General features: G+C 35.9%; 2 protein-coding genes across 22 annotated transcripts; one reads left to right on the top strand and one right to left on the bottom strand.

The window, feature by feature from the left end:
• The first annotated feature begins 45,312 nt into the window (after positions 1 to 45,312).
• On the top strand, positions 45,313 to 139,409 carry LOC149535417 (cell division cycle 20.2, cofactor of APC complex-like). Of its 21 annotated transcripts, none has more exons than XM_089803053.1 (10): positions 45,313 to 45,856; positions 46,690 to 46,983; positions 56,468 to 56,737; positions 56,833 to 57,411; positions 57,504 to 57,779; positions 60,570 to 60,641; positions 60,799 to 60,919; positions 78,639 to 78,736; positions 138,004 to 138,163; positions 138,485 to 139,409. In XM_089803053.1, the coding sequence occupies exons 1-5, from the start codon at positions 45,773 to 45,775 to the stop codon at positions 57,648 to 57,650; spliced, it is 1,374 nt and encodes a 457-aa protein (XP_089659179.1). In that variant the 5' UTR covers positions 45,313 to 45,772; the 3' UTR covers positions 57,651 to 57,779; positions 60,570 to 60,641; positions 60,799 to 60,919; positions 78,639 to 78,736; positions 138,004 to 138,163; positions 138,485 to 139,409. The 21 variants fall into 21 exon arrangements, with proteins under 21 accessions (XP_089659179.1, XP_089659178.1, XP_089659173.1 ...); XM_089803052.1 differs by having other exon boundaries at positions 60,570 to 60,663; positions 60,844 to 60,919; XM_089803047.1 differs by adding exons at positions 135,912 to 135,984; positions 136,112 to 136,230 and having other exon boundaries at positions 57,504 to 60,919.
• Positions 107,560 to 109,135, bottom strand: LOC149535418 (uncharacterized). Its single transcript, XM_089806132.1, has 3 exons — positions 109,115 to 109,135; positions 108,530 to 109,023; positions 107,560 to 108,400 (listed from the first exon to the last, which is right to left on the bottom strand). Exons 1-3 carry the CDS (start codon positions 109,133 to 109,135, stop codon positions 107,560 to 107,562), a joined length of 1,356 nt encoding a protein of 451 aa, XP_089662258.1.
• Positions 139,410 to 144,179: the final 4,770 nt, after the last annotated feature.

Here is a 144,179-nt window from a genome sequence, read left to right as displayed (position 1 = left end):
AAAACATGTAATAAAGTTCTATCTATATTAAGCTCATTGTCAAAAAAGGGCCCAAAATACAAGGCCGAATAAGAGGCCAATAATTACACGTAGAAGGTAGTGTAAAAAGATTATTGCAGCCTCTCCTACCTTAAACATTTTACACATTTCATCATACATTTCATCTTTTTTCATTGAACCAATGTTAGCCCTGGCCACCTCTCGTGTCTTACATATTTTCCACTAGTTTTTTTCATTATGAGTAGTTGTAGAGTCAAACCACTTGAAATGTCCACAACCTCCTCTCCCCTGCAATACAAAATATTAGTTCATACTAAAGATATTACATGTCACTAGTTTGAAACATACAATACATAACATGTCATAATTAATAACCTTTTTACTCTCAGGACAGTACCAAAATTTGCGCCCAGGATTTTTGCTCATGTGCGACACTTTTAATATGCACACCCCAGCACCACATGGGCTATTATAAATGGGCACAACTTTCGAATCCATGAATCTTGTATCAAAAAATAATGCACCATGTCTTAATTGGTGTAGAGGCCAAACAAGCATATAAACATTTAGGAAATCAGTTGCAAGGAGGATTTATGTTGCTATTACGTACTAATGTATAAATGTTATGTAATAAATAGTAAGATAAAATGTTTATCAAGTGGCTAAGATGACCTTAACTTGTTTCAGTTTTACTTGGTTCAACTATGGAAAACTTCATGAAGTCCAATACAGTGAAATTCAAACAGAACACCACCCTTCCACGTGATTTTAAGATGAATTTGATCTATGGTTGTGTTGAACCAACTACTAGTTATATTTTGCCTACAGATTTCAGAATTTGAAGGAACAAATTGAAATTTTAGAAAACAAAGAACATAGATGCACAATAGCTTGAGATCAAATTGGTCTAGCTCCAACTGTGACATATTTCATGGAAGCTCAATACACATAAAATTTAAACACAACACCCTTCTTCCAAATGTTTTCTAGATAAAATGCATTAGATTAAATTGAAACAAGTGAGTACCACTCTTCCACATGACTTGAAGATCAAACTTGTGAAATAAATCTGATGGGCTAAAAACTTAATGCCACATGCACATGTGGGGACACAGATCACAATACAATAAAGGCCCTGAATCACATGTGTCAGTGCTAAGAATGGTGGGTGTTGTAAACAGTCATAAATAGTGATAAACAACTTCAGACTAGTCATCATATAATTCATTATATATTTATCACTAATCTACATCTGAGTAATTGCATTCACATATGAAGATAACAAATCAGAAACTTAATAATGTAATATCAAGTGAATAAGACTATATTTAAATCCAAAGTTTCCAATAAACAAATGATAAAATTTTGAAAATTCTTGGTCATATCCATCAAATGGGATGTGAACCCACAAAGTTTAGTAACATTTAATAGTTATAAAACCAACCTCAATAGTATATGGACAATAATAAAGGTACTAAATCCGTAAAAACTTTATTCTAACATATTCAACTCTCTCCTCTTTGTTCATTATTAAAAACCCTTTGGTTTTATCAAGATCAGCCACAAAGGTGTCAAATGTTGCAATCAAATTACTAATACTAAGTTCATTGGTGGCTTTTAGTGCAGCATAGACATCTTGTAAATCTTTTACCTTACACTCTTCAGCCAATTCAATAAATTGAGGCTTGAGTAGGGTCTTATTTAGCTTATCAATTGAATGAGACATCCCATCCATGGAACTAGCCATACTTGCCTTCTTCCTCTTTGGTCTCTTGCTTGATGATGCTTCACAAACATGTTTCCCACTTGCTACACTACACTAATTGGACACAGGTATATTCATATCTTCATTATCCAAATTAGCAATAGCCTGATCAGGTGTACGAATATCCTCATAATCATCATCAAGACCAATACTCTCATCCATATGCTGCCCTTCTTCTGTGTCTTGTGTTGTTGTCGCTGTGGCACCATCAGCCATGTCATTTCCCACAATCACAGCTAAGTCATTGTAATATTGAAATTACTGCCTCTTAAAAACTTTTGCACTTTTAAATTCTTTCCTCTGCATGTTGTCAAAAAATTGGATTACTCATGACTATCATTGATATCTTAATAAGTTTTTAAATGAAAATGATACATTTAAATGGCCATGTTACCTTAAGCAGCTCTTCCCACACATTATCATCGGCATCCATCGATTGTGTGGACTCATTCCATGCAAATTCACTGGTACTTTCTAGCTCTTTCATAATCCTATATCCTATTTTCTAGGTTTTTAGCTTATTCTTGAAATTGTCCCTAGACAAATTCATGCTCATCTCTGCATTGAATTTCCATTCAATGGCTATCCACGCTTCATTTTTTAATCCTCCCTCACCTTTCCTATCCAAAGTGACTTGTTCATGCAGCAAGTCTAAAAACTTCCTCCCCATGCATGGTTTCCAAAACACCTTTTTTGAAGGTGGTGTATCGACAACTTAATCATTGTCCATGCTCATTAGGAGCACTGTGTATGACATCAAGACTCTGTTTAAACAAAAAATCTATACAAATGAATGAAGCAAGGAGAGATTACCATAGTTCAGCAAGAGAGATTACCTTGTAGTACTAGTGAAGTATGATGGAAAGAGGAAAAAGAGATAATTAATTTCAATAAATTTACATATATATATATATGATATTCAATATTTTCATTACATAAAACATTAATACAAAGATGTTGCTCACTCACTACGCACCCACAAAATTGGTAGCTGGAATGCATTGCTTGGTTCCTACAGAGTCCATGGAAATGTGGATTTAGCAAAGTGTGTAGTAGAAAGCATTTTCATGTTGGAACCAAAACATGCAGGAGCCTATTCACTGTTGGCAAATGTATATGCTTCATCTAGCAGATGGGATGATGTAGCCAAAGTGAGAAAAATGATGAAAGAAAGAGGTGTGAAGAAGGACCCAGGATGTAGTTGGATTGAAATTAAGAATAGGGTACATGTGTTTGGTGTAGAAGATGGATGCCATCCTCAAAAATAGGAGATCTACGCAATGCTAGAAAAAATCGCTTTGCATATTAGGGCGGGAGGTTATGTGCTATAGGCAACTATTTTGCCCACTTACCTTCTCAATATCTCTCTGCATTTCAGAATATTGTGCATTGTCATTTTTCTTGTTGGTATTTAGTATCAAATGGAATTGGACATGCTTAATGCTAAATAGCATGTCACAAGCTATCTAGTAAGTAGGATTAACAAAATTTTCATTGCGCAAGTGTAAGACAATGTTCACGTTGTCTTCATTACCATCGAAGGCATCAGTATCATTGAAGATAATATTGTAAGCAGATGATAGGAGATATTGAGTTTATCACAAAAGATACAAATACATATTGAGATCACAGCAGAAGATGTTATATACATCATAGAGGATATACATATACTCACACACACTTATCACACTAGATTAATATCATGGAAGATAATGCTTATATCAAAAGAATAAACTAAAAACTATCATCATTATTTAGATCGACAGTGATTGGTATATCTATAGATACAAGTATCAGCGATAACAAATAGATTGTTATTTGTATTCGTTCAACAAGGGATCAATATACATATAAAAGCAAATTGACATTGACAGATTGATCATAGATCAAGATTCATATTATTGAAATCATCTCTCTCTGAATTAAGAAATATATTGGAGACTCTTGCTATTAGGTTTTTCTCCGTCAAACTTGGAGGTTTTCCCAAGATACTTGTGTGTATTTTGTGTAAATTAAATTTGAAAATCTGCTTCCCTTATTAATCTGATCAAAGCAGCAATGGTGATGTTTTTATACGCAAGGAAGTGATGAGAATTTTGTGGATGTCCTTACAAGTATTGAGAAATGGTTCTAATAAAATCTGATTCTATATACTTTTGTTGAGCTTTAGGTCAATCTGATCTGAGTTTTAATTTCCTGTTAGCTTCCTATATTTAAGTTTATATACTATATAAGTTAAGGACTATTTTCATAGCTTTACTTTGCATGTTAGAACACACTAGCAAAGCTAAAACAGACTGAAGTCCATTAGGTATTCAAACAATCAACATTCATGTCTTTCTACATCAGCCAGTACAACTTTGTTTGGCTTCTATAGTTGAAAGAACAATAGCCAGCTATGAATGACTACTTAATGATCTAGAACAAATTTAGCTAACAGCTGGACAACAACAAATCATCCAAGTTGTATTTTCACCTAGATGGTACCTATACATGCACAGGTTCAGTCATGTCCCCAAACATAAAAGTCTTTATTAGGTACAGACTTGAAGTATAGGACATACGGATAATAGATACTCATGCTCGACTAGTTGATACTTGCCATGACCTTCGATTGAAATGATGTGTCTTCAGAGGTAGACTTAGAGTGATTATATTTCAGTCACTTGATATCTGAAGTTTTATGATTTGGCCCATCTATTAAGTTCTAGCAAATGTTATTCCTTGCCTTTAATATTTCTCAACCTCGAATAGTGAACTAGCCCACCAAATATATTTAGTGAAACTTTATACCGGCTTGATGAAGTATTAATTTGCAAGTCTATTTCCTTTTCTAAATCAATTAATCTGTAAAAACTTTAGCACTTGAAACAACATTCAAGAATAGGCTATCACATTCCTGCTTACAAGAATCTTCTCTAGCAATAATTTTATCTTCAATCATAGGGATGCCAAATGTGATGTGATCATTAAAATGGGCTCCCTTGCACCTTGCATAAAAAAATAGAAATGTGGTTCTCATTGTGTCTCCTTATAAAGACAATTTTGAATGTAGACGTTCAAGATATAAGCAGGCAAAATAGTGGAAAAGGCTAAAATGAATACAAGGAGTAGCAAACAAATGAATGGAGGACACAACAACAAATAGTGCATTATCTTTCTCATAATCTACACAACTTCATCAATATAACTTCATAGCATCATCAATAAGCAATAAATAACCATATCATAATAAGAGAGATTCAAATTCAATTTTTGTAAGAGCATCTTGTTTCTATCACCTCCAAGATGTATTCAGGCAGGGATATGTACAAAAACATGGAAGTAATGTGTACAATCAAACACAAAAGAAGGTCACTTGCATTAAAGAAACAATTGCATCAAGTCAAGATGGTAAAGGGAGAAACAATCATAACTTTCTCCATGAAGAGTTTAAAGTACTATTGTAGACAAAAATAGCATTGCGTAGCATTCAAAAAAACTAGAGCTTTCCATATGGCATTAAGTACAATATATTTGAGCTTTCCATGTGGCATTAATTATAAACATGCCATATTAAGATTGAGCTCTGTAATCATCGCACATTCTTTTGGCTATATCATCTCTAAACTTCCCCCAATCATCTCTATCACACTGATTCATCCCATATGTCTCAAGTATTGGTACATTTATCCCCTCATGATCATCTTCCTCTTTAATGTCAACTTCAGAAGGAATGCCATCCTCTATGGTAATGAAGTTGTGTAGTATGCAACATGCCAAAACAATCTTAATTTGGGTCATGATTTGATATGATGTCACATGTCTTAGGATAGGAAAGTGCTACTTCAAAATGCCAAATGTACATTCAATTGCGTTCCTAAGTGATGAGTGGCAGTGGTTAAACAACTCTTGAGGGCTATTTATTGGGTTTTCCCTTGAGAACTCTTTTAGGTGGTAACACGTGCAGCGATAAGGTGCAAAAAATCCAAGTACATTCAGATATCTAGCATCAACCAAATAATATTTTCCTATATAAAATAAAAATCGATTAATATAATTTTTTAACATTTGTCATATATAGCGGTATAACCAAGGGGAACTACCAACTGATCAGATCTTGATAGAGTTGAAGCTAGGACATGACTATCTGTAGCTAATCCTTCCCATCTAGCAAGGACATATTGAAACTTATAATCAAATGAACACACACCCATAACATTTTGAGACAAGTTTCCTTTTCTATCACAATATGGAGCTTGAGTGTCAACATCGACAGTGACTAGAATATGAGTTCCATCAATTGCTCCTACACAATCCTATAGTAAGAAAACTTATAATCAAAGGGACAAACCTATAGAATTTATAGTCAAGGAAACAAAAGTGTACCAGTAGGATATGTACCTTGAAGTATGGATCAAAACGGTTCTTCCCACTAATTTTTGAAGGAGTGTTTGGACTAGGTGGTAACAAATAATTGCTATGGAGTGCCAAGACTACTGTCAAAACCCTATGGAAATATTGACTTATTATCTCTCTCGAGTGACCAAAGTTATGAGCAATCTTACGATTCATCAGATTATGGCCAAGAGTATGGAGAAACATCACCAACTGTTCTTCTAGCATTAAGTTTAGTGTATTTTTATGGTTCCTTTTTGCCTAACAATATCAGCTAGATGAAAGAAGGCTCGTTTACTCATTCATATTTGATCATGGCAATCAGTTTTGTTCAAATAGATAATATGCTTATAAAAGGGAATCTTGTCTCTTTTGCACTTACATCTTGCTCTTCTGCCTTCTTGTGCGGTCACTGCTATAGATGCAACAAAGGCTACAAGACCAACAACAAGAGCACAAATGACTCTTCTCTTCTTAGCAATGTGTCCTAGAATGTGTTTATTTTTCATTAGATCCATCAGCAACCTAAAACCAATGTAGAGACACGTTCATTAGATCCATAGAATTTGTAAAATACAAAAAATCCTAGGATCAACAACTTTGTGAGAGTTAACATTAGAATTTAATGACGAATATAATCAGACTAGCTCTTATATCAAAAGAGAAAAACAAACTAGTAAAAGTGAAAAAGACAAAACAGAGAATATTGTAAATTTGTGTTGTGAGATGGAATGGAGGGTAGCTCACTATAGCCTTAGGCAATTGGCTCCAGATGGAGCTATTATAGAAAGAGCAAATATTGATTTGTAGGAAAAAAGATTCATACATGCAATGATACATTTTGATCTAAGCAACTTGGAATGCTGAAAAGGATGTTTTACTGTACAGTTGTGATTAACAGGGAAAACAAAGAAACAATAAGCATAAACCTAATATCTAGAGGTCAATTGTAGAGAAATCATATTTTACTGTATGGTTGTAGTTGATAGGGGTCCTGTCTGATGGGATTATGTTAACTTTGTTTTGAATTAGCTTTTACAATGGATTTTTTATATTAAAGAAGGGGATATATGTTGATACTCTTCTTTCACTAGGTTGTTTATGTTTCTTATTGATATTGTTTAAATATTTCTTATTATAAAGATAGATTCTTTATATTAAGAAAGGGGATATGTGCTGATAGTTTCTATTAGTGCACCATTTATGTTTCTTACTATTGCTGTAATTTTTAATTTTTAATCTGTCACTTGGTTATTCTTCTTTTTATAATTGAGGAACAATCCCTAACTTTGTGATTGCTTTAATATAAACATCATATCAAAACTACTATAATATAATATCATTTCTAACAGCCATCCTGGTGCATGAGTCTTCAATCATCAAACAACAAACTTTGTGGACAACTTTCAAGTCTTCAACAACTGGGGTTTAATGGAGTTTGTGCAAAAATGCAATGAGAATAGTACACATCCTATTGCTCAACTCCATTCTCTTATGAACAAATGAGAATAGTACATCACTTCATTGTAACTTTAAATGACATTATTGAAATTTGTAGACAATGAAAAGGTTATGTCATCACCGTAGTTTTTGTTTAGATGGAAGAGCTCTATCTTCCATTGGTTTGAGGTTGTGGTCACAAGATTAGTCTATCTATTTTAATTTTTAATCTCATTTCTCATGAGATTCTTTTCCCCACCTTAATAATGAATGTTTAAGCTACTACTTCAAACCTTGTCCCATTATAACTAATCAAAACAATACTATGAAATAATGTAATAAAATAAAACATATATCCATATACAACCCAAAATCAAAGAATCGTATAAATTATAGGTCTTGACATATCACACCCAACTTCTTCTGACACATATCTTGATTCTTGTACGTCTAGGGCCTCTTAATGATGGAGTTAGCCTAGACCAGCTCTTATTTCAAAACGATTGGTATAAATCAAGACTAATCATCTCCACAAATTATATGGAGTAGATTACACATGACACTTTATTGACTTGATCTCCATCTCAGTGCCATTGAATAGCTCGAGGGAAGGCATAGGATTTGAGCTTTAACCATGTATGATCAGAAATGGGAAACAATGGAGCATCGCCTAGCTAAAAGCAAGTCTAAGGACTAAAAGAAACAAGAAATTAATCCTAAGAAAAATGAGGTGAAATTCAACACTCACTCTTGACTGTAAAGTTACTTGTTTTATGGTGGATTCTCACTCCCTTAGCTATTTTGTGAATTAAGTTTTAATGGTAGTCATGGATAGCAAAGAACTAGCATAAAGCACAACAGTACAAAAAATCTTTCAATGATCACTCTTTTTATGGTAGTATAAGTCAATATTGCAGTTTGAATAAATATTTGAAAACAATTTTAACCAATACATTCTACAAGGTAAAAATAATGTCCAATAGTGATATTCAAATGTATAAGCCATCTAGTGTTCTATAAAAATTAAGATGCTTCGACTGACTCAAAATAGGAGAGTTCTCTTTTTAAAATTTACAATGAACTAGCATGCCATTCTTTAGTTAGTAACCTATAGAGTGAAAGTCCCAATAACAAGGCCACTCTTAGCTAAAAAATTTAATGATAGGCCAAATATAGAAATATCCTTTACTAGCCCACACTAATTGATTTGCAAGAAACTCCTCAAATCTGATCACAAGTGGAGATTAGAAGTGGATCATTTGGTGCACTTATTTATGTTATTAACTATAGCTGAAAGAAAATGTCAATCAAGTCAGAAGTTAAAAGTAAGTTATTTTATTATTAAGTTGAGAACAACTTTGCAAATGATTTAAAGGTGTTGCTGAAAGGCATTATCCCAAAGAGAACATCTTGTATTGTAATAGAAACTCCTGCCTAATAGTCTCAATGCTTACCTAGAGTTGACATAACTGTCAAACTCCAAGTGAGTAATGCCTAGATGCAACTATCTATTGTATGGTGCAAAATTTCCAGAGTATCAGATATGCATCAGTAATGCCTAGATGCAACTATCTATTTTATGGTGCAACAAGAGTTCCAAACTATTTATCCGTACAAGATAGGATTGAAAACTAAAAAAAAAAAAGGATTAAAATTAGAAACATAAAGAATAAAATATATTCTTGATATCTGTCCTAGAGTCATAATTGACTATTAAAAACAAATATATCAATATTACTTTGATACTCTCTCTTGATAACAATATAACAAGTGTAACAAATATACCCTTTGTTCGACAGTGGCTCTCATGGAGACCTGGCAACAGAGCCCCCAATGGCACTATGTGGAAGCACCCCTCATGGGGTCCAAGGTACCTTGATTTGGGGATGGCAGGGAGATGTTAGGTAGTGGGGATCTAGGAGCAGAGCTCTTAGTAGAATTGAGAGGTAATGCCTCTCATGGGGATCTAGGAGTCAACATCTAGTGTTCAAAACCCAGAGCATCCATGTTTCCAAATTTTTTAGTGAATAGCTAGTGTTCAACACCCAAAGCAAGGGGAAAACTTAAAAGGAAATGTTGGTACTAAAAACATTATTTTATGTTCTAGTCTAACAGGTAAGCCCATTTTGTTACTTGCACTCCATTTTTTTAAAGCATTAACCTTAAATAATCTTTAAGTTTCAATCTTGGCTTGGTGTCTACAGAACCTGCTATTAAAGCTAACATGCATTCTTTTTTAACATGAAAAAAATGGGAACAAATTAAATGTGCCTGCTTGTGAGAAAGCTAGAAACTTGATTAAACATACTTTATACTGAAATGGTAATAAAATGGACAGGTTCCCCTTTCAAGTCTGACATCCTATGTGATGAATCACTGCAAATGTTTCAATACATCAAATGAAAACACAAATAGTTTTATTTAGAAAATTATCATTTGCACATCCCAAGCTTACAGGCTTACTATCTAGAGAAGTAAAACACAAACAGTTTTATGCTAAAAACACAAACAATTTTATTGTCTACAAATCCCAAACTTATTATTTGGAGAACCTATACCAGGCACAAACATGCTATAAAAAATAAACAGACTTTAGATCTTGACTACAGTGAAGTGCTTTATACAAAAATAGCCCTTCAAAATTGATGGGCTTTTGAAGCTACCAAATTAGTGAGAGGAAGTGCATGATATTAGCAAGAGGAAGGCCTAGCCATCAATAAAAGAAAAGCCCATAAAAGAAACAAGATAAAACGTATGCCTGTAAATGTCATGAAATACTGCCTAATAAAAGAAAAGCCCATAAGTTAATGGTGGCTCACCCAAATTTATTGTTGTTTCCAGAAAAGAAGGGTTCAAGTTTGCAAAGAAATGGTATGGAACCCACTAAGAAAGCCCTACTTACAAAAAAACAAAACTCGCTAATGAAGATTGCAACCAAACTAACTCATGCCCTCACCTATACTGTAAACCTTTGCAACCTAAAGAAAATGATGAACGATAAGGAGAAATGGAGAAGTAGAACCCTCGTGACCTAGAAAGCACAAAATGCAAACACATACCTTGTTGAGAAAACATAGTTATGCAATAGATACTTTCGAGCAAGAAAGGAAATAACTTCTAGTGGATGCCAAAAATTATTGGTTTCAACAAATATTGTATGCCCATTTTATAAAAAATTGAAATTAAAATGGGTTTATCACTAATTCCAAGTATTTTGATGGAAGACAAAATCCACGAAATGGAGTATAAATGAGGATATGGAATCCCATTTTTATCAAATTCTAATTCATGTTTTGCACACCCAAACAATGGATTGGAAAGTTTTTAGAATACAAAATTCTAATTCCACCTCAAATCCACAATCCAAATGGGCCCTAAGAAAATGTGAGATCTTCCACCAAAGATGCATAACACCAATCCAAACATCTTGGAAGATTTGACAATTCCTCTCTAGCCAGATATGCCAAAGAATGAATGGTGGGCTAGCAATCCAAGCAGCATGTAGAGGAGAAGACTTGGAGGGAGCACCGCCCAAGCAATCCTAGAACTCAAGCAAAGAGGAAGCATGCCTACAAGAGCAACCCCAAGCACTCCACTGAAGGTGCCATAACTAAGTAGAAAAGGAGTAATGGAAGAATAGATGGGAGAAAGACTCCTCCCCATTACCACACAAAACACAATAAGAGGGGCCTTGAAATCCACATTTACAAAGATTATCCCATGTAAAACAACAGTTGTGAGTTGCTAGCCACATGAAAAAATTGCACTTGGATCAGAAAAATTTACTCCAAACTTGTTTCCACCAAAGGACCTTAGAATCCCCAAATAATTGTCTAGTTATCTCCTAATACCCAGTAGAGACATGATATTTACCAAACAAGGTACCTCCCCAACCAAAACATTTGGTCCTAGTAGAGAGGAACACTCCCTAGAGGCCAAAATCTGAGAAAGCTCCTAAGGATTCACCTCTATACCTCTAGGAGGCCAATCAGAAGAGTGCTTCCATCTGTAACCAACTAAAGGTCCCAATTGATAAGAAGTCATGTAATGAGCCACTTTATCCCACCTAGTAGCATGAAAAGAATCATAGAGAGTTTGAAGATGAGGGTACATGGATAAAATAGATAGGAATTCATCCAAAAGCATCAGACCAAAAAATAGCCTCAAAGCCTAAGCCCTTGCATATCCAAAGGAGACCTCTCTTGACTAACAGAGCACCAGTCTTTAGAGTATGCCAGATCATAGAGCCACGACCTTCAAGAGGAAGTGCAAAAATAGAGCAAGAATTAGCACCACAAAAATATTTATGGATGATAATACAAGCCCAAAGTTGATGTTGTTCAGAATACCATTGCTAATAAAGCTTAGCAGCCAACACTTGACTACTCAAGAGAGTTGATCAAAGACCAAGACCACCCTCCTTTTTAGGCTTGCAAACAATCTCCCAGCTAATCAAACTCCATTTAGTGCTATGCAAATTACCACTCCGAAGGAATTTCTGAGAAAGAGAATCAAACTCCTTGAGAAAGTAAACAAGAGCAACCTAACCATGCTTCTATAAGTAGGAAGAGCTTGAATTATAGATTGAAGAAGAGTAACCCGAGTAGTAGTAGAAAGCCATCTATGAGTCCAATGATTAACCTTTTCCTGAAGCTTGATAATCAAGTTTTGCCAGAAGAGTTCTGGCTTCCTAGAAACAACAATAGGGATGCCAAGATAAGTCAAAGGAAGTGACCCAATTTGAAACTGTAGGATATCAACAATCTTTTGCTAAATAGAACCAAGAGTGTTAAAAAAATAAAATGGAAGATTTGTGCCCATTAACTTTTTGGTCTGAAGTTGTCAAATAAATATCCAGAGTATGTTGAAAGGCTTCAACTTTCTTTATCCTAGCAAAACCTGCAAGAGTAGAATCATAAACAAATTGAAGGTGAGAAAGAGTAGGTAACCATTACCCCACTGCCACCCTTGAATAGAATTCTGGGATGCCTAATACTTAATGAATCTTCCAAAGCCCTCATCCATAATGATGAAAAGATAGGGGGAAAGAGGGTCACCTTGATAGAGACCTCTAGAGGCATCAAATAGCTGGGAAGGTTGACCATTCAAAAGAACTAAAAAAGAGGCAGAAGTAACACAACTCATAGTCCAACTCACCCAATCAAAGCTAAAGCCAAAGGTAAGAATAATATTCCTTAGGCAACTCCATTTAACTCTATCATAGGCCTTAGCCATACCTAGCTTAACAAGCATAGACCACTCCCTTGAACTAACCATAGAGTGAATAGCCTCAGTAGCAATAACCACCCCATCCAAAATATATCTTCCAACAAAAAAAACCACCTTGTTCCTCTAAGATAATAATGGGGAGCCACTTTTTAATTCTCTTAGCAATCAACTTAGTAATGACTTTGTAATCCACATTACATAAGGAAATTGGTCTAAAAAATTCAGTTGATTAGTCCCCTCTCTTTTCGGAATAAGAGTCAAGAAAGTAGAATTCAATGCCCAGAGCAACTGCTTGCTAGAATAGGATTCCTTAACCACCTCCAACAAATCATGATTAATGATGTCCCAAAATTCCTGAAAGAATTCAACTAGATAGCCATTAGGACCAAGAGCCTTTCCCTTAGGCATGCCAAAGACCACCTCCTTCAACTCTTCCAAAGAGATCGGTTGCATGAGATAATCATTCATTTCCTGGGTAATAAGGGAAGGAATACAAGACAAAATAATATTTTCTTCATTATCAGCAGGAGGGGAGTCCTCAGAGAAGAGGCTAGAAAAATGCTGAGTAGCCTCCTAGAACAAAGCTGGCAAGGAAGTCAGTTGGATACCTTAAGAATTAACCAAAGAAGAGAGATTGCTCTAATTTTGGCAAGATTGTACAGTTTTATGGAAAAAAGTAGTGTTCCTATCGCCTTCTTGGAGCCAATCAACTCTACCCTTTTGCTTCCAAAGAAAAAACCTCTTGAAGTTCCCATTCTTCTACAACTCTAGAAGCTAGGGATTCAACCCTTCCAAGATCCTGCAAGAAACCTCAATTCTAATCTACCTAGTTATGACATCAAGATCTCCCCAAGCAAGCCTCTTCATAGAGTGAAGGTTGTTCCCAAAACATTGTCTATTCCATATCTTGAGCTGCCTTTTAACATATTGAAGCCTTTTAGAAAATGAAAACATAGCAGTACCATATGTAGGAGTGTCATCTCTCCACCAACATAAAACAAGATCATGAAGAGAGGAGTCACGAAGCCACATCAACTAGAACTTAAAAGGTGGACACTTTAGAATAAAAGCCCCAGTAGCAAAAAATTTGATTGGCCAATGATCAAAACCCCTCTAGTCCAAAATTTTTGAAGAGAGAGTAAGGGTGCCACTAATCCAGAAACAAGAAACAAGAAATCTGTCCAGACATTCTGAGATAGCATCAGCCCCAGTCCTTCGATTATTCCAAGTATAGAGGCCATTAGAAGGCTTAACATCAGAGAGGTGCAAAAGTGCTATGTGTTGATGAAGAAGAGTAGAAGGAGGCCCCAATCTAGCCAAACCACCTTTCTTCTCCTCCAAACTCAAAACTGAATTGAAGTCTCCTCCTAACACCCAAGGATGAAAAGGGTGACAATTTCTAACATACTAAATATGCCTTCAAAGTTCCTTCTTTCTCACAAAATCAACAAGAACATACACATTAGTAATCATGATTACCTCTGCTGAGTCTAAAGTAGAAGCCACCATAGAGAGAGCTAAGCAAGAAGACACCCAACCAAGAAGAGAAATTTTCCATGGATTCCAAAAGATAGCCAAACCACCACCACTTCCTGTAGCCCCAACATACTGGCATTGCCCATGAGGCCAAATACTAGAGGCATATCAGACATAGACTCCATAGAGAGCTTAGTCTCTTGGATACCTAAAACATTAGGAGAATGATCAACCACCAAATTTTGAATAGCCTTTTGTCTAAGGATGCTATTCAACCCCCTAACACTCCATTAGAGAATAATCATCATTGAGTAGAATGGGGAAAATGAGCATCCAATGGTTTCACTAACCTAGACTCTATCAATATATCTCTTGTGAGTTTAATCTTCTCTTGGTCTACTTTACGTCCATTCCTTTGAGGAGGAGTAAAGGAAACTCGCTTAAAGGGTCTATGTATCAACCCAAGGAGAGAGGAGACCCCTTACCCTTACCAGATGCTAGCACATCCTTAACCAAGTCTGTCAGAATAATGTCATTATCCTCTGACACCATAGGTGTCAACAAAGCATCTGGCTCAGGAGCTATAGGGACCTCATAGTTCTAGTGTACCACAACTTCAGATGCCCCACAAGCGCCACGAGGTGAAAGTCCCTCATCTGGGAAAATTGAGTCCAAAGAGATACTAGGAAGAGTACCCTCCTCTAAAACCATAATATCCAACACCTCAAAGTGATTAAAACCTGAATCAGATTATTGATCTTTCAAAGGCCTCTTCTAACCACGCCCCTTAGCTTGTTGGAAAGTAGGGGTAAATCCATCCTTATCCTGCATTTGAGCCTTTCCCTTTCCTATAATATCTGGTTGATTCTTCCCCTTAGTTATATTATCCATCTGAGCTTTTCCTTTCCCTACAACATCTACTAGACCACCACCTTTGCTAGCCATAGTACCATGTACTCCTTTGGAAGTTAAGTTGCAAGGACATTGACACTGCAAATAACCATACTCATGACATATTCGACATCAGAAAGGGAGGGATTCATAATCTAACTGTTGCACCTAGGAAGAAGCCCCAAGAAAAATTTCAAAAGAATCTGGTAATGTGTTATTAAAAATCAAGTTCAACACAAATTATAGCAAAGGAAATAACCTTTTTATCGAGGGATTGATGCGCAACTACAATTGGCTTTCCTAGCAAAGCAACAATTTGACAGAGGATGTCTTCTCACTAGAATTTCGGTGGAAGGTGAGGCAGGCAAACCCAAACTGGCACTATTGAAGGGATATCCTCAATAGAATTAAATACTAAATGCTAGGGTTTGACAAATAACCCCACATGGTTGTAGAAATAAGGCCCTCCTTCAAAAACACAATCACGATCAGACATGCATTGGAATACAACAAAAAAATAGCTATTCCTAGCCAACATGATCTCCATATCTCCTTCTACCTGCCATGAGCACCAAATTCATGCCTCCAAAGCAGATAAGGAAATCTGAATTTCAAGAAATTTTCATATCAAAGTATTCTTAGTCCAATATTCAATGTCCTCCATCACCATCGTTGGAGGAATAACTAGAATAGGACAATCATGGCTATGCAGAAAGCAACCATTAAATTTTTTCATCTTGGAGCTCTCCCCTGAATAAAATGTTTCAAATCTTGTTGCATGCACAATTGGAGAAGAACCATTCATCTTCACCAACAGAGAAGAAATCACATGCCATGCCATGCAAACAATAAAAAAAACCCCAATCCAACAATATCTATAGGTGCTCTCCAAAATCTAGAACCAACACTAACTTTTCCCAACAACCGTCAATCCAAAAAATAATAGAGAATAAATCCAGCAAGGAAAATGAACAGAAAACATAGGGGCTAGGGATTGAACCCTAACCCACCACACCTCCATCACTCTTCATTTCACAACTTGTCGATTGGATAATAATGGTATGACTATTATAGAGTATTAAGTTTAAATAACTGAAACATAAATAATGAAATATAGCATTTTTGAAATCTTATTGTTTTTAACTTGAAACAAATTGTGACAAAAAACCTTATATTAAATATTAACTCAATGTTTTCTTGCCTTTTGTATTTATAAGTCTCTGTGAGATTTTTATTTTTATTTTGCTCACCTATGAGCGCACAGGATTGTAAAGTTATTCTACACTTCTCCTTGACATGAGATAATTAATGCTATAAGTAATTTCAAACATGCTAAAATTAAAGCTCTTAATGTCAAATGTACCCACTTTCATTTGTGGAAATAATAGCACTAGGAAATTTAAATAGAATCATTAATTACTCCAATTAGATAGATAATACTTACTTCCATGCTCTTTCACAGAAGATGTTGTGGTTCATAAATTGTAAAATGAGAGCTTCCCATAATGTATGTACAACTATTTAATAAAATGTGCAAAGGCATGGGATTGTTGAAGCCACCTGTCTACCACATGTTATCAATCCCAAAACATCAAGCCACCTTTCTACCACATGTCATTCATCCCAAAACATAATATTCTTTCATGGCCAACAACTTGTCCTTGTTTTAAATTTCTTTGATAGAATATGGAGGTAGAGTTTTTGGAGAAATTAATGAGGATGAGTATAAACTTCCCTATCATATTGAGGAAGATGGTTGAGCTTTTATGGTAGAATGTACACGATACCCACAATGGCAATCATTCTTCTTGGGTTACAGAGGATTCAGAGTTAGGGAAAGAACAAACCATGAGGATGATCAAGAGGAAGATGAGAGGAATGAGAAGACCTCAGAAACAAAATTAGAATCATTGAAAGGAATGAAAAATGAGTAGAAGGATTACAAAATATGTGTGGGCGAGTGGGATAACATTTAGAGCTCCTTGAATGTATACCAAAATAGAGTTTTGCAAAATAGAAAAAGCCTTCTATGAGCCTTCCAATATTACTGATGAAATCATGCAGAAATCTGGGATTGGTACAATGATTGCACAGTCTTCAATCAAGAAATAATGTTGAGGATCAGCAGGCCAACTTCTAGAGAAGGTAAATAATTTAGGATGCACTGACAATTTTTGCATTGAAATATATACATTGCTTCAAAAATCATGCATTTCGTGATATATATAACATTTAATTTGAGTTATATCTTTATTATATCTTTGCACTTTATTTTTGAATTTGATGAAGTTTGTGTGCAAGAATTCTCTAATGGCTATTGTTTTCCTCTCTGGATTAGAGGGCACAATAAAGAATTTGGTTTGGCTACTAATCACATCTATTTGATTTTGCAATCTAAGCTATTTTTGGTTTTACATGGTTTTTATATTTTTATGTTTTTAGGAGCTCAATTTAGAGTTTTGATAGAGTGAGTAGGATTTATTTGTGAAATGTTCTACTAGACCTTTTAGCTCACTACTTAGCTATGATTTTCTTTTTCTCTATTTTTTTACTCTATATTTGGAAACATGACATTGTGTTGGATCATTCTTATGAGGGCTTATCTAAGTGAGGATAATAAATGCTTTTAAAGAAAATTTATTGCCAACTTGTACGAAATAACTATTTAGCTACTACGATGCATCAAGACATTCATTCTACCATAACAAAGTTGGATAGTCATTTCTAGTGGTGTTACATAATCCGCTTGAATAATTTTTATTCAATCAATATTGTTAGAATTTATCTATCCAAGTGTGCTTGTAAGTAGGCTAATTATCTAGAAAAAAAAAAGTGTAGTAACTTCTCAAATTTACACTTTTGCTCTAGAGTCTAGACCACATTAAACCATAGTCATTTAGAAATACTCTAGTTTTTTGCACTATACACATTGACCTATGCTTGAATGTTTATTATGTTTATTTGTTAAGCTACAAAGCCACAAGAATTTTCACAACAAAAGTAGATTTTCATAAACAATGATGTTAAAGAAAATAGCTAATATAAAAAACAATAAATAAAAAGAGTTGTAGACATAAATAAATGCTCAAACGTTTTCAGGAAAAATAAATGTTGAAACATTTTCAAGAAATATTGGAAAAGAAATGAAGTATCCATAAGCTCACAAATTCATATTTTGGGGCTTCAACTTGATTTTAAATCTTCCTTGCGGCATAACCTTTCTATGCTAGCCTGCAACATAACGTTTCTATGCATAATTGTGGGCGCACAACTTCTCTTAAAATAGAACCAACTGATCTATGCATCTGGTGAAGCAGAATATTTTGGAGCATGATTTAGTTCTAAAAATATTTATATAACCATATTGCTAGAATACTCTGCCAAACTTTTACTACTTTTTAAGTTTACAACTACACAATTTCAACAATTATAGTAATCTGCTTCTTGGAGGTTAGTAAAAAGTCGTCTTTCCACATACCATTAACAATATTTATATGCAAACATAGACACATTTTTAAGCATCTTTACCCATGTTGCTAATAATACTAAAATGAAATTGTCGCTGGTCTTTTCCAACAAATGAAGTTTAGAGATACCCATTTGGTCGACTAAGCCAATAAATAAACCTGGAAGCCCTACAAGCTCATAGAGAATTAGTCATTAAACATGATTGATGATGAAATTGAATAGACCAGTTCATCTGAGGCATGCGAATGTGATTACATTTAGTTAAAAAAATGTTCTTAGGGACTTCTTATTCTGGCATATGCAATGAACTTGACCAATTATGTGCAAATCAGAAGTTTGATGGTGATTGTTTTGTGCAAAATTTTACATTTGGGATACCATTGATTTCAACATCACATTGTATAGAGAAAAATCTCAAAGTTCCAAACTATTAACAAACTAAGGCCAACAGAGTATACTTGGGGGAAAAGAAAGAGAAGCTTACGCCATGGGGGATTGAAATCTATGCAGTAATTGAGGCCTTGCAGCTATTCCAATGGTGGATGCTTGATCTCCTCAAACTTGGGCACACACATCATGTCTTTATCCCTACTTTTAGACAGACAAGTGATACAATAAACTGAACATCTCTCTCTGCTTTGAAAGCCTAAATACTCTTGGAACCATTTCAAGTATTGAAACCCAATTTGAAAATCCTCTGCAGCTTCAGAAACATAACATATAATCCTCTTTAATATACTAAACCCTCCAAATGAGCTACACTATATGAAGAACTCTTTACCCCAATTTGTACTAGGCTTGAACATAGGAAAATTTGCCGAAACTGCTCTTGGAACCCATTTTGCCTATGAAATTGGAGAGATTCAACATGTAATAAACCAAAGGAAACTAGAAAATGTAGACAGACATATTAGAAGTTTAAAAATACAATTTGTGAATGTCCAAAATGCAGCCCTTGCACGAATCTAAATTAGGTTAAAACTCTTCAAACTTTGCACCAACTTTGTAGAAAGCTTGAAAGAAAAGTGCCCCAGCGGTGACTCCCCATCTGTGGAAATGTCGAATAGAGGCGATAAAAATATAGGAAAACTAGGAACCTTCGCAGTGGATATGCAGGAAAAACACCACAGCACCAGGTGCCATTGCAAAAGAAGTAAAGGAAAAGGCATCTCCCAGCAACGCTGACAATTATACAATATGTTTTTAGCACTCTGAGAAAAATATTGGGACTTCTGGACTTAAAAGCAAAGGCATCTGAGACAAGAAGCTCTGATAAATTTCAAGTAAGCAAAGGCACCTGAGACAAGAAGCTCTGATCAAGTAAGCAAAGGCATCTGAGATAAGGAGCTCTAATAAATTTCAAAGGCATCTGAGATAAGAAGCTCTAATAAATTTCAAGTAAGCTACATTTGAAGATAAAGTTTATTGGTCAAATGCATTAAATTGAATAATTTTTTTTTAAGAAAATTGATTTTTCTCATTGCTCAAACCAATGAGAAATTAGAATTCATATTTTCTATTTATAATAAATAAATTTTAATAAGAAACTTTTATATTTTGCTGCAATGAAATTTAATATTCAATTGTTATTGGTCACTAGTTACCAGTGAACTAAATAATGAATTTTTTTTGGCCTCATCCTTTATGATGTCTTCAGACCTTGCACTCAGCGAGACTTGATCCCTCGTGGGCTCTTTGTGAGCCATTCAACTTGACCAGTAGACCAAAGGCCCATGACATGAGGAGACATGAGAAGATTGCTTCTTTTCTACATAGATTTTTTGAATGAAAATGACAACCTTATTTTAATCACTACCCAAGCTCATTCCATCTTTCATCACCATTTTGATGGTTTTCGGGTCTCTCTAATATGGTCATCGCATATTGTTTTGGAATTCTTCTTTCACGATATTGGTTCCTACTATAGCCAGTAATGTGCTTGATTCCTTTAGGATTATTGGGCTCACTTGTGTTAAACATTTATCAACATATTTTATTAACTCCGAAGATGACTTCCTTATCTTAAATTAGTGACTTTGCTTCTTTAATTACACAAAGCATTATATATCTTTAATATATTTAATCTTATGTATTTCTAACAATAAATTTTCATGATGACTATAGTTCCCATCAAAATCTACTCAAACTACAGAACTCACAACTCTAACAAAATTTGCATTTTGAAAAATTGAAAGCCAATGTGCTATGTTTCTCAACTCTTTGTCTCTGCAATTTGTCCTTCTCTTCCACAAAATAAGTTGCCCTTCTACCTGTCTTTTTTTTTTAAAGTTGACTAGTACGAAAATCAAATCTCCTTGCTTCTCAGTCCTTGCCAAATTCCTTGGTCATACTCGTTAAGCGATTTGGCATTGGTGGTGCTATTGTTATGAATGATGTTATGCCAAGACCTACCAAGAAATGTGATTAGATCACAACAAGCAGCTCCAAGAAATAGACAGGCATGAAAGTACATGTACAGAGGACTTAGCCACAGTGCACATCAAAGTGATGTTTATACTTGTGTTTGGGTTATCCTAAGTAAGGACATGAGTAGACTATGATGGCCTTGTTGGATATTATAGTCCTTAGTTATTGTATATAGAGTCCCCATGATTATTTTATATATGCGGCTCCAGTATAACATTTATCTTCTTATGGTGGTCTTTCAGTGCATTCAACCAACTTGTATAACATTTATCTTCTTATGATGGTCTTTCAGTGCATTCAACCAACTCGAAAAAATATAACAATGACAACATGGGGGTATAGATGAAATGTTGGGACATCTTTAAGAATAAAATAGTTGAGCATCCTAGCTGAACAAAGACTTCACCAATTGAAAAATTCTCATTTTGACCTTGGGTTCTCGGTATTGGTATGTTCTTGTGACTCTAGACTAATTTGCAAATTTCTCAGGTTTCATATATTGAGATGCAAGATCACTAAGACGTTCTTAGTGGTTACTATATCTAGCTTGAAGCTATAATATTTGAGAACATAGCTTTTCAATGTACTCTTCTTCTATCATTTAGCAAAACACCCTAGTCTTCTTCTTTAATAAAATTTGCATTTGTTTGGTTTTCTCCTTATTTTTCTAGGTGTTAGAACATCCTCATTAAACATAACACCCTTGAGAACCTTGGAAGTTTCCAATACTATTTCTTAAATGGAGTCCCTTGATTTGCAAAAAATTAGCCTCCATCAGTAACTCTTGTTGGGGACGTATGCCCCTTGCGGGCATAATTAGTATGCCAGTTATCTCTAGGTGAAGTAGACCAAGCATACATACTTCACATGATGCACGGTGAAACTAGGTGGCAATAGGCCCTTGAAAAAGTGAAACTTAATTCTCTTCTCTATTGAACACTTGATTATGATCATGTAACACTTTAGATCATGTTGTATTAGATGTGTCATCCTTATGGACAATACTCATTTGTTTTTCTCCATCAATGTGGTTTTTGCAAAATGGAAGATTTTTATAGTCATGTACGTGATCAGTAATACCAGCATCAAGGTTAATCCCTTTTGCTTGATTATCCTCTTGTGTATAATTTGTTTTAGCTCCATACTTAGAATGCATATCCTTTCCACAATAAGACTTTGAAGACAACCCGCATTCAAAAGATGTCACTTCACATATATCAAGAGTATAACTGGATGAACAATCATCAAAATTGTCCTTCAATCTATCTTCCCCATCAAGCTTGGTTGATTCTATCTCATCTTCACATGTTTGATTCAACTCCTATTCATAGGATGAACTAAAAGATGTTTCACCTTCTAAATGCATATGAGTTTCATCAATTTAAAAAATATCATTACACATGCTATCCTCATTATGACATTGATAGAATTGATGGCATAGAAGATCATCTTTATGATAACTTTCATTTAAAACTTCCTCTTGTTCATATGTCACATGCTATTATACTTCATCTCCACTACTTGATTCTTGTGAATTACCATCCCTATCATCGATTACCCTTTGAGAATGCACCAATCCATCAACTTGTTCACCATGGTGAATTGAGAAAAAAATATTGACCATTTCTTTCAACATGTTTTTGATATTCTAGATCCAACAAGGCTGAAATCTCCTCCACACAGAGAGAATCCTCCTCTTTGTTTCTACATTTTTTTGTCATTTGTTGTCATACAAATATCATAATAATTGGATTCCTCCTTAGATTGTCTAGAAATTTCTTCTCCATTCAAGTCTAAAACATCATTTGACTCATATGCTACTTTAATTCTACATTCATTCTCCTCTACAACTAGTTCATTATCCATAAGTTTGAGAAAGATAAGAAATTGATGATCATATAAGAGACCTAGTTCTCACATTTTTTTGAGAAGATCATAGGATGGAGGTCTATATTTCGAAGGTATTCCTTGATAGGCACTAAACATCCCCATGAACAACTATACTACATATTCTTCTTTTCATTTTTCTAAGTTCAAGAATACATCCAAAGGAGATATATAACTAGGACTTTCATCATCTTCTTCTAATATTTGAAAGAGAAGCTTCAAATCAAGATCATTTGATGAGATTCCCAACTAACAAAATTTTCTTATCAATTCCTTGCATGGAGGCATGATGTCTGAAGGTACTTCCCAAAAAATATTCACCATCTTTATAAATAAATGTGTTGTGAATTCACCTTCATATCTTTCCAAATTGAAAAATGCATCCAAGGGGTGTATGTGTGCTTTTGCCACGGTGTAACATAGATCTTATTCTAATCATTGTAAATATTCTCCATCTTAGGTAATCAAATCATTTCCTTTAGAGTCTTCTCCCTTGGTAGAGCTACCAACTGAAGTCCTTTTAAATAGAGTCGCCACCTCTTTCAAGGAATATGTTGATCTTTTGGGTTCTCACTTCTAGAAGAGTACGCTTCCAAACAAAATGATGAAACTACTTTATGATTCTATTCTATGAAATCTGGAACTTTTTGGTAGCTTCACAATATTTATTGTGAGCAACTCTCCCCAGTAGAGTCGCCAATCTATTGGTTTCCAAAACCGTAGATTGGAAATCCAAGAGCATGCCATGTCTCTGATAGGATTCCACAATTACTTCTAACCAAAAAATGTGAATCGCCTTGATTCCCTTGCACTTTAGGCTCTAGTACACCTAGGCAGGTAGACCTTCTCCTTGAACCTAATCACTTGGTTCAGAGCTTTTCTATAGCGAGTTCAGGCTTTAGAGTTCTCTAGCTGGCAAGGTCTTTGAACTTGACTAATATGGAGGTATATGATAGTTTGAAATGAGTGTTTTGTATAAAGTTTTAAAAAATAGATTTGAGGTTTGTAAGAAGGAAGTTATAGATTTTTTTACTTCAAATATAAATCCAATACTTCAATGATAAAAAGACCAGTGCTTTAGCTTATTCAGGCAATAGAGTCAACAACAATGAAGATTATAACATATAAATTGATAATGTTCTATGCACATAAACTATAAATAGTTCACTAATCAAGACACAATAGATTAAATATATATATGCAATTTTAAACTAGTCCAGATTGTACTTCAACTCCTAAGATCAGGAGACAGACTGGACAAAGATTCAAAAATAATTAAATATTTCACAATATTTGTGACGAACCAATTTAAAATGCCATAGATGATCTCATCCACTTATCTGACATAAATTGTCTATGGAAATTTTAAAAATATTTATAAAGGACGAATCAACCATAGTTTAATTTTCCATGCCTTCAATATAAACAAAAAACACAAAAAGGCTTTTGTTTATTCATTGAAATATAATAAATTTATTTATTTAACAAAGTCATATTTAAGCCCCTTATTCCTTGCTATAAGTAAACTATTTCTTCTTTAGAAAGTCTTTTAATAACTCATATCCCTTCAAATAAATCACACATTTTCAAAACATAAACTAATGTTTAATTATACATTTTTAAAATTTTAATATTGTCACTCCACACCATGAAATAATTTATGTCCATATGAGGACAACAATTTATTTGATTTGGTGAACTAAGAAGTCTTCAAACATTTATAATTTGAATATTTGCAGAGCTTCGAAACATGCTTCACCTGTCACCCGTCAATCCTTGCTGTAAGTGGATAATCCAATTCATGCTTATATTTACTGATCATAATATGACTATCAGTTGTGTACAAAAATATAGTAATCACGGTATAAGGAGACTGCTTCTTTTCTATAGAGAGTTTTTGAATGAAAATGACATCCTTATTTTAATCATCAATTAGCATCATTCCATCTTTCATCATCATTTTGATGGTTGTCGGGTCTCTGATATGGCCATCACATATTGTTTTGGAATTCTTCTTTCATGGAATTGGTTCATACTATAGCTAGTGATGTGCTCTATTCCTTTAGGATTATCAGGCTAACTTGTTTTAAACACTTATCAACATATTTTATTAACTCCAGAGATGAACTCCTTATATTAAATTAGTGACTTCGCTTATTTAATCGCACAGAGCATTATATATCTTTAATATATTAAATCTTAGGTATGTCCAACAATAAATGTTTGTGATGACTATAGCTCCCATCAAATTCTCATTGCTTGAACTACATATTATGTTTTCTATAGTGTAGTGTGGCATGTTTGAGTGAAACTCACAACTACGACAAAATTTGCACTTTGAATAATTGAAAGCCAAATTCCTTTTTCATATGTTGATGTTGTTATTATTATGAATGATGTTGTGCTTAGACCTACTAGAAAATGTGATTCAATCATAGTGTCCAACTCCAAGAAATAGATGGGCATGAAAATGTATATACAAAGGACTTAGTTAGGGTTTGCATCAAAGTGATGTTTATACTTGCATTTGGGATTCCTTGAGTAAGGACATGAGTAGGCAATGATGGCCCTATTGAATATTTGTTGGGATAAGGTGACTCAGCCTTAACATGATTTATTGCTTTATTTGTGCTTTCTTGGAAAGTTGCTAAATGAAGCTGGATTGTTCCATAAGAAAAGACTTGGAGTAGAAAAATAGAAAGCTTTTTTTTTTTGGTGATTTATTCTCTTATGTTTTGTTTTGTGCAAGGGTTGTGCGTAAGGAAGTTTCTAAAATAATATGTAGATGCATTGAATGTATGCACTTTAGAAACTATTCCCTCTTCTATGAAAACTCTATAAGTACAAAGCATTGTTGTAGAGAATTAAGAGAGAGATGAGAAGTTATTTGCACATGGTTATGCTATTGGATTTTCTCTAGAATTGAGCAAGATGTAAATCTCCATGTAAAGGATAAAAATGTATTGTAACTTGTTGAATAATGCATTAGCTTGATGGTTTGGAGGGTGGGGTTTTTTACCTAGAAAGGCTTTCCCCACGTATATCTATGTTTTCTATTCTATCTTATTCTTCTAGTTTCATGATTGTAGAATAATAATCTGTATGTCATAATGTTGTTAAAATTTATCAAAATTGGTAAATTGCAATCACTTTCCTTTAAGGCTTTAATTGTGGGAAACCAACTATGTTTGTTTCCACTTTATATGCATATTGATCTCAGATGACTTTTTGGGGTGCTCTCATTTCCCTTCAATTGGTATCAGAGCTCAATTTTGTGAATTGCATGTTTCTTGCATGTGAAGATTCCCAATGTTTCTGGTTCTAGGTATTTCTTCTATTAAGATTTCTTAGCTTGCGACTCTTGAAGAAGTTTGTTTTGAAGAAATTGATTGATAATTAATCCTTTGATGAGTGGAAGTCTTGCAATTGATTTATTCTTTTAGGAGACATCATACATTTCTTGAAGGATGGTGAAGACAGAGAAAACAAAGTTGGTCATGTTGAAATGACATTGATTTGGAGCTCTTGGTTGATAGCAAAATAATTTTTGATGTATGGGTATTTGAAGGTGTCTCTTTTGTTACCTAGAATGCATAGAGGTTATTGAGTTGATCATTGGATGATCTGGAAGCTTCAGGATAGCCTATCTCTCAGATTTATGTACTAGTAGTGGTTGTTGAATTGGTCTACAAGTGGGCCTAGAGTTTCTATACTATGTTTTCCTCTTGGATGCTTATACATGCATGGCTTGGATTCTTGTTCGTTGTATTTGAGGAGTTTATAGATTTTCCTAAAAAAAATCTATGGTGATGCTCATCTATGATAATCCATTATTTTGGGTTCAGTTGTTTGATTTTTTTTTCAAACTTTGAGTCTTCTAGATGAAAAGTGGGTGTGGATGTGCATGGGTGTTCTTAAACACAATGTTTTTGCATGCTGAAATAAAAACTTGTGATTTTTTGTGGATCTACTAAAGAGTTGTTTTCTTGACTCTTGTTCCTTTAGAGTGGTACAAGATGAGATAATTGTAGTTCTACATGCATGCATTCTTTGTGCATGGTGAGAGGAGGTGTTTTTCTTTCTCTGTATGGAGATGTTGGTACATGATTAGTCACTCAACATTTTTGTGGTGATGCTTTGTTGGATTCTTGGACTATGGTGCTCCATGTGGACATGATTGGAAAATCAGATTTGTGTTTGATCTAGTGTTTGAGTCATGTTGTCTACATGATTATTCTATTTGATCTCATTTTCACATGTCACTAATGTAATAGTGGGTTTGCATGTTGCAATGATTGGATCTACAAGTTATGCAGTCAAGTGGGTAGGCCACCCATTTAATTGCAGTGGGATAACTTAGATGTGGACGATCTATATCTACCAGATTTGATTCAGTGTTGGTGTAGACTTGTTAGCTGGTCTTGTTTGTGGTCACCTGTGCATTTCTGTGGTTACTTTGGGATGAGAGGATGGGTGATATTTGAGTACTTGGATAGTTAGTTATGGAGTCCTATAGCATGGTGAATTTCCTTAGTGTGGAGATCTTGGTTTCACTTGGTTTCACTTGGTGTGATGTGTGGGCTTGGATGATTTTCAGATTTGGAGGATGGTGTGTCATATGCTTAGATAGCTTGGTATCACTTTTCAATGGGATCTTTGGCAGTGGTTGTATTTTTCCATCATATGGTGATGGATGATCTTCTTTAGTGTTGTAGATGTTGGAGGATGCCTTAGATCCTATTCCTACAGAAGGGTCTTTCGCATTTGTTGGTTCACTAGTTGGAGATGGTATCTCCATGTGATTGGAGATGTTGACCTCTTTAGGATTCAAGGGGTCCTTGGTAGAGATGTTGTTTATGCTTTTATTTGATATGTTATCATGGTGTCTTTTATGTCATGGTTGTCTCCTTATTACTAGTTTAGAGTTGTGACATGATATAGTTATTTGATATGATTAGATGAAACATGTTATCTCTTTGGAGGAGATGCTTTAGATCATGATGTCATGTTTATGTTTGATTCCATGGTTGGAGCTTTGACATTGATCTTGGTTTAGTTTCTTGGTATTGAATGCTTTGATCATTTGCTTGATACTTCATGACAATGCTATGTTGCAATGGAGTTTTGCATGGAGTGATTGATTACAGGTGCTTGTGGATACTTGGAGACTTAGGCTAGGCTAGAGTTCTCTTGAGATGAGAGACATGTTGTTGAGATGTATACTCTTGATGAGATTTCAACACAAATCCGAGGAGCCTACACCATTGTTGGATGTGAGTTCAATATAGACCTATGAGAAGATAGTTCTTAGATAAGTTACAAGGTAACTTGCATATCTTGGAGGAGTATTCTCATTCCTCGCTCTTGGTCTACTTGGTAGTTTATCACTTGAGAGGTATTGCCCAATGTTACTTTCAAGTACTTTATCTTTTCTTTCATATTCATGGATTTTGAGCTACAGTTAGATGGTTCTGGATGATTCATTATGAGAGATGGATAACATGGTTATCTCCTTAAGGTGTACTTTCATTTATGATGACAATAGGAGATGGTAGTGGGCTGATTTCCTGAAATGGGAAATGGAGTTGTTTGATCTTCTTTGAGAGGCTTACATCCATGTAGATTCATGATATAATGTTACATTTGATCTCTTGAGGTTGAACAATTTTGGATGTTGTTGTGGCTTTTCTCTTGGGGTTGTGAAGGAGATCATACTTGGCACAATTGACATTTAGAAGTGTTTGTAGAAGGACATGCTACATGCTTATGATTTGTAGTTTCTTTCTTTGGTCTTGGTTATCTTCTTGGATGTTTTGGTTCACATAACACTTTTTTTGAGATCTGTTAGAGCTATGATGGTCACGCTTTTTGTGGTCATTTGTTATCAATTGTACTTCATTGTTTTTTGTGACAACAAGGTGGTTCCTTTATCTCTTTTCTTTGTTGGATGTGGAGAACGTGGGAGAGTTATAGAGACTAGATGAGAGAGATGTTTCTTGCAGTGTTTTTGCTACATGATTTGCAATCTTTGTGGATGGTCCTTGGTACTACATGGTTGCACTTTCTTTGTCTTGTTATCAGTAGACTCAGTATGCTTTTGATTTTTTCATATTTGACATTGCCCATGCAGTGGGAGTTCTTCTATGTGTTTGGTCTTCATCGACTGGTTTGCACAGAGAGCTTGAGGTTGCAGTTTATGGGTTGGCTATGTTGTTGGCATGAGTTTTCTAGTGTTGGATACCTTTGAGGTATGGATGATTGGATGGGTTAGCATTTACTATGGGTGCCATTTTCAATCTTGTGGGTTTATTAGTTGGATTGGACAAATTGGTTTGGTTGTTGTTCTAGCTGATGTTTTATCTTGTTTTTTGGAGGATGACTTCACATTTTTGTTGGGCTAAGAAGTTGATTTTTTTTATGCTTTTGTGTAGCTCATGAGCACAGTGGAGTGGTGATAGTGTTTTGTAGCCTCTATTATCACTAGGATCTTATGCTTGTGTTATTTGGGTAGGTGTCTAGTTGGAGCATGAGAGCATGTGTTAATCACGACATGAGGAGATTACTTCTTTTCTACAGAGAGTTTTTGAATGAAAATGACATCCTTATTTTAATCACCACCCAAGATCATTCCATCTTTCATCATCATCTTGATGGTTGTCGGGTCTCTGATATGGTCATCACATATTGCTTTGGAATTCTTCTTTCATGGAATTGTTTCATACTATAGCTAGCGATGTGCTCGATTCCTTTAGGATTATCAAGCTTACTTGTTTTAAACACTTATTGACATATTTTATTAACTCCAGAGATGAACTCCTTATATTAAATTAGTGACTTTTCTTATTTAATCACACAGAGCATTATATATATTTAATATATTAAATCTTAGGTATTTCCAAGAATAAATGTTTGCGATGACTATAGCTCCCATCAAATTCTCATTTCTCGAACTACATATTATGTTTTCTATAGCGTAGTGTGGCATGTTTGAGTGAAACTCACAATTGTGACAAAATTTGCACTTTGAATAATTGAAAGCCAAATTTCTTTTTCATATGTGTGATGTTATTATTGTTATGAATGATGCTATGCTTAGACCTACCAACAAATATGATTCAATCACAGTGTCCAACTCAAAGAAATAGATGGGCATGAAAATGTATGTACAGAGGACTTAGCTAGGGTTTGCATCAAAGTGATGTTTATATTTGCATTTGAAATTCCCTAAGTGAGGACATGTGTAGACAATGATGGCCCTATTGAATATTTGTTGGGATAAGGTGAATCAGCCTTACCATGATTTATTGCTTTATTTGTGCTTTCTTGGAAAGTTGCTAAATGAAATTGGATTCTTCCACAAGAAAAGACTTGGAGTAGAAAAGCAAGAAGCTTCTATTTTTTGGTGATTTATTCTCTTATGTTTTGTTTTATGCAAGGGTTGTGTATAAGGAAGTTTCTAAAATAATTTGTAGATGCGTTGAATGTAGGCACTTTAGAAATTATTTCCTCTTCTATGAAAACTCTATAAGTACAAAGCATTGTTGTAGAGAATTAAGAGAGAGATGAGAAGTTATTTGGACAGGATTATGCTACCGTTTTTTCTCTAGAATGGAGCAAGATGTAAAACTCCATGTGAAAGTTGAAAATGTATTGTAACTTGTTGAATAATACATTAGCTTGATGGCTTGGAGGGTGGGTTTTTTTTACCTAGAAAGGTTTTCCCCACGTATATTTGTGTTAGGAAACTTGCAACAAAAAATAATGTTAGGAAACTTGCACAAAAAATATTATCATTTCCACATAATAGATATGAAATAAATATGCACTTAAATCCACATGCAAGAGGATAGATAACATACCCACAAAATGTGACACAATATATACCTTGGGAAACCCTCTTTAAGGAAAAAAACCCAACCTCCAAGTGTTGAAAACAATTGATCAATTGTATATTATCTTTGATGTTACACAAAATGTCATATCTTTACCAGTCAATGTATGTCAAGCTCACTTATGCGATGAAGACAATTTCTTGTGTCTGCAGAGTATTCTAGTGTTTGCTATGTTCAAAAGATAGTGTCTACTGAGTTCACTCTGGTGTTGAAGAGAAGTTTGCAGAAGCTAAGTGTTAACCAAGCTCACTCGGTTAAAAAAGGAAAGTTGGATGGAACCAGTGTTAACCAAGCTCGTTCAGTTACCAAAGGAAGTTTGTGAAGATGCAGTGTTAACTAAGTTCACTTGGTTAACACAAGAAAATCATTCAATGTTAGTGTTTATCAAGCAGGGTCGACTAACAAAGGATTTTCTTGTTTTGGCATATTGAGTTTAATGGATTTGTTTGTTGCTTCTAGCCAATTGAGGAGATGAATATTAATTATTCTAAGTCATATTCAAGCTGACTTGATAATGTATATGATATAAATATAAGGTCAAATTAAGGATTGAATGAATGAGAATGTGTGAAAGATAAGAAGATGTTTAGAGGAAGCGAATTGGAGGGATAAGCAGAATATCCTTGTCGAGTAGTAAAAGATTAATTTGATAAAAAAAGATCAAGTATTCGAGCCAGAATTGAGATCTAAAATCAACAATACAGTTGCATCAGCAATCAAGTCATATCATTGTTACTCTCTAACTATTGTAGCAATGTATCAAATCTCTTAGTAGAGTTGGCTTAATAACTATTTGCCAAATCCTTTAACAAGGTGGAATTTCTAGATTGAAGTGTCTAAAGACCTCTAACAAGGCCACTCCTAACAGGGTGATTAAATCCTCTAACTATGTCACACCTAACAATGTATTTTGTAATGTCTTTTCAGAATTCTTTTTACATTTGCTGAGTCAATTGATAAAATTCAAAGAAATTTCCTATGGTAGTATAGCTTTAAGGAAAAAAGGAGAATGCCTTTAATTGGTTGGGATCAAATTTGTAAACCCCACAGTGAAGGGGGATTGGGAATTCAAAAAATCAAAAGTATGAATAAAGCCCTTTTAGCCAAACAAGGGTGGAGAGTTTACCATGACAACAATGAGTGGAGTACCATATGGAAACATAAGTACCTCTTTAATACTAAATCCATTCCTGATTTCTTCGCCTCTCCTGATGTTATTCATTCTTCCTCCATATGGGGAGCTGTTTAGGGGACCAAGAAAACTTTAGAAAAAGGATGCTCCTGAAAAATTGGTAATGGGCTAAAGGTGAAATTTTGGGAGGATATTTGGCTTAAGGACCATCCCTTGATTGGAGACTTTCATGACAAGGCTTTAGTTGACCAATGCAAGCAAAGATTTGCCTTTCTAGTAAGTCATTATTGGCATAATGATTCATGGGTAAATTTAACTGATGTTGATCAAGGTTTCAGTAATATCCAACTATCCCTAAATGTTGTCTCTCTTTACCCTTATCTTGAGGATGAGATTATCTGGCATGTTGATCCTAGTGGTCAATTTAAAGTCTCTTCTATCTTTGCTTTAAAGGATAAGGGTAATCAACCTTTCTACTCACATGCTTGGATTAAGGGTCTCATACCCAAAATTAACATATTCTTTTGGATTCTTCTCCAAAAAAAAATTCTTACCCTTGACAAGTTGCAAAAAATAGGTATAAATGTGGTTAATAGGTGTACTTTATGCAGAAATGGACTTGAAGATAGAGATCATATGTTTTTGAGTTGCTCTTGTACCCAAGAAGTCTGGACTGAGATTTTGAATTTTTGGGGCATGACATGGGTCCATCAAAACAATGTGGATCTTTTTTTCAAAAGTTGGAGCTACCCCTCAAAGGATCCTGATGCTCAATTTCTTTGGAAATTAACCCTCCCTCACCTTTGGTGGGGCATCTGGAAAGAAAGAAATAATAGAATATTCAGAAATAAAGATCTTCCAGGATGTGTGCTTGGTCAAAATATCATGAGAGCCTTCAAGGAGAATTTTAAATCCCAGAGGAAGTCTGGTCAAACCTTCCAACTTGATAACCCTTTACGATCTTAAGGATCTAAGTTGAAAATTGATAATCCTAGATCGATCATAAAATGGTTTGTTCCTCCTAATGGATAGATCAAAGGGAACTTCGATGGAGTTGCTAAGGGAAACTTGGGAAGAGCAGGATGTGGAGGTGTTCTTAGAGATCATGTGGGAAATGTTATTGATGCTATAGCAATCCATATTGGTCACTCAAATAGCCATATTGCTGAAGCTACTGCAGCCCTCTATACCATTAAATTAGCTATTGATTTGGGGTATTCCAAATTATGGCTGGTAGGTGATTCTATGAATATTATTAATACCCTAAATAATAAAAATTCTACTTCATGGTCTATAGAGGCTATGGTTATGGAAATCAAAACCTTATTTCAAAAATTTGAAAAAGTGGTCATTTCCCATACATATAGAGAAGCCAATGGGACTGTTGACTAGATAGACAATCATGCAGTTCAAATAGGGCATAAGGTGAGGTGGCTTGATCAATTAAACAAGCACGTGGATCTTAAAGCGATTATTAATTATGATGCTATTCATTCCAAAGTGGGAAAGATTTACTTGGATTAGAAATTAAATGATTTGGGGGAGTGGCCTTATGACTGTCAGATTACCTTCCTCGAGGAGGTACATTCATGTGAAGGTTATGTGCTCTCTACACGTATCATCGAAAAGGCAACCTCGATCTCGAGTTACAAAAAATTGGTCTCATTTCAACCTCTCTACTATCAGTATCTGGGTGTCTCTAGTTTTTTGTTCGCTCTGTAAAATGGGGGGTGAACCAAGGAAGCAGGAGCCCAAAAAATGTGATGACTGGAAGGCTAGGCAGGATGTTTGGAAGATTCTCTAGAAAGGGAAGGTGGTCAATTTTCTGGAGTGTTTGCATGGATTCAAACCCCATGTCACCACCACCTTCTTCAAAAATTGGGTCAATGACAAAGTTACTCTCCATAGAGTCACTATGAAGCTTACTAAGGAATTCATAGCCGAGGTTACTAGGCTCCCCATGGAAGGTATTAAATTCTCAAAACAGACTAGCATTTCCAATGTGGCCTACAAAAAAATTTCGAAGACGGATGCTGAGGAGAAGCAATTGGAGAAAAATGGAGACTTCTTTGATGTGCAACAGATTAAAGGTATTTGGCGTGATGTGCTTGGTTGTATCCATGAGTACTTTATCCTTGATGGTAGGAATAAAAGGGTGCACAAATTCCACTTTGTCTTTCTTAACCATTTTAGGTATAAGGATAGAATTTCCTTCCCTTTCTATTTGCATTTCTCTTTGCTTCAAAGCTTGTATGCCCATAGAAAGAAAGAGTCATGACCCATTTTACATGAAGGTCTGATATTGCTCATATAGGGTTTTTGTAAAAATAAATCCATTGCTTCGTCTCCCTCCACTAGAAAACATAAGGATTCTCAGTCCATAAAATGTAAAATTGATGAGAATGTTAAAGAGAAAGATAAGGCAAAATTGAAACCCTCTAGCTCTTGAAGACAAATTGTTGAAGAGGATTATGAGGCGGAGAGTACTGAAGGCTCAGATAAGGATGTCCCAGGGGAAGAGGAAGGGACAGATGTTGGGGAGTTTAGCTCTAACCTGGAAGGTTATCCAAAAACAAAAGGCAAAAATGAGAAAGGGAAAGAGGAAGAAACAACTGAGGATAACTCAAAATAGAGCAAGTCTGATAATGAGGGTACTCAGACTATGTCCGGGGGAGCTGATAAAGATAAAGATAATTTAATTGATGATCTAGCCATTATGAGTGAGGAAGAAAACATGGGGAAGGCTTCCACTCCTGCAAAGGAGACTGAGGGACAAGATAAGGAGGTCCCTAGTCAACATGACCTTGTAGAAACTGGAGAGGAGGAGTCGTTGGATGGGGAGGAACAAATTGATAAATTTGTGTCCTCGCCACATGCCATTGCTGAAGATGCGGGTGAATCCTCAGAGAGGGAAACCAAGCTTTCCTTCCTGCATTTTGCTAAACTTAAAGCTGATTCTTTCCTCCAAGTCGATTCTTGGATTTATAATGAAATAATGGGGTTGAAGAAGAAAGTGGAAATTTTGCAACATAACCAGGAGGCTGACCGGGCTATTATCAAACACTTGGAGGTGCAAATGGGAGACATCCCAAAAAACTTAAGGATTATGAGTAGAATCTTAGAATGCTTATCAAGGAAAGTGGAACAAAAATGGAGCTGGTTACTTCAAGCATCTATGCTGCTGTGGCAAGCCTGAGCAAAAGAGCAAATGAAGGAACCATATCTTCGAAGGGTCCTAGCAAGAGGACAAGACAGAGTTCGAGGAAGAAAGCCTTGATTGTTGCTACTTCTTCGGTCGCTAACTCCATCCAGGATACAACTATGATTGGTAAGGAGGCAGTTAAGATGATCACGAAACTGCAATAGTTTCTTTAGGTCTTCTTTTCTGGTTGGGTTCCCGTTCAAGTCCTTCTTTCTACTTGTTACATTTGGTTCTTGTGTTTGGTCTTGTTTTCTGGTTTTTAGTTTTAAACTATATTGGAGGTTTTAGGTCCTTGTAAAACCTAGGTACTTTAATTGGACTATGTAAGTGGTTTCAGGTCCCTATAAAACCTGATTTTGGTGCTGCTTCTAGTAGGTTTAAGGACTCTTTTCTTGATGGTTGTCTTGCTTTTTTTCTTTTTGAGGATGTGAAAGGGTTTCGAGGTCCCTTCAAAACCTATTTTTACCGTAATCTAAAAAAATGTATTTTTTAACCTTTAACAAGGTTGGCTCCTAACATGGCTCACTTCAAAAGAGTGAAAAATGGTAACTAGTTGCAATTGGTGGTTTTTCCCAAATTGGGTTTTTGCGTTAAATCTTGGTGTCACTTGTGTTCATGCTATTTCTTTTATGTGTATGCAACTAAGTTAATTAAGGTTAATCATAATTAATATCTTAAAGATTTTCATGTTTAGTATTTGCCGAGTAACAATTGATATTATAGTGCTTGCTGAGTTACAACATATTGTTAGTTTTAACCGAGTGGTAGTGTATTAACCAAGTAACAACAATTTCAATGTAGTTTATGTTTTGTATTGACATCTAAGGGATCTGGGATTTATTTTAGTGGTAACTAATTCACCCCTCCCCTCTCAGTTACTCCTCTTATATTTCCAACACCAAGAGCATCCATCACCATGTATTATTCAAGAAAACGCCACTGCAATACAACTATGGAAGTTTTCAAAGCCATAGCCACAACCAAGAAATTTGTTTGAACAAGCATGGATCCACACATCCCATGCCATGCTGCTAACCTTCAAAAAATGTTGCCCTTGGCTAACATGTCAAGCCTTGTTTTATAACTATCTTACTTCTACAACTAACCTTATGGTTGCATTTATAGCAGCAATCTCCAACAAAACCACCAAGTGGTATTACATAAACCATATGCTAACTAACCCCCATTGACCCACATTTAATATTGCAAATTTAATTATTTTTACGTAATATATAATTATGTCAAATATTATCACAATGTGTCATACAACTCATCAAGGATATTCAATGAGAATCTCTACATGTTGCACGCTCATCTAGGTTCTCCTAGGTGCAACATTACATAATAAAACAAAATAATATAATATAAACAATATTATGCAATGTGTGCAACACACATAATCTCAACAAATAATGAGAGGAATGATGCTCTGTGCTAGGATTAATATCATTACAGAGAATGATAGTCTCATCAAGAGTCTTAGGACAGAATAAAGACTTAGGATATAAGGAACCCACAAGTCTTTCTAATCGAGATTCCATAGGTGGGACTCAAAGTAATAAAGCTCATTCACAATACAAATGATCACAATGCATACACACAATGAAAATATCAAGCAATTATATAGCTAATAAAAAATGCAAGATCTACCAAATAAAAAAGGAATAAATGCAAGACCTAACTACCAAATAAATGAAAGATCTAACCACCAAATCAAGAAGGTGTTATGCCAAAGATGTGTAACAAAGAAGGTTCACCAAATGTAAGATAATTATTTTAATAAGCGTGTCTATCTTTTTTTTGTTATGTATGAATTCTTGCGCCACATTAGGAATGTGAAAGAAGGACTTTCAAGCATAGTCCCTTAAAGGGGCTCAAATTTGATTGACACAACCCAAGGGAGGATGTCAATACCAAATCCAAGCCAATAATCAATATCTATACTTAGGGGACACTTTATAACACGGTACTTCCCCTTATTATAATGATGTAAATTGATTTGAAGTAAGTGATTATGAAGTGTAAGTAATTTGACCAATTGAGATATAAATAATCAACAAACTTGTATGAAAACAAAGAGACATACAATGATTAGATTTGAGGCATCAATATAGACTTTTGAAATGATAAATGAAGTACAAAACTCACCTTGAAGGTCAAAGAGGAGGATCCATTGAAATCTTAAAAAATCAACTAAAAATTTGTTAGAAACTAGAACTAGTTTAGATTCAAGACCCGCAAACTAAGATATTTGGATCTTGCAAATCTAGAGGCCAAGGGATAGGGATGAATTTCTTAGTATAGGTTGAGATAGGGTGAGGGATGACCTGGGTAAGGGATGAGGTTGTCCTTTACCTATTATGTACAAAACTTAGAGCTCTAGATTTGAAATTTAATGTAAATTCTATGGCTTTGGAACCTATAAATTTGAGCATGTGAGCAAGAAAAAGAAATCCTGTTGGGGATGAGGGGTTTACCTTGATCAAGCTTTGGTTGAGAAACCTACCTAAATAGCAAACTCATGTAATAAACAAGACAAATTTAATTATTACCTCACTTATAAAAAACCTTAATAGAAGGATTCAAATCCATCGTCCACAAAGATATACAAATTCTTGTAAGAAGATGTTAATAATGCAGATATATCCAATAATAAAAAATCATAGATCCATGAATGAAGTTATGCTCCTTGAAAGCTTGATTGAATAGATGATGTCTTGAATCAATCTTTCTCTCAATGGACAATAATGAATGCTTAATGGATGTGTGCAAAAGCTTACATGAAGTGTGGATGGACACTCTAGGAAATTATGGATGTAGTGTATGGAAAAAATAAAGTGAGCGAGCCCCCTTTTATATCATTTTTAGAATCAAAATAAAAAAGGCCAACAACTCTAGGTTAGAAAACAAATTGAAAAACCCAAAAGTAGGCCCACAATTCAAGGAAAAACCCTAAGGTAAGGGGTGATTGTGTCCCTTACCTTGGGGTACCTCGACCCTTACTTTGAGGGTTTTAGACCTTAGAACAACCTTTGGGGTCTCATGAATACAAAAAAGGTCACTGAAAATGGGACAAAAACTCAAGAATGGGATCAATCAGAGCATAAGTGCATTTACGAATCTAGGAGATCATTAAAGGGGGGGTTGAAAGCTCTTACAAAGGAACTGTTTCCATTTTTAGATGGTAGAATTTTCGTACGACTTGGCATTGAATTTGATGGATTTTGAGCCACTCCAAATTGATTTGTTATCCATAAGTGTTGATCTAAAGGTAGGGATCAAATAATTGAAATCAATGCAAACAAGGATGAAAAAGAAATGAATAGAAATAAACAAATAGTGAATCTATAAAAGAAAAAGACATTAAATAAAGATCTAGATAAGAATCAAGTTAGAATCAAAACTAACACAAAGATAGTTTATTTATTGATCAAAATTAATACATTAATAAGTAAAAAATTAACTAAAGAAATGTAATAGTTCACCATTAAATTCGTAATCAATTTGGAAAAAAATAAATATGAAAGCTGAAAATGGTACAGTGATAAATTCATGAAAACTATTCGATGAGACCAAAGTCCTTAAGCATAAAACATAGAAAACTTGAATGATGGTTTCTTGATGAAGTGACATGATCCCTATGCAATCTCTCACATGTGCAAGAATAACCACCACATATCATGTCAATTATCCTCATGCCTTATCTCACATGTGTGAGAGAATTCTTAAACTCAACTATCCATTTCAACCAAATCAATTTGAACCATCCAAATCTCTTTGATCCTCTTATTCTCTAAGTGCACTTCTTGCAAGTTCCTACTAGGAGCCCAAGTCTCACAAGTATTTTCACTTATGAATCTCAATCAAAATCACTTATCATCCACTCTACCAATCTATGAATCAACCCTCAATGCAAAGTTATTCTACTAGATTGAAGGTCATCCACACCACAAATAGAGCACATCGAGGGGAGTTTGGAGATACTTTATAAGCCTTTTCAATATTGGTTTTTCATCCTCTTATTACTCAGCTTGAGATATGTAAAAGTGTAAAATAGGAGGCGATCTAAGTGTTCATTTCCTTATTCCCCATTTTATACTTTTATAATATACAAGTATTGCACAATCTTGTTGAGTGCCTTTGCATGCATATTTTTCATTGTTAGGTCTTCCATATATGTTTTTTCCTCATTAGTTTTTGATAAGGTAAACAGGTTTTAAGGGGTCCTAAAACCCATAAGTTTAAAAACAAGAAAGGCTGAAAATAAGCGAAAAAACGCCCAGCCAAAACATAAGCCTTACGGCTGAAAATAAGCCCAAAGGCCCAGCCCGAAACAACTGCCCACTAAAAAGGCCAGAGAACCAACCAGAAAAATAGAGACCAGACAAAAAGCCAAAGCCAGGAGAAACAAAAACCAAAGGACAGAGACCCAACCTAGCAGACTACTTCTCCATCTCGAGCATGGTCTGGGCAGCTTCGACGCACTCTTGTTGCTCTTCTGCCTTATGATCCTGGGTGTTTGTCAAATCCTGCTCCATAGTGTTGTCCTTGGCTTTATCCACATCCAGCCTATCTTTGTCTCTGTTCTGTTTATCATCTTCCTCCATCTGGTTCCTGTCTTTGAGATTTTCCAAGAGAGAGAGGATGTTGTCGTTGATCGAAGCGAGGAGGGAGATCATTTGACTTGCCAGGTTGTGATTGTAGTTCTCAATATTTTTTATTCTCCGCTCCATCAGAGTCTCCCAGCTGTTCCGGTCGCCTTGGCTTTCAACACCTGTCTTGCTCTTGATTTTTTCCATTTGGGAAACCCTATCTCTAACATCCTCAAGCTCATGGAAAAGCCATTTAATTGATCTGAAGTTGTTGATCATGCTATTGCGGGCATTGTTCAACAGATTCATGCCCGTTTCTCTTGCATTATCAGAAATAGCCACCATAGCCAGGTCAATTAGCTCATTGAGTCTAGGCTTCTCGAGGTCGTCCACCAGGAGTTGGGGGTTCATCGCCTCTCTGTAGATTCCCATAGTGGCCATTCTCACATTGAAGTTCTTCCAAGCCTTCCTTCTGTTATTAACTTGCACTTCCCCCTCAATCTGTCCAGAGTTGTCATTTTCCTCCAAAGGAGGCTGAGGATGTATAGGGGAGAGGGGAATGGGCAGAGAATCCTTTCCCTGACTACTGGAGCGCTCCATGCTCTCTCCCTCCCTCTTCTGTCTTTTTCTCAGTTTCTCCTCATCCAGCTCCTCCTTTGAAACCTTGTTAGAATCATCAGTATCCATTTCCTCCTCCACCTCAGCAGAGCCAGTTTTAGCTGGGGTATGACCTCTAGGGCTCTTTCTGCTGGGTAATTTGATAGAGGGGTAATCCTTCTTATGGCTTTTAGTCTTCTTACCTGAATGCTCAAAAACCTCATCAGAGATGATGCTCTCGACATCGTCAGAATCTGAGGAAAAATTGGAGCTGCTCTTGTCAACATCCACCCCCTGGATAGGGTTTTTGCTAATGGTTTGAGCGTGGAAATGCTCATGAATCAGAAGTAGAAGACCCTCATGCAGTGCCGGGTTGATGGTAGCTTTCTTTTTAAAACTAGAAATGGCCTTGTTCATCGAGTTAAAAAGATAATATGGGAAGGAGATCTTACTACCATGGCGAAAATGATTCAGAATCACAAAATGGTGAGTCCTAACCCTATCAAACCTGGGGTCTAGGGTTATATATTCAATGACAGCGTAGAGAACATACCTCTAGAGCTTCTTTATAGTATCCATTACAAAAAATGTCTCTTTCTTGCCCAGCTTGTTCAGCTCTTCAGTGTTTTTCACAAAATCCTTGATTGCATTAGAAGACATCTTCTTGTCTCTGAAGAATTTATGCCCCTCCATCGGAATCCCCGTGACTTCAGCAACCACATCCTCAGTAATTTGAAAGTAGACCCCGTTCACCTTAACCTTACCATTATTCCACGAATTCACCATGCTGTTAGTGATCTCAGGATCCGAGCCATGAAGTTTCTCAAAGAAATTAGTAACCCCACCCTTTTCCAGCTCTCTCCAAACTTTGGCCTTGTTCTTCCACTTCTGAACTTCCCCCACCGACTCCTTTCTGCTCCTCTCACCCATCATGTTTACCTGATCAACTTCCACAATTCTCATGAACTCTGAACTGTGCAAGTTATTTGCATTCGAAAAAATGGTGATGTTTCTTTTATGATACCCGTGAATATACCCCTTTCTGAAAATAATGGTATCGTCCTTTCGAACGTGTCGAAATGTCAGAGGAAACCTCTTTTGCTGGTGAAAATCACGATGCCAATAATGGCACTTACCATTTATTAAGCAATCTTTATTATCCATAATTGCATTGGATTTGAGCCGTCCTTCCCAAGATTTTATCTTGGTCGATAAGCAACTTTGCCTCCGCCGAAAAATCTTTTCCGGCATGCCAGGTCAGATTATTGGTGGCGTTAACCCCTTTATTAGCAAACCAATCAGCGACTGGGTTTGCCTCTCTGTAAACATGAGTGACGTGGACCTTATCGAACTTTGTGAGAGTGGCGCAAGTCTCAGCAATTATGTTCGCAATCGTCCACGAGGGAGGGGAAATACCATTAATGGTATTAATAATGTTTTTGGAGTCCCCCTCAAGCCAAAGTTTAGTAATCCCAGCTTCAAAAGCCAACTTGACCACCTTACTCGCAGCTCTTGCTTCAGCCAGATGAATAGTCTGGATTCCCAGCGGGGAAGCAAGGGCAGCTATTCCCTCCCCATAGCTATTTCTTATGATTCCACCGCAACCTGAAGGGCCTGGGTTACCCTTAGAAGCCCCATCAAAGTTGGCTTTTGACCAACCATCTGGGGGGAGAAGCCAGCTAGCATCCTGCCTTTTGAGGTTCCTGTCTTTTTCTTTAGCTATCTTTTTGGCCCCTTCTTCTTCTTCTTCCTCCTTCAGCACTTGGAGATTTTCCTTTATATTCTTCGAGACCTTCCTGCCAAGGATTATAGCCGGCTCCTCTCTGTCTCTAAATATTCTATTATTCCTTTCCTTCCAAATTCCCCAGCAAAAATGGGGTAAAATCCAGTCCGAGTGATCCTGCCGACCAGCAATCTTACAAAGACCTTTCCACTGATGGAAAAAATCCATGAGATTATCCGGTTTGCACCAGAGGGTTTCATTATCATGTGTGATGACATTCCACACCTCCCTGGCATAGTCACATAAGATGAAAATGTGATTTCCGGTCTCAGCCTGATTCTTACACAAGGGACATCTACTGGGCATAACATGTCCTCGCTTCATGAGATTGTCATGAGTAAGGATTTTGTTCTGAAGAGCCAGCCAGTAAAAAATGTTGATCTTTGGAGTGAGACCCGGAATCCAAGCCTCCGCCCAAGGGGCCTTCTCTTTTAAGCTCCAAAGGGAATTATAGCCTGAGGCAACAGAGTATCTTCCATTGGGATTATCCCTCCAGACCAGCTCATCCCCCAAATTGATAGGAATCATGGAATTGAGCATAAGCATTATAGGAGTCAAGTCCTCAGAGATGAGGGATAGGTCACTCCATTCCTGGCCATTCCAATAATCACAAACTTTGGACCCAATTTGATCAGTACAAGCTTGCATCCATCTCTCAAAAACAGGGTTATTGATAAGTTAGGGCAAGAAGTTTTTTGAGTATAAACTTCCTTTCATAATTCAATTAAGATTTTCATTTTGTGAGACAACCCCTACATAATTATCTAGGGTAATAAAATTAATATAGTCAATTAGCTAAAATTAACCTACCTCATAGATATGTGAATAATTGTTGATATAGATATATGAATATTACATGGATGAATTTTCTATATTTTTCTTTAGGATAGATGATGAATATATGATACTAATGATGTATTGAATCTACTTATTATTGCTATAAGATTTACTACCTCAATTTGAAGAATGTCTTGGAGTTTAAAGTATTTCAGAAATCATACAAAATCAATCCCAATTGCCACAAACTTGATATGAACTATAAACTCAACCAATTTTTTTAAAAAGATGATGTTATAGTAAGAGTGCTTGAATATTTATTTGTCATTACCTTCAACAAAATATTTAAAATTAATGCTTCATTGATCTAAAAACTCTGGTGCAGAGTTGCTTGTGTCAATAGTTGAATAAGATGTTCTAGGTCTAACCCCTGGTAGATCAAATAATTGCTGGAAATAGAGATGGAGTAACTGAGGGGTGGGGGTGGGGGTGAATCAATTATCACAAAAATATTTCCACAAATCCCTTAGATGTCTGATAAAACTAATTACTATTGTCACTTGGTAAACATACAAAAATTGTTGTAACTCAGTAGATGAAGTGTATGTTATACTTTAACAGATCTTATTGTAACTCGGGAGATGAAGTGTATGTTATATTTTAACAGATCTTAAACATTCATAGTGATTAACATGCAAGCATAAAAGAAATAACATGAACACATGAGACACTAGATTTAACATGGAAATCTAATATGGGAAAAACCACCAAGTAACTAGCTACTAATTTTCATTCTTCTGAAGTGAGCCCTATTAGGAGCCAACCTAGTTAAAGGTTACAAAACACACTGTTAGGTGTGACCTTGTTAGAGGATTTAGTCACCCTGTTAGGAGTGGCCTTGCAAGAGGTCTTTAAAACAATTCAATGGAATTGTCACCTTGTTAGAGGATTTACAATTGGCTATTAAACCAACTCTGCTAAGAGATTTTGGAATCATTGCTACAATGGTAAGAGAGTAACAATGAAATGACTTGAATGAGATGCAACTAAATTTGCTGATTATAGATATCTGTTTTGCTTCACGCTAGATCCTTCCTGATAAAATATAACTTTGCTGCTCCTTAAGGATATTTGACCATCCTTCAAATTCGCTCACACTTTCCTCTCCAAACAATCAATACACTTGCATACTCGCTCATACACACCAGAATCTCAATTTGACCTTTCATATATACCATTTAGATTATCAAGTCGACTCATTTACAAATTACAATGACCAATAAACATTACCACAGTTGGCTAGAATCAATACTTGAAATAATTAAACTTCATTTTTCAAATTAACAAAATCCTTCAGTGGCCAACCCAGCTCGGTAAACACTGATCCTGAAATGATTTCCTGTGTTAACCAACAGAAGCTTGGTTAACACCACAAACTTGCAAAATCCTTTCGAAACCGAGTGAACTCGGTGAATACTAGCTCTGACCAACTTTCCTTCCTTAAACATGAGAGCTCGGTTGACACTGCTTTCTACCATAATTTCCTTCGACGCCCAAGTGAGCTCGGTAAACACTGTCTATGCAGAGTAATTTCCAAGAATGCTTGGTAGACATAAAAAATTGCCTTGCTGACCAAGTGAGCTCAGTAAGCACTGTCTGCCAACTGATATGACATTTGTGTAACATTAAAGACAACACACAATTAGACAATTGTATCCAACAATAATAATAATGAGAAATAGTAAAGGTAACATTTGTATTGATGCATCTAGCCTATACACTAATGGTGCATGCTTGCCATATTTTTATTGTTAGAGCAAAGTATGCTCTAGTTATTCTTGTTATCCTTCTTTTATATGATGAAATTAAGTGAAAAAATGAATGTCCTTAAATATTATGACACATCACCATAACACATGAAACATATGCTACTTCGTCTTATCGATTTGTAGAAGGGGGCAATAAAAACTGGAATTTTAAATTAAGACTTTTATGTTCAATGGCCATTCTTATGTTCCTTGGGATTGAGTTAGATTGATTTCAATCTTCTTCAAATGATTTGTTACTTGATAAATGTTGATCTTGAAATAAGAGCAAATTTTTGAAATTAATTGAAATAAGGAAAAAAAGAAATATAAATAGATATAAAAGACAATGAACCTATAGAAATTAGCTCAAACAAAACAAAATAAAGATATAAAAATCAAGAAAGAATCAAACTTTACACATAAATATTATACACATTGATAAACTAATATATAAACAAATTCCTATAAAACTAAATAAAATAATAAAACTAGCTCAATATTGTACAGATCATCAATTTAGGAAATAGTAGAAAACCGTGTAAAAAAACCCTGATAATAGAAACAATTACTTGTTGAAAAAACAAAATCACGAGAAAAGCCAGCTAATAATAGGGCACATAGTCAATATACAAAATACAATATTGGCCGTTGTGTCTCTGACCGTTGGGAGCCCGAAAAATATATATATTGAAATTTGAATTCTCTATATCTTCCCATCCATTTATTCCTCCATGCATTGCTGTGGTCTAACAGATATCTGAAATCTGCAATTTACAGGCTTTCACTATCTTCACTGACTTCGGCAATTGGCGATCTGATCTCTTGTATTTGCGAACAACATTTTGATAATTGTGGCGATCAAATTGAGTACCCATTATTTTCTGTACAGTAGTTTTTAGAAAATAAACTATAAGCCCTGTATTTTTTCGTTTTTTAAAGTGTGTTTTCTCTGCATTATTTTTCCTTGCATTCTCTGTTTTCTGTCTATTTTTCTTTCCGCTTTTGTAGTACAGGTTACTTCATCTAAATATGGCCCACGAATCTACTCGCGTCTGGAGGACATCCAAGAACAGACTCCCTCTGCAAGAACATCTTACAATCAGACGGCAGAATGTACGTATTCCCATCAATATGTTCAATGTATAATAAGTATGCGGTATCGGTTTTTTATGGTTGCATTCCGAATCTGGGTTTTAAATACATGTCATGTGCTGGAAGCTTTGTTTGGGTATTCACAATTGGATATGTAGTGTCTGCATTGTGTATACACAATTTGTTAACGTACATTCTGCATTAAAGGTTTTGGTACTAATAATCCGTAAAGGGTTTTGAAATAATTGACGAGGGTTTTAGCCTCCACATCATGTATCGGGGTTTGGTATGTATCTGTATTGGAAAATGCTATTTAGATTGTTTTTATTCTTCATTGGGATTTAGGTGCCTATATTCTGTGTTGAAGTCTTGCTTTAAATGTTCTGTGTTGGGATTCGGATGTGTCTCTTCATTGTTGGGGTTTATGACTATCTATTCTGTTTGATTCTTAGGTTTTTTCTTTTTTCAATTTTGGGTGTTTAGTGCTTTTAACCTCCGCAAAGGCTTCTGTATACCGAATCCTATTTTTGAGTGTGTAACATGTACATTCTGTTTAGACTCTTGAGGTTCTGATGTGTATTCTAATGTTCTAGTATTCTGTATTGGGGTTTTGATGTATATTCTACATTGGGGTTTTGGTCCATGTATTGGAATTTCCATTTATGACCGGTGTATTGGGTAATCTGACTATTTATTATCTGCATTTTGATTTTTTGTGGATTGGGATGTATGTGTTTATATTTTGCATTGCCATTGTGCTACGTATATCCTGTAATGGGATTTACTGTATTGTGGGTTTACTGTAATTATTTTTACTTTGATCTCTTCATTTAGGTTGTTTCCTGTCATTGCAGAGTGATCGGTTCATTGCCCACAGGGGCTCCATGGATTTTGATGTTGCTCGATATCTGTTAACAGAAAAGGAGAAAGAGAACAATACTAGTGATACTCCATCCAAGGAAACATACAAGAAGGAGCTTGCAGCGAGCTTGTTGAAGGACAGTAATATTGGCTGCAAAAAATCAAGAATTCTGACCTTCACAGAAAAAGCACCAGGTTCTCAAGATAATTTCCAAAGCCTCTTTTCAGAATGCGCTTCTACTGGTTCTGTGCTTAAATCCAGCAAACTTCGCCGTTATGTACCTCAAGTAAGTGCTCTAATTATTTGTTATACTTTGTTAGATAAGACTAATGTCTGAGCTAATTTGTTTTAGGATTTCTTTTGGATCAATGTGGAGATTGCTTTGATTGACCATGGCTTCTAGTACGTTCAGATTTTGAAGTGTGTGAAAAACAGATAAACTCTAGGTTGGATCCCTTGTTTCAAAGACCAAGCTATCTATCCATCTTCTGTTTGTAGGATATAGAAAACTAGTTGGATCAGGTATTGGGTTCCTGATCTAAGGTTTGAGTCTCTCTTTTATGATTGCGTCATGCCTCATGTTCATTGAGTTGTTGTTTGATTATCAACTGGATCTTCCTAGGTTGGTTTTCTGATCGACTTACAATGTTATGAATTATTCAGTGACTCCTATCTCAGGTTGGCATTGAAGTCTCAGTGTTTTATTTGCTGATATTGGGATTAAGCTTGGGTCTCTTCCTAGATTAGGTTTTTGATAGACTTACAAAGCTATGAAGTATTTGCTGAATCCTATCTCAGGTTGGTCTTAAGAGTCTCAACAACTTCCTCAGGTTTATTTTATCTAGACCTTGGGTTTCGGCTTGGGTCTCTTCTTAGATTATGTTTTTGATAGAATTATAAAGTTACAAAGTATTCAGTGAATCCTATCTCAGGTTGGCCTTAGAGTGTCAACTCTCAACTTCTTCAGTGCTTTGGGGATAAGGTTAGTGCTTTGGCTTTGCGGGTTAGGTCTTCATTGCACATTTAGTGCTGCCAATTAAGATTTACCATGCCTAAAGGTGTAGTGCTTAATGTTCTCACTGTCTTGTTCAATTAAATAGAATGTATGAGGATCAGTTAGATCCCTGAGTGTATTGAGTTTAGGTCTCTACCTATATTCTTAGCCCCGAGTGCTATCATGGACCAATGTGTATAACTATCTTGCTTATGAATCTCAAAAAATTATAGATTAATCTTTGTGTGCATCGGGAATGTTTCTGCAACAACGATGCAGCTATAGTTGTGATATCCAGTTTGATTACTAGACTTGAATTCTGAACATAGTTGTAATTCATTCATGTAATACAACAATGCTAATCTGCTGCCTCTTCTTGGACCGAGATCAACATGCAATACTTAGAGGTCAAGAAATCTTGTTCATAAAAGAGAAGAAAACTAGTAACTTAGTTTTAGTATGGCAAACTGATGTAAGCAAAATCAATGTATGGAAAATATGTGCACAATGCACATATGGCCACCATATTAATCAGTTTTAATTAAACAATAGATTAAGGTGATTCATTTTTACACATAATGACCTTAAGTTATTTTAAAGTAAAAAGGACCTTTTGAGCAGGTAGTGGTATCATTGCAAAGGTCATGGTTATAATGTTGCATCAAAAAACCAAAAACACTCAATTGCATTGGAAAATGCACAAATACAAATTTCATGAAGTGGAATATGCTGGGTTAAAAGTTGAACGTTATATGACTTGTAATTCAAGAGAGAGTGTTTTGCCAAAATGAGAAGATCAATTTGAAATGTACCTGATCAGTTTCATCTAAGAATAGTGCCAATTCATCCAAAATTAGCACCCTGCTTGCTTCTAACAGTGCATCCTCCATATCAATCCTTTGCTCTTGAGTTCTGACCATCACTTAGAGTTTGGACTGGCCTCTGCAGATGGAAAGCGATTCATGGTGAGTGAGAATATCAGCCTTAAAATATTTAGTGTACAATCCAGCAATTCTCAACCTAAGAGTTAATAAGAATGCAATCCAGCTTTGGTCACTCTAATTCTGACTTCATCTTCACTGGGATTGAATTGTCCAAGACCAAATGCAACAACAGCTCTTATGTAGGCATTACCACATGCTTAAAGTACCACATATAAATTTTACCTTTGGTATTTAAACAGACAATAGATGCAAATATTTATATTAATGTTCTGAATTTTCAACTTCTGCATATCACCAAAATCAGTCGATGGGTTTCAAAAGTAGCATACAAGATGCAAGCATGATGGGACTATTTAAAGTTTGAAACATTTTGAGCCTAAGATGTTTCAGATCTCATCAAACAAGGCAACAAAATTAATGTTGAGAAAACAAATTTTAATATGACAGGAGATTCATGCTTCTACAGTGATGCTAAAATTAGTTTTGAAGGGGCCTAAAAGCACAGCGTATACTGTGTGGAGACAAACCCACATTACTTCATTGTCATTCATTTATGAGAGCAGCACAGAAATATGAACAGTAACTCAGATCTATTAAGTGCTGCAAAAGCCTTTCATTCCTATCATTTATTAATATCAGAATCTGAGTCTGGGCAGATGCCATAAATCAAGGATGTGTTCTCCGCAGGATCATCAAAGGAAGCTATCTGATATCATGAAGTTTGATGATATTTTCATACCATGTAGCTACAAAGCTGACAAGTTTCGTATATTTGGTACGCAAAATGAAAATGCTAAAAGTTGTTGAGTTTATAAGGATCGTTTGCAGATGTATTTCCATTGTCATTTTGGTATATCCTTTTCAAATGCATCAATCTCCTCCTATATATATATTGGGAATGACACATGGAGAGACATCCTCATGAGCATGAGACATGTCTATCCATTATAATTAATAAAATAAAAAATTATATAATATCTCATATATTAAATATATATAATTAATACACACACATATATAATATCTCACACTTAAATATGTAATATATATATATATATATATATATATATATATATATTTATTTATTTATTTATACTATAGTCTCATAGGTTTAACGGACTGAAGCTACCAAACATCATCAAAATTTTCATCTTAGATTTCCTGAGCATGCTAAAGCATAAAAATACAATGGGAGCAAGTAATAATCCATTTTTAGAAGAATGCTATATCCATGCCAAGTAGCAAATGTGACAAGAACCAGAACCATTGAACATTTAGTATAGTAACATAGTACATATCCAATAGTGACATTCAAAAATCAAAATTCAAATAGAAATTCAAGTACCCATTTCAATGGTAGTTTGGTTGCATAATGGTGAAGGTGTGGGTGCTCAGGTACTCCAAGTACCTAGTAAGGATGGGTACTTCGAAGTTTTTGGGTTGGGGGTGCGAGTCCTCTGGTTGCATTGCAATTTAGACAGCTCATTTGAGGTTACTACCAGTATTTAAAAGGCATGTTCCTGCAGTGGAGAATAGTGGGATAGTGGAGGAACATTTCATCCATGTCCATTAAATGAATGACTATTTTTTAGGGGTGACAAATCCCATGTTGTAGTGATAATAACTTCATACCAGTTGATTAAACAGTTTAAGGACATTCCTGGGCCATATGTGCCTATAGGGGATGTTTAGGGGAAATTCTGTTCTAATTTGCTAATGTCGTTGCCCTTTTCTTTTGATGAGCACAATGGATATTTTTGTGGCACAATAGAACCAGTCAATATAGTATTTCCATAATCATTAGAAATTTATAATAATGCTAGATGAGAATACCAAGTCAAGACAATAGTTATCTTTTCTCAATGAATAACTAACAATTTGGACAACTCATATGAGATGACTACTAGTGTTTAACAAACATGGTCCTGCAGTTAACAATAGGTGGGATATTGGAGGAACACTTCATCTCTGTTCATGAAATGAATGAGCATTTTTCGGGGGCAAAAGATCTCATGGAGCACTGATAATATCCTTATAACAGTTGTCTAAATTGTTCAAGGACATTTTCAGGTCATATGTGCCCATAGTGGATGTTGAGGTGACTCCTCAAAATCCTTTAACAGAAAGATAGTCTTTGATGAGCCTCTTTTAGGTAGCACATATGGTGGAGGAACATATCATCCCTATTCATAGAATGAATGAGTATTTTTGGGGGGTGAAAAATCCCATGGAGCACTAATCACGCCTGTTGTCTAAATTGTTCGAGAACATTCTCAAGCAAGATAGTCTTTGATGAGCCTCTTTTAGCTAGCACATATAATGGAGGAACATATCATCCCTGTTCATAGAATGAATGAGTATTTTTCGGGGGTAAAAAATCCCATGGAGCACTAATCACACCTGTTGTCTAAATTGTTCGAGAACATTCTCAGGCCATCTGTGCCTATAGGGGAAGCGCATATAGTGGAGGAACATTTCTATTACAATAATAGATAAGACGTCTATTATTAGTTAATGGTTATCTTTAAATATCTTTAGCTTTAGTTTGCTTTCGTTTTTTGCTTTCTCTGGAATAGAATGTTTCTATTCTTTACGATCGTTTCCTAAGGAAACATTGTCTCATTCTTTTGTATAAATTGACCTTTCGGTCTCTGTTATTTATAAGCAAGTATTTACCAATTACCTTGTAATATGGTATCAGAGCTAAATACTTAAATTTTTTCGGAAAAATTTATAATTTCTTCTTGAAATTATTTGTTTAAATTTTTCCAAAATTATTTCAACTAATTTCTCCAAAACCCACCTAGGGTTTTTCTGCTTGGAGAAATTCCCGAATTACGGGTCTGCAAATCGCGTGGAAATCGTGGCCATTTTTTGAAGACTCGCATTTTTGGGGTGAAAATCTGCATGTTTCTGTATCAAATCTTCATGCTCTTAGCCGCCTCAGTCTGTCATCGTGCTCTGATTCTTGGTGGGTTTTTCGAGAGCTCAACTGGGTTGTCGTCCGTTTTTTCTGGGTGCCTCGATTTTTGTGCGCCAATTTTCGAACCAGCAGATCTAGAAAACGACATTAGATTCCTTCTGGGTTTTTCAAGCTCTCTTCTGGGTCATTCTCTGATTCTTCTGGGTCTTTCGTATTTTTGCCTCGAAGAACGTGCCTTCACAGATTTTCATTGAAAAACGTGCCATGGCATCTCTGACAAATATTTTGCTCGAGTATAATTCCAAATTCAATGGTTGCAATTATGGAACCTGGAAGCAGCGCATCATCGCAATCTTCGAATATCGAAACACTGATCAACTTGTTCTGGGTGTTAAGCAGCGTCCGACTTCTCCGCTTCCTGATCAAGGCGAAGCTGCATTTTTCGCCTTTTGATCTGTTTCTATTTTTATGGGTTTGTTGATTTTCTCCTCAAAAATCATTTCAAGTTGTCTGTAATACGCAAGGTTGTGTGAGATTCTGGGTTTGTTGATTTTCTCCTCAAAAATCATTTCAAGTTGTCTGTAATGCGCAAGGTTGCGTGAGATTCTGGGTTTTACCGTTTTTTCCACAAAAACGAAGTTTTGTAATTGCAATTTGTTTTGGGTCATAGCACTCTTCTGGCAAAGCTTCTTGGTTTCAAACAACACTTATGCCAGTCTTTTGATATGACTGACCTTGGGCTCATGCATTATTGCTTAGGTGTTGAAGTTTGGCAACAGTCTTCTGGTATATTCATCTCTCAGTCCAAATATGCCAAAGCCTTGTTAGACAAATTCCGAATGCAGGATTGTAAACCTGCATCTACACCTATGGAGAAAGGTCTCAAGTTATCAGCCAAGTCTGATTCTCCTTCCGTTGATGATACTACGTATAGGCAACTAGTAGGCAACCTCATCTACCTATCTGCTACTAGGCCTGATATCAGCTTCGCAGTCAGCTATATTTCACGCTTTATGACAGCTCCTAAGGCTGATCATTGGATGGCAGCAAAGCGTGTGCTTCGTTATGTGAAGGGCACTTCTGATTATGGACTTCTGTATTCTCGGAGTTCTAATCCTAAACTCAGTGGGTTCACAGATTCAGATTGGGCAGGCTCTGTTGATGATAAAAAGTCAACATCTGGATATGTGTTCAGTTTGGGATCCGGTGCAGTCACATGGACCAGCAAGAAGCAGCAGGCAGTTTCTCTCTCTTCTACAGAGGCTAAATATAGAGGGACTGTTAAGGCAGGATGTGAAGTTGTTTGGCTTCGTCGGATGCTTGGGGATATGCAGATGTCACCAGCAGGACCGACTACTCTGTTTGTTGATAACGAAGGCGTTATCAAGTTAGCACGGAATCCAGTCTTCCATGAATGAACCAAGCATGTGGATGTTCATTGTCATTACATACGACAGCTGGTTGAAGACGGGACTATAGATCTGCAGTATGTTCCTACCTCAGATCAGACTGCAGACATTCTCACCAAGCCTCTTGGTCCTGATAAGTTTGTCAAATTCAGAGGACAACTTGGTGTGTTAGATAGATTAACCATTAAGGGAGGGTATTACAATAATAGATAAGACGTCTATTATTAGTTAATGGTTATCTTGTAAATATCTTTAGCTTTAGTTTGCTTTTGTTTTTTGCTTTCTCTGGAATAGAATGTTTCTATTCTTTACGATCGTTTCCTAAGGAAACATCGTCTCATTCTTTTGTATAAGTTGACCTTTCGGTCTCTGTTATTTATAAGCAAGTATTTACCAATTACCTTGTAATAATTTCATCCCTGTTCATGAAATGAATGAGTATTTTTGGGGGGTGAAAATTCCCATGGAGCACTGATAATAACCTCATACCAGTTGTTTAAATTGTTCAAGGACATTCTCAGGCCATATGTGCCCATAGGGGATGTTGGGGTGACTCCTCAAAATCCTTAAACAAGAAGATATGCTTTGATGAGCCTCTTTTAGCTAGAACATATTTGGAGTAAAATTGTGCTAGTTTTAGCCATTCCGTGGCCACTTCTTTGGCGTTCGATGTCACAATCTAAAGACTTCATCTACTAAAATTCTATGGGGGATGTTTAGGTGAAATTCTTTTCTCATTTGCTCATGAACATTGGCCTTCTCTTTTTATGAGCACGATGAATATTTTTGTGGCACAATAAAACTAGTCAATATAGCATTTCCATAATCATTAGAAATTTAGATTAATGCTAGATGAAAACACCAAGTCAAAACAACAGTTACCGTTTCTCAATGAACAACCAACAATTTAGACAACTCATATAAGATTACTACCAGTGTTTAACAAACATGGTCCTGCAGTGGACGATAACGGGATAGTGGAGGAACATGAATGAGTCTTTTTGGTGGAAGAAAAATCCCAAGGAGCACTGATAATAACCTCATATCAGTTGTTTAAATTGTTCAAGGACATTATCAGGCCATATGTGCCTATAGGGGATGTTGAGGCAACTACTCAAAATCCCTAAACAGAAAGATAGGCTTTGACAAACCTCTTTTAGCTAGCACATATAGTGGAGGAACATTTCATCCTTGTTCATGCACTGAACGAGTATTTTTGGGTGGTGAAAAATCCCATGGAGCACTGATAATAGCCTCATACTAGTTGTCTAAATTGTTCAAGGACGTTCTTAAGCCATATGTGCCTATAGGGGATGTTGAGATGACTTCTCAAAATCCTTAAACAAGAAGATAGGCTTTGACAAGCCTCTTTTAGCACATATTTGGAGTAAGATTGTGCTAGTTTTAGTCATTCATTGTGTTAGATGTCACAACCTAAAGACTTCATCTACTAAAGTGCTCATCATCAAAGTGGGCAATGTTTGGTTTGAGTATTCTTATCCATATATTTATTTGCTACCAGTGTGGACTCTAGATCACAATCTTAAACTTCCATTGCCTTTTTGTGGAACATTTTTGTGTTCCAATAAAAGTTAGATTATGGGTTTGAACTCACCCTGGAATCTGTGAGGTGACTAGGTAGACCTTATTTGGAGATAGATGCATGGACAAGAAGATAGGCTTAAAGAGCCTCCTATAGCTCAGCACATATTTGGAGTAAGATTGTGCTAGTTTTAGCCATTCTGTGGCCACTTCTTTGGTGTTAGGTGTCACAACCTAAAGACTTCATCTACTAAAGCGCTCATCATCAAAGTACTCACATTCTTAAATGTGGGCAATGTTTGGTTTGAGTATTCTTATCCATATATTTATTTGCTGCCAGTGTGGACTCCAGATCACAATCTTAAACTTACATTGCCTTTTTGCGAAACATTTTTGCGTTCCAATAAAAGTCAAATTATAGTTTTGACTTCACCCCGGAATCTGTGAGGTGACTGGGTAGACCTTATTTGGAGATAGATGCATGTACAAGAAGATAGGCTTGAAGAGCCTCCTTTAGCTCAGCACATTTTGGAGTAAGATTGTGCTAGTTTTAGCCATTCTGTGGCCACTTCTCTGGTGTTAGATGTCACAACCTAAAGAGTTCATCTACTAAAGTAGTCATCATCAAAGTACTTACATTCTTGTGTGTAGGCAAGGTTTGGTTTGAGTATTCTTATCCATATATTTATTTGCTGCCAGTATGGACTTCTTAAACTTCCATTGCCTTTTTGCGAAACATTTGTGTTCCAAGAAGTCAGATTATGGTTTTGAATTCAACCTGGAATCTGTGAGGTGACTGGGGAGGCCATATTTGGAGGTAGATGCTTGGACAAGAAGATAGGCTTTGAAGAGCCTACTTTAGCTGAGCACATATTTCGAGTAAGATTAGGCTAGTTTTGGCTATTGTTGGGCCATTTCTCTGATGTTTAGATATCAAAGCCTGAAGACTTAACTAGTATGATGGCAAGGTTTGGTTTGAGCATTCTTATCTATATATTTATTTTTCTACAAATTGTACTTTTCATTTCATAGTTAAATATGTAATACTGTAAGTTTACATTCACTGTCATTTGTTAAAGATAAGTGAAAACAAACTTGAGCCCAGGAAACAAGATATTTGATGAGAGAAAAATGAGAGACAGAAATATGGCTTACTTGATGAGTGCGGAAAGAGGTAGAAATGCGCCTTGCTTTTGTTTTGCGTTTTTAAAGTTGTAACTTCCAAGTCAATGTAAAGTTTAAGGATGCCAGTTTTGTTTTCATTAAACGATGTGATTTCTGATTTTTTTGGTGGGTTTTTCCAAGTTCACAAGTGTTCACCCTGGATACTATTTGGGCTCATTGAGGTGAATAAGTAGAGATGGACTTTGTAGTGAGTGAGGAATGAGAGGTAGAAATGTAGTTTTGCTTTTGTTTTATGTGTTTCTAGTTTTTTGATTTTTCTCAGAAAATATATTTTACTTGTTTATTTTCTTTTCTCTTACTGCCATGAATTTTACCAGGTTCACCACAGTCCACCTAGGGTAATGCCTCCACAAGTAAACGTTTGAAGCCTGGAGTTCTTTCTGGGAGTAGATTTTGGCTTTTGTAATTAGCTTGCACATTCATCTAGAGTGTTAGGTTTTCACAGAAAATATTTTATAACATCCTTCTCATGGGTGGGCTGAATTTTTTCTTTTGTTTGCTTCTCTATTGGTAAAAACTAAGTCTTTCTGTACAGAAGATATTGTCATGAAGAACTTATTGTTAAGGATTTCTTGATTTCTGAAATTTGAATGACTACTCCAGTCTCTGCAAGGCTATTTTTGAATTGCTTGCATAATATTTTATGTGTAGGAGATCAGCCCTTTCATCAACTAGCTAAATAACTGTTTGGCTTCTTGATATTGGCATTGCTTTAATAACCAGTTTCTTGATTTTGGGATTGCTTTATTTAACTGCTATCTGGTTGTTTGTAGTCTGCAGAGAGAACATTAGATGCTCCTGATCTTGTAGATGATTACTATTTGAACCTGCTGGATTGGAGCATGAGCAATGTTTTGTCAATCGCCCTTGCAAATACAGTTTACTTATGGGATGCGAATCAGAGTACTACTTCTGAGCTGTTGACTGTTGATGATGATGTTGGTCCAATCACGAGTGTTAATTGGGCAAATGATGGTAGACATATTGCTGTTGGATTGACCAACTCTGTTGTACAACTATGGGATTCTTCAAGTAATAGACAGGTGAATGGATCTAAGGAGACACTAATTGGTGTATTTTCTAGACTGTATTGAATACAACTTCACTGATTATCTTTTTTTTTAATAAAATTGTGCAGCTAAGAGCCTTAACAGGTCATACTGCCCGTGTAGGTTCTCTGTCCTGGAATGGTCACATTCTTACAACTGGTTCTCTGGATGGTTTAATAAATAATCATGATGTCCGCATCCGTAATTCAATTGTTCAAACATTCAGAGGCCATGAGCAGGAGGTTTGTGGATTGAAATGGTCTCTATCTGGCCGACAACTTGCAAGTGGAGGGAATGACAACTTACTTCATATATGGGACAGCAGCATGTCGTCCTCTAATGCTGCAACTCAGTACCTTTATAGGCTAGATGAGCACCGTGCTGCTGTTAAAGCCTTGGCATGGTGTCCCTTCCAAAGCAATCTATTGGCATCTGGTGGAGGTAGTGCAGACAGGTGTATTAAGTTCTGGAACACTCATACAGGAGCATGCCTGAATACAATTGATACCAACTCTCAAGTCTGTGCATTGTTATGGAACAAGCATGAGCGCGAGCTACTCAGTTCCCATGGGTTTAGCCAAAACCAATTAACATTGTGGAAATACCCTTCAATGGTGAAAATTGCAGAGCTTACAGGGCATACTTCGAGAGTGCTGCATCTCGCTGAGGTAGGGTTATTGATATGTGTATGCTTTACTATTGGGTGCAAGATTAATTTGAATATTTAAATGTGAAACATATTTCTACAATTTGTTTTCAGAGTCCAGATGGGTATACAGTTGCATCAGCTGCTGGAGATGAGACACTAAGGTTTTGGCAGGTGTTTGGAACTCCTGATAACTTAAAGCGGACAAAGAGCAAAGATTCATCTACTGTATTCAACAAATATATTACCCACATTCGCTAAGAAGCAGCTACACCAGATGGAGTATGGAGGAGGTTTCCACACTAGGGGATGTTAGGTTCTTCTATTGTGTTTTATGTAATTCTGCCAAATTTTTAAAATGATGATATTCTGCACCGCATACATAAATAGGTATGTATTCCATATCACATGCCTTTGTCAGGTTAAATTATCTGGTTGATCCTCCAATGAGTAATGCATGTCTTTTTTATTATAATCATCTTTCCATAGTTACAGATTCTAGTTCTCTTGTAATTAATAAACATACTGAACTTTGTAACAAAATCTACTTGATGATTTAGTCTATGGTGTCTGAAGAAGCTTCTGTGGGTCCTTATAAGATTATGTAATCTGAGGCATAGGGGAAGCATCATGAACCCAGACAGAGTGTTTCAAGGTCATTTTCAGCCATCACAAGCTTGAGAGTGATCTTCTTCATTGAGTGGGAGGTTTTCTATTTTTACAGCCACTACAAACTTGAGAGTAAGGTATAGTAAAGTTTACACAGTGAAGAAGCTTCTGTGGGTGCTTATATGATTATACAATCTTAGGCATAAGGGAAGCATCTTGAACCTGGACAGAGTGTGTAAAGATCATTTTCAGCCATCACAAGATTGAGAGTGATCTTCTTCATTGAGTTGGGAGGTTGTCTATTTTTACAGCCAATACAAACTTGAGAGTGAGGTAAAGTAAAGTTTACACAGTGAAGAAGAGGCAGAACAAATAACATTTATCACAGCCAATATGAAAACATGAAACATATTCCTACATTCTGTTTTCAGAGTCCAGATGGCTGTACTATTTGCATCAGCTGCTGGAGATGAGACAACAGTTTTGGCAGGTGTTTAGAACTCCTGATAACTTAAAGAGGACAAAGAACAAAGATTCATCTACAGCATTCAACAAATATATTACTCACATTCGCTATAAAGCTGGTACACCAGATGGAGTATGGAGGAGGTTTCCACGCTAGGTGATGTTAGGTTCTTTTATTATGATCTATGTAATTCTGCCAAATTTTTAAAATAATGATATTCTGCACCAGAGACATAAGTAGGCATGTATTCCATGTCACATTGCCTTGTCAGGTTAAATTATTTGATTGATCCTCCATCGAGTAATCCATGCCTATTTTTATGCTAATGTTCTTTCCGCAGTTACGGATTCTAGTTTTCTTATAATAAATAAACATACTGAATTTTGTAACAAAACCTATCTTGACGATTTCTGCTATGGTGTCTGAAGAAGCTTCTGTGGGTGGTTATATGATATTGTAATCTTAGGTTTAGGGGAAGCATCTTGAACCCAGATAGAGTGTGTAAAGGTCATTTTCAGCCATCACAAGATTGAGAGTGATCTTCTTCATTGAGTGAGAGCTTGTCTATTTTTACAGCTAATACGAACTTGAGAGAGATAAAGTTAAGTTTACACAGTGAAGAAGAGGCAGAGCAAATACCATTTACTACAGCTAATATGAGTTTGATGAAGAAGAACAAGGAGAAGGCCATTTTGTTCTCAGTGAATAGGAGCGTTCTATGAAGACCAATAGTTTGTCAGCCGAAAGGTTTAATGTATCCCCTATGAGTGTGAATAAATTTTTATTTTTTCTGTGTGTATGTAAGCAAGATTTCCAATGCTGTTTCTTCCTGTCGTTGTTATCAAATGTTCATGAAATTTGAATATAATTTAAGCACATTTTTTTCCTTTCTTATGAGAGTTTGATGTAATTATAATTGTTAATAATGTATTGTTTGGACAAAATCTTAAATTCAATTTGTTTCATCGTATACTTTTTTCAAAATGGCTGCAATAAATGGCCATATTCATGCTATTTCCAAAGGTCAATGATCTGTTGCAATTGGCAAATTGTCATTAGTTTCTCTTCCTACAGATAATATAATGAAAATTTACATTTTGAATGTCAATTGGTTAAGAATATAATGACCAGGATTGAAGGAATATTATGTTTTTTGTGGAAAGAATGAAAAGCTAAGCCACTATTATACAGGATTTTGCATACTGTAAAGATTTGAGGCAAGGCAGGTTAGTGTAAACCCACATGAACTGTAATGTATCCGACTGGATAATTTTAGAGAGAATCTTATCTGTGTTTCCCTTTTACCTGAAATGTGGCTGCCAGATGGATGTCCATAAAGCATTTGAGACAAATGACTGAATTAAATGTTCACAGATGGAATGCAATATTGACTGGTTATTCTTCAATAAGGAGCATGTAGAGGTTGGGAGGTATTTGGTGAAATGCAGCAGGAACTGGCCTTCTTTTGAAATTGTTCTCAAAGTTTCTCAGTTCAGCAGATGTGGAACAGTTGCATGACCTTGTTTTTAGAGTTCTCAAAGTGTTCTCAAAGCATGTGTGGTTACAGAAGAACTTGAACAGTTGTATAGCTTTCCTGTAAGAACATGAATTGCACTAGACGTGAATGTGGCATGTATTCTTATGGATGGCTTATGTATGCCAAATATTTGATGAAATGCCTGAAAGACATTTAATGTCTGGATAACCGTTGTTATAGGATATGTCGAAACTGAAGATGGAGAAATCCTTGAAAGTTTTCAATGAGATGTGTATGGTAAACCATTTCTTATGCGCATTCTCAAACAATCCCTATTTTCAGTCATTTTACAATTGCGATCAAGTTCCCATTTCTCATTTCTGGTGGTAGAGTTAAAAGATGACTTTATTAAGTCTTTCACCTATTAGTTTTTTCATTATGTTCCAAGTCCAAGGCTCAATTTATATATCATCTGGTTTTCTTTTCTTCTTTGTCTTAAGTCAATATTAGTTATTTGTGCAGCAGCTGTTTCTTATTGAAATGTTTCTAAGTTTTAATAGGGATTTTTTATAACAGGGTAGAATATTGAAATATGGAAGGGATCTAACAGCAGCTGTCGCTATGGCAGATGAAGCTCGGTTTATGGACCTGGCAGATCAATATAAACTAGTGTGTTAAGCACATGCTTCACACAGATCGGGCATGGACTAAAATTACTCTTAGTAATTAAATGCTTGTTGTTTACTATTTTAATATCATAGAATGTCAGGATTATTTTATTTGGGTTATCAACTCAGGGAATATGCTTTTCAGTTATTGATTCTTTGATGCATTGTGGATTTAACTCTTTGTGGCAGATTTTCTATAATGAATTTTAAGACATTAAATCATATGTTTGGAAGGTGGAAATGGCTGAGAAGATGGCTATACACTTTACAAAGGATGGTGAGCAGCACAATATCTTATGCAATGCATGTGGTACGTAATAGTTGTAAAATTTCAATAAATATATCTCGTGCTGGTTGCATGACTAATAGTGTAGTCTCTGATATGAAAAGGAATTGATTTGGAAAGTTGAATTTGGATAATATAGGATGTTGGAGTTATAGTTGTTTCCTTGATTTTGATTGCTAATATTCTTGGATATTGGAGTTATAGTTGTTTCCTTGATTTGGAAAGTTGAATTTGGATAATATAGGATATTGAGAGTTATTCCACATAAGGTTCCCTTAGGTGAGCTCTAAAGAAGTTCTTAGCAATAGATTTGTCACTTTAGAAATTGTGTAGTTTGGCCCAATGGAATGCACTTGACAAACTTCTTCCCAATAGTTGGATAGGTCCTTGGTATACCACCTTCCTCTGTGCTTAGAGGGGCAGCTCCCTCATATGATATAATTTGATTTTTGGATTTAGAAAGAGAGAAAAAGAAAGGTTTACTGCAATGTTCTTGCTAACTGAATGTACAAACGTTTAACAAGAACTCAAACCAAGAACAATTTAAATTCCATTAGAATACCAATGAACGACGCATATAGGCATCAAATGAAGTAACTATGATTTTCTATATCACAGGCACGTTTTCATGATACCAAGAAAAGTGTACTTGATCACATAAACCAGGTTTTTAATGACTATTTTTTTTCACAAAAGAGGAACCTTGATATTCTCATACGATGAATACAACAGATAATATTTGAAGATCCAAAGTTATATTGAAAATACTTTCAAATTTACTTTGTTTTCAATAGATGAAGTGATATTACTTCAATGATGAAGTTGTCCTCTCAATTCATAAAGTTTCAAAATGTCCCTTTACAAAAATGTTCCCTTATATAGACTTGAGGTCGAGGTAACTACCTCTTATGAGGTTAATAATTACCTCATGAATACATATTTCTGGTGAGGTTAATTAACTTTGTTAAAATTAACTTATATAAGGAAAACACTAAAAGACATGCCTGAAAGCCATAAAATATACAAAATCTCTAAGATCTCTAGCTGGTGAAGTCTATCGATTAGACCGACTGATTTGTTCTTGAAATCATTGTAAGCATCAAGGATTGCCACCATGGATTCATAATTAGGAATGAACACATTCTCCATCATGAGCTTGGTTGTGAAATATTTTTCTTGGATCTCTTCTATTTCTTGTTGATATGCTGAAATGTTACAATCTTCAAGAGTGACAAAGACTACACTGAGCTTCTCCATAGTTTCAACATCTGACACTCGATTTTTTGTCTCTGAATGAATCTTGACACTGAAGGAATATAGAAGAAACTGACAATCAATGTGTTGAAGATCACGACAATCAATATGTTGAAGATCATTCATTGCCACTCCACCTATAATAATTGAGATTGCCTCTTCCAAGACTTTCATCCTTGTCTGTTCACATACTAGTATTAGCTTTTCAAATTTTGTAATTCCTTTGTTGATGTTCATTACTCTCCAATAAATACTTTAACTCCACATGTGCACCTGATTCTCATTTTGATCCGCAATAACTTTTTCAAAGATCAAAGTACTTGAATCTATTTTCAATATCCTCTTTAACTCATCTATTACTCCTTGCCATACAACTCTTTGTTCCTTGGTTGTCTAAAGTTCTTTGGACATCTCTTGCTCTTGTACTATGATTTTCCCATACAATTCCTTTGCCCTTGTTATGAATCTCGAAGCATCTTCTATCATTCTATTTATTCATGCTTCTATCATCATGGTGTAGGAATTGTGTTTGTTTACATTTTCTATCACAGCCTGATCAAGAATACCTTATGGACCTGTTAGAGCTGGGGAAGTTGTTGTCTAGACTTTAGAAGAATCGCCGACTGAGTTAATATAAGACATTAACATTTGAACTTGCTCCTTGAGTTGTTCCTTTGATCTCTTTTCTCTCTTAGCACCTTTTAATATTTGTGTTGCAGACAACACAAAATTTTGAAAATCTACTTTGATAGTTGAACATATCAAGATCTACTTTGCTCAAAGTGAAATCGGACTCTGTTGCTTCTTCTATGTTTTCCTGTATTAGGGGCCTTGCTATTTCCACACATCAATTGCCTAATGTCTCATCAAGAAGTAACCTAGACATTTCTTTAGTTTTCTTCACTTTGGGTTCTTTTTGAAGCATGCTAGAAATCACATTAAATGTGGGTGAGACCATCTCGACCAACCTTTTCTACTTTTGTAAACTCTTTTCCAACCATGATGATGTAGGAACTTGAGATGTTATGTTTGTCAATAAATTGATGACCTGTCATCACTATCAAATCTTCTGCGCTGGACAATTGATCATCCACCAGTGTGATGTCGATTAGTGACATCTTTGAAGGGATAAAATCACAAGGAGAGACTATAGTTGAAGGTGAAGGATCAATTGAGATAGATTGTTCATTATTTCCAAGAAGTTATTGAGTGTTTTCCCTTGGTTTGTTTTGGCAACTTTATCTTTCGGTTTTGACCTATTTTTCCTAACTGCAAATTCAACTGTACATGCCTTGGTTAAATCAATTGGCTGATTTGTATCCTCACCATCACCATTATTACTTGAGTTTGCTTGTTGCGATTTCTTATTAGGCACTGCTTCATATGCCATACGAGACAATTCCCCTTTATTGTTGCTTTTTCGTGCAGGGTTGCTTCCTTCACATTGAGGTTTGGCTGCCATTTTTTCTATCCTTTTCTTCTTTACCCATTCCCCTGTTCTTTGAATGACATAGGCTGTCCTCTCCTACAAAATTTTCAACTCTGGAATGGACTAGTCAATAGTTGGAAGTTCTAACGCCTGAATCTTCTCATAGTAGAAAGGATCTATCAATGAACATTCATCATCTTCTATATTTGTCACATTGATATCTATTTTAAAATCTATCAGCTATCGTACAATAAGCCTCAACTAATCCCTTCTCCTAACTTCAAAATCATCTTTATAGTCTTCTAGATCTGGAAAGTGATTGAGGCCAGCATTTAGCTTTAGTTCCTTGATTGCGTAACCTTCGCTATCATAGGGAAATCACATAGTGTAGGGATGCAAATTGATTTTAGCAATAAACCTTTCTATATTTCTTGCATCTGCTGTCACATTTGCTAGTGTGTCACATCTATAATGTCTGATGCCAATAGGAAAAGGGATATTATTATCCACTCTCTAGTTCTTACAAAGCTTGTTAATTTGACTGATTCGCCTGCACATTTCAAGCAGCACTAGTTTGTCATTGACAAACCTAGGTAGCATGAGGGGGAATCCATCATAAGCTACCAACCGAATATGGGTGAACATTGGGAATTGTATAAAATAACTTCCATACTTTTGAATTCCTATTGTCGCTTTGGATGATATTCTAAGCCCTATTTCCTTGAAGTTCTTGCACTGTCAACATTGTGAGTGCATCATTCACCCTTCTAGAATGATGGAGGTTGTTCACATATTGCAACTGAGGTAATTATAAATGAGAGCTGCATCATTAGAGATACCCAGTTTGTTAAGTTTGGGTCAACTTTGCATACTTGCTATGACATACAAGAGATAGGAAGTCATGTTGAAACAATTATTAGATTCAAGATCCAAGAGTTGATCATGAAGGCTGTCGCTAATCAATTGTGCCCAATCAATGTATTGCTTCCTTTTGCTGACCATATTAATAAGCAAGAACACCCAATCCTTGAACTCATGCGAATCCTTAAGTCCCATTACCCTGCTTAGAAGAATTACCATGTTTGCCACATCCTCTTTTAACAATGACCTATGAATTGACTTTGCTAATTGGGATTTACCTTTTCTTGGTTGTGAAAACCATGATCTGGCAATAGTATTCAAATATTGAGTTTGATTTGCAATGTATTATTCTTTTTCCATTTCTTTATCTACGTCAACGTACTGGTCTTTGATAGGCAATTGGAAAACCACAACAATAGAAACTGGATCTAACCGAATCATCACCTTATCATCTGATGTGACCACCTTTCTTGTGTTTGGATGATAAGCTTACATGCAGTCCAATACCAGTTTAGGGCACTATTTTGAGAAGGGACGACCTTTGACTCGAGCTAATTCGCTACCTAATATCTTTGTGGACAAAACAGTCCTGTCACTGCATTCCAGAGATGACTAAAAGTCCTGTAAGCTGACATTTCCTAGAATGATATCACTAATATTTGGCATAGGGCTTTTCAGAATCGGAGCATAATCAGGCCTTTGGCATTTATACTTCATGATCTATATCTCAATCCTTCTTTAATAACTTTTAATGTATTTTTAAACTTGATGAAAAATTTCGAAAAGCCACTAATGTGCTTTGAACCAATTTAGGATACTTGCAACTGCAAGAGTACTATGTCAAAACATCTTCTTAATGGTCTATGCCTCAACGCTTTCTTAGTCATCACCATTGATATGTGTTCGCTTTGAACCAATTTAGGATACTTGCAATTGTGGGAGTACTATGTCAAAACATCTTAATGGTCTATGCCTCCATGTTTTCATAGTCATCACCATTGATATCTATTCGCTTTGAACCAATTTAGGATACTTGCAATTGCGGGAGTACTATGTCAAAACATCTTCTTAATGGTCTATGCCTCCACGTTTTCATAGTCATCACCATTGATATGTGTTCATCGTTTGTCTCAATGCTTCCACTTTGGCTTGCACAGATGAAGTTTAATGGCTAGTATGGCGGCTTGGAGTTTGTCCACGCTGCTTGTGTAACACATTACATTTGCCACTTTTAGTTGCTTGTGATCTCCCTATGTCATGATGAACGCTCGTGCTTTACCCATCTTCAATGTTGCATATTTTGAAACTTTCTGTTAATCATTTAGCATGTTCCCACCCATTGTTGCAACTCTATTTTTCATGAGGTATTTTGAACCAATTTAGGATACTTGCAACTGCGGGAGTACTATGTCAAAACATCTTCTTAATGGTCTATGCCTCAATGTTTTCTTAGTCATCACCATTGATATGTGTTCGCTTTGAACCAATTTAGGATACTTGCAACTGCGAGAGTTCTGTGTCAAAACATCTTCTTAATGGTCTATGCCTCCATGTTTTCATAGTCATCATCATTGATATCTATTCGCTTTGAACCAATTTAGGATACTTGCAATTGTAGGAGTACTATGTCAAAACATCTTCTTAATGGTCTATGCCTCCACTTTTTCATAGTCATCACTATTGATATGTGTTCATTGTTTGTCTCAATGCTTCCACTTTGGCTTGCACAGATGAAATTTAATGGCTAGTATGGCGGCTTGGAGTTTGTCCACGCTGCTTGTGTAACACATTACATTTGCCACTTTTAGTTGCTTGTGATCTCCCTATGTCATGATGAACGCTCGTGCTTTACCCATCTTTTTCAATGTTGCATATTTTGAAACTTTTTGTTAATCATTTAGCATGTTCCCACCTATTGTCACAACTCTATTTTTCATGAGGTATTTTGTCAAACAAGTGTCACACTATGCCTGTGCACTCTTTCCAAATCATTCCTTGAGATGTTGCTTCTTTGATAGGGAGTCATAGGCTGGGGTTTGGCTATGGGCTTGCCAAATGCATTTAGTAAACAATATTTACATTTCTTCACTTGTTCTCTTGTACTCGCATTGTGAATGTGGACTCCCATGAGACGGTTTGTCTAGGGGCATTCGGTCATGTTGTCAGCTCTTCAGCAGTAAAATGCATTCTCTTGTGGGAATACCTCATTTCATTGAGGCATTTTTACAAACGCTTCATGGGCCATATGTCTCCTTCCACACTTTGCATACATATCTATCATTATCCAACTTGGTTGATATATGTGAGGTGTGCATCGCATTACTTGAATGCGTGTAGATTCTTCTCAAGCATCTTACCTTCATTTGTGGCGCTCCAAACTGCAACTGTGACGGTAAAGTTCCATCCAATGCAATTACTCATTCCCCTATATATTCATCCAAGCATTTTGTTTAACAACACCCCTCCCTCCCACCCCCCCATACATGATTCCATCTTTCAAAATGTTGGTATTTTTGTCAAGTAGGTCGCAAGCCCTTATACACCTGCACATTCCGCTTCCATCATGTCATTGACCCCAATATGGAGCCATGAGATAGAAGGTACAATTCATCTTTACTTGGGAGATCATACGTCTTCAAGGTATACTAGCAAAAGATTCATTTCATTGAGGCATTTTTACAAACGCTTCATGGGCCATATGTCTCCTTCCACACTTTGCAAACATATCTATCATTATCCAACTTGGTTGATATATGTGAGGTGTGCATCACATTACTTGAGTGCGTGTAGAATCTTCTCAAGCACCTTACCTTCATTTGTGGAGCTCCAAATTGCAACTGTGACGGTAAAGTTCCATCCAATGCAATTACAATTGTGGGAAGACCTCATTTCATTGAGGCATTTTTACAAACGCTTCATGGGCCATATGTCTCCTTCCACACTTTGCATACATATCTATCATTATCCAACTTGGTTGATAGATGTGAGGTGTGCATCGCATTACTTGAATGCGTGTAGAATCTTCTCAAGTACCTTACCTTCATTTGTGGCGCTCCAAACTGCAACTGTGACGGTAAAGTTCCATCCAATGCAATTACTCATTCCCCTATATATTCATCCATGCATTTTGTTTAACAACACCCCTCCCTCCCACCCCCCCATACACGATTCCATCTTTCAAAATGTTGGTATTTTTGTCAAGTAGGTCGCAAGCCCTTATACACCTGCACATTCCGCTTCCATCATGTCATTGACCCCAATATGGAGCCATGAGATAGAAGGTACAATTCATCTTTACTTGGGAGATCATACGTCTTCAAGGTATACTAGCAAAAGATTCATTTATTCCTTTCATGTATGCCAAGTCAAGATTAGCAACGTTTCACAAATCCATTCACGTCTTCAAGCCGTGAGATAGAAGGTACAATTCATCTTTACTTGGGAGATCACATGTCTTCAAGGTATACTAGTAAAAGATTCACTTACTCCTTTCGTGTATGCCAAGTCAAGATTAGCAACATTTCACAAATCCATTTCATCTTCAACACTATAGATTATCTAGAGGAATGTGGGTATTGTAATGAGAATAGCTCTCTTCACGGGCCATGTGTCTCCTTCCACACTTTGCATACATATTAAACATTATCCAACTTGTTTGATATATGTGAGGTGTGCATCACATTACTTGAATGTGTGTAGAATATTCCCAAGCACCTTTATTTTTGGCGCTCCATACAATTGTGATGTAGAGTTCCATCCAATGAAATTACTTATTCCCTTATATATTCATCCAAGCATTCCATTTAAAAATCCCACCCCGCATACGCGATTTTATCCTTAATAAATGTTGGTATTTTTGTCAAGCACGTCGTAGGCCATTATGCACTTGTATAGTCCACTTCCATGTCATTGGCCCTAATATGGAGCCATGGGATAGAAGGTACAATTCATCTTTACTTGGGAGATTACATGTCTTCAAGGTATGCTAGCAAATGATGCACTTACTCCTTTTGCGCACGCCAAGTCAAGAATAGCAACGTTTCACAAATCCATTTCATCTTTAGCACTATAGATTATCTGGAGGAATGCATGGGTATTGTAATGAGAAAAGCTCTCTTCACAACACTATAAGGGATTTGCAAATGTGAGCCTTTGTCATATAATCACAATACGAGATGGACACACCCCTTTCCTCATTGCTAGAACACGGTTTCTCCATTTTTTAAAATCTCGTACCATAGCCTCGATAAAAATGATTTCTTTCCTAATCTAGAGATCGGTTTCCAACTATGAGCTCAGACAACGAGGGATCTTAGTAAGACTACGGGTTCTGATTCATACTCTCCAAGATGCTCAATGAGATTGGAACATACATTTGCTTGCATAACTCATAATTATTGAACCAATGAATACATCTTGCGAAACCTCAAGATTTGGATTTGTGTTAGATGATACAAGCTCTTCTGTGTTTCCTGTATCACATTCTTTCCAAGGCTATATTTATACATCTTCCCATCAAAGTTTTACCCATAACCTGTAACCTGCTACCTGTGGCCTAAGAACCTCCAGTAATTCTTAATTGAGTATGAACATTTCATAACTAACTTTTTTCGAGGTCCATTAACCCGTTTCATTTTGTATTTGGTTAATGAGGTTAATATTTTGATTGCAATTACGTGTGGGAACTTTCCCACTTAACCTCTTTCTTTTCAAGAGGTTAGAGAGGTTTAGCTTCTTAGAATAGGTATTTAATTTTTCTCGCTTATTCTCTTTAACCCTTTTAACTCATTTTATATTTTGAGGTTAATTATTTTATTATAGGTGCATATTTTTGGGGCATTCTTTAATCTCCCATAACTTTTCACTCGGGTACCGAATTTCGAAAATATGAAATGTTGGATGAAGTTGGCAACGAACTGGACACACTAAACTCATAAAACTCATAACAATGCCATAAATTTCAATTTTTTAAAAATCAAAGTTCGACACATTTATAAACTCGTTTTGGCTCAAGAAGATGAAATTTTCTCAATTAGGTAGGTAAGGGAACCCAGGCAACATTTTGATACAAAGGAAGACTGAATTTTCTTTCATTCAAATTGCTTGCGGAAGATGCTTCGTGCATATGTTCAAACTCTCAGGTTTCAAGATGGTCTACATTTGTTCTTTCTTTCTAATAGTTGCATTTGGTACCACTAGGTTTGTTTTTGTTTGATTGATGTGATTTTGTATAATTTATCCCACTTGTCTTATAATGTTGGTAATTGGTACTAAAATGGTTGTAGTTGGCTAGTATTGTTGTGAAATAGGACCCCTCCCTTCTTCTCGGTTCCCTTTGTGAAACACGACCTCCCTTCTTCTCGATTTCCTTGTTCTTTTGGGTTTCATTTTTCTTCAGTAGATTTCCCCTTTTTAAATAAGATTTAATAATAAATAATAAAATTTGATTAAATAAATAAAAGAATAGTAAAAAGTTTAATAAATAAATTATGAGATATAATTATAATTGTAATTACAATAAAATATAAATCATTATAATAAGATGGTACATTCCTAGATGCAATTTGAAATTGTATGATTCACCTCCAAATGTCGCTATTTTAGAAGTAGCCAGATTTATGTGTCTTCTCTTTTATGAGACAAAAAGATTAGGGCAAGACAATATAAATTATAAGCTTGGGATAAGGGAGAAAAGATGATGTGAAAACCATTCAACAATTGTCTTCCAAGCTTCTTCCTTTAACAATTTACGATGTGAGAACCATTCAACAATTGTCTTCCAAGCTTCTTCCTTTAACAATTTACGATGTGAGAACCATTCAACAATTGTCTTCCAAGCTTCTTCCTTTAACAATTTACCTTGAACACAAGAGAGAAAAGATGCATTAACCTCACAATATGATAGGAAATAAATAAAATGAAAGAGATCTTAATTGAAAGATTTACCTTGCAACATAAGAGAGAAAAGATGCATTAAACTCACAAAATGATAGGAAATAAACAAATTGAAAGAAATCTTAAAGCTTTAATGAATTGGAATTTCCTTTAGATTCTAGTTTTCAAACTTATCTTCTTCTTGCAACTTGAGATGAATTTTTTCTTGGGCAGAAACTTTGCATGCTCGATGAATTTCTTAGGCAGAAATTTCACATGCTTGAGGATCTTTTTCTTGGATGTAATTTTACATGCTCGAGGATTTTCTTCTTGGGCAGAAATTTCACTTTTTTGAGGATCCTCTTCTTTGGCAGAAGTTTCACATGCTTGCGGATTTTCTTCTTGGGCCAAAATTTCACATTGGATAGGAAAGAATTCTCTTTGGGTGGCGAAATCCCCCTATGAGGACCTTTGAGGATTTCTCCTCACCACCTTTTGCTTTGAGGATTTATCCTCGTGTGACCCAATTTCCTTCCATCTTATTTTGTGTTCAATACTTGTTCAATCCCTCCAAATTATTCATACATCAACTATTTGTCGATTTGGGAGGAAGTGGATCACCTGTTAAGCCCCCATCTATGAGGCAAAAATCAACACCTTAAGAGGATAAAATTCTAGGTAGGGGACAAAATTTCACTTTCAAACATCATAAAGACTCCATTTTGGCTTGTTTGTTCTTTTCAATGCAAGTTTGAGGGGGTTGTACTAATGTTCGGGTTGTACTAATGTTCACTTTGATTTTCTTTACTAGAGGTTTTTTTCACTTAAAATTTCACTTTCAAACATCATCAAAACTCCATATTGGCTTGTTTGTTCTTGTCAATGCAAGTTTGAGGGGTTGTACCAATGCTTACTTTGATTTTGCTATGGCAAAAATTAAGGTTAGGCTTGGATTTTATCCTTGGACAAGGTCATTTTTTCAACACTTTTTAACTCAAAAGGTGGGAGGATTTATACAAATATAACATTTAAGTATAAGTTACATTTATATAAATATTTTCATGATTTTTGAGATAGGTTTTAGCTTCATAGGAGTAATAATAAAGGTTCTAAATTTTGGTGGTTTTAAAAAAATCCCAGACTTAGCCAAATTTCAGGATTCAACACGAACTTGATTTCAGCTCCAGCTCCATGACTAGCTTAGCCTAGATTTTGAACAAATCCCCAACAAACCTAACATGTGAAGAGCAAGTTAATGCGATATAGGCATAGGATGCAAAGAACCTTAGAAAGGGAAAGCAGAAAACTAGCAGCAGATTCTAACTCCACTCAAATGATTTTAGAACATTCATGACAGCCAAAGCATTAATGGATTAGAATGAAAGAACTGTATTTTCCAGAAATAGTGGCCGACACAAATTTTGACCCTGAGGTAAGAGGAACTATATCATTTAGGGATTTGTGCAAAGCAAAGAGACATGAAGCACTAAACAACCAAGTAAGGACTTGAGACACGGTAAATAAAACAACACTTCCAAACTTTGATGGGTTTGATAAAATAACAACCCATATATGCATGCAAAAATTAAATACTTATTTTAGTCTTAACCCAATGATAGAAGAAGATGTAGTGTAGTTTGCTATTTTGCATTTAGAAGGATAGAGCCATGAATGGTGGCACCATGGATTCAACACCTAAGGGCACCAAAATGTAATCTCCTATGAAGAATCCTCACAAAAACTAATCAAAAGGTTTGACATGAAACGACCCAAAAAGATTTTAAAGAACCTACTTAGCTACAACAACAAGGGAGAGGCGGAGTAAATCCTCACAAGGTAGTTAAATGCAAAGATGGGACGCGGTAAATAAAATAACACTTCCAAACTTTGATGGGTCTGATAAAATAACAACCCATGTATATTTGCAAAAGTTAAATACTTATTTTACTCTTAACCCAATGATAGAAGAGGATGTAGTGTAGTTTGCTATTTTACATTTAGAAGGATAGAGCCATGAATGGTGGCACCATGGATTCAATGCCTAAGGGTACCAAAATGTAATCTCCTATGAAGAATCCTCACAAAAACTGATCAAAGGTTTGACACGAAACGCCCAAGATAGTTAATTCAAAGATGGGTAAGGACATGCATTTTCCAATGTATGAGGGAAAGTTTGAAGATGGGTTTGAATATGCATTCCCAATGCCTTGAGAGTGCTTACTTGTAGATTGGTGTCAAGCGCCCTAAAACAAGTAAATCCCCATCCTCCTTAGGTTTGAGTTTACAAGAGAAGTGAGAAAGTGGGCTTAAATATGTTAACTATCAAATGTATTATGAATTATTTATTGTTTCTTAAAGTAATTTAATTTAAATGCATAGTAATTTATGTTAAACAGTAGAAATTGACAACCTCCTAGTAGGAAACATTACACTTTTACATCTGCTCTTAACTTTTGGATTTGTATGCTTTTCTTATAACTTCATTATACATAAAATGATTTACGCACTTCAACTATTTTATGACAGCTGGCTACATTACGTTACTACAATGAAGGTAATTAGTTTAGATTTCTGCCTTGAATATCTTGATACCTAAAAGATGGAAAGGGCTTCCACAACAATTCTTCCTACTTGGACCCCACAACATTTATATTTTTCATACTTTATATGGCCTAACTTTTCATGAATGAGGTCTGTTTTTGTAGTCACACAGGCTGCTATCTTTTCATGTCATGAGTATCGTACATATTAGTGAACTTGACCTTCAATGTAGTATGGAAAGAAGCTCTATCCAACTATCCTCTTCTTAACCTTTGTTTATTGTACACTTGACTTTGCAATGCTTATCTAAACTTATCAGTGTCTTTTGACTTCTTGTTGATATAGTAGCTTCAGTCAATTTTATTTGATTTAGACTCGATTCCCTATGGTTATTATTTAAACACTTTTACTTTTGATAAATTGTTAATTATATATATATATATATATATATATATATATATATATATATATATATATAGATTGTTGTTAATAATGTCTAATGACAATTAACTTACAATAATTAATATTGATTAACGTAGAGACATGTCTTTTCATGAGACATGTCCCTTCTATTCCTATTTATATTCACTCAGATCTGCATTTGAAAAACACATACCTAACAGGCAGTGCTTAGTACATATGCAATGATCCATGAAAAATAACACTTCCTAACTGTTTTAGTCTCCATTTCACTTTTGTAAACCTTTGTCCATAGCTCTCCAATGGCTTTACATGTCTTCTGAATTTTCTTCAATCATCTAGTGTTAAGTTAGGTTTGTATAGCACTTACAAATCTCTCTTGTGACTATTTAAAACATCCTTATGACCATGCTCCAAATCTTGTTATCCATTATATTATTTTTACCTTGTAGGACTAGAAAATCAAAGATCTAATACCAATTGTAATGTACCCTTTTTGGGATTGCCTAAATCTTGTCTAAGCGCCTTGTAAATATTAAGTTAGCTGACTTTCTCTCTTTGGATGCTGGTCACTGCTCTTTTGTGAGTGTCATTGCTCAATGGTTTGATCTTCTTTGATTGATGCCTTGGTATGGGTGAGTAATGATTGATAAGTCCTGCTCAATGCTCGGAATGAATCCTCATTTATACTCTATTGGTGGAAGGGTAACCACCTTTCATAAGGATTAAGTCACCACTCTTCATTGTTGCATTTGAGAATAATATGCTCTTCCCTAAATTGGTCTCCCTTGGATCTCATCCTCAAAAGAAATCATCTTCCCTTTATATCCTTCAATGTGGGGAGAGTCACACATCTTCATAACGGTTAGAACATTTGACAATTACCATCCTTTTGAAGGGTAACAACCAAATTCCTCATTATTGCTCCATTAATTGCTCCATTAAATGAGTCATTTACACCCTCTGAAAAGGGTCTTCATCATTGCTGCCCCTTTAGAAGTGTCACGTCCTTACTATTTTTTATTTATAGATTCGGTTAGATAAATACGATCGATAAAATCAAATCATTACATGATGTGTTACACTTTTACATTTGATGTCTATCCATTCTCTGTGATATTATTATGAGTATTATTATAATTAATGTTTATTAGACTTGTCTGTGTGTGTGTGTATTAGAAGTTTGTGTTCCTAATGATCCAATAATTATTAATTATAATAATATAGTTAATGAAAACTCTCACTTGACAAAAACTCACCTAGCCCCCGCAAAAAAATGTCATGTCCCCTTCTCAATCTTAGTTCTAGGTGACAGAATTGATCTATCTCCACATCCGGATAGATTAATATCGATTACAGGCAGGATGCTCTCCAGTCACAAAAGGGGAATTTAATTTAATTTATTCTAGGACTTTAATAAGGTGCAGAGCTAAGTCACTTTAATGTTTAAAGTCATTTACTTTATAAATAACTTTAAGTGACTACAGGACGAAAGTAACTTTTAATCGCACATTTTTTGCACGTGGTACTTTTCCCTCATTCTGAGGCTATTTATGCACGAGTTTGCATTGGGATTAACACACAAGAATATTGATAATAAATGCTCATAAACTAACTGGTTACTTGAATGTGACTGGAACTTCTTAAGGACGAAAAGCCTTAAGAGTATTAGCAAAATCTGGACGTAGCCCTAGTACTTTGCCATCTTTGCAATTTAAAAATTATAGTTGTGCAATCTTCAGGAGAACCGACTGAAATTTTAGAGATAGGGAAGCATGATTGTTAACAGCAGTGCCTCACGTTGTAGGTGAGTGGAGCTAAGTGCAAGTTTATCAGCTCAGTGATGGAAGTAAGTTTATTTTGTTTGCAATCTGGGTTTTGAAGGTAAATCTGTTTCCTTACTAGAGTCAGAGTTTATCCACTAACAGTAGTGGTATCAGCGGTTTGAGAATCAGTAGCAGGTTTGTTTCAACGCAGCAAATATAATCAGTCTAGAGGCAACATAACACATACTGAAGACACCATGGATGGTGCTGGGATGGAAGTTGCATGCGGGACTTTTACAGGAGTTTAACGGCAAGAAGGGATTGTGTTGTTCACGTCAGTTTGAAGGAATATCCACCGTCGTTCCCAGGCGAAGGGCTTCACGTAGACATCAGTCAGGTAGCACTGCGTATGGAAAGGCCCTGCGCATTCAATCAGTAAGACCCACAGAGGAGAACGTGGTCACATGGGGTCGGGTTTTCCACAGCACGTAAAAGAAAGAAGTCATTAATAGGAGCCACCAGGTTATGTGAATTGGGAGCCGGAACATTTCGTTTGAAGGTAATATCAGTTTCTGGTACCCATGATTGGCATCAAGCACGCGCGCACAGTCCAGACATTAAGTTTGGTATTTTCACCACCAATCGACAGAGTCACGACTCACTAGGAGTGCTATCGCAGGTCTGGGTTGGAACAGGTGACCTCATTCTTTTCCTTGTAAACTCTTTGCTTCCATTATAACAGTTGTGAATATACTTGCGGATTCAAGGTTATATTATAACTGTAATTGTAACAGACCAAGCTTATGCTTATGTATTCAAGTTAATGTGGGAACTCGACTGATGGGACATTGTTCTCAAACTGTTTGATTAAATGTCACTTTGCTGGGAGTCATAATATAAAAGAAATTTGTTGACAGAGACATAACTGAACTTCATTGACTGTGGTTATTCTAATTGTTAAAGGGGGGTTCATTGTCTAACGCAATGTAACGAGACTCGGACTTGGCTCGGACTCGTCAAGGGTAACTTGACTCGTGACCCAGCTCTGACTCGTGACTCGGCTCGGCAAAGTGAAAAATCCTCGAAATTTTGAGATTTTTTAGGATTTAAAGAACATTCCATGCACCCAATATTGAATAAAGTGTAAAGACACAATAACATCATTAAATAGAAGATAATTTGATCATAATGCACATGCCACATACTTAAAGGTAAAAACTTAAAACTTAAAAGTCAAACATCGATTACATATGTATAGTACTACAAAGTTACAAACTTACAAAGGTAAATTGCTAAAAGTAAATACTATATTACTAGTAATTAAAGTCAAACTAAGATAAATCCATGCAAACCATCAAAATGTATATGTATTATCATTTATGCATTATGAAATCCAACACATCAAGATTCAATAGTCATCATCAAATTCAAATGTTCCAAATGCTGATCATATATTAAGTTACTGGTAAACTGTTAATCAAAAAGTTAAAACAAGACTATAAGTCTACAGCTATGGCTCCTAGTCGGAGTCCTCATCATCATCCTCATCCTCAAGCTCATCCTCATCATCATCGTCATCCTCATCCTCATCCCCAACCTCAGCCTCAACCTCAGGCTCAGGCTCAGTATAATCTACAAAATACCTCTTAGTAAGGCGTCTAAGGTAGGTCCTGGATGTCTCAGTAGCCATAGCATCAGCTCGTGAGGTGCCTCTAGGATCAACTGTACTCTCTGCCTCTGGCTCTGCCAATGTTTGTGAGGTGCCACTAGGAACAACTGGAGCTCTCTGGTCCTCTGTTGCCATAGCCACAGCCTCAGCCTAGCCCTCTCTATCTGCCTGGTCAAGCCACTGTAGGTCGTCATCATCAAAGACAAGATCAGTAGCCTCAGTGATCCAACCAGACTCTGGATCAACCTCCTCTAGAGTAATCGGAGAGGTGTCACTATCCAAAATCTCCCTGATCCTAATGCGCAGGTTGTAGTGCACAAAGACTAGACTATTCATTTTCTGCACAGACAACCTGTTATGCCTCTTCGAGTGGATGTGCTCGAACATGCTCCAGTTGCACTCACATCCAGAAGCGCTACTTGGCTGGCTCAAAATGTGGATGGCGATTTGCTGAAGGTTTTTGGTTGAAGGCCCAAACATTTGCCACCATCTATCTGAATTTTGAAAAAAGGATAACAAAAAAATATTAGTCTCATTTCAAAATTTGAACTTTAAGTTTAAAGCTAGAAATTTAGAAACTAGATTGTGTAAGGCTTAAGCTGCAATCTTTACCTGGCTGCATTTTGTACGAGCTACTTTGCAAATTTGACTTGAAAAAATGAGCCCTGATGCATTATTATAGGCATCCATCTCAAGCAATATATTTGTGGGATTAAGGGACATCTTCGATACCACTATGTATAGGCCACTAAGAACCTCCTCATCTGCCTTGAAATCATCAAGGAAACGGTATGCCGGATTGAAGTAATAGGCTGCTGCGTGGATGGGCTTATGAAGCTGATTTTGCCATCTCTTATCAATTATGTCCCAAATAGGGCCATAGTTTTCCTCAACTCCTACATATTTGGCCTTAATAGTCTCCTTGACCCTATCCATGCCCTCATAAATGTAGCCCATAGAGGGCTTCTCGCCATCAACAACTCGTAGGAGGGCTACAAGGGGCTCGGTGATCTACAAAACAATTAAACAAAAAAACAATTTAGTGAATGATGAAACTTTGCAAAGTTGCACAATGAAAATAAAACAAAAATATATATGAGACAAATTATGTAATGCCCCACCCGGAGATCCTTGGAAACAAGGATGAAATACAAGCCAAGAATTTTTTTTTTACAAGTATGAATGCACATGACAACATCATACAGGGATCACAATGATCGCAACGGAAGACTTCACCACCATCCTGGCAACCAACGAATCTCCAAACGCCACTACCAAACTGACACACACAAACAAAGCCAACAACGACAACGCACATGATGAGGGCACAAGAAACAACCACTCATCAACAAAACACCAAGTTGGGGTAAAATGCAGAAACTTGAAATCTGGCTAAGCCTGAAATCCTGAAGCCCTAAAAATTGGCTAAGTCTGGATTTCTGAAGCCCTGAAATTTCCTAGAATCCATAACTTATCTCTGAGAGGTCTGAAACCTATCTCAAACGATTTGTCGCATATATTAAAATATATCTTAAGTATAAGAAATATTCATTTGTGCATAGAGAAGCAGTTGCTGAGATGCTTTTCCTTCTGTTACCTGAGAAAAGCAGAAGCAATCCATTGCAATTATTGAAAATTATCTCCAATATTGCCCCGAGTTATGCTTTTGAAAATATTGGTTGCTTGTATGCTCATATTTAGATTTCTTATTTTCTGCATACCACATTGACTTCATAGCTTTATATCATTTGCAAATGCATTGATGCTTATTTGTGAAGTGTATGTGCCTAACAAATACTTTTAGCATAGAAGGTAGTAGATTAGTTAAGGCTTCTAGTCCATAAAGTATTAGGAAATTGCTACACTCTATTAATTATGCCAACAATTTTAAATCTATTCTTATGAATATTTGTATTGTGTGATTTTCAGTTGGGTTTTTTCAACATGGTAGACAACTTATCTCCACTAGAGACACCTGCAGAGAAGCTTGTTCATGGTGTCATAGAGATTGAGAGGCCTTGTCTGTGGTAAGTAAATAGGAACTGTGACATTCTTGTTTCACAATTTGATGATATAGCTAGCTAATATGTTTCAGGGTGCCACATGGTAAGTCCTTGTTGTAGTTTAATGAGTTATTTCTTGACTGTCACAGAGGTTGGTGCTGCTATGTTTTATTATCTAAGATCTTTCTATTATTATTAAGCTTTGTTGAGAAATTGGATTGCTCGGCGAGTGTTGAGAGTTGAGAAACTTGAGTGTTGGTTCCCGAGTGCTATCTTGTATTGTTCAATATTGTTTCTATTATTTTTATTCATCTCAAGCCCAAAGAATCTCTATGGCCAACTGCTAGATGCATTGCTGCTCAAGTGGTATCTTGTATTATCTAATATATATTCTATTATTTTATTCATCTCAAGCCCAACAAATTATGGCCAACTACCAATTCATTGGTGCATAGAGCAGCAGCTGGTGAGATCCTTTTCGTTCTGTTCCCTTAGAAAAGGCAAAAGCCTTTGCAATTATAAAAAATTCTCTCCAATTTCCCCCCAAGATATGCTTCTTTTGAAAATAGTTGTTGCTAACTAGATTTTCTGTTATTTGGGTTGGTTGTACGTGCTGAAGAGAAAAAGAACACCTAATATCTTAATGTTGATCATATCAGAGATGGTGTTTTGGGAGGAGCCAGAGGATGGAAATTAAAGAATTGTATCGCTGTGTGAAAGCTGTTAGAAATAACATTCCATGATCCAGTTGGAGGTTCTTAAAACAGTCATTAGTTGGAAATACTATTATGTTTTTTTTTTTTTTTTTGCATTTTCATTTTCACTCATCCAGTATGTTGCATGTTGAATCTAATGAGTGCTGTTACAACAACAGTACAATTTAAAAATGTTTGGACTTAAAAAGACAAAGACTAATCATCAGACACCATATTTAAGCACAAAATATGGTTTCTAACACTCCAAAGACCAATATTGAGAGGAAAGGGTTTCTGTGGGTACATGCATGGTCAGCTAAGAAATTAAAATTGGGGATGGGACTCCTTATTTCTTGCATCACAACAGCCAATGCACAAATTATTTCAGAATTGCACTTTTCAGCTTGCACCCTGCCATTGAGTGCCCAGTCCTCTTCAACCAAATCAAACACATTTCCCAAATCCACTAAGAATCTGCCACTTTCTTGTTTTGGTCACAAGAGCTAGGTTGTGCTACTGCTGATTGCTTGAGGTTATCAAGCAATGCTTGATTTTGATGAACATTGGCTTAAGCCCCTTGCAATCAATCTGTCAGCTGTCAATTGTCTTGCTACAAGCATCTTGTTTTAGAGCCTCTGCATGTTCATGTGTAAAGTAGTCTTCTTTGCACCAATCTCCTTTTCTCCTCTAATCCCCTTTGTAATCATTTTACATTTTCGGCAAACTAGAATTCACTTGTATTTACTGCTACAAAGCCTGAATTTTGAACGCGTGAATGAGGCCATTCAATAAGGTCTCCAGTTAGTGGCCTGCAATTTCAGTTCAAGATGGCCATGAATTTGTCAAAAGATTCTACTTGGGGCTGGAAGGCGACTGCTAGGATCATGCTGAAGAAGATCAACCAAGTCTGGAAACACTCGTGAAGTTTCCAAAACATTTCCTCAGATAATTATTCAAGTGTAATGGTCTAGGTAGACTTCCTTCTTATCAAAATCAACTTCCTTACAGCATCCAGCCATTCTTAGTTTTCTGGCTGGATTGGATTATATGTCTCTGAACAGAACCATATTAAGGCTGCCATGGGAACGTTTCTGTACAGATAATGAGTTGTCAGAATCATTTAGGAAGATTCACTGCTTTCCACGCCAAGTCTTTGATCAAGGGAGGTGAATAGGTAATAGACAGACTTCCTTCTGAAGGAGTTGAGCTTCGTAAAATACCTGTTCATAATGGTTATAAAGATTTGGGTTTTTCAGCTTATAGATCTGTGTAGTGTTGTAAAGGTATAGAACTCCAGCGACCTGTTGATAATGAACAATCAAATTTCATAAATCTGAGATATAAAAAAGAAGTCCAAACGTTACAAGAACAAGCTTGGCAAACAAATGGTTATAATATATCCAGTTTGGATATATCTTGTGTGATATTGAGGGAAACTATTGTCCTGGTCTCTCTATCTTCTCTTGCATGATTCTTCTTGATGCCTGGATATTCAGTGCTTCATTATGTTACTTGAGCAATTCAAGCATCTATATCAAAAGGACCAGTAGTATGGAAATGTGAACCCATCTATTCTACTGCTCTTGCAGATGCTCATTTGGATTACAGTCTGATATATCAATTTCAAGTGTCAGGCCTCAACATGAAATGCTATTAACCATAAAGTACACTTTTATCTTGTTTTTTGCCTATTAACAATCTTAGTTCCAAATGTTCCACTTTTTCATGACTCTGCAATGGAAAAATACCTAATGGCTGGTTTATTTTCATAAGTTTGTCAGGAATCAATTTCAGATCTCTCAAGCAATTGTCTTTTTTACTGAGTCTGGAACTCAAGCTCAGATTACTTTCAAAACAAGTACACCATCTCTTTTGTTAAGCATTTCTTCCACTAACTTTGTTTCTGGACAATCTTCCTTTTCCAATCAATCATCCTTTTCTTATTGCGAGGAATCTTTCCAGAAAAAGGGTTATTCATTGAACCCTGAAGAAAGACAGATATATCTTGGGGCATATAAAAAGAAAATTGGGTCCTCCAAATTTGATTCTTCTAAGCCAGAATGTATCAAAAATGGTTTTCGTTCTTTGCAATATTGTTGATGCCATCTTCGCTTTCATGAGTAAACTGAGAATGCAATCCCTATAAGAATGCTCTCTAGAGAAATTGTTGAATTCTTCAAAGAGAACGATGGCGAGTATATTGTTTAGATTCCATTTGGCCCTAGCTATCATGAGGGCTTATTCACCAAATTTTAAGATTTTTCAAAATATGCCACTCAAGGTCAACTTCCAAGCCACTATTTGGCCTTAGAGGGGGTGTGGTCCCTATCAAATCCCCAATCAATATCAATAGTGGTTAAAGCCTGCAGAATTGGACTCACTTTTATGTTCAGAAACAGAACATCTTGATGACTGATGAGAAGTATGAAGCAATAAAGAGGAAGCTTCTCTTATATTCAGGTTGAACAAGCCTCTCTACCTCCTAAATCTCTTCTCCAAGTCAGCTCATTGAACAACTGAGGAATACCTCAATGCTCAAATCCATAACTTATATACTAATCTGCATTATGATTACCATCATGCCAAAAAAGACCATGAAGCATGGTGGAAGAAAACAACATGCTATACTCAGGCTGTTACATCAGACTTTTCTAAGCTCACAGTTCAGCTCAACACAAACAAGCAGAAGATTTCTGAAGTACACAAGACCAGAAAAACCATTGAAGGCTATAGTACTTCACTAGAATCTGGGTGTGAGACTATCAACATAGACCCAAGTACTGTCAGTAATCAGACTGTGGAAGTATTAGAAGTGGAAATCTGGTACTTCACTAGAATCTGGGTGTAACACTATCAACATAGACCCAACTACTGTCAATAATCAGACTGTGGAAGTATTAGAAACAGAAGAAAATTGAATTTTTCTGTGAAGGTCAGAAGGTTCAGTCTCGCTTTCTTCCGAATTTGTCAAAAGCTCGTTCAGTTGCCATTACATCTGCTAAAAACCAACCAGTGAAATGTAGGAGTTGACTCGTTCACAACCATTGCTAAAATTTCTAAAAGAAAAAATAAATAATCCAGAAACTGTTATCTTTGAGGTGAGAATGGCTGAGACAAAGTAGAACGTGAAGAAAGGAATGCGAAATCTTAGAGTTTCCTACAAACTAATGTATAGAGTCCAGGAATTCAGCTACCTGGGCCAAACTTTGATACGTTTGACCCCTTTCAAAATAGAAACAGCTATAAAAGCCCTAGTAGCATGAGTATCTCATGCAGTTTCCCTAGCAGAACTCTCAAGATGATCTAATTTCTAACAAAGGTTAATGGATTTACTTGCAATGCCCAAAAATTGTTGCGACAACTCCATCCTTATCAAGACCAATCAGTTGCTCAAGGCATTCAAGTCATAAAAAATAGATCGATTAAATAATTTGTTGACCAAGTTAAAAGTTTAAAATTCTCCAAGCCTTGCATTTGAATGCTTTTCTTGAAGGTAAATGCTGCGATCTCACAAAATTTGAATAATATGTAAGATAAATGTTGTATACTCATTACTTAAGCAGTGGAGAACAATGGAAAGGCTTGGGCAGCAGAAAACCAAGATGACGAGGGTCATGCTTCCTCTGTCTCTACAAAAACAGTCCCGGTTGAAACAAGCAGAAATAGCTTGCTGGAGGATACTCTGCCCAGCTGTCATGGCTGCACAAAAATAAAGAAATCACTTAATTTGACGGAAATAATAATCAAAATAAATGAATCCGATCAAGACAGCAATTTCCCAAAATAAAAGATAATTAAAATGTAGTTAAGGCTCAAGATTTTTGACTCTTTGAACGAGCAAAATACGAAAAGACATTACACCACTCTCATATGGGAAGGTTTATAAGGGATAAGGATTCATTTGAAATAAAAAAATAAGCATTCAAGAAAGATCGACATGGAATGGAATTGAAATATTCTCTCTTCTAGTCCATAAAGTTCAATTAAAATTGAAACAAAAGATAGATATGTGAATATAATGCATAATCATTTGCCTGACTATGATTGCTCTCTCATTTCTTAGAAGTAGAGATATTATATTACACATTGCTGCTGTGATAAATATATATATCAGTGTTACTGGGAGTTGTGTCTCCCCCCATTCGAGACGTGTCTCTGAGACTTTTAGAGTCTCCGGAGACTTAGAAAATAGGTGGAGACTTAGTGATGGAGTTTCCTAAAGTTTCCCCGTCTCCAGATGAAAAATTGCAAGTCTCCTGCGCGTCTCATGCAATTCGATTTAAAATAAGAAATATTGAATGGTTTTAATATTTTGTGATAATATTATATTTTCAACCTAAAATGACTATAGTTTTAAAACATTAGAAATGTAAGAACTTTTATTTTGCATTCACGTGGACGACCAAACTTATTTTGCTTCACGTGGATGAAGGTTTCAAACTCCAGACTCTAGACGCACGACAAACTTTAAATAAATGCTTTATTTCTCCTGCGCGAGGCTCTATTGTTCCATGGTTTACTGTTAGTGTTTATTGCTCCCATGCGAGGCTCTGTATTGTTCCATGGTTTACTATTTTTTTCTCTTGCGCGAGGCTCACCTGTTTATTGTTTTAAGTTTTGTGACCTATGTTGTTTGCATAAGTTTCGAAATTTATTTAACATTTCCATGTAGAGAGGGGCCATGCAAGATTCAGATTATTGTTTGCAAAATACAATAGAGATTAGGCTTAACGAGATAAATTTGAGGTAATTGACGCTGCCTTTGAGATAAATTTGAGATTTGAGAAGTATGCATGAATCCTTGAAGTAAACCCGCAAACCCTAATTTGAGCCATAACTGACACTGCCTTTGAGAGAAATTTGAGATTTCAGAAATAAGTTAATAAATTTGAGATTTGAGAAATATGCATGAATCCTTGAAGTAAACTTTCAAGTCTAAATCTGAGCCTGGACCTGAATCCAATCTTGTAATGCTATTCCCATTTGTGTAAACTATAAACCGAGGAAGAAGAATGAAGATTGTGAGGGATGCTCCTACTTTTGGGTCTCCTAGATTTAACCATACAATAAACAAGCCATTACCAATGCTATTTTATTTTTATTTTTAACATTTTATAAACAATATACTGTCTGATTTGCACTTGTTTTTAATCTAGTTTCTTTTTAACATTTTATTTTCTTTGTGCAAAATGTTAGGTGGGGGAAGATTCATGTGGAAATACTGTGATTGTATTTCTGGGAGTAAAGGTACCAGTGGAACAACTAAAATCAAATGTAGTCATTGTCCAAGAGAATGGCAAGGAACTTACACAAGGGTGAAGGCTCATTTCCTTAGTATACCTGGAAAAGGTGTTGAGCCTTGTGAAAATGAGGCAATACGTCTTGAGACCATGAGTGATCAAGAAAGGGTTGATGGGAGAGTATATCTAAATGTTAGCTCCTCTCATGCTTCAATAGGAGGGACACTTGCTAGCACCATTGTTGAAAGCTCACTCTTTGAATAGCGATGCAATAGATAAAAATGCATCATCTAGTAGAGGTGTGGCAGCACAACATTCACAGACACACAAGAGACCACACATTGGTAGCTCAAACCCCATTGAAAGACTTTTTGATCTGCAAGGCCAAGAATTAGTTGATGCAACGATTGGACGGTTCTTTTATGCAAATGGAATACTATTTAATGCTCAACAGTAGGGTCTAGCAAGCTGAACACTACTATAATCGATAAAGAAAAACTTCGATTAGAGCAACAAGCATTACCATTGAAAAGAGTGTGGGCTTCTGAAGGTTGTAGTATCGTGATGGATGGGTGGACATATACTAGGAATCGTCCCCTACTCAATGTCATGGTAACATGTACCAAAGGGCCTTCTTTTCTGAAGGCAATTGATTGTATTGGACAAGAAACAAATGTTGATTATCTTCATAACCATTTATGTGATAACATTGAGGGGGTGGGAGCATCACATGTGGTGCAAATTATAACTGATGCTGCCCATGTTTGTAAAGCAGCAGGTTTAATGGCGCAAAAGAAGTACAACCATATTTTTTGGACACCCTGTTGTGTGCATTCATTGAATAATGCACTAAAGGATATTGGCAAATTCCAGTGGATTTTAGATCTCATAGAAAAGGACAAATGAATTCAGATGCTAATATGTAACCATCCCCATATACAAGCAATTTATTAGAAATATGCCAAAGTGGAACTTTTGAAACCAGCTGAGACAAGGTTTGCATCTTATTTTATTCTTCTTGACCGCCTTTGTGAAGTCAAGTGAGCATTTAGTTCCACCGTTGTTGGTGATGCATGGGATTCTTGGAGATAGTCTTCATCGGATACTGCACTTGAGGTGGGATGTTTGGTTCTTGATGATTACTTTTGGGCTGATGTTAGATTTGTTGTGATATTTATTAGCCCCATTTTTGAGGTGATCAAATTTGTAGACTCAGATAGGCCATGTTTAGGGGAGATGTATGAGGAAATGGATTCCATGTGTGAAATACTCAAGACAATAACAAATGCTAGAGATCCTTCTTTATATAATTTGATAGAAGAAAAAATATGGAAGATGGAATAAACTGAACACACCCCTTCATTGTGCAACATTTTCCTTAAATCCTAAATGGCATAATACAAGAGACACCATTAAGAGGGCTCCACATGAGGATAGAGGGGTCATAAATGGGTTTTGGGCTGCCATAAAAAAAATTAATGGTCGAGGTGATGAGGTTTCAGTTATAAGGAGTCAATGGAATAAGTTTTCACGTGGGCAAGGTGATTTTGCTTCAGTAGAAGCTTTATATGATATGCAAGCAAAAAAAGACTCCAAAGTTGCAATCATTTGCAATAAGATTGCTGTCACAAGTGGCTAGTTCTTCAGCTAGATACAAAAATTGGAGTACTTATGGTTATAAACATTCATTAAAGAGAAATTGATTGGGGTTAAAGAAAACAGAGAACCTTGTATATATTCATAGCACACTTCTCCTTCTCTCTCGTGTTGATCCTACATAAATGGAGGGTCCCTTAGTGAAATGGGACCAAATTGTACATGATGGAGTTGCTGCAATAATGGAGGAAGAAGTGGTTGAACCAAATAGGCTTAATGAATTGCCCCCAGTTGTACTACCATCAGAGGAGCCTGTGTTGGAGAGTGATGATTTTCATTGTGCAACATTTGCCTTAAATCCTACATGGCATAATACAACAGAGGCAATTAAGAGTGCTCCACATGAGGATAGAGGGGTAATTAAGGGGTTTTGGGCTGCAATAAAAAATATTTATGGTCGAGGTGATGAGGCTTCGGTTATAAGGAGTCAATGGAATAAGTTTTCATGTGGGTAAGGTGATTTTTCTATAGTGGAAGCTTTATATGATATGCGAGCAAAAAAGGACTACTAAGTTGCAATCATTTGCAATAAGATTGCTGTCACAAGTGGCTAGTTCTTCAGCTAGATAGAGAAATTGGAGTACTTATGGTTTTATTCATTAATTAAAGTGAAATTGATTGGGGTTAAAGAAAACAGAGAACCTGGTGTACATTCATAGCACACTTCTCCTTCTCTCTTCTCGTGTTGATCCTGCATATCCACATAGCTGTCCTTTAGCAAAATGAGACCAAATTGTACATGATGGAGTTGCTGCAATAATGGAGGAAGAAGCGGTTTAATCAAATGGCCATAATGAATTGCCCCAAGTTGTACTACCATTAGAGGAACCTGAGTTGGAGAGTGATGATTTTCTAGATAGCATGATAGTTGAAGACTTGGAGATAGATGATCATGGCCTTATGGAGAAGATAGATACTAGATAGATTCTGATTTTTATTTACAACTCAGTTTTTTGTTTTCATATCATTGATTTAGCATCAAACTACATCTTTTTGAATTTCAAATTTCAATATGTAATAAATCTAATGATATCTTCAGTGATACTGATAATTAATCTGATACAATGATGATCATATGCAATATCTAGAAATCAGATATGACTATGAGATATGAAATGTGTTTTTAATTTTTTTGAAATGTGCAAACGTCTAATGTTGAATGCTCATAATTATAACTTTTCATTATTCTTGTTTTCAAAGCATTGTTTTTTATGAATCTATGGTACTTCTTAAGAATTTTAAAATATATTTAAAAAAAATTGACATCTCCAAAAATACCCTCGTCTCCTATTTGGAAAATAGTTGTATCGGTACTAGTACTAGTTTCAATACTAGAGACCCCAGTCTTCCCGTCTCCTAGTAACACTAATATATATATATATATATATATATATATATATATATATAGAGAGAGAGAGAGAGAGAGAGAGAGAGAGAGAGAGAGAGAGAGAGAGAGTTCTATTTGCCTATTCCTTAGTCATTCACTATAGCATTTTAAGAGGATAGGTAGGTGTTGAGCAGGGAGAGGTAGAGTAAATCCTCACAAGGTAGGTGATGGGTAAGGATATGCATTTTCCTTGAGGGAAAATTCTTGAGATGGTTGTGAACATGCATTCACAATACCTTGAGGGAGCTTGCTTGTAAATTAGCGTTCAAGCACCCTATGACAAGTAAGTCCCCATCTTCCCTAGGGTTGATGCTTATGAGAGAAGTTAGGAGTTGGGGCTTAAGTATGATAGTTGTTGAATGCATCACGAATCATTTGTTGTTTCTTAATTCAATTAGCTGTTGAAGTCATATATGTCAATCATTGGAAATGGGCATCCCCCTAGTAGAGAGCATTACAGAGACTAAGTAAATCACCATTTCCAAATGAAATCAAAACCCTAGTTGGAGGGTAAATCAAGTAAAGTTGAAAACAAATTTGCAAGTTTGAATTAATGAACTGACTAGGTACACATAGCAATTTACAAGAGGGTGGGTGATCTAAGTATAACAACTCGTTGAGATGAAGCCTCAAGATAAGCTAAAAATAACAACCAAGACTTCTAAAAAAGGAAGTGTAAAAAAGATATGTAAATGACCTTTAGAAGAATACTAAAAGTAGCAAAATAGGCTAATGACACTCTATTAACTACACCAAGTGGCCCTTAAATAACAATTTATTTTAGGATTGAGACCTGGTGAGGATATCTATAGTTTAGTCCTTAGTGGGATTATGCTACAACATTACTGACCCATCTTCGACAAGCTTCTAGATGAAATGACAATGATGACACATGCTTGGTGTATTGTATTCACGAAAGACTAAATTTTTGGCAAATTTTAGCACCCCTTGATTATAATGGAACAAGGGAGTAGGTCCTCCTTGATACATGTGCATGTCAAAAATCATCCTTTGAAGTTAAATTGCCTCACAAGTTGTCTTAAGAGTTTCCTAATATTTTGTTTTAGTTGAGGAAAGAGCAATTGTCTTCTACTTTATGCTGGTCCATGTGATTGGAATTGTGCCAAATTGAAACCATACCTAGGAGTGGACTTTTTGTCATGAACACAACTTGCGCAACATAAGTTTGTAAAATCAAGGACCCTAGGATCTTTTTCTTTTGCTATACAAAATGCCAAACGCAAGGGTACCCTTCACATATCTCAACACATGCTTTGTTGCAATACAATGTTCATCTTTTGGGTCATTAAGCGTGAGATGTAGTTTACAACATAAGTGATGTCAGGTCTAGTGACAGTGAGATAGATGAGGCTTTTCACTAGTTGTCTAAACATTGGTGAACTCAATTTGGCTGATTGCTTCAACCCTTTCTCCATAGGTGCAGATGCAAGTTTGTTATAATGCATCTGAACTTATCTACTAGACTATTGGCATACTTTGATTGAAAAATGAATATGGTGCTAAACCTCATGACAAAACTATATTTGACATGCTCAACCAAATGTGGGGCACTATTGAAAATGATTGGACCATCAACATAGATGACAAGAAGAATCTCGCCACTAGCATGCTTGACATACTAATTGGAATCAGAAGCACTTTGCTAAAAGTTTTGATCAACCAAATACTTATCAATCTTGATGTACTATACATGAGCAGTCTATTTGAGGCCACAAAGTGCATTTACCAATTTGCTTAACTTATTGTACTTATTGACAATCTTGGCCCTTCACATATTTCCATATATGCTTCGTTGTGACATAATGTTAAGCTTTTGAGGATGTCATGAAGAGAGAATCATAGCCTAAACATTGATTCATTGCAACACTAGTTCCTTGAACATAATTCATCCACCACTAGTGGATTCAATTTGGTTGATATCTTCAACCCTTTCTCCATTGTTGTAGATGTAGGTTTGCAATCTTGCATTTAAAATATATCCATTAGACTTTTGACATACTTTGACTAAGAAATGAGTATGGTGCTATCTGTTTGCTAAACCTTTTATGCTAACAATAATGGAGAATTCCCAAATCTATCATATCAGAAGTCAGGCACAAACTTTCTCTGACCTACTCAACCAAATGTGGTGCACTACCAATAATGATTAGACAATTAACATACGAGAAGAAGATTTTCATTACTAGCATGCTTGACATAAAAATTAGGGTTAGGACTGCTGAAAGTTTTGATCAACTAAATATTTAATCCCGATGTACCATGCACAAAGAGCTTGTTTGAGGTCATGTAACGCTTTTACCAGTTTGCATACCTGGAGTTATTTACCAACAACTTGAAACTTGGAGGCTGCATCATATAGACTTGTTCCTGAAAATCATACATTGAGGAAAGCACTCTTGAAATCCATCTAATGAACTTTCCATTGAAATTAAGTTGAAAGACTGAGTAAAAGCTGGATGGTGCTCATTTAGTTGTGGGAGAAAATGTCTCCTCATAGTTGATGCCATTCTTCTTTGAAAACCCTTTAGCTACTAACCAAGCCTTGTACTTATCAAGAGTGCCATCAAACTTATAGTTTATTTTATACACCCATGGTGGAAGATCAAACAATACCCAAGTATTGTTTTCTTAGCTCTAAAGACTCTAATGTTCAATTGCCATAGCGTGTTCCCACTCAGATATACTTTTAGCCTTTGAATGTGTTTGAGGCGTATAAACAATTTGAATATATGTCATAAGAGCAATTGACTCTGTTATGCTGCTTGCTCTTATTCTTAGCTGATCTACCTTTAATAAGTTCATTGCAACAAAGATCACTAATGGTCTTGGCCCACCACTTAGGCCAAAGAGTTGAATCAACATCTATTGTAGGAGGAACAACAACATGATCTTTGGATGTAGATCTTCAATGTCTTGTGAAGTGTTGTGGCGCAATGTCATTCCTAGGAGACTCCACAACTTGAGAGTCATCGGAATCCCTTCCTTTAGGTGACTTGAATGGAAATTGAATGCCCAAATTTGTATCAGAGGAGGATGATTCTTAGGACTCAAAATAGGTGAAGGTTTAAGTGACCCTCGTGCTTCATAAAACATATGTTGACTTAATATTTAAATGATTAGTGCCAATATCAATCAATTGATAAGCGTTATGATTACCATTATCTAGTGAACATCAATTTCTGGGTCTTGTAACCCAAGATTTCTGTGGGCTCATCTTCTAAACGTCATGTGTGCGAGATCTATTTTAGAAGATAAATTGCAATATAGATTGCTTTCACCCAATTTGTTTTCAAACATTTCTATGCTCCAACATAGATTGAGCCATCTCAGTGAATACATTTTTTGCACTCAACATCAGTGTGTTGACGGGTGTAAGGTGTGGTAAGTTGCTTCATGCGATGATGCACAAAAGTTGGAGAAATTAGATTGCTTCCACCAAAAATTTCTTTTGAACATTTCTATACTCCAACATAGATTGAGTTGTCTTAGTGATTGTACAATTTCTACACTAAACAACATTTTTGTATTGAAGGGTGTAAGAAGTGGTAAGTTGATGCCATGTGATGCACAAAAGTTGAAGAATTTTGAGCAAAGTTCTCCACCTTTGTTGGATCGGAGATTGTCTATCTGACAACTTGACTCCTTTTCTAATGACTTCTGAAACATGTTGAACACCTTTGACTTATGTTGAAGGAAAAAGTCCACATTTTCTATTGAAATCATCAACAAACAATAAAAAATACTTATATGCAGTGACTGATAGAATTTTCACGTGTCCAAATATTTACATGAACCAACTGCAAGAACTTGGTTGCCCTTCAATGGTCATCATTTGGAAATAGAGTTTGACATTGCTTTTCAAATTGACAAGTTCTGCATACTCCATGATTTTGTGTTTGAATCTTGGGTAATTCAACAATTGGTCCCTCTCAAAGTAATGGAGGGAGATAATGAATATTTAAGGTGCCCATATTGTTGATGCCAAAAAGATTGCTAATTGAAGTACTTGTGGTTGTCATGGCTTGCACTTGAGAATAACTCATATCGAGAAAAGACCATGATCCTCAAAACCTACAACTATTATAGTGCAAGGCTCCTCATCAATAATACTACACTTTTGCAAACTGAAGATGACATCAAATTGTGGATATTAAAGCATAATCTAATGAAATGACAACAAATTGAACTCCATACATAGGAATAACAAATCTCTTCCTTTAGATGAAACTTGACTATTTCCCTTTCGGCAAGAGAGTTTACTTTGCCTCCTAAAAAGATGATAGAATTTGTGAAAGGTGTGAACTCTTGGACCACCTTGTTAGTTTCTCACAATCGTTCTTCATATGACCAAACTTGCAATAATAGTTGCATTAAATACTTTTATTCTTGGAAGAATCTCGAGGTCGTCCTTGTCCTTTATATTGGAAGGCTTGTGTATTACTTTTATGCTTATTCAAGACTTTGGTTACGAAGGCCACTTATTCATTAGAGGAACGAACTAGCATTGCTTCCAAACTATTGCTTTCACCTATCCTACTTGCTTTTTTTAGAGGTCAAGAAATGTTAGATGAACACTAGTAGAAGTTATTTTGAGTGCCTCAATGAAATGCTCGTGGAATTGGGGCATTGCTTCCAAACTATTGCTTTCACCTATCCTACTTGCTTTTTTTAGAGGTCAAAAAATGTTAGATGAACACTAGTAGAAGTTATTTTGAGTGCCTCAATGAAATGCTCGTGGAATTGGGGCATTATTTTCAACATGATCACTATCATATCTTCTTGATCCATCTTGTTGCCAATAGCTTGCAACTAGTCATTGATGTCCACTATCTTTATAAGATGTCCTTGAAGAGATCCTCTCATCCATAATGATAGAAAACAAAATATTCTTCAGAAAGAAAGCTCGACTCTTGTTAGCCATTTAATGAAGATCCTTTAAGAGTTTCTAGATCTCTTTAGTTGTTTTGAATGACGACCCCTAATAAAGTTGATCATTAGTAATAAAATTTTTACTAAGCATTACGACTTCCTGATTGCACTCATTAAATTTGTCTTGGTTCATTCCAGTTGCTGAAGGATGTGTTTTAGTACCTAGAAATATCTTCTCAAGGCATCGATATTTAAATCATGCACTACTTCCATGTGTTGTAGTTGTGGCCATTGAACCTCTAATTGCCCTCTAATGTTGGTAACCGACGCCATTGTGAGCACTGTGGTCGAAATGGCCATCCACATGAAGACACAAAAATTGAGGCAAAAACTATTGATCAACTAGCATAGGGATCATTTTTAAAAATTCAGTCTAAAATTAAACTCTAGCATAGATTTTTCAATGAATGATGCTTGCACTTGTAGGAAACCCTATCCCACGAGAATTTGCACAGTTAGTTTTGGCATGGGAGGAGAAAAACACAAACACAAACACAAACAACACTGTTCCAATATTGATACCTCCAAAACCGATGGCTCCAAAAGCCCTTGAGTAAAAAAATTCAGAAAAGGTTTGGTGGAAAAATGTTTTATAGTTATACCTTTTTACCATGAAGACTAAATTGCATGCTTGAATTAATGAATTCACCAGGTAGATATAGCAACGTACAAAGAGGGTGTTCTAAAATGAAAAACTCGTTCAACTGAAGCTTCAAGAGAATCTTAAAATATCAACTAAGGCATCTAACAAATGAAGTGTAGGAAAGGTACGCAGATGACCATTAAAAGGAAACCATTAATAACCAACGAGCACACATGGGAAAAAGGAAAGGAAATAAAAGAAAAGGAAATACAAAGAAGATTAATAACAATGCACCAATTACTAGAGATGAAGTAATCGATATTGAATTCTTTGATGGAGGAGTTGACTCTATATGCAATGATGATTGTATTGACATTATGGAATCAAATACATGTGGAAATACAAAGGCTAACATTTGTGATGAGATGACACTTGGAATACACATGGCAATAGAACATGATGATGTAGCAAATCAAGATGACATTATAGAAGAAGATAATAATTCACATAGAAAAGAAGTCTTGAATGATGTTAATGCATAGAAAGATCGACTGCATATACAAAAGATGAAGAAGAGGCCTACAATGAGGAAGACGATTTTGAAAATGTAAATCTTAAAAAGAAGAATGCAAAATTGAAAACACAAATTCAAGAACTATATGAAGCCCCAAAAGAGTCAATTAGAGTAATTGAAAATTCAAAAGAACAATTAGAAGATGTCAAACGATTTCAGAATGATACAATGAGGAAGTGAAATGGAAAGGAAGCGGGTTATGCCAAATTAGAGGAAGAAGTCATCATGCTTAAAAGTGATTTAGAGAAAACCATTGTCAAATTGAATACAAGTCTCAAGTTTGAAAAGAGTTCTGAAATTCTGACTAATACAATTGACAACCCCCAAGGCCATCTTCTAGCAAGATAGGGATAGGATATGAGAGAGGTTCAAAGAGCAATGATTGCAAATTCAAGGGTTTTATCAATGAAGGCAGTAATATGGCAGATTCATCTACGAAAGAGGAAGAACTTGAAAGATATGTTGAAGTGTCAATAAATCCTATCAAAGACAAAGATAGAAAGAAGGATCAAAAGTCAGCCACATTTTCAAAGAATAAGGATAGGAAAGGCAAGCTTTTTCTTCTAGACAAGACCATATATTTAAGCTGCGACATAACCTCTATGGATATTGTTATTCATGCAATTAGTTTGGTCACAGAGCGAAGGAATGCAGAGCACAAAATGAAAGTTTTCATGGATGGAGAAGAAGAAATCATGATGGGCACTTAGTGCACCACGACGGATATGGAGTCATGAAAGCATATAAAGAATACACGAGAAGTTCTACAACGAACAAACAAGAAGGACCTATCTTTGTATGGAGGAAGAAACTTGAAAATGACAGAAAATAATGAAAGTTTGGAGAAGGAAGATAACCAAAGAGGAAGATGAAACCGATGCAAGTAAAATTTGTAGTTCATACACCTCCTAGTTGAGAGGAGAAGCACGAGTTTAGTGGGAGATATAAATGAGACCTTACATTAAACCCTTGGAGAAATGAGTAAGATGGTTCAAGACATGTTGATTGCATTGCTTTGCATTGCATTTTAGAAGAGTATATTCAGGAGATTGAAAAGTTGATTGCATTGATGTCAAAATTTGAAAGAACCTTCAAATATGCATCAAAGACAGCTTACAGGAACATTGAAGAATCCTTCTTAGGGGGAATACGAGAGAACTTTCATAGGGGAGCATTTGATGACTAGCTTTGTTGGTTATCCCTTTGCCATTGATAGCAAAGGGGGGATAGATAAAGAAAGGACGAAAGTAGAAAGACATTAGGAAGTATTGCCATCAATGACTAAGGGGGAGATTGATGAAAGTATTGTCATTGATGTCAAGGACATCATAAGTACAAACAAATCTATAAAGCATTATCAATTTCAAAGAGATGAAAAGCGAAAGACATATCTAAAAAAAATGGAAGACTATACATTGATTCATAATAAAGGCAGAGGCAGTAATAATGTTCATACAAATTTAAAGAGGCATATATATATTAAGTTGGAAAATACATATTTGGATATCATTTACAAGGATGCTTATTAAAGGTGAAGATAATATAAACACACAACTATATAGCAGACGGGAACAGGGCAAAGACAAGTCAAAGGAATAAAGAGGATGCAATAATATTACAGTCAAACCTGCAAGAATAAATAGCAGATATTTAATTGATTATACATTAATTTAGAAAGAGACAACAGAAACAATGATCAGACTACAGGGAGAATATAGCATATAAATTTGATAATGAAGAAGGTCATCAACATATATAAGACACCATGCAAGTAAGAAAGAAACAGCATCCCAGTGTTAAAGAGAACTATCACTCATAAGGCAGCATCGAACATCTAAAGAACACAATGAATAGGAGTTTGGCAGCAATATTAGAAAAGAGATATACTGAACAATGGAAATAAACAGCAGCCCAAAAAATGGTTTGATATTTGCGGCAATGAAGCTACAACTGATTACAATTGAGCAATACAATGGACCCTAACATATTAGATACAAGATAACAGTCAGCAATGATAGTCTCATCATTCAGAAATAAATAAAAATCTGTTCAAATAGAAAACAAAGAACCTGCAGAGAAGATACGACTAATATGAATATGGATGTGATAAAAGAATGTTGTGTGAAGCCTTTTCCCACGAGCCAATGAAAAATTAGAATGATATGTACAAGTCAGCAAAAGTGTCTAGCAGAGGAATGATATGTATAGAGATAGAATTGACGAGAAAGAAACTGAAGCAATCTTTATTCAATAATGATAAATGCAGATATCAATCTTCAGCGTTATAAGAGATAAAAAACCATAAAAAAGACAGTAGCCAGAAATAGGAATTGATATAAGTATGTTACAGAATATTCAGCGACAAGTGAACGATATGGGCAGTGGGTCCGTCGACGGTGTATTTGTCCAGTATGAAGTTCACAGACACAAAGATACAAGAGCAGCGATATACATATACAAACAAATCAGAAACGTGGGTAGTCAATCTGGATGGCAGCGACAATTCGGAAGATGGTGTTTATGAAGGGAGCCTGATGATATTAAGTCAACAACATGTGAATCACTGTTGTGCATATGGTATGGAAGCCCGTGGAATGGCCTAAACACGTAAGTTTGGAAGAAACATCAACGAACAATGATTATTGGTGTCTATGTGAGACAAAATTAATAAAAGAATGATCAAAGGGAGACGCACAAAAAAGGCAGAGATAAGATTAAAAGCTTCGATGGCAGCAGAAACAAATATTATCATTACCCAGGAAGGTTTGATATATTAAATTCATAAAGTAAAAAGGATGTCTAAACAGATTTTAATCTGAAAAGCACAATTAGTTTTCAATATTGAAAAGCTCCCATTATAATGGATTAAAAAGGAAAGGTGAGAAGCTTGAAGATCAAATAATAATATTCTAAGTGGATTAATCAAATTGACAAATAATAAATAAATGAAGAGACACATCATAACCAAGAGGTCACGTCTCTTGTACTTGGAGGATATAAAAAGGGAAAGTATTATATCATCTAAAATATAAAAGTAAGATGACTGTATATGAGAAAAAGGGCAGAATGGTGAAGAAAATAGAGAGTGGAAAATATTCAAATTGACAGATATATACTATTAGCATGTTAGAATAAAAGAGACAATAAGAAAGAAAGATTGTTGACCTAATAAAGAGGAGTATATAGAAAAATCAGAAGATGTGAGTATAGTGAGAATATGGAGAAAATAAGAAGTTGAGAAGTGTGAAAATGAAAAATTATAAGAGTTCACGAAGATAGAAGAATAAGCAAGTATGCAAAGCAACATAGTGAAGGTGGAAAACAATTTGTGCGTAGTGAGTTGGTTGTCACCAAGACAAAAGTGAGAGTTGGTACTTCCAGTTTGGAGTCTGCGAAGTGTGGGAATTGAAGCTTCCAGTGAATTAGTGCTCATAAACAAAGGGGGTTGGAGCCTCTAATAGGTTGTAGCCACCAAACCTTTGTAAAAGAACAAGTTTATATAAAACATTGTGTTTTCTTCCACATTGGGTTTCCACGTAAAAGATTGTGTTATTATGTTCATGTGCATAATTGTTTATTTCACTATTTGAAGTTACTCAATTATCCCGATCAATATAGATAATACAACAAATACCCCTACACCCAAACTAATGGGAAGGATCTCAATTAAGATTCTTTAGAAAATAATAATAGAACTGCTGAAATGTTGCTATGTCAGGAAAGAAGTTGTGTAAAGTTTCTGCAAATTCTGTAATAAAATTCAGACTTCTATAATATCCTTTAACTTGCTGAAGATAATCTTCTTAAGGTTCTGAAGGTAGGAGGAGTTATCACCTTTAACTCTGATTTGAATTTGATTTTTATCTACAATATATTCGTATAGGTTTTATAGACTTCTTATTATTGTGTGTCCTCAAACTACAATAATACCTACCATATATATCAAGGACAAAGGGCATGTCCCTTAAAGGAACAAGACCTTCCCTATGTCGGCCCAAACACCACTTGAGATAATTGGTGCCTCAAGAAATAATTAATTGCTTAACTAAAATAACAAATTTGTTATGGTTAGTACAAAATGTAGTTTCTTCCAAGGATCGCCACCTATCTTAATGCCAAGTCTAGTGCATATAAAGGCTAACATATGATATAATGGAAGAAGACTTGAGGTGCAGTTTGCACTTCTCAGACCAATAGGATTATCAATGTTAATATTTAACACTCCCTCTTAACTTGATAATCATACTGAGAGATAACATATCTAGCATCATCAACTATAATGAATAAGCATAGATTGATACTCTATATCTATTTGAATCTTCTGAGAAAAATGGTATCATGTAACATATGATACTAAGTCATATCACATTATGACTTATCACTTTATATTAGTGATGTTAGTATTGCATGTAATGCAATACACAGGATAAAATTTGAAGAACAATTAAGTTCTTCATTTATCTAGGTTGTGCTTCATAGGAACTGGCAATCCTATATCACAACTTGATCTTGTGTTAAGATCTACCAGAACTCAAGATAAAATTTGAAGAATAAATTCTTCCTTTGTCCAAGTTGTGATTCATAGACATGGGAATGTTTATATCACAAATAATCTTGAACTCACCTAGATCTACAGTAATTCTATACTGTTCAATACATTATTTGAGCGATCGTCATCTCTCATAATGTCTTTAATACAAGTATTCATTACCTCAAAGATCGTCACCTCTTAACTAATGAATACAGATGGTGGAGCCCATAATAGTCAATACCCTGACAAATAAAATTATTTTATTAATAATTTAAAGAATACAAATGAATTACATTTCAACCATACCAATCCTGAAGTGATCTATCTTCACTCTAGAGAGAGGTTTGGTGAGAATGTCTGCTGTCTGATCTGCAGTGCAAATGTATTCTAATTTTATAGTTTTCCTGTCTACCATATCTCTTACATAATGGTAAGGAATTTCAATATGCTTAGACCTGTCATGAAAAATTGGATTCACCGAAAGCTTGATGGAACTTTGATTATCACAATGAATAATTGTAGGATTCATGGCTTGACCAAATAATCCTACAAGTAACTTGGTTAGCCAAACTGCTTCTTGAGAGGCCATCGCCGGCTTCTGTAGAGCTTTGTGCTACTAAAGACTGTTTTCTGCATATCCAAGATATGATTGTTGATCCTAAATTGAAACATCCTGAAGTACTTTTTCTCTCTTTAACACTTTCACCCCAATCTGAGTCAGTGAATCCATGTAAATCTAAGTCAACTTTCTCATATTTGAGCCCAAGATTAAGAGTGCCTTGTAAGTATCTCATAATGTGTTTTACTACAACTAGGTGAATCTCCTTTGGCTCACACAAACTGATTTAAGGCATTAACAACATAACAAATATCAGGTCTTGTATTTACCAAGTACATAAGGGACCCAATCATTTGTTTGTAGAGAGTAGAATCTATGCAAGGTGATTTTGCTATTGCTTCTTTAAGTTTATGTAGATTAGTCTCCATAGGAGAAGACATAGCCTTGCAATTCCACATTCCAAATCTCTTCAAAATATTTGATGTATACTTCCCTTGATTAAGTATAATGTTGTCAGAATTCTGCCGTACTTCTAGTCCTAGGAAGTAATGAAGGAGTCCCAAGTCTTTCATCTCGAATTCTCTAATTAGATCTTTCTTGCATTGATCTATGAGATGATCATCACTTGTTATTAGTAAATCATCAACATATAGTATCAAAATTACCATATCATCTTTATCTCTTTTATAATATAAATTTGGATCGGCTTCATTTTTGGAGAATCCTAAGCCAGTGAGATACTTATCAATTCTTTCATACCAAGCCCTTGGAGCTTGCTTAAGCCCATAGAGAGCTTTCCCGAGCTTGCAAACAAGAACGTTAGGATCATGAGTTTCAAATCCTTCAGGTTGCTCCAAATATACTTCTTCTGTAATCTTTTCATTTAGGAATGCTGTTTTTTACATCCATTTGATGTACTTTCCATCCCTTCGATGGAACAATGGCTAGGACTGCTCTTACAGAGGTGTATCTGGCAACAGGAGCAAAAGTTTCTTCATAATCAATCTCTTCTTTCTGAGAGAATCCTCTGGCTACGAATATGGCTTTATCTTTTTCAATACTACCGTTAGCAGCATGCTTTATTATATATCCATAACAGATTTTCCTTTAGGTCTAGGAACAATTTCCCAAACATCATTCTTCACAATATATTGGTATTCTTCTCTCATAGCTTCTTTCCAAGTTGTATGTTTAATAACATCTGAAGTATTAGTTTGTTCTGATTTAGACATATCATTCATGTTTGCTGTATAACTAGGAAATCTTTTGGGTCTTTTACTTTCTCTGATTGTTCTAGAAGGTGCACCAAAGTCTTGTGCTTCCTCGACTGTTTTAATGGCCCAAAGTGGTCTTTTCTTTGAATTTCAAGTTTCTCCAAGATTTAGGTTTTGAATTTTATCTTCATTTTCTTCCGTGTTCTCCCTCTGAGACTTAGACTCAGTATTTCTTTTAGAACTAGGTAAAGGAGAGGGTTCTTCAGAACTTAGGGCTCTTTTGAATGCTAGATCTTCTTCAAAAATTACATTCCGATTAAGTTCAATATTTTTCTGTCCAGGTATGAAAATCTTATATGCTCTAGATGTTTCACTATACCCTACAAAAATACCTTTCCTATCGGAGGGTTCTAACTTAGTTCTTTTTTCTTTTGGAACATGGATATATACAAGGCACACAAAAATCCTAAGATGACTTATATTGGGTTTAACCTTAGTAAAAACTTCATTAGGAGTTTTATCTCTAAGGTAGAAGTGAGGGCTTCTGTTTTGAATATAGACAATAGTACAAGAAGTTTCTGCCCAAAGAAAATATTCTAGATTCTGATCAAATATCATAGTTCTAGAAGCTTCTATAATTGGTCTATTCTTTCTTTTTGCTACCCTGTTTTGTTCTGGATTATAAGGAATGGTATAATGGTATACTCTCTCTTAATTTCTGTTTTTTTACAAAATCTTTTAAACAAATCTGAGGTGTATTCGCCTCCATTATTAGTTCTAAGAGTTTTAATTTTATGTCCTGATAAGTTTTCAGTTACCGTTTTGAATTCTTTAAATCTCTTTAGGATTTCTTCTGATTCTTTGCTCTTTAAGAAGTAAATCCATGTTTTCCTAGAGGAATCATTTACAAACAAAATATAGTACCAGAATCCTCGCAGAGAAGGAACAGACATAGTTCCACATAAATTTGAATGAATTAATTCCAAAACATTGTTTTTTTTTCTAGTGCTATCATGAAATGGACTTTTGGTGTTGTTACCCAGAGCGCACCCTTTGCATATGCTTGAGTGGTCTTTATTTAGTTTAGGTAAACTAGTAGCCATCTTCTCCATAGTTGATAAGGTTTTAAAGTTTAGATGTCCTAACCTTTTGTGCCATATTTCATTTATGTTTGCAGCTTGATGAATTAAAGCTTGAATAGGTCGACTAGGTTTTGAATTTAATTCATACAAATACCCTTTTCTCTAACAAGTCAACTTTTCTTTCTTAATTGAGCAGTTCTTTGGCTAGGTTATTACCTTACTGTCCATGAATGCAACATTATGTCCATCATCTTCAAGTGCTGTAACTGAGATTAGATTTCTTTTTATTTCTGGTACAAAGAGTACTCCTTTGAGAAGAAGAGAATTTCTTGATTTTAGTTTCAAGGTGCAATTTCCATTTCCTTTAACGAAGTGTGCTGAAGTATCACTGATGGTGACCTCACCATTAACCTATTCTGATCTAGAGTCTAGTGCTTCTTTCTATCTTGTAATATGTCTAGATGATCAACTATCAATCACCCATGCTTTATTTGAGACTTCATTTGATAATGACGAATACAATACATGATTCTCAGGATTATAGTTATCTTTTTCCCTAGTGACATTTGTACAATTCACTTGTTGTTTAGAATTCTCAAGACAATTAGATCTGCAGTGTTCAAATTTTTCACATCTGAAACACTTTATTTTGGATAGATCTTTCTTAGGTTTGTCATTATTTTGATTTCCCCTTTTCTTCTTGAAATTCTTCTTCTTGCCCTTATTGGAGTTTGTATTAAGAATATGAAGTTCTTCATCTCCTGTTTTCATTTTCCCTCCTTTTTTGGTTTTCTGGATTCTTCTTGAAGACAATCTCCCTTAAGTCTCTTGAATTCAGGAAGTTTATCTCTAGCACGTACTCCTTGTGCGAAAGTTTCCCATGAATCTGGTTATCCATCTATAGCCATCAGTGTTAGTTCCGTGTCACTAATGATGGCTCCTATACTTGAAAGTTCATCTCTTAGGCAGGCAACCCTTAGGAATTAAGAATTCATTGATTCTCCCTTCTTTATTTGAATGTGATTTAGTTGCCTTTTTAGTGCGAGAACTTTGGTTGCATTGTTAACCTCATATGCATTTAGTAGTGCATTCACCATAGTAAATGCTGTTTGATGTTTTGTTAGCATGGGTACGATATCATTTTTCACTCTATCCAATATGATTTGAATGACTTTCCTATTTCCTTTAATCCAGATGGATTTATTGGGTTCAACTATAGGTTGTCTGGATGTTGATTCAACAAATTGTTTTACATCATTTTCTTCAAGAATCATCATGATTATGAATTTCCAGGCATTATAGTGTTCTTTCCCATCAAACTTGTCCTCGGGTCTGATTGTGTATGCCATTGAAGATAAGAGAATGATGCTAAATATATATAAGGTTTGATTACTTAATTTGCAAAGCCTAGGTTTGACTACCAGAGGTCTGATACCATGTAAAGTTTCTGCAAATTCTGTAATAAAATTCAGACTTCTATAATATCTTTTAACTTGCTGAAGATAATCTTCTCAAGGTTCTAAAGGTAGGAGGAGTTATCACTTTTAACTTTGATCTGAACTTGATTTATATCTGCAATATATTCGTATGGGTATTGTTGCTTGAGGGAGCAGACTTCTTATTATTGTGTGTCCTCAAACTACAATAATACCTACCATATGTATCAAGACCAAAGGGCATGTCCCTTAAAGGAACATGACCTTCCTTAAGTCGGCCCAAACACCACTTGAGATAATCAGCGCCTCAAGAAATAATTAATTTCTTAATTAACATAACAAATTTTTTATGGTTAGTACAAAATGTAGTTCCTTCCAAGGATTGCCGCCTATATTAATGCCAAGTCTAGTGCATATAAAGGCTAACATATGATATAATGGAAGAAGACTCAAGGTGCGGTCAGCACTTCTGAGACCAGTAGGATTATCAATGTTAATATTTAACAAGTTGATGTTTCAACAATCAACAGTCGGAGGAAAAGAAAGGTTGGGGAAAAATGTCAATCAATAGGGAAAGAAATGGTCGAATATGCAAATTGTAAATGTAATCATATTTGATCATTCTATTGGATCCCAAATACAAGATATATTAAACATATACATATTGCAAGTATGATTGTTACAAGGGCATATTATTGATATCAAAGACAACATAAAGGAACGAAGGCCATTACAAAATCTACAATAGATTGCATCATCTTTTAAGCTAAATATGGTGGATTTCCCTTCACAATGGCACTAGCTATGTGACTTGATCAAAATTGACTCCCCTTTACAATGGCACAAGCTATATGACTTGATAAGAATTGAAGGTTTCTTGGAGTGAGTTTGTAAATTTCCAATGAAACTCGGGGACGCACTCGAGCCAAAACCTTGGAGTACCCAGTATGGGGATGTCCTCGAGACACGTATTTGAAGTACCCAAGTATCCCCATTACCGTCCAAACGTTTGCATACTGTAGTCGCAGCAAGAGGAACAAACTTACTTCTAATTGAGTGCCTGGGTGCTGAGGAACGAACTTACCTCTAAGAGAGCGGTGGAGGTAGTTGTTGTACACAATGTCTTGCATTTTACACAAGTGTACAAAGTGAGCCTAGCAACATGATGGGATGTAGAGCTAGAGGATTTGTCTCATATTGATGAGGATGGCATTGTAGTAGAAACATAAATGTGCTCATCACTATATTTTGCCATTTTGAGATGAGTTTGTACTCATTTTGATATTGATCATGATTCATATCATGCATGATGCTACTCATTGTAATCATCTTTATGATATAACTCATATAATTGATAGTTGATAGAACTAATATAAATCCTATTTGTTGATAATTTGGATTTTCATTTGAATCTTGATTTATATATGTTATTACTATTGGGCATGTACTATGTTACTATGTTGAATGTTCAATGGTTTTGGTTTGTGTTGCAATTTTGCTATGTGCAAGTACTTTAATTTGGTATGTTATATTGAAACAATCATTTCATGACTAGCATTTCATGTTCTATATGTATAGTATGCACCACTCTCCAGTCCAGATAGTGTAAATCCCATTGTTTTTACATTCAAACCATCGATCTTCACTCCCCTTGTTACTGATGATGATAGTGGTAGACTCATTTACTGCCTCTTTTCCTTTAGGTAGCAATTTTGAGATCACTTCAGCTTGGTCTTGGAAGGAGAAGTTCCCAAATTGAAATGTTGCTTTAACTGAGGGATTTTCTTTTCTAAGTTGGGGTGGATTGAGATTGATTTGGGGTACAGCATTTCATGTTCTATATGTATAGTATGCACCACTCTCTCCCCCATAACCCCCCTTGCCCCCCTTTTCGTCCCCGAATTGAGGCCTTTTTTTTCCTGTCCCAAAAAGTCGTCCCAGTGTCCCCCTATCCTGAAGTTCCCCCATGCCATTGTTACATTATGCATTTCTGATCATGTTCGTAAGCCTAGTTTGAGGATTGGACGAAGACCTTTCCTGGTTATGTTGAGTTTGATTTCTTGTTCGATCTATGCACAAAAATTAATGATTAACTGCTATGAATTATTATAGTGATTTTTTCCGTTTTAATAGGCATTGGAGCAGCAATGATACTGCAGCAATAAAATATTAAAACATGAAGCTGGTGCTTTGTATAATGTCCCTATTGGTTGCTAGCATCAGAATTTCAGGGATTAGCCTAATATTGGATCCTTGTAGGCTAATGAGGATGGTTAGAGGGTCTTCTGAGGATTGATTCTTCTCCAACATTCAACGATTAATGGATTTGGCCTTCATTCGATGTCATTTGGACTCCATTTGCCATACTTACTATGTATAGTAAGTCAAGGTTAATAGAGATGGACTCTTTCTATTTTTAGAAAGTGTATTTGGTCACATGGGGAATAATGAGGAGAGATTCATATTTCAGACGACATGGTAATCAATCAAGTATTTCAAGAGATTAAAATTCAAGTGACTTAAGTGATTTATTTAAATATTTAAATATTATAAAGTTATAAAGTCACTTAAGTGACTAAAAGACGAAATAGTCTTTTATCCCACATTGCTAAGTTGTTCGTATCTCTCCTCATTTCGAGGTTATAAAAGAAAGCATTTGCGTTGGGATTGGGAGCATGAAAAGATATTAACTTATTGTTATGAGAATGGGTTGCTTTAATGTGACTGATTGCTTTAAGGATGCAAACCCTTAATAGCAAAGGGAAGAGTTGGACATAACTCCAACTGTTTTCTTGGAGGTTCATCTTTAAAGAATTGGTGAAGTGTCTATTACTTGTATTTGGACAGTGATTGAAGGATCATCGACTAATACAGGTATAGCTTAGTGGAGCTTTTTAGCACCCATGAAAGTTCATTATGCATTCAATGTAGCAGCCGTAACTTTAGGCAAATTTTGCGAGATGGAGGTACTCTTCCCACTTGGACTGGTGGTCCATCACATACATCCGCAACATATGCTCTAGGATCTGGTTAACTCTCTCTATTTGTCTGCAATTCCCTCCAAAAGGATGATGTAAACAATGAATCTCTATTCGAGATTATCTTACAAGGAATGTCATGGAGTTTGACAATGTCTTGCAAGAACACCTGTGCCACTGTGGGTGCTATGAAGGTAGTGTGAACGGGTGAAAAGTGAGCAACCTTGGTCAAAGTGTCCACTGTCACCATGATGGCATTGTGACGTCGAGAAGACATTGGAAGACCAACAATGAAATCCATGGAGATTGTGTCCCACTTCCACTTAGGTATCTCATGTGGCTGCAAAAGTCCACCTAGATGTCCGTGTTCTGCCTTAACTCTCTAACACTCTAAGCATTTGGCTATCATGTTGGTTATTTGCATTCTCATTCCTGGCCAATGATATAGTTGCCTTAAATCTGCATGAAGTTTCTTGACACCTGGATGTGCTGCATAGGGTGCTCTGTGAGCCTCCAAAATGATGAAATCACGTAAGTCACCCGAGGATGGTACATAGATGCGCCCTTTACGGCGTAGTAATCTATCCAGACCCAATGAAAAATCAAAAAATCTTCCTTCTAGGGTCTCTAAGAGTGGACTAACTGACAAACTTCTGTATAAAATACATCTTCGGGAAGATGGTGTAGTATGCGCTCTCTCAAATCTGTCTCAATAATCATAGAAGATATCTCATGACGTCTCCTACTCAAGGCATCTGTGACTACATTCTCCTTTCTCTTAATGTAATGTACATCAAAATCATACTCCCATAAGAACTCCATCCATCTCCTCTGTCAGGCATTTAGATTTGGCTGTATGAAAATATACTACAAACTTTGGTGATCTGAATGAAGCTCGAAGTGATGTCCTAGAAGAAAGTGGCGCCATCTTGCCAAGGCATTAACTACTGTTGCAAGCTCCAAATCATGGGTGGGATAGTTGAGTTCGTGAGTCTTGAGTTTCCTAGACTCATATGGTATGACACGGCCATTCGACATGAGAACGACTCCAATACCATCTAGTGAAGCATCTGTGCAAACTACAAAATCTGATGAAGGATTTGGTATTGCTAAGATTGGTGCACTAGTGAGTGCCCTCTTGAGTTTTTGGAAGGTCCTCTTGCACTTGTCTGTCCATTCAAACTTCTTCCCTTTCCTTTGCAAGGATGTGTTGGGGTGAGCTATTTTGGAAAATCCTGCCACAGACCGCCTATAATACCCTGCTAAACCCATGAAGCTTCTAACTTCTGAAACATTCGTTAGTGCTGGCCAATCCATGATGGCTTGGATCTTGGATGGATCCACTCCGATCCCATCTCATGATATCACATGACCTAAATAATGCACTTCCTTTCTGAAGAAGGCACACTTGGACAAACTGCCATATAGCTGATTTTCCCTTAAGCATTGCAATACCTGCCTCAAGTGCTCTTCGTGTTCCTTCTCATCACGTGAATATATCAATATATCATCAAGAAACAATACTACAAACATATCCAAAAATGTACGAAGTGCCCCATTCATAAGGCTCATGAATACAGCTAGGACATTTGTAAGACCAAATGGTACCACTGTGAACTCGTAGTGGCCATACCTTGTATGGAATGTGGTCTTATGAATCTCACTTTCCACAATCCGCAATTGATGATATCCCGACTTCAAATTTATCTTGGAGAATACTCGGGCACCCTACAACTGATCAAACAGGTCATCGATTCTAGGGAGTGGGTATCAATTCTTGATTGTTACCTTATTCAATTGTCAGTAGTCAATACACAATCAGAGTGATCCATCTTTCTTCTTCACAAAGATCACCGACGCACCCCAAGGTGATAGACCAGGATGGATATGTCCCTTCTCCAAGAGTTCCTTAAACTGAGTCTTAATTTCATTGAGTTCATGTGTAGCCATCCTATATGGAGATTATGAAATGGGCTCAGCTCCTGGCACCAGGTCTATGTGGAAATCAACTGCCCTAGGTTGTGGCATACCCGGAACCTCTGAGGGAAACACATCCTTGAATTCCTGAAGTATTGGATAGTCATTTAGAGAAGGTTTCCTCTCATCGTCTTCCTCCTTATTACTGATAGATACTGCAAACAACTGATATCCCTTTCGTAGACACTGCTTAAGCTGCATGGTGGAGATCATACGAAGAGACACTAGCCTTTGCACCCCCGAGATCACCATAGGAGTACCACAATCATCGAAACACTCAACCTTCTTTTGTCTGTCGTCCATCTTAGTGTTACGTGCACGTAGCCAATCCATACCAAGGACTACATCATACGACCCTAGGGGGGTAACTTGTAGGTCCGAAGTCATGCTCAAGTTTCCAATTTGAATTTGACAGTTATGAATAAGGGAATTAACTATCACCTTAGCCCCAGATGCCAATTCAACTTCCCAATTATCGTTTTGCTTAGCTGTCACTAGCTCCCAACGCTCCACTACAAAAGCAGATACAAAAGAATCGGTGGCTCCGGAATGAAACAATATAGAAACCTTAGTACCTCTAGTCATACTTGTAGCCTCAATAACTGTAGCCTGATGCTCGACTTGGCAGTTATCAACCGTTGCAAATACCCTATGGGATCTACCCATGTCTCCTACCGTAGGCTCTGAAGTGGCTCCCCGTTGATTATTGGCTATCGGTCCTTGAGGGCACTCTCTGGCTATATGTCCCATACCACTGCAAGCATAACAAGGCCCAAGAGTCTGAATCTTAACGTCCTGTGACCTAGGCTGTTGCTGACCACCTGTCCTGTTGGATTCGCTATAACCACCAGGGGAGGACTCTTGAGTCCTAGCTGGTTGTGCATATGAAGCTTGTGGCCTCCGATCTCGTCGGGACGCTTGTGACTGCTACTGCTTGGGCTTAGAGCCTTGATACCCTTGTGCTGACTTCTGCCTATTATCCTGCTGTGACTTTTGCGGTACTTGTGGGGCCTTAGAGGACCCTGTTGTCTGACCTTGATTACCCTTCCATGAGGGTTTATGTTGTCCTGAATGTTGGGAGTAATTTTGGTTGTGGGACCTATCTCGAGATTTGTGTTTGTTACAAAGATCTTTCGCCACTAATGCTGTCTCAACTGCCTTCCTGGAGGTGCTCGGAAAAGCTAGGCGTATTGAATTCTGTGGAGACAAGTTCAAACCCTTGGTAAATCGATACATCCATACCTTCTCATCCTTCATGTACTCGACATAAGAAAGGAGCTCTAAGAATCTACTCTCATACTGTGCTACAATAAGGCCCCTCTGCTGGAGGTCATGGAACTCCTCAATCTGACTCTGTCTGAAATGCTCTAAGCGATACTTGTCTCTGAATTTGGCCACAAATGCCTCCCAGGTAAGTGTGTCTACTTTGACTCCGCCTATGGTCTCCTCCTGCTTCCACCAATTGGAATCATTGTCTCGTAATAAGTGGATAGCAAGTTGGGCCTTTAGATTGCTCCCATGTGGCTGCAACTCGAAGCACCTCTCTAAGCTCTGTAACCATGCCTTTGCCTATGTACCATCCATGGTTCTGATGAAAAGAGGTGGCTTGAGTTGGATCAAATCCATAATCTCATTCTCTATGTCCCTGGGTGCTCTCACTACGGCTGGTGGCTCTATGACTAGTGGTGGATCAATCTGATGAATTGAGGCCTCTTCCTGGTCACCTTCTCTCTCTGCATCTCTAGGTGGGGGACTTTTACTTCTTTCCCTATTATCTGCTCTGTGTTCGCCTATTCCTTGCTGTTCGGGCTATGGGATTACAGGTGGCATCCTCTCCTGCACTACTCTGATAAGATTCTGAATGACTGTAAAGAGTTGATTAAGATTTTTAAGCTACTCGGGTGGAGGTTCAACAATTCCATGTCCTGCCCCTCTAGATGCCACTCGTGCACCTCTAGGGCCTCTAGCTCTCCGACGACTATTATGGGTAACGTCAGGCATCCTACACACAATTTTCAGTTTTTAATGAGTTAAGCGTAATGGGTCAGGCTCTAGTGTTGTAACCAATTGCTTTGATACCAGAATGTCATGCCCTAAATTTAACAGGGCAAAACACAACCATTTTTTGTTTTGTTTTTAAAAGGGTACGTCAAGGGGGTAATACACATGTATCTATGTATAATAGATATACCCTATCGAACGACGCAAAGATTGAAATCTACAATTCATGTCTCTTGAGGACATTAGGGTATGACTAATTTCGATCATAGGTTGGAGGTGATACTTAGTAACTTCTAGGTACATTGATACTCTAGCCAGGTCTTAGGTATTAGGGTTAGGATACTAGTATCCCAAGTAAAAGTCTAGTGATATGTTTTAGTTAGATGCCAACATATAGAATTAAAAAAAAAATTAATTTAGTTTTAGAACATAAACTAGGGTGTTGAGCAAGAGCTGGCATAGGAGGCATACATTATTAGATTACAACAAAGTGTTAATAAGTTACCTATTATCACTATACTACATATATATAGGGTTAATTATTTTCATGAATACTATATTGTCCGCTATCTTTTAACATCTTTGTTAGTGCTCAATTACGATGCATTTATAAAATTTCTTTTCCCACTATAATGTGTCCTATATGTTCCACATCCTTTCCTATATTAGTTTCATGTACATAATTTTGATATTATGTAGATTATCTATTAGGATATTCATTTCAAGTGTAATTGTCATACATACCCCCTTTATTTATTTTATTTATTATTATTTTAAAAATTATTTATTCATACCACTATATTTATTTAATTTTAATTATTTACCATTATTATTATTTTAAAATTTATTTTTAATTACTAATTATGTGTAATCAACTATTAGACAAGGCTATCGTAGAATTCCTAAATCTTCCACCCCTAACACTCAACCTAACTTGCTCTACTACACATACCTTAAATTACTATATGAATTAAAAAAAAAAAGAAGTAATTTACAAACCCATAAAGAAATAACATAATCCTATGCAATAATATTATCCGTAAAATATTGTTACTAACCCCCACACAACATAACATATATTCCCCTTCACCACACATGAATAGGAATTAAATAAAATTATATAATAACAAATCAATATAACATAATCATCACATAATCCCATCTTACTTCCACCTACCCATTCCTAGTTTCCTACATTTTACTCTACCCCGATACACTAACCCTGATCCGAAAACATGACACAAATCTTGTTTTACACTATGTCCAACCTCCTTTTCCCAAGGTGGCTTCTTCCTAGGTGGGCGGCCTTCTTCCCATTGCCCAAGGTGGATGCCCAAGGAAAGCCTTTCCTAACTTTATGCCATTGTCCCATTTTATACATGAGCCTTTAAAAAGTTTTAGGAAGGAAGGTGCTGATTTAAGGTAGTTCTTTTATATTTTTTTTGAACTTATTTATTAATGTTGTTATGTCCCTCCCCCTTGGCACCTAGGAAGATGAAAACCAATCAGCTTGAAGCCACTTTTCAAGGCACCTTCACACTCTATTGTAGGAGGATGTGCGTAGGGATGGGGACTGACTTTATATCAATGGCTGCCCCCCCCAACTTTTCATAATACCATGTCACATGCGCTTGGAAAGGAGGATGCTTTGGTTTGCATTCTCTTTTTTTTATTTGAATAAAATTTTATTGTTTTAAATGTTATTGGTGATGTACCTTTTTCCCCCTTAACCCCTAGTGTTTAGGGATAGGTACTTGGGTACTAGCATAGCCTTTGACATAGTGTTAACATTTATATATATATATACACACGCACATATATATATATATATTTTCTTTAAGAAAATGTGACAAGGGTCACGGGACTCATATGAGTCTCCCTTTTGAAAGCTTATGGAATAGGTATTTGTTGAGCTAATGTTTTTCCCCTTAGGATATATGTTATACTATTAATATTTAATGTACTAGATTCTAGGGTATATATTGTTTATTATTTTATTGCTCTGTATTTTGGGGGAAATATTTATTTTCTTTCCCCATACATTTTTCAGAGAAAATATTATGCTCGTACAAGTAGTTCTCTTTTATGAGTTTTCTAAATATGTCATTTAGGATTTGTTACTAACTTCACTATTGATTCTTAACTTGCAAGTCTATATTATTATAGCATCTATCTCAATTAAGGGCCTATTAGATTTGGAATCTAAGTGAACTAATATTCATGCATAACTAATAATTTTTTTTTCTCCATTATATTAAATGCATAACTATGATTCTACAATGCAATCATCCATATTAAATCAACTATATCAGAAGAAATCTTGTACACAACAACTTTGCAATGTTCCTACAAATCATTTATAGATCATCAAAAGAAAGAGGGTTTCATTTCATAATTTTCTCCCTATTACATCCAGTCACATAATGTGGAAAGCTTACAATAAATAATTCCTTGCTAGTAACTATATACAACTTCTCAACCTTTCTTTACACAATTTTCAACAATATACAATGATAAACAAATTTCTTTTACATTACAATGAAATAACAATGGAGACTTGAAATCACAACACATTTGAGATGACATGCAACATTGGTCTCTCTTTACACACTTGTTTTTTCTTTTTTTCAACTTTGTCAAACCCTAATATCTCCAAGAATTTATCTTCACAAAACCTGCATACACACACAAAACTAGGAACCATGGAGGCTCACCTCTCGTCCTAGGCTTCCGTGAAGCCACCCACCGAATAGGGGAACCAAGATCCAAATGGGATACACATACACCACATTTGATAGTGCATGAGAAAAATACAAGACAACACATAACACTCCCTTCCAAGGTTTACACATTGATTCACCATTGGAATCATTATCACATTGGGTGAAGGTGGGCTCTTCAAAGAGGAGATGCCATAACCAAACATAAACATCATATTGCAATTGCATTTTGCCTCTCAAGGCCATCATAAAAATCTCCTCCTCACACACAAAACCCCTTTTATCTCCCAAAAACAACAATAAGTATATGGCTTCAATGGAGCCCATACTCCATGAAAGAAAAACCACTCCTCATCATGAGGTAAATTTTCTCAAATACAATGTTGAGCCCAACTAATCCCTTCACCCAAGGCTTCTCTTTCCTCCCAAGGGTGAGCGAAGCCTTCACACCCATGATCACATTCAACATTCAAATCAAAATAAGAAAAATCAAGAAGGGAAGCCAAGAAATTTACATAAACACAATACACATTCACATTGCCACAACACAATCCCAAAATCCACAATACAAAGATTCACAAATATAATGCATCCTCCCTTACAAATACTCCATGCTTGCAGATTTACCTTGCAATACTAAAAGAAAGAAAATGAACATGGTTTGAAACACCAACCTTGGTCCAAGCTGAAGGCAATGATAGTTGTTGTAGAGATCCCTTAATCTCCCTCCAAAACTTATCTATCTCTAAACTTAGAGAGTGGGTGAACAACCCACTAATTTGACCAAAACTCTCTAGTAAGGCCTTCTCACTAACTATTTTAGCAAAGACACCTAGCCACTTCCTCTTACAAACTTGTCTCCTAAATTTGCTATATTTGACTTAGTGGGAACATGGGAGAAAACACGTGACAACTCCAAATTTCGAATTGATGGAAGAATGCATGGGTAAAGGGCCCCCCAGGCTGTCTAGGCACTCACATGGTCAAAATTAGGTCCCTAACTTGATATACTATCATATGGGTAACTTATTTTCACCTAAAAGACACTTTGGGACCACTTAATGACCCCTCAAAACCGTAGCCAAGTGTAAATTCGAATTTCCTTTGATTGTGACCCATCCTACCCCTTGTTAAGTAGGTTTGCTTACTCATTAACAAGGTAATTAGTTTTAGGGTAAATTGCCATCATGATCAAAACCCTAAATGACATGTCAATTACACACAAAGTCCACAAGTGTCAAGTGACACATAAAAACACATTCCACATCACCATGACATGCCCCTAATGCATCTTTATGATTAAACATTTCCACATGCAAGCGAACTCACATTTACAAAGAAAATACTTTCACAACGAGGTTTTTGAAACTTCCAAAGATTCGCCTTGGTTAAACTGTGTTCACAAAGGTTTGGAACTTGTTTCCTCCAAGAATTTCCATGGTTCCACTTCCTGCACATTAAACTCGAGCATCAGTAGTCCAAGGAGGTCATATAAAATGTATATCATAAATGCATAATTTCAAATTTTACGAAATCCATATTAACATAATTCAAATTAAATTCCCTTTCCTAATCATTTCAATTCAATCATTTAAGATGTTAGAATCTCAAATTTGCACTTCATAAACCATCATAATAAATTTAACATTTATCTGCATATCATAAATCATCATATCCAATCAACATTTTGCATCGCATTATAATCTAATACTATCATTCCATAAAACTGCATCAATATGTGTTCGATCATTTCATGCACAATATCAGGTTCTTAGTGCATATCATAAATGTAATACACTACTGAAATATCAAAATCAATCGATAAAACAATCCACTGTCCATCTAAGTCTCGAATGACTGTCAAAATATCGAAGTCTCGAATATCAAAATGCAAGTAAAAATATCTATGCTATGACAGGTCGGGGTGAGGCCTCACAGTTTGTAAGGAAAATAATTTCTTGATGAATAAGGAAAAAAGAAAAATGCAAGCATGAAATTGACAAGTTGCTCATTCTAGGTTTAATTGCCCCTAGTACGTATCCATATTTATGTCATGCAGTGCACATGCTGAAAATGGTAATGACCTAAAAGATGGAAAAACTCTTGCTAAGTATAAACCACTCAACAAATGCCTCGAAAGAAACCTACATCACTTACTTTTAAAAGACTTTATCGGGCAATTCATTCCTGATAGTAATTTATATTCTAAATTTGATCTTACTAAGGTGTTTTGATAAATACTGATACAAGAAGCAGATCAACATAAAACATTCTCCATTCCACAAGGCCTTATTTGATGGAAGGTTTTACCTTTTAGAGTAAAGACAGCTTTTGTCTTGTCCTTGTAAAGTCAGTGTTATGAATGGAGAAATATGGAGGCAATGATTCCTAGTATTCTTGGTAACAGTCAGCGTTACACTATGTCAACTCATGTATTACAAGGTTCAAAGTCAACAATAAAACATTTTAAAAATGTTAAAAGTGATAGTGTCCATCAGCCTGGAAACAATGCGGTCAAATTTGACAGTCCTTCCACCGGCGATCTGACTGATCACTCCTTAAACAAGTATGTTGCAATTGGTTATCTCTTGCAATTTGATCTAGTATTGATTATATTCATGATCGAGCTGATTTTGTTAATCCAAACTCAGCACTAAATAAGATTTGTGTTATAGTTAACTTCTAGTTATTAATGTGCCTCTTGGAAACAAATGTGATTGAACCATCATGTCTCATTGTTGGAATAGGCATGTCTATTCATCCTTAGTTTAATATATATCTGATGGAGAATGCAAGAGAAAACACCTTTGAAAACTACAAATCGTTCTATCTCTGCATTCAATGTCAGTTAGAGGTCAAATACCATATTTAGAAAATCTTGATCAAATTCGAATATAATCATAGCAGTGAGATCGCTGATCTCTACCTATCATAGAAGAAAGATATCAGAAGTCTGAAATTAAAAGTAGAGTCTGATACCAAGTTTACCAGTGCATTTACAAAAAATTACCAATTTTTTTAATTGTTGTTTTCCTGTTATTGAAGCAGCAGCTATCCATTATAAAATGAGATAAAAATTGAACGAACATTACTTCTGGGAGGGTGGTGATCATTGAAGAACATGTATCTTTGCTAACTTTCGAAGATACATATACAATGAGTTGGCAGACCAAGAGGGGAATCACAAGCAGTTGAAAAAAACATAATAGACAGAGCTATCAAAAAGAATATAAATTCAGATTATAGGCATATCTTTATCTGCAAAATTGATAGTTATTGTGATATGTTGTTTATTGTACAAAATTTTAGAAAACTGGCATTTAATGAAGACCAGTCTTCTTTGTAATTGATAGCTATGTTCACACAAATGATTGATAGCGTATGTAGTGCAATAATTATTAATGCAATTTGTGATTTAATGTTCAATCATTTCCTTGATGTGTATTGTGGGCTGGGAGATGATTCTGGACTATCTGTTGATAGTAAAATACACATTGATGTTGCACTATTACGAATGAGTAGACACGCCTCTGAACTCTTGGGTATAAACATGAATGTTCAATACTCAAAATATATTGATGGTGTGTATAAATATATAAAGCAGACAACCATCATTCGAAATCAAAGATGAATCCACACCATGTATCCTTTCAATTATTGCAGAAGTCATCAATTAATAGAGAGTCATACAGAGGATCATTGCAAAACACGGTGAATTGCACTCTTGAAATTGCTCAAACAAGGTAAAGGATCAACAACACATCATTACCTTGTCGAAACTCATTGCAAACCTATCAAGCCCCCAAATGAAATAGTCAGGCATCTGAAATAGAAGTAAGTTATCGTATGTGGGTATAGAAACTTTGACCATGCCTTCATGTATGTAGTTCAGAGGGGAGACTCGTGTATGGAAGATTCCACAATAGATATCAGTGTGAGGCTAGGACAATAGACTAGGTTGGGAAGGACATGGCGCGCACACTGGTAATTAGCATTGGAGAAGGATGGTCAGATATATACTTCTTACACATCAGAAAAGATATGCCTAATTTAATAAAGGAGGAAAATTAGATCAATGATGAGTTGGTGTCAACTATATACTTACCAAAGCCCACCTTGGAAGAGACGTCTCTAATTCACAACCATTCTTTTATGATATACAATCAAAACTAGTCAGTTGGCTCTGACTTCTATTATATCACTACTCAAGGAGCATGCATTGTTTTCCCTATCAAGTGAACTCTCTTGTAAACTCTATACATAAATGATTCAGACAAATATTACTTTGTGCGTATAAAGAGAGTTGAATGTTGAGTAAATTAATTAGGAATTCTCTTAAGTAAAGGCTTTGATGTATTGGACTCATATTGTCATGTCCCCTTTTTAACTTTGTCTAGCAGTGACATGAGAGTTAGCCTATTATGGAGTCTCGTAGGCTGGCAGTAGTGATCAGGGACTCAGTCAAGGTTTTTAGCATCCAGATTTGGTATTACAGGCAGTAGTAGATTAGTTGAGAGTAGCTCCTTGATTTTAGGAGGCAGTTCCTTGATTGTAGGAGGAGATTCCTACCCTTTAGGAGGTGGTGACATTTCTGGAGATGAGGTTCTATGAGATCACCCCCTGGTCTCTATTTTAAGAGATTTGGGTGTGTTCCCTATATTTTAGGAGTATCCCTAGATTTGAGGGTGTGACTGCCAGCTGGCCCAGGTTGTCCGGCATCAGTCACAGGTAGGTGACAAACTCAGTTTCATGTTTTAGAGGTGTTTGGGTTGTTCCTTGGCTACTTGGGAAATATTTTAATATATTTAAATATTCTGCTAAGTTAGCATTTTAATAATTTAAATAAGGCTAAGTGTTTAGCCATTTTGGAGTAATAAGGAGTTTTCTGGCTCCATTTGGATCGATTTGCCTATGTGTGATAGCTCGTTGGAAACAGCTCAATCTCTAGTATGTGATTATCACTTGCCAGAACTTATTTGATGCTTGGAGCTATTTGTCATTAATAAAGTAACAATTTCCTTCTATTTGGACACCTTTATTAGGAAAATAATGTTATATTATAAAGTTCAAATGCAATCCACTTTAGAGTTCTTTTAGGGTTCGAATTGCCTTGGAGAGGGGATATAAGGAGAAGACAACCTAAAGAGGAGTATCTTTTATCATTTTATCATCCTATTTTGGACGCCATTGGTCTGGAAGAGCATTCCTCACCTAGGACGCAAACCCTAGTGCTAAGAGCAGATTTGTTGGGATGTAGCCCTCAACAAGATCAAATTTGAAGGTTCTTATGCATACAGTTTGATTAAGCCAATAGATCGGTTTCTAATATTGCAATTACACTTTGTAGGCAGTGGATTTTTAGGGAAGGCAGCCACTTTGGTTCAGCCTAGTGTTTATTACAACAACTCACCTGGATCCCATTTTCAGTTGGCATCCATCTTGTTTGAAGCACATTTGTATTGACACTATTTTGGAATAAATCAGACTCTGCCAGTATGGTTTTAGAATCATTTCCGGATTAGGATGTATTGCTGCATATTATTTCTATCACTTCTATTTATCAGTTGTTATCTAGTCATTGTAATACCTATATTCTGAAAAATACGAAAAGAAACAACATTCTTCTGCAACTTCTGTCTAGCTCTATAAGATCAAAGAAAAATCTACAGGAAAATATAATTTATATAATTAAATATTATAGCAGCAATAGAGCAAATATCCATTTGGGATATTTCAATGGTATCAGAGCTTGATCTTGCTAGCCTGTGGATTTGATTACAAATCTATGCATCCAAGAGCTGAGATACACAGATCTTATACGTGCAAGAGAGCCCAACTTGAGAGCAAGGTTTTGGACTTGAACAGGGAGTTCCTGCTAGCCTATTGGGCTAGTTGCAGGCCAATACTATGACTAGAATGAGAAATGGGTGCTCTAAGGTTTCATCTTCGTCAACAGGTACAAGTAAGAGGCCTCTTGCTAAGGCTTTCAATGATGCAATAATGAGCAGGTACCATCGGTATCATTCTCTTCCTAAGGAGATACAAGACATGCTTGCATTCACACAATTTATGGGTATACCAGATGCCGAGGATGATTTGGTATCCAAAAGTTCATATCAGTAGCAAGGAAGGAAAGAAGAATCAAAGGATAGAAAAGATAGTATTGGGAGAGAAGATAAGTTAACAAAGGAAACACAGACTAACAATAACTAGCAAGAGGAATTACCAGATGGAGATCTTGATGGGGTATCAAAAGAGGATATTGAAGAGAGCCCTGCTCTTCAATGGCAGTCCACATCCTTTGCTTATGGATTTACATATGTCCATAAGCTTATTTTGGAGAGCCAACTGAAGGTTGATGAAGAAAATGTCATTGCAGCCTTGTCACATTTTGACAGTTCCCACAAGTTAGTAGTGACCTACATTTGGAAGGTCCAACTTGAGGGAAGACATAAACGTAAAGAAGAGGCTTCATCAATCTCTGATTTGCATGTGCTTAAGACAGCCATGGAGGCAATGAAGAATAATTACTTAAACCTCCTTTTAGATAGAGATCATCTTCTTGACCTTGGTGTTATTTACTCTATTGCTTTGAAGGGGAAAGAAGAGGAGATTGATCAACTTATTTCAGAAATTTTAAAGGTTAGAGAAACTTTGGGAAATTCTCAAGTAGCTTTCCTCATGGTAGAAAATCAGATTGAAGAACTGAGTAGGGAGTTGAGTTTAATCCATGCTTTACCTACAAAATCAGAAAATCAGTGGGAGGAACATTGTGTGGAGCTGAGTCTACTACATTCTACTTCAGCTCAATCAGAAAACTTGCCTCTTGCAATAGCCTGTTCAGATAGAGAACATATTCATGAGGTGAATGAGGAAGAGGAACCACTTGATTGATGATACATTATCCAGTGACACCAGTAGTTCCATTAATACTGAGAATATATAAGATGATTCCAAAGAAGGTATAGAGGAGGATTCCAGAATTCTGAATTTGGATTGTAGCAATTTTACTTCCCATTCTCATGAGTTTGTTGCCTATAGTCTTGAAGAAGTTGATGACATACATTCAGTCATTGCTGATAACCCCTTTTCCGAGATGAGTGCTGATTTGATTTTAGATAACCCACTCTTTGAATTGGATGATGAGGAGGCTCTTGATCTTGATGACACAAATGGTATAAGGAGCTCAATCTTGGAGTATGATTGTGAAGTTGAGCATACACTTGGTGGGCCGGCCACTCAAGAGCTGTCCCTTATGGGCATGGATGACACATATACTTCTGTTAAGAGGTGGCCTCATGGTTTCCTTGACGGGGCAGAAATAACCTTGCTGATTGGTGACTTTGTACTCTTCAATCCATTGAGGATTAGTGACTATTCTAGTGGGGATCTTATGACTCATCTGAGTTTTTCACTGTCTACATTAGGTTTTCAATAGTATGGGAGTGTTGGGAGGTGCCCCTATAAGTTAGTGATGGAGTGGGGAGTGTTTGTTTTTGATTGGAATTGGTTTGATAGTATGTTTGATATCACTTGTGGTGCTGGTTAGAGTTATGATAGTGAGATAGGGTGGCCATTGTTGATAGTTTTTGAGCATGGAAGTTATTATTCACCCATAGTTATGGTTTCCTACATAAACTGCATAAACAGAGGGTTGCTTGATAGTGATGGTGATAATATGAAGTTCTTCTACATCACACACAATATGACATGTGTTTTGTTATGGGACCCAGGTATTGATTCGCGAGATACATCACTTTACATAGACTTCCATATATTGCTTCATGGTTTGGAGTGTTTGGTGGGCATTTTTGTCAAAATGGAACAGCTGGTTGTATGTTTGAGAGATATGGAGGGTCGCATGTTGTTGTTGAGCATGTTATTTTGTCAATTTACCCGGATTGCATTAGGTGCAAGTATTGTTAGTAGGGACCTCATGGAGAGGCATTGGCAATATGGGTTTGCACATCTATTCAGACAGGTGCAATATGAATATGTTGCATTTTTTTTTGGTTTGGAATCCAGGAATCAACATGTATAATATATTTCTCCAGTGGATTCATGGTGAGATGTTGCACTTTGAAGATCTTGATGTTTATATCCGAGTGCTGCAACAAAGGACATGGGTGCATTGGTTGCACTTCGGCAAGTATTGTTATAATACTACGTATCATATGTCGATTGCTATGACTCCATTTAGAGCCCTCTATGGTTATGATGCTCTATCTTTTGTTGATTTGGTGATCAGTGACAACAGGGTTCCTTTGGCACAGGATTGGGTACAGGAGAACTAGAACATCATGAGATTTCTTAGAGAGAATCTTCAGCAAGCATGGAATCAACAGAAGGTCTATGCTGATTGATAGAAGATTGAGAGGATATTTGAGGTGGGGGATATGGTATACCTACAACTGTAGCCTTACCGACAGAGCACCTTTAAAAGGGGTGGAGCTGAGAAGCTTAAACCTTGTTTTTATGGACCATATAGGATTATCAGCCGTGTTGGAGAGGTTGCGTATGAGATTGAGTTACCATTTGGCAGTAGGACTCATAATGTGTTCCATGTGTCGTATCTAAAAAAAGCACTGGGACAACATATTATACCATCTCCAGATCTTGGAAGAGAGGGAACACCAGCTGAGAAGTAGGGTGATTCGAGAGTATCTGATTTGTTGGAGAGGTCTCCCTATAAAGGATGCCACTTGGGAGGGAGAGACTATTTCACAGCATCCAGCTTTGCAATTGCTTGTGGGCAAGCATCTCTGAGAGGGGAGGATTTGTCATGTCCCCTTTATAGCTCTATCTAGCAGTGACATGAGAGTTAGCCTACTATAGAGTCTCGTAGGCTGGCAGTGGTGATCAGGGACTCAGTCAGGGTTTTCAGCATCCGTATTTAGTATTACAGGCAGTGGTAGATTAGTTGAGAGCAGTTCTTTGATTTTAGGAGGCAATTCCTTGATTGTAGGAGGAGATTCCTACCTTGTAGGACGTGGTGACATTTCCAGAGTTGAGGTTCTATGAGATCATCCCCTGGTCTCAATTTCAAGAGATTTGAGTGTGTTACCTATATTTTAGGAGTATCCCTAGATTTGAGGGTGTGACTGCCAGTTGCCCAAGTTGTCCGTCATTAGTTACAGGCAGGTGACAAACTCAGTTTCATGTTTTAGAGGTGTTTAGGTTGTTCCTTGGCTACTTGTGAAATATTTTAATATATTTAAATATTCTCCTAAGTCATTTTAATAATTTAAATAAGGTTGGTATGGTTCTAAAATCATTTCCGAATTAGTATGTATTGCTGCATATTATTTCTATCACTTCTATTTATCAGTTGTTATTTATTCATTGTAATACTTATATCTTGAAAAATACAAAAAGAAACAACATTCTTCTGCAACTTCTGTCTAGCTCTATAAGATCAAAGAAAAATCTACAAGAAAATATAATTTATATAATTAAATATTATAGCAGCAGCAGAGCAAATATCCATTTGGGATATTTCACATATGAAGATCATATGGAGAGAATCAAGTGAAGATCGTATAGAGTAATTTGATCCCATCCCTACTGATACTAAAAATAACATTCAATACTAGGAGTTGAATATTATTGAATGTATACCAAGGAGTATTCGCCAGTGGCTTAAGTTACTAATTTGGCCATTGCAGGTGTTTTAAACTCTATGGTTTGAGAAACAAAAGGCTAGCTTCTCATGCAGACTTGAAGGATAAAATACGACATGATAATAACATATTTATTAGTCCTAAATCGAGACTAAAGTTGGGTTCCCAAGGGACCTCCTTAGCATGGAACGGAGGAAAATATTCATATATCTGAAAACATCTTTCACTGTGAAAAATGATCAGAATATTCAATGTTAGCGGAAGAAACTGAGCAGAGAAGTCCATTGTAGCCGTTTACTGTGGGAGAGCCTGCAAAAACTCCAAGTCAGCGTCCCTGAGGTTGATGACAAGGAATACTATCATAAGCTAGGAGTTAAATTCCTTTGACAAGAAGCAATATCAAAGGAGGCTGACTTATCTGCTATTAGACTAATTGGATAAAATTCCAAGCAAGATGTCTTCCATAAATAGGACAATTGATGTATCAAACAGGAAGAAGCTGCTATATTTGATGTAATGCAAAATTGTTCAGTAATATGAGTGGGAATTCTACATTGTGGGGAGAATGATAACCAATGTTCCATTCCCATTTAAACCATATTGGGAGGAGAGATGTGTTGATGAATAGCTTCATTCAGATAAATTAGGTGACACAATCTTCATGTTCTACTAATAACATACATGCATATGTATACTAATACAGTATGGCTTATATTAATACATATATACATATACATTATGCAGATCAGTTTGTTGTCATCATCTAACCAAGCATATCTGCGATTGGCTTTAGCAGATTGCTTGTTTCTTTTATGTCCTTAAATAATGATCCCATTATGATCATGATTGGACTATGTACAAACTTAAGTCTGATTAATTACCTTGCAGATCGGTGACTTGTTTAGAGGTTTCATTAAATAAACTAAAACACAAAACACAGATAGGTAATTAGTGCAAATCATTGCCAAATGAAGAGGTACATACTGTGTGGACATGTCTCCTGCACCCAATATTTCCCCCCCTTTGTTTTATATTTATACCAATATCATGTCAGAGTAAAGGGTATAGAAATCAACAAATGCTCTGCTATATCAAGATTTGTGCAATCATCTTCAGAATTCAGTTTTTATAAATATTGGATCAATTTTGCATACATTTGAAATATTATCAAGACCAACAGATATTCTGATAATAATCTGCAATTCGTAATACAGAGATAAGTAATTACAGAGGTCTGATTTAAAGTCATCTGCATTGACAGAAATCTGATATGGATTTGATTGCTTTCACATGGTATCAGAGCCTTGTTAAGGAAGATAAAATTGAATTTGAGATATTAGATTTCTCATAACAAATTCTATCTTGGAATCACACTACATTCCATTCTTGAGTGAGACCGTCTGAGTTATGATTCTTCAGATATTGTGTGGATCCTAGGACATTTGCATTGGGAGATTTTAGTCAGATGTAAGATATTTTTAGTACAGATTTTCTAAGATACTACCAATGCATTATTCCTAAAGGCCAAGAATATTATCGTGTGCATCAGAGAACTTATTTCTTTTGGGTATACCTGAATGCAGCAGACACTAGTATTCCTAAAGGTCATGAGACTTTGTTCAACTGTATCTTATTCAATAATTAAGACATCGATAAATGAAGTGATTGAATCTTCAGAGGCAGCAACAATTTCTTAAATTGGATGCTTTCTTTTGAGCAACGATTGTATTGAAATATTTAATTTGATCTCCAATTTGCAACGATGAAAGTGGTATTAACTCTAAACAGCTATAAAATTTATCATTCATGTAAAATTTCATCACCACTGGCCAGAAGTACTTCCCTAAGCTTGCAGTAGAATATCATTATATTTGACTTGCGCTATCTCAATGTTTGGGGGAATAAATGTATTTGTCTGAAGTAAACAGATGCTTATATAATATTTATCGCAGACATAAAAAAAAAGCCGATCACTTGAAATATAGATAAGAATTATCAGTGGTTATATTTAAGGCCAAAACAAGAAATACGATGCATACTGAGACTACTAGTGCGGAGCTCTTATGCTGCGATTCATAGCTAGATCCATATTGAAGCTTGCTTTAGCATATTAAATGAGAAAATTGATAAAAGGGAAAATTTTGGCTAATATAAGTATTGGTGTAAATAAGTATTCACTATTTACACTTAAGTTTACTTAGGATAATGCATATTTTTATTATTTATTTATTAGTCACCTAGGAGTATGTGCACTCTTGTGAGTTGTCATGTTGACAACATAGGAGTTCGCACCTCTTTTACGCACATCGTGTCTACAACACAGGAGTTAGCACACTAATTAAGCACATGGTGTCTACAACCTTCTAATCTTATCCACTCATCTAGAATGTTGGATAAGATGTGTGCTTAGTTGTCAATGCTTATCTTATCTCCTGGTTCTTTCTAGAGACATTCTAGGTGCTTCTTGAGAGGCCTTTATATATAGACACTCCTAGTGTGTTTGTACATCATATATTGAATATCACAACATCATATACTGAACAGAGCAATGTATTAGGACATACTCTGATTAATTGATCATATCCATTTTTGGTCTACAGTTGTGCTTGTGTTTGAGTTCTTAGTTCCTGGGTGAATTTTTCCCTTAGGCAAATTCTTACATGGTATTAGAGCTATACCAACTTCTTACATGGTATCAGAGCTCCTGCAGACTTTCTCATCACACAGCCGTTCGAGACCATTGTTGCTTCAGCATCGCAACCTGACTCTGGAGTATCGCTATCATTGGGAGTGTCTAGAGTCAGATCTGACTTTGCCATTGCATCCGGAATGCTGATTCGGTGAAAATCGGCTATAAAGTCTACCCTTGGCCAAAGTCAATTGTGAGGCAATTTTTTTTTGCAAACCGGCACCCGAAGGACCGATTTGCAGAATTGGTATGATCATTTCAGATCTGTACTATTTTTTCAGATCTGCTTTTTTTCATCTACATTTTTGCTTTTTTTTTCGGATCTACATTATTTTTCGAATTTTTTTTGGCCATAGGGCCATAAGAGAGATTTTTTGCAGGTGAAAATTGAAGCTTGCTGGTGCAAATCAGATATTTGCATCACATTCAAAAGGTCTAAAAACCTCCAGATCAGATTTTGTTTCATCCAAATCGGACATCTGAGGCAAAATCTAGAGCCATTTGATTTTTGGAGGCATGATGGCGATTCAAAAGAAATAACAACAGCAGTGATTTTCAAACAGCGATATCTCCCTCATTTCGTAATCTCATTTCGTGATTCTTCTATGCAGGAGACTCCTTTTTGCGATCAATTTTTTTTGTGTTGGGGTAGAATTTCGTAATCTACACATTGGTGCAAGTGGTTTGAGATCTCTGTTTCTGAATTTTTCTGCAACTCCAAAATCCTGATTTTTGCCACTTAAAATGCTTAGTACGGGCTCATTTGGACTCCAAATCAGGTTCATTTTTTTTGAAAGTGCATATTTTTTTGTCTACTTTCTAGATCTGCAATCATATTATAGGTTCTCTAGACAGAAATACTACTTTCAGAAATAGGTCCTAAATTGGCAAGTGGCTATCAAGTGCCTAAATCATTCATTAGGGGGGTTCTTTGATTTTTGAAGGTTATCTTGATTGATCTCATGGAGTCTTGTCAGATTTGTCAGTCTGGTGTTAGACCACAGTTGACAACAAGAAACTATCACAAATGGAGGACTTTGATAATTGACCATCTAAGAGAACATCCATGATTGCTTCCTTATCTCTATTCAATGCCACCACATTTTAATTGGACATATATTATCAACCTTAATCAATTTCTGCATAAAAGTATGGGTAAGGAATCTTTTGGTCCTCTTAGATTGGCACATTTTCCTTGTAATATTTGGATGTCTATTTGGGAAGCATATGGAGATCCTTCTGATCCTCCATCTCCAGAGGACATTCTACATCCAATCATTCCAACTATGGTTCTTCAACTTCAGATGAGATCACACCTCCAGCTCCTGTTGCCCCTATTGCTCTAGTTTCAGCCAAAGATGCTTTAGATTTAGTGCAACAAGACCCTTTTTGTCTTCCTACTCTACCTTCATGCGACGACTTCCTTCCCGCCCTTGCAGGCTTGTTCATGGAGTTTCACATTGAAGATGTGGGAGACATTCTTGATGACATTCATCTCCTTTTTGAGGTGAATTCTTTTGCCGTAGTGACCAATTCATGTACTTTAGCACTGCAGGGTATACATGGTCTTCCAGGTGATGATTTCTTGCCAGATATTTGAGCTCTGTTCTTGAAGTCACACACAACGGTTTTGGGAGACTTTTATGATGATCTATCTCTTCTCTTTGTTGAGGACGATTCTTCTACAATTGTTGCGAGGGCCCACTCTGACCCTCAAGTCCATTCTCTACATGATCAATCCTTCCAAGTTGGCGTGATTGTGGATTCTTCTTTACAACATCTATAGGATGTCTCTTTCACATTTAAGAAGACTGTTGGTTTCTTGAAGTAGGTTCTACCACACTCCTTGTTCCACATGGGGACTTTTGAATAGGTTTCAGAAACATCGTTCATCATAGAGATTCCTTCTCCATCTAGGAAACGTATCTCACAGGTACCCTTGCATTTGTTTCTTCCAAAGGGGAGGAACATCATCCAGCGGTCATGGATCAGCTTCTACATTGGAGCATTTCTCACTGATTGGCACACTACTTTTAGGGGCGGGGGACTACCTCGTCTCCTTGTTTTTGGAGGGGAATTTTTCCTCTTAGGGGGTTTTGTCCATCTCCCATTTCTCTCTTGTATATACTAGATGTATGTCGTAATGGGGGTTACTTGATTACTCCATCCATCCATGCATCCTCATTCATCTCTCTTTTTGGGGGAGGGTTTTTCCCATGAGGTTTTCCCTCTTTCCCTGCTTTATGAGAGATTTGCATGTGCATTATGTACATGGGTACCTAACATAGCCTAGTAGCTGGGACTCATTATGCATTTCATCCTAGAAGTCATAAGCTTAAGTACATTCCCCTAAGTTGCACTTAAGGGGGGGTGTTGGTGTAAATAAGTATTCACTATTTACACTTAAGTTTACTTAGGTTAATGCATATTTGTATTCACTATTTACACTTAAGTTTACTTAGGTTAATGCATATTTTTATTATTTATTTATTAGTCACCTAGGAGTATGTGCACTCTTGTGAGTTGTCATGTTGACAACACAAGAGTTAGCACACTAATTAAGCACACGGTGTCTACAACCTTCTAATCTTATCCACTCATCTTGAATGTTGGATAAGGTGTGTGCTTAGTTGTCAATGCTTATCTTATCTCCTGGTTCTTTCTAGAGACATTCTAGGTGCTTCTTGAGAGGCCTTTATATATAGGCACTCCTAGTGTGTTTGTACATTATATACTGAATATCACAACATCATATATTGAACAGAGCAATGTATTAGGACATACTCTGATTAATTGATCATATCCATTTTTGGTCTATAGTTGTGCTTGTGTTTGAGTTCTTAGTTCCTGGGTGAATTTTGCTCTTAGGCAAATTCTTACATGGTATTAGAGCAATACCAAATTCTTACAATAAGTATCTCCATAGTACGATAAAAGCATGGAGATTGCCGTAAACTATGGTGCTGCAGAATCAATGATTACAAGGAGAAAAAAAGTTGTTTATTAAGCACTATTGCAAACATAAACAAATATTGATTAAGGCAACAATCAGACAACATACAAATTAAGACAAGAGTGATTAACATTAGTTAGTAGCTGTCAAGAGGATTATACTAAGGGGTGTGATTTGTTTGAGTGTTGAAGAGCTGCCACCTCATACTCGAACCTCTTCACAGCTTATTAAAGGAAGGACAGACCACAATGATCAATCATTGGAAAATAAGAAACAAAACTAGAAAAGGAGATATTTTACTGATCACGAAAAAGGGATCAGTAGGAAGGAGAATATATATGGTTGTTGGTAGACGTCATATAACAACAAATAGGTTTGGTGTAACATATATGCTATCAAAGTTTTACAGAAAATTCTGTATGAATGCAATTGGGACTAATATACAGTCTGATAAAGCATGCTGAAGTATAAACAATAGTTGTTGGAAATTACATATGCATGAATAGTACTTCCCAGATTTTTGGAATCTATCAGTTTTGAAGGAAATTGCATGGCCTACAACATTTGCTTGTAACAATGATAGTGGCATCAGGAAGTTTCAATAATATCTTCATTGGAATCAAACTTAACATTTTATCTTTTGATTCCTATAGTTTCGTATGAGGAGTTGGAGATCAACAAATAGTAGGTCTAAGATTCAAAGCTTCTTGATGCTTGCTTTGAATTTTTGAGGCAGATATAGAACTATGAGACCAACTTCTTCATGGATATATGCCTTTCTTCAAATCATAGAGATAGATAGAAGGGATATAAAATGAGGCTTTCTGATCAGCAACTTCATGGAGATGTTCGCCAAATCAAGTTTTGGTGGATGACTTGGGAAAGATCTTTGTCTATTACAGTTGTCCTATGGCACACTTGACATCATTCTTTAGAGCAATAGTCAGTTCCGACTTGAACGCATCCATGGAGTAAATTTCCATTGCACCTTCAGGAAAAGTAAACAAGCTGCTCTAATGAGCTGGCATATTGATGGAGGAGACTAAATGACTAAAGTATGGAGCTGAGGAAAGCAAAATGAATGAGGCATGTAATCAAGTCTAACCTCTATGTTGCTAAGTGTTTATGTATGTTGACTGAGGGAAAACCAAGAAAATGGCACCAAGGTTAGAGTACCAGATGTGTCTGAGATTCCTTCTAACAAGGAGTAGTCTCTTTTCATAAAAAAGTTCATGCAGATTATAGAGATGGAGAGCTTGCAATACATTTAGTTGTATGTCTCATTCTTTGCAAGCAATGCAAAGTAGATGGACATCCTCTACAAATATGCAAGTTGATATCATAGAAAGTTCATGTGATGTTTAAAATCACCCTTTGAGAGGGTCACGGTGATGATGTGAATATTTGAATATTCTTGAATCCTACCTTACTAAGAGGGAATATTAAAATTAGCTCAATCAAATTCTAGCACATTAAATTCTAATATTGTACGAATGTTGTACTTGTAGAGAGGGAGACACCAGTAAGAGAGTCTGGCACATCCGTGATAAGTAAACTTGGAAGTCAGTTACACGGAGTTTCAAGAAGGGAGCCACATTAGCATGAATGTATGGAATCAAGACAAGTATACTTTTGTACTGAAAGTTGCTCTTGTGAACAATGTTGTGACTATGAAACTAATAATTCATCTCCCTAATGTTGAGACTCTTACAAGAAGATATTCTTCATGATTGGGGTATATGAATAGGACATGCCTCCGTGACAGAGGGGGCATCTAGGGGATTTGCTCAAATTGACATCCATGGATCTTGGTCGTATTGATCTAGAAGAAATAGATCACATCGATATGGTTTCTCTTGTAATTAGGAGATCTTTGTGTGAATACCTAAGTAGTGATATTCCTAGACAGATGGATACTAGTTGGATCAAGAAGCATTCATAATGGATCCTGTGTGAAAGTCATGCAGTTTGAAGGATGAAGACACATCTAGATCAGTTTCCTTACAAGTGATTCTTTGAAGAGGAAGGATCAACACTGAAAGGGAGTCTAAATAACCATCTCAGGTAACTTTGGACGAGGAGGCTTGAAGATTGATACCTAATTTAGGAGTCTAACAAAGAGGCAACCTTGGACAAGGAGGACAAAAGGTTAGCGTTCACTTCATGAGTTCTTCTTTGTAAAGGAGAAGTTCAAGGCAAAATCCCTCTTAATGCATTCTTTTCTATAAGAGAGAAGGTTGAGGTGAAAATCCTTATTCCACCCTCTAATATGGTTCATGGTGAATGTCATATGTGTTGTGACTCTATGACTTTATAGGCCCCCCTATGTACATTATTGAGAGGTGACAATCTTTTAGATAATGCACACTTGTATCTAACATTGTAAGGTGACGACTTTACAGTGTTTACTATCATGTGACTTGATATTCATGGACATGTTATGATAGTTAGTATCTCTAGGACATTTTGATCGACATCATGAGATTTGATATCAGTTGTAGATCATTACGATCTTTATGAGATAATCATGGTGGATATTATGTGACATAATATCCATGGATATGCCATGATTTGTTATGGTAGACATCATGAGACGATGTTAGTGTACATACCGTAACATGGATATATATAAGAAGAATGCCATGTGACTTGATATTCTTGAGCATATTATATCCTCAAATATCACGAGTTAGGTGATATCTCTCTTCACAATAGATGAGCCTATTGTGATTTACATATACTTGGTTAGATGCTTTATCTTCCCTAGCTAAGAGGGAGTGTTGATGAATAGCTTCATTTAGATAAATTAGATGACACAATCTCCTTCTTGTACTAATAACATATGTGCATATGTATACTAATACAATATTGCTTAAATTAATATATATATACACATATACATTATGCAGATCAGTTTGTTGTCATCATCTAACCAAGTATATATGCGATCTGCTTTAGCAGATTGCTTGTTGCTTTTATGTCCTTAAATAATGATCGAGTCATGATCCTGATCAAACTATGCACAAACTTAAGTCTGATTTATTACCTTGCAGATCGGTGACTTGTTTAGAGGTTTTGTTAAATAAACTAAAACACAAAACACCGATGGGTAATTAGTCAAATCGTTGCCAAATGAAGAGGTACATATTGTGTGGACATGTCTCCTCCACCCCATATTTTTCCCCCTTTGTTTTATATTTATACCAATATCATATCAGACAAAAGGGTATAGAAATCAACAAATGCTCTCCTATACCAAGACTTGTGCGATCATCTTCAGAATTCAGTTTTTATAAACATTGGATCAATTTTGCATACATTTGAAAAATTATCAAGACCAACAGATATTCTGATAATAATCTGCAATTTGTAAGACAGAGATAAGTACTTATAGAGGACTGATTTAAAGTCATCTGCATTCACAGAAATTGGATATAAATTTGATTGCTTTCACAAGATGGAAGAGAAGAGACACCTTCAGAGTAATATCAGAGTATCATCCGTTGATTTGATGCATATGAACCTTCATTGGAGCAACTTGTATCAAGTATGTCTATGTGCAGAGGGACATTCTTCTAGGAAAAGAAGAATGATGCATTAGGAATGTTGTTGAGGCATATTTGGAACTATGAAATAAAGACAAATCAATGGGGCTCTTCCTTTGAAGAGGGAGAAGACTACAATGACCTAATGATGGGGCTAACCTAGATGACCTAATGGTAGTAGTCCAAAAGGGAGCAACTAGAGGATTTGTGATTAGTTGACATCCAAGGATTATGGTTATATTGCTTAAGAGGGAGTAGATTGCAATGGAATTTTGTGTTAATAGTTCTTTTAAGAGGTAGAATCAACATTTAGAAAATCTTGGACAAAAAGGTCAGCAGGTTGATGCATGTACTTGGAACTTCAGGTAGAAGCTACATTATTATGAATATTTGGTACCACCATGGCTGGGGATAAATCCAAAGCTTATTGCATTTACTCTTGTTACTATGAAATTAGAGAAGTATATTTGTGTACAAGAAAACTACTACTATGAATAATGTTATGATCAGAACAGAGAGAGTTGCTAATGAAGTAGATCATGGAAGGAGAACTTCTAAACAAAGTATATTATCACAATATTATGAATGACTCATATTCTCACCAAGTCTCATACCAAGTGAAGTTTGTGCATTTGGAGACTATCTTGGAGTTATGAAGAATGAAGCCCTTGCTAAGGAGTCTTAGCATCAGTGATTTCTTGAAATATGCTTTATTGGATTCTTCTTTACAAGAGAGAAGCTTAAAATGAAACTTTTGTTCCTTTCTTTGGGAGTAGATATTGCAGATCCACCATTTGATATGTTGGACACCATGACAATAGGACGTGGTAAAATTTGTGGTGACTCTATGTAAACTTTTGATGTCATGTGTATGACACAATGACAACACTATATGTGAGAATTCGTGGTGACTCTATGTAAACTCCTTTGTCAGATGTGTGATTCTATGACTTTATGGGCCCCTTGTGTACATTACAGAAAGGTGATGATCTTTCTGATAATGTACACTAGTATTCAACATTGTAAGTTGATGAATTTACAATGTCTACTATCATGACGAATATCATGTTTACTTGATATTCATGGAAATGTCTTGATAGTTACTATCTCATTGACTTATTGATAGATATCATGCTGACTTGATATCAGTTGTGTATCAATATGTTCTTTATGAGATAATTATGATGGATATTAGATGATGTAATATCTGTGGATATGTCGTGATGAGTTACGGTAGACATCATGCGACGTGATGTCAGTGCACTTACCATAACTAGAATACATGAATATCATGCTAACCTGATGTTCAATATACTCCTTGATATCACAAGTGAGGTGGTATCTAAATATGATACTTAATATCTCTTGAGCATTTTGATGAATATCATGAGAGGTGATACCTATTGTAGATCATTATGTTTATAAGATAATCATTGCATGATGTGCTATGGTAAACATCATAAATGTAATATCATTGCACTTACCATAACTAGGATATTTGAATATCTTGCTGACTTGATATTTAATATACTCCTTGATAGAGTGATGTGGTATCTAAATTTGTTCATACTTAGTTAATCGTCCCTAGCTAAGAGGGGGTGTTGAGGATATGGTCGCTACGATCAAATTATTGGACCCTATTTGTATGTATGTATATATATGTGTGTGTGAAAATATGCTTTACAAATTTTGACACATATATACACATCTTTGAATAGTCCATAATATATGAGATAATCAACCAACATTATCATATTCAACTGAGATGAACATGGTGCATATTAATATTGAGCATTCTATGAATTACAAATGATTGAGATATAAATCAATTTATGGTTGAGTTGCAAGTTATGCTAATAATACTTTGATTATTTAGTAAATATTAATTAACCCTATTTAATCACAACTCTTTGTAATGAATGGTATTGGAATCGGATCTTGATGTGATATATAAATGCCGTCTAACAAAGGAGTATAGACATTGTGATTGATAAATGTTCTATACCTTCCTGCATTCTGAATGGTGCAGGGTCACCCCTCAAAGACAAAGGCATGATGAAGACTCCTAGCATGGACGATGACAAGAAGACATGTCTGAAGGTCAAGTGGAAGGTTTTGGAGCCAATCATGGCTATATGTAATAATCAAACTCATAAGATATATGCAATTCCTTAAGGTCTTGATAAAGTCTTGAGCAAAATTGAATGTAATGGGAGGCCAATAGTGCCCAATAGACTAAAAAGGGGTTAAAGTGATAGTAGACCTAGTTATGTTCTACAAAGAGATTGATCAAAAGTTTGATAGGTTTTAAATTAATTAGAATGAAGAAATAAGAGTTATAAATTTGAATTTCCAAATTATAACGATTAGTTACCTTTTGGAGGGAAACTAGTTTTAGAGCCTTAAACTAGTTTGTAACAAGTTCCAATCGAATGAAATTGGTTGAGTAAGTTGTCATGCACCCTATATAGCCTGATCAAGCCATAGGAGCAAGTGCAGTACGGATTTGAGCAACGTTTGTACAGACAAATTTGAGAAATGTAATAGAAAGTCTTATTTTCAATAATCTTTGCTTTTCATTGAGATCAGTCAGTTGTTTTGCACTTGTGATGGTTCAAAGACATCTATAAACCCGTAAGGAAGTCTGGTGAATGCTTTGAAGCCTTTGTTCATTCATTCTTGATTGTTTACAAGAATTTTCATTTTTTCTTTAACAATTTTGAGTTTCTATTTGAAATGTTGATCATTCCATGAATGTAGGAGTCTGATTCTCATGGAATGATCATGTAATATGTACACAACAGTGCTAACAAGATTTTGATAGGAAAGTTTGAAAGTTGGTGATCACCATTGGAGTTTGGGTGTTTGAAGGACACTAAATTTGAGCAGGAGATCTAGCCATTGGAGGCCTATGTTTTATGATTGGAATAGTTAATACATGTTGAATAGATGGTGTACTAACTTTTATTTGATTCTGGAAGTGATTTCTTGGTCGGATTTGAAGAGGCCCTAGATTTTGACTCAATTTTGTGAGGGTTTCATAGAAAGCATATATCGAGAGTTGCTAGGTTCAAACTAATTGAAGAATCCTTAGTTTAAGATAATTTGTAGATATTGTATCGAGGGGATAAGTATTCCTTATAGCTCCTTTGTAAATGAGGGGGTTTTTATGCCTAAAAAGAGGCCCACAGTGTAACAGCCGAGACATGGTCCAAAACAACCCCACCTAATATTTTGATATGTTTTAGAGAAGCCAAATGGGTATCCGAATATGCAATTATTTGGCTGGTGCTTTGGAAATGTTTGGCAAAAAACGCAAGAGGAAGCATTTGAGGGCTAATTGGGGCTTGTAGGCCTAGTAGGCAGAGTTATTATTTGGGTTGGATGGGCATTTGAAACTTTGTAGACTGGTTATTTGGGTTGGATTAGGGGATTCAAAGCCCTAAGAAGTCATTGGAGAGATCAAGTACTTGATTTGAGCAACCTAAGCCTTAAGGTTGTGTTGGGAAACTTGTGGGAAAACACATTGTTTGAGTATTTTTTGTCATACAACTTGGAAAGGCCCACCTTGCTTTGCATCAGTGAAGATGATCATATTTGTAGAATTATATTTATCCTAATATATAAAACTATCCTACATTAACACTTGCTCTATATCTGCTTGTGTATATTATCAATATGGTGATTCTTTTGACGATTCCTATCTCTTGGGCTATCTCATTTTGGAGGGGACACATCGTACAAAGGAGGAAGCATAAGTAGCTATGAAGCCATGCTTGTAGAGACACCTTGAGTGGCTTTGGGAGGCCAGATGAAGTATTTTGTGATCCTAGGTTGGGCGAAATGACTCAAGGCGCCTTGTATGGTCTCACAATTTGTGCTCACTAATGATGATTAGATGGATAGATAAACGATTGAAAAGGATCTCATATGTGCATTTAACTGTTATAATAGTAACTTGGAATTTCATTTGTATAATATTGGCTTATATGTACATGTATCTTGTGAATCAGTATTACTGATATTTATGATTTCTTTGCTAATTTAGAACACTTAGAGCAATGAAATAGAAACAAGAACAACAAAAAAAATAGACACCAGATATATCTCATGGAAAACTTCGGGTAAAAAACCCATGACATTAAAAAGCTTTCATTAACAGATTGTGGGCACCAACCCAGCTTTCAAGAGTGAGCTAAAGGCACCAACCTCAAGCAGAGTAACAACTCCAAACTATAACTCAACAATCACTGAAACTGAAATAGAACTTCATCACATAGAGTAGACTCCTTATTAAACTTAGTATCTCAAACCCCTGTAATTCTGAAAATTACACTTAACTCTGCTTATAAAAACAACTCCCTTGATATTCAAAACTTCAAGCAAAAATCACCCTTTGTCATTGGCACTTCAACTTCTATATGGAGCCATTCATCACCAAAACTGTATCACAAGAAAACAGACTTGTTAAAAGAAATATTCAAAAGCCCTGCTCAAATAATAACTCCTGAATATTAAAAAGAAATATGACTTCCAGATTCCATTCAGACTTCAATCTCACATCCTAGTCTTCAAAAAATAAAATAAAGTCCTGCAATGCCCATCTAAGAATAATCTTAACAAAAGCATGTATGCACCTGCAACCACATCACTTGATGCATTACAAAAACCTAACAGCCTCCACGTAATTCTGAAACCATCCATGATATCTTATCGCACACCCCTTTTTTACCATGCATTTGTTTCTTTATTTAACATGACTCATACCATTTATCATTAGTGTTTTAAAACCTTTGTTTGAATCTCCAGCCAGGTGTTGTGAGAGTTGGAAATAGAATCAAGGACAACTCCATCACTTCCGTCTTTATTAGAAACAACTGAGGTAAATTTTTAATTAATTCAAATCAAATCAGTTTCTTTTTCTTTGTCGTCTCTCTTCCTTATTCTTTAATCTGCCACACCACACATTACCGTTAATAAGATACACTAATCTGACATATGCTAAGCAGGCACACAAGAAGCTGATGTGGATACACAAGCAAGCTACTTAACCAGGCTAGCAAACAAGTAGCTCAACTAAGCAAAGACCTCAAGCAAACACACATGCTGGTCAAGCTCCTCAAATTAGGCAAGCTCCTCAAGCTCCTCAATGACATCAATGATATCCAACATTCTCCCCCATTTTGTCATTTATGGCAACCTAATCTGCAACAAGTTGGAGATAGAAACCAAGCAATTCAGTGAAACAAAGTACAAACTGCTGCCCTCGCCTTACTTCCTTTGATATTAATGACCGAAACATGTAACCAAACTGCATCCAATTGCCTATCCTCTGCCCATACAAATTTATGTACAACAATCTATGATCAGATTTGAGATCCCATATATGTTCCTCAACAACAACATCCCCAATTCTCTCATAATTAATGTGAACAGATTTCATAATCTACCATGCTTGCACCATTGTAAGCATTGCAAGTAAAAATGTCCGACTTTGACCATATAGACAAGCCATTATAAATTATTAAATCAATAGCTGCCAAGGTTCAAAGGAATCAGCTGTTCATCGTGGTTGACTGTTCTTCAGTAGAAAGTAAATATCACTCCATGCACAAAAAATTGCTTGCAATTATTGGAAGTATTCAAGCTTTTCAAATGTTCATTTATGGTTCTAAATATTTGATAAGATCTGATCTATAGCAAGTTTGAGGATGTTTTCAACTCTCAACAGCTGCCAAAGTTCAAAGGAATCACCTATTTGTGGTTGACTAAGTGAAAAAAGGACCCATATTTGAGAAATGAGTGAACTCATCAAAGAAATGTGAAATATTGAAAAAAAGTGAATGAAATAGATGATAACCAAGCTATGCAACTGATTGTAATATTGTTTCGACAACCTTTTGTTATATATCAGTCCCCAGTGCCCTTCAATGCAAGTAATGATGAAAACTATGTAGGCGAAAGAAGATAATATCAAAGGAGGGTGTTATATTTTGGAAAATATTTTGATAAGATAAGATTTTCAGAAGGGAACAAGGCATAGACCTGTCACAAGAAATTGATTAAACTTAATAAGAAGTGCCAGAATGAAAGGAGAAAGTGGCAAAAGGTTATGTAGAAACTGGAATATTTGTGGAAAAAATCGACCTAAATTCAATTGAATTCAACCCGAATTGCTCCAGGTGCTAAACATGGCATAAAATTTAAATAATATATTAGGAACCCTAGTATCATTGTTGGGCACTATGATATATGGCCTTATGAATGATCACTTACTGGCTACACAGAAAGAACAGGTAGCATGATCTGGCTGGATTGCCTCAAGGGCACTTCACAGATTTCCCACAGTTCTACCTGCAAATTGCTACACATCCTGTGACTCTTGAACTTTGGGTTCTGTCTGAGCCAAAGGTCAGGTTTCATCATGAGGCCACTATCAAGAGGCAATTTTCATCATTGGTTGGATGAACTGGATATTTAGTGCCTATTCATTAGTAGTTGTTTTGTTTAATTGTATAGACCAAGTTTCAGTTCTTGTAAAGATTGTAGGATGTAAATTTCAACATTCAGGTTTTGCCTACAGGAGAATCAATGACCTGAAGTAATATAATTAGCCTCCCTTAATGTGATAATATTGTGCTACATATTTATGTGCATGTTGTGTAGAGAATCAGAACAGAACTAGTAGAGGAATCGAGTACTTCAAAAGATTTCTTTACCTCAAGTACCTGTACTGTATGTCTGAGAAAATCTCATGCCCAATGGATTGTGGAAACCTGATAATGTTAAAAGTCATTTACTGTTTCACTGTTTCACACTTGTCTAGATACCTTAAAATTATAGGATATAAGTGTTTTCAATATTGTATTTAATCAGTGGCCTTCATTTATTGGTTTTGTAGGATGGAGATGGCACTGTGCAGACATGTTCCCTTTCTCAACAATTTTATAAGGGTGTCAATATTCCGCTGTCATTAAGAGCAAGATCTGTGGAACAAAGACAATAAACATCTGGGTAAAGTCAAAACAAGTTCATTGATGCATTGCCAAACCCTGTAAATGGTAATATAATTGATCTGAAGCATTAAAAATTTCAGCCTCAGAGCAAGAAAAATTAACAAATAGCTAAGCTGAAGTAATTTAATTAGATAACGTGGATATGAAAATTTTGTACTACATAATTTTTCTGCACAATGAGTAAAGAATCAGAACAAAACTAGTAGAGCATTCAACTACACAGTTTTTTTACCTCAAGTACTGTACTGTATGTTCTCCGAAAGTCATTTGCTGTTTAACACTTCTATCTAGATACCTTAAACTCATAGGATATGAATGCTTTCAATGGTAAATTGAATTGGTCACCTTTCTTTATTGGTTTTGTAGGATATAGATAGCGTTGTACAGACACGTTCCCTTTCTCAATGTTTTGTAAGGTTGTCAATGTTCTGCTGTGATCAATAGCGAGATTTGTCGGTATGAAGACAACAAACATCAGGGGAAAGTTGAGAAAAGTTCATTAATGCATTGTTGAACCCTGTAAATGGTAATATAATTGATCTGAAGCAAAAAAAATCTCAGCCCCAGAAGAATCTCTTCAAACTTGTCGAGTTACCCACCATAGCAAGAAAATCGGGTCAGTTTCTAGCATATATTAAAGATGATAGAAAAGATAATCACGTGGATGAGTGGTGGTGGCGGTTGTTTTCATTGATAATCAATGAAGTGCTGGCCTGTTTGTTTTACAGTTGAGTGCACCTGATTGCTGAGAAATATGAGTGTTTTGTCCATCTTCTGATGCAGATCAAGATTTTCTCTTGTTTCACATTATTCCGGTGATCCTAGAGCAAAGCAGTAACTTATAATAACAAAGGATCTGTAGACATTATCCAAGGCCAGGTCAATATGGACTGGCATTGGGCTTTGTTCTCTCAAAATCAGTGCCATTTGGCTTCTTTCTCTCTAAATTAAAATTTTATTCTCCAGTTTTGGAGCTTGAACAGAGTGGCTTTGTTGTAGTTTCCTTATGACCATTTCTATAGGGACATGTCAAGCTCTTTTTTGAATGGATGTTTATCACGTGCTTATTAGAGAGTTGCAAGTTTGACAGCATAAGAGTTAATATCTTGTTCATAGATGCGTGCATTGATTATTCCTTGGAGACATTAGACCTCTGCTAAAAACTGTTGGCTATGAGTAGGAATAAGTAGTACAGCTTCACTCAATCTGTCAAAATCCTGCAGATGTCATGAGTCACATTATTGTACATGAATAATTAATTTGATGTTATATCTTATCTGGCTTTTATGTATTTTTGACCTATCAGAGATAGGGAGACACAGCAACAGTGAGGATACATGTATTTTTCTTTCTTCCAAGTATAGATTTTCTAGCTGCTGCTTAAAAATAATGAGGCAGGTAGTCCTTTTCGTTGACTGACATCTTGGTGTAACTGCTTGTATGAATTTTCAAGTTTATGTTAAGACCAAGGTATCAGGCTATAGTTCTATTTGGCAACACTATGATGTATAGGACTTGTCAATTTATATGTCCTATTAATGCTATGTGGAATTGACGAGTTTAAGTTTAGTTTTCATAACTGTACGAAAGTTAAACAATTGTCTTTTGTTTTGTTGGCTGTTTGTGAAGCAGTTTAAACTTACAATCTTTTTATCAACTATTGGAAGACTGTCAGGATTATAGATTAAAATATCGGATAGATCTCTGCGAGAAGTTACGTAACTTCCTGGCAAGAAAATATCGCAGAGCACTGGCAAAATATTGGGAATAAATAAGAAACTTTTTGCCTGTGGATGCATATACACAGCGACAGCCCAAAAAAGGGCAAGACATTATTTTTTTGATTGCAAAACGGGTTTGGAGAGGAGAGAGAGGGTAGACTATTTTGATATCGTACTTGTATTTGCTTATAGTTTTACAATGATAATTTCCTATTTTTAGTTTGTTTCAGAGTTCAGACTATGACTACCAGCCATCAACATTCCACATGAGGAAGCAATTTTTTTATATTTGCATTTATAGATCAGTTAGTTTGGTTTGTTGACTCATTTGCTAACTCATTAGATGCATCTCCTTAATGAATTTTGCAAAAAAAATGCATTTCTAATTAAATTTAAGCAATTTTTTAAGTACCCGATATTTTCCTGATGAGTTTCTGACTTATCTCTGATCTCTATTTTTGCCCTCGATGATAAGATGGCAAATTGCCGATAACGATATTTGAATAATGTGTGAATTAATGAATTATTAGCTAATAAACTTAATTTCACATAAAGTTCCCAAGTGCGGGATTGTATGCTATCCTTTCATATAGAAACTTTGTTTTCAATTAACTTGATATTTGTGCCAGATTTACACACATTTTGATATAACATGGCAGTTTATGTTAAATATATCCTTAATTTATTTCTTATTTATGAAAACTTTAAAAGCAACATACATAATTATCAGCATACTCTTTTTATCATTTTAAAATGCTTTTAGTGTTGAAGTTGAATGCTGTTTTCTGTCAAGCTGCTGGATTATTGGTTGATTCAGAAATAAAAAGTTCAGTGTTAGTATGCCTATCATACTTGTCAGGTAAATGCTTGACTGCAAAGTAGTGTTTGAAATAAGTTAATAACCCTGGAAACTGTAAACAGAAGGTGAAAAGTTGGTGAATGCACAGTTTGATTGAAAGGACAATAAATCTTATATCATAGTCCTTGTACAATGAGGCTGCAAGATATCTGCCAAAGGAAAGAGACTTCAAATGGCCAAAAAAATACCCAGCCCCAGGCTTTGTCCAACATTTCAAGTGCCTTGGTTGGGTGTGGGGAGCACAAGCAGATTTAGAACATTGGGAGAAGGGATATCTAGCCTTCACTGAAGGTCCAAACTGAGCTGCCACAGATGCAAAAAAGAGAAGTGCTGAAAGTTACACGAAAACCTCGTAGCAACAAGAGCACGAAAACCTCGTAGCAACAAGAGCACAAAGGTGAAGTGGACACTATTGGGCAAACAAAGGCTTATGTGTATTAGTATCACTATCATTAATAGTGAAATGATCAAGGAAGACAATCCTCCATGAAATCGCCCCACCCTACTTGTAGTGAAATGCACTCTATTAGCAAAGAATGCATACGGGCATAAGACATTGAGTCCATGGTTTGTTCCCAACAAGCAGTGGATATCCGTAGGTAGTTCTTCGAAGGTCTCATTGTTCATGATGCTGGCAAAAGTAAAGTTTGATAGTGTTGCATTCCTTTTCTAAAAATTGACCAAGATTAAAAATATAAAACTTCTAAAATATGGAGAACGAGATTTGGTACTTTGACCTATTTATGCATAAAACATTAGGATTCTATCAAATTTTAGAGGTAAAGACTTGTTTCAATGAGGGAAAGTGTTGTTTCCACATTTAAAACTTACTTTATAGCATGTGCTTATTTATTTTCACTACAAGATGCATGTAGATTTAGTTCAATCTTCTTCTCAAGGGTAGGCCTCTGGGATTCTAAAACCCAAATGATCAAATCTATAGGGATGAGAGTTGGATATTTAAAATATTTTTTAGTGTACACAGTGATAAAGGTTTAAGTGGGGATGTTTATGTTGTTGAGATTGGAAGCAGGTTCCATCAGATTGGAAGCAGGTTCCATCAAATGGCACAAACCAAGAGTAGACCCCTAACCCAACAAAGTTCACATAAGATTTCACCATTATACAAAGCATTGAAGATGAGGTATGTGCATGAGTAAGTTGACAAACAATCAACATGAACAAACTCACTAGGGAAAGAATTAGTGGTCCACCACCCATTGGGGATAGGGGGCATTGGTATGGGTCTGGGGATGGGGGCACAAAGGGCATAAGTTTGTGAGGATGGCATTAACAAACATATGCTTAACTAGTACAACAAGTACATTTCAAAAGAACTTGTAGCAAATTAGTAAAATAGAAAAATTGCAAGTGGTAATTATTAAGATATGAATTGTATGTGGCAAGTATGATTGCTAGTTTCGGGATAAATGATAATGTCATTCACTATTGTTTTTGATTAAGAAAACAAGTTTTGAAGGAGCCCTAAAACCCAAAGACAAAGCAAGATCAAAACTTAACATGTAAACCAACCCAAAAGGTATACAATATGCACATCATTGAAAATGGTATAGAGACACAATAAGACATAGATAGAGAAGGGGGTGCCACACAACACAACCCCCACCGAGATGAACTTGTGATCAAGAAGAGATAAATCTTAAAGAACTGATCACCCTACATAAATAAAGATTAACAAAATTAGGAGTTCCCCTTAACCCCGAATTTAGGGGAAGCATGAGGGGGAAACTTCTTTGTAAGCTTTTCATTAATTGTAATCCATCCCTATTCAATCCTAGTAGCCACAAATTGTTAGGTTAGTCAATCATTCAAACGCTCGAAACCAACAAAACTAACACCATTAATGACAAGGCCAGTAGTGACAAGACCATCAGCTCTAGGTCTAGCCACCAAAGAACGAGTTTTGGCAGAACCAGCAAATTTTTTTCCCATTAGACTCCAAACTAGACTCATCACCACCATGTTGAGCGAAGCCCTCAACATCATTTGAAATCTGTTCAGTTACAACAACAACTGAAACACTAGGGACAATACCAACCGTAGAAGGGTCCACATCAACATTATACAACAGATTGAAACTAGCATTAACATGAGCAAGGACATTAGCATCAGTGTGTCACTGATTAACAATAGAGTCATTTGAGGGGATTTTCCTATTTGATGCGGTATTCTTGACCACTTTATAATATTGTGATAAAGTATCCTTCCACCAGGAGGAGGGTTTCTTAGATTTGGATTTTTCAACCTCACAATTCGTTGCAACATGCTTAATTAAGCTGAGAGGCTTTCTACAATGGCAACAATCTTCAATGTAAACATTTTCCATTTTGAAACAAATTTGACGTTCATTTACATATCAGAAAAATAAAATAGAAATAAACTAAATATAATTATAATTTAAATGGTGAAAATTACAGAGAGGAAATGGAAGTAAAAATGAGGCAGATCAAGAGTTTTGAATCATTTCCTCATGCGTCTTAGACTCACATAAATATGTGATGATGAAAATTATGGGATGAAGTAAAAATGAGGCAGATCAAGAGTTTTGAATCATTTCCTCATGCCTCTTAGACTCACATAAATATGTGATGTTGAAAATCATGGGATTATGAAAATAGGCTAGTGTGAAAGCATTTTCAACATCTAAACAAAAGACCCTAATAATCTAAAGATTGGAGCCATGAATTAATGAAACTACATAGTCCGATCTTTGCCGAAAGGCCTTTAGAAGCATCAATATAATCAAGAATGCTTGCATAGGTAGAATGCAATATGTTAGAGGATTTCAAATCTACCATAAAAAAATCACCTAAAGCCTCACCAACTTCCTTAAGAATTGAATTATACCAAAGATGAAGAGGAAGATTAGGAAGACATACCAAATAGGCATTTTGCAGAAAGATTCAACAATCGGATTGAAGTCCTTATGCCAAGGTTTCATCATTAGAGAGAAACAATTTTCCCATGTGAAGAAATGATTACATAGAATGTTTCTTCTATATCATCTACCTTATCAAATCTGGCAATAAAGATACCCCTTACTAGAGGAAAAATTTGTACAAAATATGTAAGATATGAGTCTCAAAACATGGAAATCCAAGAGTGGAGCTCCTTTAGCAAGGGCCAAAACTTGCTAATTGACAGATAATCACATCTACCTCAAGGGCTGCAGTGTGTTGCCGAATAGCCAACACAATATCTTCCTCCAAATTGATTCAAGTAAGGTACAAGTAGGAAAGGGTTTGGAAACTGAGGGCTTAGAACCAACCCTCGAACCCCCACCCATAGAGTGGGCAAACCCTTTCGTGCCTCCCAATCCCTCCACCACAATCTCCTTCCACACAATAGCCTTATTAAGATTGCCTCGTTTGTTGCAGAATGCAGAGAGGCATTCTAAATCCCTCCCTATAGAGAAGAAGCACGCCAAAAAAAACCCTTCCCAAGATTCAGATGGGAAGGA

Source organism: Cupressus sempervirens, chromosome 10, assembly GCF_028749045.1.
Source record: "Cupressus sempervirens isolate cs-2001-9-10 chromosome 10, ASM2874904v1, whole genome shotgun sequence".
NCBI lineage: Eukaryota > Viridiplantae > Streptophyta > Pinopsida > Cupressales > Cupressaceae > Cupressus > Cupressus sempervirens.
Note: the sequence above shows the minus strand (reverse complement) of the source record. Positions and strands in the feature narration are given on the sequence as shown.

What these genes read in the sequence shown, in the direction of transcription:
- LOC149535418 (XM_089806132.1), bottom strand. Translation starts at nt 109,135, where the DNA reads ATGGTTACAGAGCTTAGAGAG. An exon ending in TGGTTACAGAGCTTAGAGAG is followed by an intron (nt 109,024 to 109,114) that starts GTGCTTCGAGTT and finishes TGGTGGAAGCAG; the next exon opens with GAGGAGACCATAGGCGGAGT. An exon ending in AGGCAGAAGTCAGCACAAGG is followed by an intron (nt 108,401 to 108,529) that starts GTATCAAGGCTC and finishes CGAATCCAACAG; the next exon opens with GACAGGTGGTCAGCAACAGC.
- LOC149535417 (XM_089803061.1), top strand. Translation starts at nt 45,773, where the DNA reads ATGGCCCACGAATCTACTCGCGTCTGGAGGACATCCAAGAACAGACTC. An exon ending in TTCGCCGTTATGTACCTCAA is followed by an intron (nt 46,984 to 56,467) that starts GTAAGTGCTCTA and finishes GGTTGTTTGTAG; the next exon opens with TCTGCAGAGAGAACATTAGA. An exon ending in ATTCTTCAAGTAATAGACAG is followed by an intron (nt 56,738 to 56,832) that starts GTGAATGGATCT and finishes AAAATTGTGCAG; the next exon opens with CTAAGAGCCTTAACAGGTCA.